Source organism: Anas acuta, chromosome 27, assembly GCF_963932015.1.
Source record: "Anas acuta chromosome 27, bAnaAcu1.1, whole genome shotgun sequence".
NCBI classification, from domain to species: Eukaryota; Metazoa; Chordata; class Aves; order Anseriformes; family Anatidae; genus Anas; species Anas acuta.
The window spans coordinates 3027626-3171804 of NC_089005.1; the positions used below are offsets into that span (position 1 = coordinate 3027626).

General features: G+C 43.5%; 1 protein-coding gene and 3 long non-coding RNA genes across 5 annotated transcripts; 3 read left to right on the plus strand and 1 right to left on the minus strand.

Annotated features, from left to right (window-relative positions):
- Positions 1-15999: 15999 nt before the first annotated feature.
- Positions 16000-27975, plus strand: LOC137845147 (uncharacterized). Of its 2 annotated transcripts, XR_011090109.1 has the most exons (3): positions 16315-16460; positions 17115-17194; positions 22678-27975. It is a non-coding gene; the product is annotated as an uncharacterized lncRNA (long non-coding RNA). The 2 variants fall into 2 exon arrangements; XR_011090108.1 differs by lacking the exon at positions 17115-17194 and having other exon boundaries at positions 16000-16460.
- ADRA1A (adrenoceptor alpha 1A) lies at positions 26166-45028 on the minus strand. The gene is made up of 3 exons (XM_068662060.1): positions 44553-45028; positions 41585-43213; positions 26166-26686 (listed from the first exon to the last, which is right to left on the minus strand). Exons 2-3 carry the CDS (start codon positions 42492-42494, stop codon positions 26166-26168), a joined length of 1431 nt encoding a protein of 476 aa, XP_068518161.1. The 5' UTR covers positions 42495-43213; positions 44553-45028.
- Positions 33335-65470, plus strand: LOC137845148 (uncharacterized). Its single transcript, XR_011090110.1, has 7 exons — positions 33335-33927; positions 36791-36980; positions 38962-39475; positions 54885-55034; positions 60736-62220; positions 62341-62548; positions 62677-65470. It is a non-coding gene; the product is annotated as an uncharacterized lncRNA (long non-coding RNA).
- A 4029-nt stretch (positions 65471-69499) lies between these two features.
- LOC137845257 (uncharacterized) lies at positions 69500-83428 on the plus strand. The gene is made up of 4 exons (XR_011090146.1): positions 69500-69583; positions 70120-70228; positions 74924-75079; positions 83098-83428. It is a non-coding gene; the product is annotated as an uncharacterized lncRNA (long non-coding RNA).
- The last annotated feature ends 60751 nt before the right edge of the window (positions 83429-144179 follow it).

Here is a 144179-nt window from a genome sequence, read left to right on the forward strand (position 1 = left end):
CCCAGTGAGCCCAGCCTATGATTGAGCAGGACTTAGTGCAAGAGCAGCAGCATCAGAATGGGAAAAAAATCAACTGAAATGTAGAGGTTTTGAGATCAGGAAGAAGCAATCAACAGCCAGATCTTAACATGTTCTGAGGAGCAGAGCAGTCAGACATCACAGAGAGAGATTCAGGTCAGTGGGGCCGTGCTGCTTTGCTGCTGCAGAAGAGCAGAGGAAGAGCTGTATTTCATCAACTCATTAATCCAGGTAATTCCTTATGCTGGCGGCACTGAGATCCAGCTCATTAGGTATGCACTAGTTTGGTTCCTTGCAGGCCTCCCATTGACTGGTCTGCAGCCATGCGTGGAGGACCAAATATAGGGCTAATCTGAGCGTAAAGTTGGTACAGAATTAGTGGCTAAAAGCAGAAGAAAGGAAGTGGAAGATGAATTTAACTTAGTGACCTGGAAAAGTAGCTGTCAGCTAGCGAGGAGAGATGGGTGATCAGAGCTGAGGACACTGGGCCTTGATTTATTGCTTAGTGAAAGGGTGGCTGGGAGCAGGAATCATCACCAGCCCTTGCACCTAAGCTGTCCTGCTTCAGCGTTTACCAGGACCTGCCACAGGATTTCCCAAACCAAAGCTTCTGTGACCTAGGGCTCTTTTATATCCACACACATATATAGAAGCACATCCGTGTGCTGCTCTCTGACTGAACCAGTTTTGCAGCAGACAAGGTTAATTTGCGCTATTTTGTATTTCCTGCAGGCTAAAAGCAGTGTTTCTGCAGCTTAATACCTTCCACCACAGTAATTGGAGGTGTCTGAGTGCATAAGCCCCGGGGCTCTTTGGCACTGGAGCTCCTGACAGCAGTCTCAGTCTCATGTCCCTAACTAAGGTACTATTTATGACTCTAGGTAGCTTTTCCAGGACAAAAATAATTAACACTAAGTTTAATTCACTTAAATTTCCCACGATTTTTATGACTTTTTAAACATTTTAAAAATTAAAGTAAACCTGCTTGTTCCCCACTGGTGCAGGCTGTAGGGTGGGAACTGGTTTTCTCTATTTTTTAACACGAAAAGTGACAGTTTAGCTCGCTACCATTAGGTGGCAGCAGGACACGTAAAAATGAAAATGTCAAACTCCCCAGAGGCACATGGATCATTTTAAGAATGATGGAGGATGTAATAAATGTAGAGCATGCACAGGGCTTGTGATTACTGTGACACAGAGATGACATATTCATATATCCTCCTATCCTCTCTATTATATTATCAGATAGCATTTCCATGTTAAAGGGATATGAATGTATTCTCAGGACATCCTCCTGTAATAAAATACAGAGTGAGCCATAAACATTATCTATTAATTTAGTTACAAAACAAACAAACAAAAACAACAGCCTGTTTTTTTTTTAAACAGACACTGTCTTTTCTTTACAAAACTATGGTGTCCAAAACCAGAGGTAAGGTAGATTTGAAGAGATGGCAGGATTTTCCTTCCCGTGGAATGGTTCTGTTTCTTCCTGGCCATTTCCTGCCCTTCTTCTATGGCTAACAGAGTTTTTTTATTTTTATTTTTGTTTGGTTTTGGCTTCATGCAGTTGTTCCCTGCAAAAAAAACTCCTGGTTTGGAAGGAGTAAGAGGGAAAGTATGAGCAATTGTTTGGTTTATCATGTTGTCCCACTCATTTCTCATTGAGAAAAAAAGCCCTACTGATTTCTCTTTCTGACCTGAAAAAACATGCAGAATTTTGCTCTGTGTTGTTTTTACCAGTAGCAGAAAAAACACTCCCTTTCCCCAAGAAAACAGAACAAAAACACCAGCCAGAGAAAAACAAACACTTTCTTGAAAATAAGCAAAACTAATTCTGTTCCAGGCTAGGCTGTGCCACTGCCTCTTTCCAAGAGCTAGCTGCTGGCTTATATCTGTGAGGGAATCATTTCCCTCTTTCCTATTGCTCCTCCAGTTCCTCTTTCTTCTTGTGAAAGTGAAAGCTTTGCCAGTTGACTGCTCTGCAGTCAGAGGAAATAATCTGCTTTTCTCCCACAAAGCAGGCCAGAGAAGTCACCTTTTGCTCACTGCTAGCTTGTGACGGACTTGTAGCCTTGGCACTCGCACTGTGGATTTACCACTGGGTTCCTGAGTGTGGGGTTCTTTCCACAAGCTTTTTTTTTCAGCTATTAACCAGTCAAACTTGGCAAATACCTTAGCATGAGTCCATCAGTGCTGGCTTGCAAAGCCTCAAATGGCAGAAAGTCCTTTGCTCCTTTACTCCACGGACTAACCAGAAGATGACACGAAATTCATGCTTCTGTGGGCAGCTCAGGACATTAATGGCTGTTATGCAAAACATTGCTAAGATGCAAAATAGTGCAAATGCAAGAATAAATGCAGTAGGTCAGAGAGCTCTGTTAACTAGACAGCTTTGTCAGGTGATGACTTGTTCTGCCTTCTGAATTTCAGTTCCGAAACATAACCATCCTATTTTCTGCTTTTATTTCATTTATTTCAGAGACAAGCATTGATAAACCTTCCTGAGCTCACATGCTTAGGTTCCACTTTCATTCCTGCTTGTGTGACAGCCACGGCTTTCTCCATCAGCCCCTAAAATACCCAGCAGCAAGCAGAGCACGCAGCTGCAGTGCAGACTCGTTTATTAAAGGTTAGGTGATGCGGCAATGAGGTGTGACTACCACAACTATTCAAATAATAGAGAGAACTAGCCCACTTGCTACCTTACAAAATTACATGGTAGTTTTATGGAAAATGATTAGTTAGATTGCTAACCAAGCTCTTATTTTCTATAATTATGAGTCCTATTGCAAGTCCAAAAAGAAAATCCCTATTCCAGAGGCTTTTACAGCTACTGAGCATTTGTGCCTTTCTTTTGAAGAGGAGCAGTTCCACAAGAGGGCATCAGATACACACTTTTAGACTGCATTTCTCTCCCTTAATGACATCAACTGAGCAGAAAAATGCACTACTTTATTTATGTGTGTACCTGTGGCTTTCTTTTCCCATAAGACGGAGGCAGAGAGCAAGGGAGATGTTTGGAGGTGGATGTCACCGTGGTGCAGCGTTGCACATCTGGGACAGGGAGAAGAAGTCTGCTGCCAACACAAGCAGGAATTGGGGACTGGGCTGGGACTAGATGGCATCCAAACATCACAGCTCATCAGTTACACGCAGGTTGTTGACTCCAAAAGCTTGCCATTCCCAGGAATTTTGTGCAGTATTTTTAAGAGCAGGATCCTCGTGAGGTTAGATGTGGCCTTCCCTTCTGAGCCATTTCATGTTGCCTCTTGGTCAAAGAGAAACGTGAAACCTCAGAGGACTCTAAGCTGAGCATGTCAGGGCTGGGACCCAAATCATCTGTGGGTTGACCAGAGCTGTACAGGAGCCCCTGTGGTTTACTCCTCTTTTCTCTCCTCCCCTCCCTAATGCTTGTCTGTTGACAGAGACCAAGCTTTCCCAGGCTCTGGGCCAGCTCTGTAACGACCTGCCATCCCTTCGCTTTGAGTTGGGTGCATTCTGTCCTTTCCTCTACTAAACTTGCAGCAGCCACACTGCTGAATGCAGGAAAAGACCCTACAGAAGCTTAAGGGGCTCCACTGTGAGCAGTTGGGTCCAAGTCTCATGAGAGTTTATATTTTAAGAAACCCAGTGAAATGACTGTCCCCACTGTGGGACACCAGGGTAGGCAAGGAAATGAGCTCTTCCTGCCTGCTAGCATGGAGACTGGGAGAAATCAGCCTGAATTTTCCATCCTCCTGTGAAGCTCGCTCCTATAATTAGATCCACAGATTGGGCCCACGTAGCGTCCTGACTGGGAGTGGAAGGTTTCTTCTGCTCAGCTCCAGATGTGGCCCCGGCCTCGGCCAAGGCAAACACTGGGATTAACATCTCCTAACAGGCAAGGACACTCCAGACACCACCCCGAGCAGCCACAGCAGTGGTGCAACTGCTTCACCTGCTTTGTGGGGACCCTTGAGGTTGTGCTCATGCAGATGACATTCGTTCTCCTTCCAGTATGCTAAGGAGGAATCGGTTTGTTTGCAGTAGCCTATTTTTACTGCACCTGAATTCATTAATCTCTCCAAAAATAACGTTGAAGGTATCAGAAAGCACGCTTGCAGCTTGCCACGGGCAGCACCAGGCACCCCCTGCGAGCGCTTTACTGCTGGCACTGACTGAGGGTTTTTTTTTGCATGCATGCAAAATCAAATGCCAGAAAAGCACAAGTGAGTAAACTTTGGCTGAAAAGGGGGAGGGAAGGAACCTCGTTTTCCCTGAGCTACCATTGATTTACTGTGATGAGAGTTTTAATCAAGCCCTTGTACCTTTAAACCATAAGTTAGTAGAGGGGAGCGGGGACAGTCTTTCGGAGGACTTCCTGACGTGCTGAGCTTTCAAGCTTATTAATCAAAAATGTGGGATGGGAGGAGGGCTTTTTGGGGCAGGGGGCGAGGGGGGTGAGTTGCAGGCACCACTAAACTGCCAAATAATGTCAGATGGCAGAGAACAATGTGAATTCCCATAGAGCTCTATAAATAACAGCTATAAACGTGCCTCATAAATTACTCAAGGGGTTATTTTCTCCCACCCGCATTCCCTCCCTCACGTTCAAATTCAATTTTATTCATCCGGTTCCTCACCCTGCGCTGCTGCGTGGGAAGCTTGGACCGAAATCTTCAAGTGGCCAGGGCAGGGCCACTGCTGGGTCTCTGCAGTGAAGATTTCCACTGCCACGGGCACAACCAGCGCTGCGGAGGCTTCCCACCTAACGCCAGACCCCGTCCCCGTGGGATGCATGTCCCAAAGGATGCCACACACCCTACAGCCTCTCATTTTGGCTGCTGCTGAGGGTTTGTACCTGAAATGAAACCCAAACCGTCAGGGACTTGAGGCACACTGTGTCAGGACAGGGGTTGCTCTCTCCCAAACAACGTTTTGCTGTTGTGAAGATCTTGGAGGGAGGGAATATTTCTGGCTTAGGCTGTGCTTTTGAGCAGGAAAGATGGAAAATGCAAGCCACACACAAACAGAAACAATGGAGGGGAAAGGTTGGAAGCAGCATCCCAAAATAACTCGGTGGTTCAGCCAGAAACACAGCGAGCCTGTCTGTGCTAAGAAGCGTTGCTTCAAGAGGCACAAGGCAGCCGAATGGGAGGAGCATGGTAAGGATGGTAGGTGCTGCGTGTGCCTGTGTGTGTGCACAAAACCTCAGAAAAGGCAATTCCTGGCCACGCGTGCCTGAGCCAAGGTGACCACAGCCGTAGCCCTACGCAGTTTGAAGAGGTTTCTGCGTGCACGTAAACATCGCCACGGATAAAAGTGATTAATTGGCAGATTAAAAATCTGACCCCAAAAGGTATTGTTCTCTGTGATGAAAGATGAGCCCGAGCAAGGATTTACAACCCCGGCGTCTCATTGCCATAGTAGGGCTGTGCTTGCAGGCGAGGTTATTATGGTGAATGTTAATGACAACTGCATCTGGGTAAAAGCCTCTCCATCACCTCTTGCTGTCGATGCCTCTTCCGTAGCTATGGAAATGGCACCTTCTGCTCAGCTGCTGCTTCTGATTAAAATTCAAGTGGAGAGGGACAGGGAGAGAAGAAAAGCCAGGGGACAAACACAGCTGATGAGCCAGGCGGCATGGAGGAGAGGAAGGGTGCAGTGATACCTGCTCAGCTTCAGAGGGAGAAGGGGTGCTGGGCTTCGTTGCTCTGATGGCTGCAATTTAGAATGAGAGCCACTGTATTTGCCCGGCACAAAATCTGTTTTAAGAAAGAGTCCCTGAAAGGAGTGACTTACACAGTGAGTGACCCTAGGAACGGAAAAGACCAAGGCAGAGCTCTTTGCCCTGGACATCAGCAGCCTTCTCCCTCGCAGAGCCAGGTAGAGGCTGGGTTTTCTGGCTGCTGCGCTGCTCCCCGTGGGTTTGGCTGCTGATTAGGACACTTCAGTAGTTTGGGTCTCTTTTAGCCTGTAAACACATTTGCGAGAACAATAGCAGCTTAATGGCAGATTTCAAAGGTCTGTCATCCATCATCTTCTAACGCAGCTGGTGTGGAGCTGTCTCTGCCTTCAACAACTGGAATACGGAAAGGGGCTCCTGCAGGAAGCGCAGGAAAGGAAGCACAACTGGGCTACCATCAATTTATCTTATTATGGCTGTGACACAGTGGCAGCACGGGAGCATCCAGCCAAAACTGGGGCTCTATTGTCTGAGGCAAACGCTACTGTGTGGAGCATTAATAACAGAGATAGCCAGAGGAGGTGTGTGACTGCACGCGACGCTCTCCGTGTTAAAGCTGGAGAAGAGGGGCCCAGAGGGACGAAATCATCTCGGGTTATGCAGGAATCCCGTGGCAAAATGAGTGGAGGAACCAATCTGCTGGGCTTGGGCCAGCGCTGGACTGCTGTGCCATCTTGGAGCTCATCCTCCGAAAGCCTTTAAGGCACAGCGGCTTTCTTTTACGGTTGAAGTTCCCCGTAAATATTGAATGATCTGCCTGGTGCCAGCACCGGTCGGTTCCCTGGGTCTGAAAGGAGCACGTGCTACCAGATCTGGGCTATCACTGCCATCCTCCAGCAGTGCACAGCCCCCTGGGGACAGGAGTGCTGTCCCTAGAGGACTGCCTTCCTTCCTTCCATGTCACCTCGGGCAGAGTTTCAGCTCGCAGACACCTGGTTCAACACATGAATTGAAGGTCTGACCTTATTAATTTGCAGGTAATAGGATCTGCTGTGCCCTAGCTGCTACGGGGCAACCAGGACTCTCCGTGGGCTAATTCAGGTTAGGATGGATGATGCTGCAGAAGTACTGAGGCTCTTTACCACTCGGTGAGGTTAGAAGGTAGAGATGAGAGAGCATCGGTGTTTTCTAGGAGACCCTGCTGAGAGTCCTGGGACCATAAAAGCATCAGTGCAGGATATTGTCCTTTAAAACTGGTTAGAAGTACAAACTCTATTCTGACCTGCCATTTTCCAGTGCAGGGCTCACTGACCCTTAATGGCCAACCCATACTCATCAGGTGTCTCCAGGGAAAGCCCAGGTTTGGCTCTACCTCGTCTTTATGTTTGCAAGGCAAGATGTACCACTTCGCTGTTCCCCCAGGTGCTAGAATCAGTATTTCAGGAAGCACCCTTCATGCTCAAAGCAGGCTTATTTTCCTTTTTAATGTGAACGCAGTGCTGGTAACAACATTAGGAGCTGGGCATATCACAGGATGTCTTCTGACCCTGCAGCCTCACAACTGATGTGCTCCCCCTATCACGAGCTGAGTGATTCTCCAGTCCTTGGAGTGTCTTTAAGGCATTTGCTTGCCATCAGTAGGTTACACCGACACAGATGGTGTGGCCTGTGGGTTCTACCAACTGCTTAGATGTGAAAGGTTTTGTATTGTAACAAGCCTTGGCCCAAAAGACACGTGTTCTGATCAATTTAATCTGTATAAATCCTTTTATTTTGTTTTAGCAGAGCTGCTCTGGAGTCATATCAACTTCTGATGCCAGTTTTGCTGTGGTTCTTGCTGTTTTCACAATGTTCCTGTGTATCCACACTGGGTTTGGAGCTGGGGTTATGAGGTACAAGTCATCCTTGGCAAGAGTCAGAATGAGCTTCATAGGCTGGTAATTGAGATCAGATTCTGGCTTTTAGCATTTCCCCCCTCTGGCTCTGGCGAACCAATTGTGCTGGGAACTTCAGCTAGAACAAATCAGCTCAAAATAATTCTGAACAGTTTGTTTTTTCAGTTAGTGCAGAGAGAGAGAGACATCCCCATGAATAATTATGGATCTTTTCCCTACTAAAATTGTCACTTTCCCTCCTCCAGATTTCCCTGGTCTCCCACATGAGCACCCAGAACATTACCTGCTGCAGTGGACAGTAACAACTCAGCCAGGCAACATTTTCCCTTCCAGAGGACTGGATCCAAACGGGAGGTGAGCTGGTATCAGCGCCAGTGTAAGAGCTTTTAGCAACAGGACAGGCTGGGGCTACAAAATCAGGACGGGAGCCACGTTCCATGGCAGAGGTGCTGGTGGTAGCTCTTGCAGGAGATGCCTTTTGGGGCATCCCACACGTCTGGCTTTGGACCATCTCTTTGTTGTGCATTTTTTTGCAGGCACTGATTTTAAAGTGCCCGTAGGACCACTTCAATTTCCATCTGCAGGAGTGGAAAGAATGTATTTTGGCATTCACTTTATTGTATGAACAACTTAGCCAGCATCTTTTTACCTCAATGGAAAGTGTAAGGAAAGCAGCCCATATGGTGCTACCTAGAGCTTTAATACAACCTTAGTGCTGATTTGTGATTCTGCTTGCTCAATCATCATTTAAAACCTTTTCTCCTACAAGACTGGGCAAGGGAGAAAGATTTCTGTCCTATGACAAGCTGCAAAAATTAGTGCAAGGATGCTTCTTTTCCTGCTGGGAATGCCTACATCTAAGGTACTTGAAATGAGTGTCACACTCCTGCCACTTTCTGGTTTGGGGTACAGTGAATTCCTTTACTTCATGTCTCAGTTTACCCTTTAGAAAAGAGAAATATGATTCTGACCACCTTTTTAAGGAGCTTGGAGTTCCCCTGATGAAAGCATCTCACCAGAACTATTTTATTATGGTAAAGAAGCTTAGATTTGTTCTTATGCCAGAGCCCTAAGTCAGATTCTCTGGAGCAAAAACCCCTTGGGCTCAGAATTTTTCATATCCATTCTCCTCTCCTCCCTGTCCAATGTTAATTTCAACAACCAAGAGCATGTCCTGTGTGACCGAGCTGCTCTGCCTTTCCCCAGCATCAAGAAATCCCTGAGCAGAGCAGTTCCCTTAACCCTGGCAAGGGCTAGCAAACCCTCAGAGCATCCCTGACCAAATCCCGGTGCTGCAGAGGGAGGAACCCAGCTGCAACAAAGCCACTGTGGTCTTTTGGGGAACCAGCTTTGTGGTTTGTTGGCAGCCAGTCCTTATTAAATGTGTGTGTATGGATGGTGCTGAATTTTATTGAGCAGCCCCTTCAGATGTGATGAACTATGGAGATTTCGTTAGCATAGCTCTTAAATATCCCACCCCAGCCCCACGTCATGAAGCTGAACAGAACAAAACCTGGAGAAAAATAAATAAATTACAAATTTTGCCCTTTTTTTCTTTTGTGGGGCTACTCTGGTGTTAGTAGTCAGGTCTTCGTTATCTCTTACTGGAGACTTCCCCCCTCCTAGCACAGAGAGGCTGACTGGTGGTTGTTTGTTTGTTTGTTTGTTTGTTTTTTATTATTTATTTATTTTTATTTTTTTTTCTAATCCAACTCTAAGACAGTTTTTCCTGGTACTTTATTTCTAATGTGCACAATATCCACCAGAGGGCAAGATTCCCTCATCCCGGACTCAAAGAGAGCTCTCCCCATCCCACATTAAAAACAGCCTGGCCCCAACTCACTTAAATCAATGGGAGTATTTCCATCCACTTCAGTGGTCTTTGGATTGGGTCCTAGTGTTCTTTTAATATAAAAAAAATCCCGGCAAGATGTTTTATATAAACTTAGAAACAAGGTTTTATAAACTGAAAATAAATAAAAAAAAAGGCATTTATACACTCTGGGTTTAGCTGTAACTTGTCAGATGGATGTTAAATGGTCCTTTTATTTATAATACGTTTATTTTTTAAATACTCATGTTATGAACAAGCCACAGCAACAGAAGGGATGTAATCCAAAACCCTACAATTTTTGTTTTAAATCATCTTTGCGAAGCTGTGTCTGCACTGTGATGGGGTGAGCACTGCTCATTAATACTTGCATTGCAAGGTGAGTGCCTGTGAAGCAGTTTTCTGCCATAATTTAGCAGACTCTGTTGGCATGTCCTTGCCTATAGGCACTGTACCAGCTCACCGACTGCAATAGGAATTGGTGAAACCTGAGGTTTGAAATCCTTCTTAGCCTCCCGGAGGAAAATTCCCAATCCTGGTTCTCGATCCCAGCCCAGAAGCTTCATGCAGGGCTCTCTTAGGGAGTCAGGAGGCACTGACAAAGGGGTGAGAGACATAACAGTGACAGACATAACCCCATCCGCACCGTGCCCAGCTGGGGAGGGACCTGCCTTCCCTCTGCATGCAACATGCAGCCCTGTGCCTGCCTCTGGGGCACGGCATCCAAGCCAGTGTGCCCTGCCAGAAAGTGAGGGCACAGAGGTTGTGGAAGCACAAAACCATCTAAAATAAAATCCTATTGATCAGCAGGTGAGTCCCGAGGAGAAGGGGGTTAAAGTTACTCTCTTCTGAACCTCTGTTTTCTCAAGTGTGAATATAAATCGCTCCTGGGTTGAATGAACTAAATCCCTTGCTGACCCATTGCATGAGTCAGGGCAAAGCCACATTTTCTAATTCTACAGCAGAAGAAATGGACATTAGAAACCTTTAATAGGGCTTAGACTGCATCTCAAAAGCACTGTGCCAGCCTCGCTCCTAGGAAGCTCCAGGAAAGGTGAGCGGCAACCCTGTATTGCCTTCAGTGGGAACAGAGCTTTGGGCAATGCAAAATGCTAAGAAAAAAACTCCCCAATAATGTTTATAAAGCTCTTTCACGTTTGCTGATGAAAGATGCTATTGAAGTACACAGTTTTTGCTGGAAGTTTTCCCTCCCACCTACTGCACTGTTTCTAGGCAAATATCTTGCCCTTTTGAATAATACGGCGTGGAGTGGAAAGATAAACTCATGTAATTATCCCTTTCCTCAGCGTGGCTGTGCTGAAAAGACAAACTGCCTCCTTCAGCATTACTGCTCGCAGAAAAATTGGACCTGACGCATCCGTGGGAAGATTAGACTGACTGAAACATTTTTGCTTGCACCCTGGTTCTTGAGGATGCTACGGCAAGATGCAAAAGCAGCTCATAAAAGCCCTAGGGAATACAAAGCCCTCATTTCCACGGGGGAAATTGTCATCTGCAACCTGTAACAGAGGTGAGGAGAGGTTATGGGGTGGAGGAGGAATCAGCAGTTCATCACAAAAGCAGGGACAGTGTAATACAAAGATCTGAGCTGGAGCCACTGCTTGAACGAGGTTCTCCAGAGCCCCCCAGTGCCTGGCATTGCTTGCCCTGGCCCCCTGTTCTGTGCTGAGGTTATTTCAGTCTTCGGGCCTGCCAAAACTTACACTAGCTCTAAAAGCAGTTCATTTCAGTACCAGACCAGCTCAGGAGAAAGCTCAGGAACATCTGAGAAGATAATCTTAGCACGTCTCCCAGTTTGGAAGCGCAGTTTGCTACCCAATATCAGGGGAGTGGAAACTCCTATTTTGAGAAAAACCTCTTGACATCAGGCCTGCCCTAAGAGTTTGATTTAGAAATAAGGCAAACTGCAGATGCCATAGTCATACATCCATGCTTGCTCTGGGCCAGGAATTATTCACCCCTGGGCTTTGTGTTGCATGACGGTGTCCCCAGTGACAAGCACTCAAGGAAGGCTACGAGAGTGACTTCAGCCTGACATCCAAAGGGAAGAGAAAATAATCTGAAGCCAAAAAAGAGGAAGTCAAGAGCATCCTTTGTGGCTTGAACATGAGAGGTAATGTGCCAGTGTGACACAGACCAAGGACATTTCACTGGGGAACTTTCAGCAGAGACAATGAGGATGGAAGTGTCAGCTGAGAGCATGAGGTCCTACCAGGGAAGCGCCCTTCTGATGCTGCTTTCCTTCTCCAAAGAGATTTAATTCATTAGGTAGAAGTAATGGATTGTCAGGTTATCTTCAGTCCTATTTCTGGCTGCTGCAGTTCTCTCTGTAACAAGCTGCGGTTTAAGTATATAGAGAAAAATAAAACGTGCCTCCTTCTTGTTAGAGCAGAAAGTCTGAAGTAATGAAATATCTGCTGGAAAACCGATCGGTGCCTCTGTGCACTTAGGAGGATGACAAGCATTTGCAGCTTTGTAGCTGCCAAAGAGGCTTAGATTCCTAAATATTAAGTCTTTTTTTAAGGCAATGATTGTTGGTTAATTTCCTCATTGGTTCTAAGACCAGGCCCAAGAGTTTGAGGCTGCACAATCACTTTCTTTAGACACTCGTTTAGTCTTATTAAAAGGCTTTCAGAGCTGGAGAAATGGAGAATTTGTAGATTTGTAATGTTGCTTCGTAACCTGTCTTGATGGTGATTTGCTCTCCCCGATAATAATAAAACAGTCTCATTTCTAATTTTTCTGCCAGACACCAACTATTTCAAATGAAGCAGAAAGATGGACATGGCCTCAGTTTCTTCAGAGAGATCTCTGTGGTCCCAAGGAGGATGGAAGCCCCACTGCTGTGTCATGCTGCTTGTGCTGCACTGATCAGGATCTGCAGGGTTGGAAGCTGCTGGCTGATATTACCAATACAGAGCTGGAACAGGCAGACTCCTTTTTCTTTAGCTGTCTTAGAAAATGACTTCTGTTTTTTTTTTTTTTTAAGTATTATTTTTTTTTCTGTGGCTTGCTTCTTTTGTATTTGAATAATTCCAGCCTTGCCATTTTCTGAGAAGGTCTCTCTGCTAAACTTAGATGAGAATGTTACTCGCTTTTCTAAGACGTGTTAATATCCCTTAGGTTAAGAATAATTAGATGTTAATTTTCAGAACCTGAAAGGAAATTATACCCCTAATTCATCATTAAAAGTAAAATAGCTGCTTTAAAAGTCATACATAGCTACATTAAACAAAGGTCTAGCCATTTTTCTCCTAAACAAAAATTAACCTCAATACAAATTAAGATGATATGATTCTAGTTAGATTAACAACACCAATTAGGCTAATGCATTTCTAAAGCTCCCAGAGTTTGTGGAATTCAAGAAGGCAGAAGATCAACCACTGCAAAGCAGCAAACCTTCTCCAGCTACGTTTTGCTTTGCTGGCTCTCACATCTCCAGCATTAACCTGCTTACAGCAGCTGAAGCTGTACCCCCTGCCATGGGGCTCACAGACTCCTCTTCACCAAAATTAGGAGCAGGGTTTTCTCTGTTGGCATGAGCAAAATGCCTGCAGGGATGGAGGAACCCCGGCCATATAAAGGGAAGATAAGAATTTAGCCTTGTTAGCTCACTGTTGTGATGAACGTGAAGATCTAATTTTGCCACATCAATGTTAACATTTCCATGGGCTTCTCAGGTATTTGCAGGCATCTGCTCTTGATGTTTCTGAGGCTGACCTCCCCTCCTGCCTCCCATCCCTGAGACTTGGCTGGCTCCAGCATCTCCCCAGCCCACCACGACACCTTTGCAGCAACGGAGTGAAGGGGAGTGAAGTCCCTCCTTTACCAAGACAGGCTCCTGGCGGTTGAACCACGAGGTGTGCTAATATTGGCCTATACACGCCTTGAGCAGTTGGAAAGCAGATTTTCCTCCTTATATGTTGCCATTTCTGGTGGTGGGATCAGAAATCAAGCCTGGTAGTGAAGTTCATGGCTCTGAACTGCCAGTGTTAAACCAGCATAGCAGTGTTAAACCATATAGCGGTGTGAAATAGGACAGCAAACAGACTGAGGCCAATCTTTTTCCCTGTCTTCTTGAGTTACTGTAGCAGCTCTTTCTCTTCCCACCTGTGCTGTCAGATCCTCTTCTTACCCCAATTTGCCTGAGCAGACCACAAGATGGCAAGGCTGTACCGAACATGCCCGGGACAAGTGCTGCGGATGCAACAGGTGTTTATTGGCCAATTTGATGTTTGCCACCTGCTTCAATAGATGCTGAATTGTATTTTTATACATAGCTGCCAGCAAAACAAATGTCCCCAGTATCCTGCCTGATGTGAACACTGGGTTCTGGAGCATTTAGGCATGATCCCTTTGCAGCACCAGGAAGGGGTATATGATTCTTACGAGTCCTCTGGAGCCTCTTAATATGCCCAGATCCATATGTAAATATAGCTTGAGATGAGATTTATATTCAGATATGTCCCGGTGAAGCCAGCAAACACTCCAGGCATGTTACAAATGAAACAACAACCCAACCAAGCCTTGTAATTTAATTTAACTGCCTCTTTTGGGGTATGTGTCATGCATTCAGAATTAGAGAACTGAATTCCCAATCAAATGTTCTTTGGATATAACAACATAGTGAAAAGCATGGAAGTGCCTTAAAATAGCGTACTAACAACCACATGGAACCTATTCTTTTGGCAAAAGGAGGAGGCAATTTATAGGTCTGGACTCACTGCTCATAAATAAGTACATGTTCCTTTTTCTTTGCATTGGCATGTTTTTGGCTTTTCAGATTTTCTGTGCACTTTATAAATTCTCAGCTAACTGTTCAGACAGGAGATGGGAATGCACAGGCATTTGACGAGGGGGAGGGCATGAATTTATCCCATTTGAACTGTCTGAAACAAGTTCTCTATTAACATTGCAATGAAATTCCTCCTGGGCTGGTTATTCCAAGTTTTCCTGCCATGCCTATTCTGCTTGAAAACCCTGAGACCAAACCAGCTACTTGGTTTACTGAGCACGTTCTGAATATTATTTTCCTTAAGAGGAGTGGCAGCAAGTGAATTTAAGCAAGCAGCAATTGCAGTTTGTTGCCTCCACGTTTTGTGATGTTTGTTAGCATCAAAATGTCACATGCCTTTCTTGAGGTAGGTAAATAGGAGCTTGATTCTGGAGCAAGGCAAAGACAGGCAGAACACCAGAAACACAGTCTGGTGATTAAATACAGCTGCCTCACAGGCTACCACACAGCAGTGCTTGAGCTAAGTACTGATAAAAAGTGATTTAAGAGAGATTTTCCTACGCAGAAAGTGATTTTGCTGTGATGGTGTTCTGAATGAGGACTACTGAAACTGGAAAAGAGTTGTTTTTCCAAAAGTCAAGATAAATATGATTAACAGTACCGCTTGTAACCAGCAGATTTGGTTTGTCCTCCCTTTTACATATGCCCAAGGAAAGAAATACTTTTAAAAAATAAGGCTAACTGGTAATATTCTCCCTACCAGCCTCCTCCTCCACTACATCTCCGGATATAGCACCATTAGTTTGAGATTTTTATGACTCTCAGGGGAAACGCGGAACATTCCTGAAACTGAAGTAGCATTTTGGAATCCCTGAGCTGGAGTCCAGATAGCGTGGTCTCTCTCAAGGATAAATCATGGGAGCTGCCAACATATGGGATATTTGATTTAAGAGGCATGGGGCCAATAAACTTTGATACTGTTACTTGATTCACTAATAAATAGCAAATGTTTCATCTCAAGCTAGCTCAGTGTGATTTCCAGTAGCAACGTGATGATAAAGAAGTGTCACAACTAAGGGTAGGTAGTATTAATAAAAACCTAACATCACGAGCTAGCTTTTGCTGCCAGCTGCCTCCACCTCAGCAGCTGTAATGAGGGAAAAACTACCCGTGAGGGAGCAGACAGCAGCTCTTCAGCTTCGTGTCAACACCAAACAACGCAGTGTGATCGTGAATTTTATCAAAATGACAATTTAATTGTAAAAAAAACAACCAACCAGTGAAACAAAAGAGCCTGGCTTAGCAAAACCTTAGCTGGCCTGAAATACTGCAGTGGATTTAATTTTGTCCAAGTGGAATTTCTCCAGCTTTCAACTCTGTGGAGTTGGTCTGTTATGGTTAAAAACTCATGAGTATTTGAAATATACTTGTCGGAAGGGAGACGCTGTGCTAGCTGGGGAATGTGTTGCTGTGTTCATTCATTCCTCTTATCATTACTGGTAGGTTAACATGAAAACTGGACAGAAGGTGGGTTCAGCATTCAGCAGCATGGGCTGGGTTGTTATTTCCTAGCTGTCAGCTATGCTTTCCACCATAAAGGTTGTCATCTATAACGTGGTGATGTCATGTCATCTATAACTAGATGTTTCCCTGGCCAACCATGTTTTTATTGTGAGCTTAAGGCCGTGTAACTGATGAAAAGTTGGGATTTGGAGGTGTGAGATCCTACTATTGACATTCCATTCTGATATTCAGTAACGATATGGAGTCAGGTAATGGTTGCTCTGTGTTACTGTTATTAAAATGTTGTCTGTGCTAAGCGAGCCTCAAGCTTCCACAGATCCTTGAAGCAGGGTAGTATTAATGGGGATTTCAGCTCAGATTAATTAATTCTACCAAAAAGCAGAGCACATTAGTTTGGTGGAGGTGCCATGCGTCTGCACTCCACCACTGGAAAAAGCACCACGTAAAAATCCTGTCTCCTTGCTCAGAGGTGGACTCATCAGTCGTTAAAGGGCAGCCTGCAGCTGCACAGCCCTGCTCTCCACACCCTTGGGCAGCTCAAGCAGTAGTGATCACCAGGATCAGCTGCTGAAAGGAGAATCAGGTGTGTGTTGGGGGGAAGGGGTGAAAAAAGCAGAGCCATGTGTACATGTGAGTGTGTGAATGTCCATAGTGAGGAAACGAGCAACAACTGGGCTGTTTAACGAAGCCCTCTAACACTCTCTTCACTTTGCTTTGCGATAGGTACATGAAGGTCTGAAGGAACAAGTTGAGGATCTACAAAATCAGGTATGTGCACTTTCTTTTAGTAAACAAGTTCAGGGCAGGTTTTTCTATTTGAGAAGGAAGGCATCTTCTGCAGAGCTTAAGTTTCTAAAATAAACCTTTAGATTAGCTGATAACTCTTGACTTCTTGCAAGCTATTTTGTCCTTCTTAGCCTTTAGCCAGCAGATCTACGGAGGGGAAACAAACTGGTATCCCAACATACTGTTATGCAAAGGAAACTTAAATGCTATCTTGTGCTTAAATGCTACCAATAATGTCACAGGGCTTTATTGTTGTGGTGCGTTATCAGCCAAGTGGGGAATAATACACGTAGGTCTGGAGATTCGTTCCCTTGTGCTGATTTAACTATTTGCTGGGTTAAACTGTGATCATTTTTACACCAAATAAAGTTAGTTGTGGTTCAGACCTCAAGGTTTTGTCCAGACAGTGCTGTTATACCCTGTATGAAGAAAAGGATGTGTGTATGCTGATCAGGAGCAGAACACCCTCAGTTCAGCATTATGACAAAAGGGCTTTGTTTGACTCTCTCACTGTTCTTGGATCTGTAAAAGTTCACCTGAGTTTCCTGCTAATTCTTCTAAAAAACAGTATTACTTCTCAGAGGGACTGCTTCTGAGAGGTTTGGTTTGCATCAACTGGGCATTACTCTGTCCTAGACAAGGAGACAAAGGTGGTGGACTGCTGAGCTGTCCTACTGGGACTACTGGGACTCCGTGGTGACTGACTGCTCAGTGCGGTAAGGAATGCTGGATCTGCTTCAATATGTATTTTTAATTGGGCTGAAGGGAAACAAGATCAGCCTTTCACTTTTTTCAAATATGGGAGGCATTCATTTTTTACTTCCCCTCCGCTTTTGTGCCAAACCGTCAGGAAGAAAATGCAAAACGAAAAGAAAACATACCCAGAAAACTTCTATCCATCACGAGCTGTGCTTTCTTGAAAACAGAACAGCACTTTAATTATAACAAACCATAAAATCTAAAAGATGTGCTCTGGTGTGGAAGTGTGTTTGGGTACAATCCTCAGCTGAAATTTAATCCCGCTCCTTATTTGTTATGTCTCTGCTGTTGTGTACAAGCTAAGGTCCCGATTTCAGTTAAACTCTTAGAAATGTTTATGCAGAATTTATTACCCTTCTCTCTGATGCATTTTCTGCATTTTCTCCTTGCTTTGGGACATAGCCTGTGAGATTAACAAGGCCACTTCTAATTGTATCTGGGGATCTGTCCCTTACAGAGCTAATCATTACAGTGGTAAGCTAAGCCAGCAGTGACAGATCACTGCTAGCCTTGTCCATATAGGTGCTCCAAATGTATTTGCTTCACACAAAGATAATGTTGACTGCATGCCCTGGCCAAGTCTGGAGAACAGCATTATCTCAGGGAGAGAGCAGCCGTTCTCCAAAGCTGCTCAGTCAATTCTGCAGCTTTCTGATAACGATCGGCAGCTGGAAATTGCATTATGTGAGCTGGTGGATTAACGAATACCTGTTTGGCTCACTTACGCTTTAATGAACAGCAGAAGAAGGTTACTTTAAAACCTGATAGCATTAGGCCAAAACAATGTGTAAGAAAAAAACCTGGATGTTTTCTTGCTCTTGCTTCTCCTGAGATTGCCAGCACGATGTGTCACTTATCATTGTGAAAGTGTTTGAACCCCAATGAAGCTGTTGACTGCTTTGACCTTTGCCTGCAGTTAGATAACAGGACAAAAGCTGCAGCGCAAAATTTTTTTTCTCCTGCAGCAGGCGATGATTATAACTGTAGTAAAATTTCCCACTGGGTCTGCATCTTTATGAAAAAGACCCAGTTGTTCTGGAGAGCGTTAGTGGAATTTCTCTGGAAGATGAAGCAGCCCCCTGGCCTCAAGGGTCCATGGGTTATTAAATGAATATACATTAAGTATAGTTTAACTTAATCTATTTCATGCATTTTGCCTTAACATAATTTAAAACTTAAAGTCAGTAGTAGTTTTAGAAAGGGCCTTGAGCCGAATTTCCTGGCAGTGAAGTGGCTGTGCTGGCCCATGGTCAGGATTTGAGTGAAAGCTGTGCCTTTTCCCTTCACACTGAGGACAGGTGGAAGTAGCAGCCTCGTGGCTCTTTCTCACCGTGCCATTAGCGCTGTCCTACCGAGGGATTTTGGCCTTTATGAAAAAGGATGCAATGAGGGCAGTTTATTGATGGAGCTGAGCGGACAGAAGCTGCTGAGAATCCGGATATCCGAGGAGCCGGAAAGGGGTGGGAAGTTTATCCCAGAAAAAGCACTGGCAGCATTTGAAATGGAAACAAGTGCACCAACAGGTTTTATTTTTTCCCTGACATATGTCAGCTTTTCAAAATCATTGATGGTATTTTATGAGGCTCAGCATTCCTGGGACAGTTGGGATATGTCACATCCATTGCACAGAGGGGAATTTAAACACAGTGCAAGTGCTCAGACGTGCCGAAGGTCAGAAAATCAAGACCAAGTTAGGAAAATAACTATCATCCAGTATGTCAGAAAAAGTAATTCCTTCCTGTCCTCACCTGGTAGGTTTGGGCACGTGTTCTGTAACAGAGGAGGAGCTGCAACCACTTCACTAAGAAAGATTGACGTAGTCCTACGTAGTCTTATCTGAATTTATTTTATATGTACAAAAATATACTCATTTCCTACAAAATTTTCCTACCATTGACTAAAAATAACTTCTCTTATCCGGCAGTAAAGGTACCGATCACGAAAGCATTCTGACACTGTAAGTTGTTATTTATAGCTGCGATATTTTCATGTCCATCCTTAAATGTAAATGGGAATTCTGTAGAGCAATGTCTGCATCATTCAAGGGCTAAAATTTGGTCCTCAGTGAAGCTGAGGCTCTCCTGCAATACAAAATAATACAGGGCAAATGCTTATTCTATGTCAGAGGAAGAACAGGTCTGTAAAAGAAGCAGGGGAGCGATGCTTGTTGTTTTTTCCTCTTGCAGTTTTTCTCCCTAGTTTCCCTGAGACCTAGGGTGAAATTTTCAAGGGTTTCACCAGTGACAACTGCAGGCAGGGCTCTCAAAGTTCCTAGTGTATCAGCTGTTTTGGAAATCTCTTTCCTTCTCTGTTTTCCCTTTATAAATCATGGAAAATAGTCATTCAGCACTGTCTTTCCCAAAGAGGATTTACATTCTTGGGTTGACAGAGATTGTTCTCTTAGTGTTTGTTTATATGGGATACAGAAAAATGGACTGGATTTCATCTGGGACCTGATGTTTTACTATAAGCAAACTGAACGAGCATGGTAAGGACCAGTCTCCTTTCAAATTGTTTTGGGAACTCTAACTTTTTATAGAAGAAATAACAAGTGTGATTCCTTTATTTTCCCTGTACCTCACTCCCGCTAAAACCACTGAGATCAACAGAATCAGGAGGACTCTACTTCACCCACCTGATCCTCTACTTGAGGGATGTGTGGTAAGGGAAAGGTCACGTACAAATATTTAAATATAAGAAACAAAACCAGGCAAACAAACCTGTGGCTCACATGTCACAAAGTGCACGTTCCCCCCCAATAATTTATTTGTTCACTGAGCAATATTTCATATACATTCAGTTTTGTTCAAGGAAATGACCAGTATGACTGTTCAAACATGTTGCATAATAAACACCGGGCCTATAAAAACAGCATATACAAAATTCAATGACATCGGAATACCAGAAAATGCAGTGCCCATTTCAAGAAATGTCTTTAGAAACCATTGGCAGCCAAATTTGTACAACATGCAGGCGAAATGCTGCTGCAGACAGAGGAGAAGTAAAACATTTCTTGCAGCCAAAGGCTGGCTAAGCAAAAACGAACAAACAGAATAAAACCACACCAGCTTGCAACGACTCCCACAGTCGTAACATAAGTACAATCAAGTATTTAACGTTATTCAGCAAAGGTATTGTACCACAAAACAATGATGCTGCAATTATTAGCTGAGTGGAATTGCTGTCTAAGTGGAAATCTGCTGAAATGCAGGCTGCTGTTTTTTCTTCAGAAAAATGGCCAAGTTTTGACAGTAGAAATGCAGATCGATCCAAGAAGGTCTTGTCATTCAGTCTGATACGTGGAGTGCTGGAAAATCAGTTTTGCTTTTCGATAGAAACACTTGAGCATTTTGACTCTGAAAAAGATCCGAAGGTATCGTGATGCTAAAGAAGAGGAATTTTTCCAGCTGGATTTAAGCCTAACAGATAGCAATCTACATTAACCGGCCCTTTGAGCATGTTGTGGAACCAAAAGACATGTTATTTCTTATATTTGCTCACAATACAGAGCTCTCCTCTTTAGCAATTCATTTCCCCTTAGCTCATGCTTGCTATTTTTCTCCTTCTCTGCCAGTATGAGAAATATGCAGCATGTTCTGCGTCGAAGGCCTGACATTTTACTTGAATCCCTAATACAAATGCTTAATCTCCTCCTGGGAAATAAGTGATTCAATTATGTTTATCAAGCTATTTGGAAGATCTTGCTTTAATGCATCAGGAACTCTCTTGTAGTTCCTCGGATTTTCATAATGCTGCCGTACATGAAACAATCTGCTCGTGAGTGCCTTCAGGACGCAGGTGGTTGTGTTTCTGGATAGGGAAGGTTTAGTTTGGTGCAGCGATAGGAAAAGACAGGATTAGTCTGGTCACAGGGTCTACCCTTCATCCCTGTCTCGTTGTAATTAGGCAAGAAGCGGAGTAAACATTGGATGGGTTCATTCATAAAAGCGTTAGCTGGCTCCTGGGCTTCTTGGGAAACAACTTGAGGGCTGATAGGGTGGTGAGAATAATGAGCTCCGAGCAGAAGGATGACTGGAAGTAGGCATGAGGAATGCAGAGAGAGAGCAGGGAGCACAAAGCTGCCTCCTTCCAGCAGCTCTCTGGGAGCTCTGGGGGGCCTTTTCCTTCTAGCAAACATCGACGCTGCCTGGGGAGGTCCCAGATAGGCCTGGAGCTTCTTGCAATGTCTTACAGACTGGCTTTGCTTTTTGGCACTGGTGTTGGAAGCAATCATCCCGAAATAACTGGTGCCAACAGCCTCTCCTACCGAGTTGGTTTCCAGCATTGTCTTACTTATCCAGCAGGTATTAAGACAGGAAGGAGGGTAAAGGCACCTCTGAATTGGATACTGAGTTAATTACCAAGCATGGAGTCAGTATGGGACAGCTGAAATCTTCCTTTGGCAATCACCGAGTCACTCTGCTCAGTAGCTTTATCTTACGCTGGAGTTCTTAAAAATCCATTCAAACATCAACATCATTTAACATGAGACTGACAGGCATGCCTAGGACAAGCAACTTCCACTTCAGGAAAGCAATAAGAGCTTTCTTAACCAACTTCAGTTGCTTTAAGGTACTACAGCCCCTGTTACCTTTCAGATAATTGAAGAAGGCAAGAAGAGAAATTTTGCAAGACTGAAGAAGCTTTGTGAATCTATTTGCTGACTCTGAGTAGAAGAGCAAGAGATGTTCCAATCAAGGCATTAAACCTGGCAAAGGGCAATATTTCATTATACGGTGTATAATTTATCCTTGGTCTTGGCAGAGTAGAAATCATAAAAACGAGGAGACATTTGGATAATGGGCAAACTTTACTGCATTTGGGACCTGAATAAGCTGAAAGAGTATGCGAAGCCTCCAAACTATAATACAGTAAGTCAGAATGAAAGCAAATTGTCTATACAATATACACAAGCAGTGTATGTTGTATATAACCCTCAAAGATTTCCAGCAGGACGCATCAATTAACCACCTGATGTGGTTAGGTGGATGTGACGGAAGGAGAATCAGGACACTCCAGCGATCTGACCACCTTGTGCTTGTTTTCTAAACTCCCTGACTCGCTCCTGTTCTGTATTCCTAAAGTAACCCACACAACGGAGTCCTGGCTGGAGAGAAATTCTACCTATGATGATAGTGGCAAGGCAGGGGGCAATCTCTAGTGCTGCTAGTGCTTTTTGTACAGACCAACCTTCAGACTCTGGGGCTGTAACTTTTCCACCAGTGCCAAGATCACTTTGAATAACAGAAAAATCTGGGCTGGTTAAATATGCACTTATTTCCCCCCCCATAACTCCTTCTATAGCTTTTGAAACTTGTCAGTCCAAATGTCCATCAAGATGACAAGTGCCTGTGACCCTACTTTGGGGAGGGAACCGGGCGGTTTTCATGCAGGAATTCTGAGTGACCCAGACAAATCGGGTGTTTGTTTTTGCTGGCAGATGAGACAGCAGCGGAGGTGCGGCCAGGACCAGGCATGCCTGATGCAGAGGTCCCAGTGCTTTTCAGCAACGCTGGACAAAAAGAGCTTCTTTACATCGTATGATGACAGACAAAAAGGGTAAGGATTGAGACCAAGATTTTGTTATTCTAACCTCTGCCTCTCCAAGGCAGGAGCACTGCTCCTGTCCCCGATACCAGGCAGTGCCACCAGCACGCTGACATCTTTGCACTCGCTTCAGATTCAAATTATCACTGCTAAAGATCTGCTCCACAATTAAACGAGGAAGCCATTTGTTCTAACCCATGGGTAGCTCCACAACAACCCCTTGCCTGACACCACGAAACCTCAACAAATCTAAAATTACAAGAGCTGCTATGTAAAGTGCTGCAGAGGAGAGAGATGGCATGCATGACCTTGTTGGTCCAAGCTATAAATTAGGTATACAGATGGGGTTAGGCAGCAAGTGCCTGCAGCAGGGATACCAAATCTTCCTCTCTTTGCTCACTTTAATGGGTGTTTTCAAATGTTTCAGAGTTCAGGTTTTCTTCAAATAAGTGTCCCACGTATTTGAACCCCGTGAGACTGAAAACCTTGGCTACGAGTCTCATGTGACTTTGTTATGAGATTTCCAGCTTTTCTGCTTCTGGTCTTGGCTTGAAATACCATGAGAATATTTTTTCGTGGTATTTCAACACTCCTGGTTTCAAATCCTAGGCGTTATTGAAAAACCTGAAGAAAAGCTTGAAGGATGTGGGGTGGGTTTCTCATTTAAAATAAAAATGGGGTAACGCCACAGTCTTGCTGTCTATGAATACCTGCTTTAGGAAATAAATAAGGGTTTGAGTGTAGAGCTTGGACTTGAAGTCTTCTCTAATTTTAACCTGTTTGGGACATTCTGTAGCTTTCTTACCCAGCGTTCATATGAGAGAACAAACATATTTGCTTAAGTCAATCAGCTGAGCTAGATAGTTCGTTCGTCCAAGTAGAAGTGCTGGAAGGTGCCATTTACTGGCACACCAAACACAGCACAACCTTAATGGGCTGAAAAACACTGTGCTTCCAAACTCAAGTCTCCTCTCCATGTCTGCAGGACTGCTGGGCTGGGGGATATTGGCTTCGTGTTCCCTACCACTGTGTGCTCGTTTATTTGAAGGCTTGGAAGTCCTCTGCCTGATGTGACTTATTAGCACCTGAAAACACCTATGAGATGTATATCTGAGGCAGCGAGTGCTGCAAGGAAAATGGACAGGGAGATATGGGACCTTTGTAGGTTTTCTGTTGTGTAATAGTATTGCACAGTAATTTTAATGCATTGAGAACAGGGCCAAATGAAGGGGAAGACTCTCTAGTTTGCCCGGCCTCCGTGAACTGGTTACATAAAACACAGCCTAAAGTTCATCTACGCTGTTCTTTCATCTTGAGCTCAACATTTATTTATGATGGGGGTGCCTTGTTAGCATCCTGGCCATGTAAAACAACGTTTGTATCAATAAGAAGTGCATTTACACTCCGAGGTTGCTTCCTGCTTCCAGGATTGTGCAAAGCAACAGTATTGCAAGAACTCTAAGCATTGGATTTTACTTTTTGCAAGTTTTCTGGTAATGTTCTAGCTGCAAACATGTTTGCAGGAGGAAAGAAACCTCATTCATGCATAAATAAAATGCAGAAAACTGAAATTCTCTTGATGCTGGAGACTCACTACTGAGAGAGAGATGAATAAGCAAAGATTCCTTATCAGTATGACTGAGGTGTCCTTCCAAGGTCTTATTCTGTAAAAGTTAAATTATCTGAAGCCCCTTCCCTTTCCAAGCTAGTAGATATTCAGCATGGTGCAGGATCTGAGACATGAGTAAAAGCTTGTGTCTTGTTTCAAGGAAACTGCATTCTTACTTGGCAGGCTCAGGAGGAGTTATGTCAAGAGCTGCTTATTTCTAATGTTGTACAGAGAATTCCTCCTACATTTCTTCCAGATGCTGAGCGGCTTATTTATTTATTTATTTGGATTAGTTATATTAAAATATAACATGCTTCCAAATGCTTTTCCCCCAAATTCCCAAAGGAAGGCCCTTTCTCATGAGGATGTACATCCTTAAGTCAATTAATGAGCTTAACTCCCACTGCTCTGAAGAGGGATCAAGTTCCTGACTTGGTGGTACCAGGGTCTCTTGGAAGGCTTAGGGCAGTTTGCACTGGAGGAGGCAGAAGAGGAATGTGGTGTGACAATGGGCAAGGAGACAGCAAAGCATCAGCTCTATCAGCTCTTTTCCAGCGATGGTGGCACTGTGGTACCCTGGGATCTGACTAGTGCAAGCACCTGGGCAAGGAGTTTTTGAGTTTCTAAGTGGTCCTCTGCTGGACTTGGATCAAGGAGAACAAATGGCTGAGTGGAAGTGACCTCTTTGAGCCTTATTTGATGATGCCTTACCTAGTTTTGAATTTTATCAGACCCACATCAAAGCGCAGACACCCTCCAAAGAAACCTAGCACGCATGCAAATTTTCGTTTGGATTTGGATGGGGATTTCAGGGGGTTGTACAAAAAAGAAAAGTTCCGGCTTGTCTCTGAAGCTAGGTGGGGTGCAGCCACTTGGACCGAGTTTCTCTTGGCAGTGGAATTTACTGAAATCCACAGCACCAAAGGAAACTTTGAGCGACTCCAAGCAGGGCAAGAGCTGAGAGAGTTTTGCTGTGCCCTGTGATTTGAAGTTGCTGCCTTTCCAGGCAGCTGGAGGCCCAGCAGCCTTGTGGCCACTGCAGAACACCAGATCCCCACCTGGCACAGCTCAGGGATGTCCCAGTTGAAGGTGTAATCCAAAGAGCTGCCTGGCCTCTTCAGCAAGGGGTGTAGGACCTCGCCAAACCGGGACCTGGAGATGAACAAAAGAGGCAAGACATGGTAGGAACTCATTCTTGTTCACAGTCCCTTAACAAAAAGTAAGCAGAGATCTGTAAACACTGTCCCAAGACCTGAGCCTCCCGACCTCAGTTCTCCTGGCTGTTAAATCAAAGTTTATCTTTTTATTATTAAAAAGTCACAGAAGTGGCTCTAGACTCGGAGCTGTCTGAAAGCATTCATGCTGAAATCAATACGGGAACTTTGTAGTTTGCTCTTTCTCCATCCTTGCACCTAAATCAGAGCGGTTGGCCTTTTACAACAAGGGAATAGAGTGAAAAATAAGGCCTTTAAACATCAGGCAAATCACTTGCAGGGGCCAGTCTTATGGAAGAGCATAGTGTGTTCACCATCCACTGAAGCCACACACTGTCTTTTAGGGCCTTTGGTCAGGTCCCAGCACTCTAAGACACCACGCCTCAAAAGACTTGGCACTGTTTTACAGTACTCTATTCATTTCACCCAACCCCCTTCAGCTGTCGTAGCCTCTACTTCTACTTCCCAGTAAAAAGAGCAACTTCCAATTAAAAGAGCAACCTCCTGTCTGCACAGCCACAAGTTTGCCAGCCTACCCTAGTAGGCACGTTCAGTCCTTTAGACATCCTCCCCGTTTTCGCTGAGGGAGATGGTATGGATTTTAATGGTTGGCACTTTACAATTTTCGTGGGCCACGTTCCCCGAAGTGCCTGCACAGCAGCATTCCTGGAGGAAACCTTTGCTTTTCACTTTGGCAGCGCTGCAGCTAGACTTGTCCTTAGAAACTGCGTTTTTTGTAGGCATGCTTTGCACGGCAGAGAATATCTTCCATTCGCAGACCCCATCGGACTTGGAGATCTTATAGAAGGTTTCGCCCGAGCCAACAGGGATACGGACCACACCTTTGCCACTTTCCATGCTTTGGCTAGCGGGATGGTTGAGGTTGAAACTTGGGGATTGCTTCTTTGCTGCGTGCTTCCTCGGGAGGCACTGCGCTCTCAGGACGTTTTGGAACGCTTTCTTAAACTCTTGACTTGAGCACGGATAGATGATGGGGTTGATGCAGCTGTTTAAATATCCAAGCCAAAATGTTATTTTAAAAAGCGTGTCCGGGGGTTTGATTGCAGGAAAGAAAGAACCTAAAATGGAAAATATACAGAGTGTTAAGGCAGAGGCAATGAGAAATTGCAGGTAACCAAAGAAACTTAAACACTGGAAAAAAATAAATAGGATTCTGTTCTGTCTTGCAAAATTTATGACTCAAAGCCTAATTCCTGCAGGAATGAGTCTTTCAGAATGTATGATGATGTGCAATTACATGGATGTTATATCAGAGATCAATTCAATATTCAAGACATCTACTTCATTAAACAGGCATTGTATTTACCCAGTTACAGCCAGAGAGCCAAGAGGACTGATATCAAGTGATAAAGGGAAATTGCTTCCTCCAGGACTTTTAATTCAAGGTTAGTTAGCCAAACAACAACCGTGACATGGAAGTCATCAACAGGGGTTTCAAAGGGCAACAAAACCACACCACTTCAGAATCTGAGAGAGTGGATTACTGGGTTGACTACATTACAACCAAAAGCCTTAGAAATGATAAAGTGGTGGGTACTCATTTTCCCTTAAGCCTTTTTGGGGAAAAAAAAATCCACGTTTTTCTTTCTCATGGCATGCATCTAAAATTCGGAGAAGTTAAAGGAAAGGTTCCTTCTTATGTCAGTGAACACTGAAGAGGGTCTGAAACTGGAATATACTGGAAACTGGTGTATACTTGCAAGCCCATCTCCCAGAGACCTTTCAAAGAGCAAGAACTTAGGTGGCTCCTTACTAAGGAAAGTCCTGTGGGCCTTCTCATTCTATGAAAGGCAGGACAACATCAAAAAATATTAGAAACTGTTTGACAAAGGTTGTTCAGCAAATCAGTGACAGTCATTGATGATGCACTTCTTAGTCCTCACTGGCACAACAGTCAACTTCAAATCACCATGCCAATTGAAATGGCATTGCTAACAGCCTTTTGTTAAAGCACATTACAGTACACGAGTGATAATGTAGGATTTCATCCTATAAGAAATCTGCTGATTTAAAACCTTGGGAACGTTTTCCCTAACGCAAATGTTTGATATTTTGTTTAAATACAATTTGAGTGCCTTGCTTCTTCTATAAGCAAGTTCTTCACTTTGAATTGTTTGAATAGGATGTCAGTAAACACTTAAGAGATTTCCTCCTGGAGAGATGTTACTATAAAACTGTATTTAGGATATCAAAGAGTCAACGCTGCTGCTGCTTACGGAGAATTGTTTAGAAATTTGTTGCTTTTCCTGAATGACACTGGAAAGCAGCCATTGTAACAAGATCCTTTAATTCTCTTGTTGGTACTTCTCTTTGCTTGGAAATAAAAACAGTATTGTCTGAATGTGAATGAGACAGAAAACCAAACTGCGTGTGATGCTGTGGGAGGAATAAGTGATAACAGCGCTTCTAAGACACCAGTCCTGTCAAATGGATCTGGAACGAGAAAAAGAGAAAAATATTTCCCATGTGTTGTCAGGGGAAAGACTGTTACTTACTTCCCTATATTAAAAAAAAAAATCCATCACTCCACTCTCAGTAATTAGCTTGGATAGCAGATCATGGGCATGGGAAGCAAAGTCATTTCCCAGAAAACATAACTGGCTTGTTTTGGCCTTTATAATCAGGTGTGTCATAAATGGATCTTCTAGCACTGACCTATGCTTTTTTTCCTGCTTCCCCCCCAAAATTGTAAGTTATGCATGCTGGAAGAAATGCTGGGGAAGATTTTGTCTATACATTTGTCATTCTCTGCAGTTTACCTATTTTCTGCAGGCAGCTCCTAAGCTTTACATGGATCGATCTGTTTCTTAGACCTCCAGTGACTCTGGAAAAGCTAATAATGTAATCAGGGAGCCTCCTAATTAAATTCCGAGAGCTGCCGAACTTCGCTTTGAGTCTTTTGCTTCCCATCTTTGCCAAGCAAAGCTACAGCAAGTGCAGCGAAAGCCGGAGAGGAATTCTCAGGGTGTTTTTTGCCTGTGTGAGAACGTAGCAAAATATTGCCTGCACCGGAGACGCAAATAGTGCAGGGTGATTAATGGAGCGCTCCTTCTGCTTCTGCTGAGCATGGTTTGTGCTGCGTGGAGCAATGCTGTCTGCCCGTGGCACCGGCTCGGAGAGGCACTGGTGGCCCCAAGGACGTGCTGCTGTCACCGAGGTTATCGTGCCGCTTATCCCTGGCTTTGGAGCAGTCCCCCAAGACGTGAGCTGTCAGGTGCACGGCGTCGGAGCGGCCGCTGCTTTGCAGGGAAGTGAGTCACAATACCCAAAGGCAACGCACAACGTACCAAAGGAGCTTGCTCTTTGTATTCCAGCAGCTCAACCTCGGTTTTCAGCTCCAGGTGCAAGCTGGGCAGCCAACGCGAGCTCGCTGCTGGCTAGGTACACCGCTTTCACTATCAGTTTCAAAGCTGGCAAGTGTTTTAAGGCCAAAAAAATGTTGTGCTAAAGACAGCAATTGCTATTTTGCAGATTAGCACGAGCGAGCAGGCACGTCTCAGCAAATTACTGCCACTTTCCTGTAATGAAAAACAACTAAATAAGCTTCTCGGAGAACTTTCTGGCTGAAGCCGCTGGCAGATGAAAAATACAAAAGGTTTCGAAATGCCCAAATCCCGCTCAATCGTCGCTTTATTTCTTCAGTTAGGTGCAGTGTATCCACTGCTTCCCCATCTCGTATTAAGGCAAAAGGTGAAACAAATCTAGGTTTAGGGAATCAGCAACGTGAGGCTGAGTGTAAAAATGGGTAAACAATAACAATTCCTGTTTGCTGCAACTTCTGGCTCCCTTTAACTGGAATGCAAGTGCCTTGCCAAAGCCTGCTAAAAATAGTAAAGAGCCAGTGTCAGACTCTGTCTCTCTTTTTTTTTTTTTTTTTTTTTTTTGGGGGGGGGGTAAGAGAGAGATCTGCATGCTAATTTATTAATGTAACCATTTTTGGTTCATCAGTGTAGGGATTTGTTGCCTTGGAACAACGCGCTGTCAGAGAAAGGAAAAGAAAACGAAGGAGCTTTAAGAGCATACGAACTTTGCTAGGGTAGGTCCCATCACACGCTGTCATTAACTCGTTCCTTCCAGAACGGATACGACTCAGGTTTGAGGACAGTAGCTTTTCTCTGCCCTGTATTTGGTCGTGCTAGTCCGTGATGTTTCACAAGTTTAGACCAGCTAAAGCTCTGCCTACAGGTTTTGTTATAACTGTGTGGTGTCCTGTAAATGGTCCTAGTGCCAATAGGAAGAAACATGGTCAGTGGAATCCTGGTGGAACTGGGGCTGGAACTGATAGTAAAATTAGAGTAGAGATACTGTGCACCTTCTTCTTGCTTATGCCAACAACTTATTCATCTCCCAGAGCCATATAAATCAAGGTCAGTTTGTCTAAACCTTGAGCCGCTGAACTATTGTGTAGGGCAGAGAAATTATTTCACCTCCTGCGTCTTCTCTACAGTGGGTCAAATCCTTCTGTACGTTGCAGGACTATAGCAAGGAGCTATGGGTACGTTAGTATTTGTGTAGTGCCTCGACAGAAGTCCGGTGTCCTCTTCAAATGGCCCCAGAAAGCAGTGCAGACACCTGGTGAGCTCTGTAGTTCAGAGCTAACCTAGCTTATTTTGTTCCCTGGCAGAATATCTGGCAAAAGGGGGAAAATATTGTATTCCCCAGGTCCTCGAGGGACCACCGTGCCTCCCACAGAATATTAGTAATGTGTTCTTTTCTTCCAGGAGTTTAAAATTCAGTAATGTTGCTGTCATGATTGATACCAGTGGTGGATGTATCTGGTAGCAAGTAGGAGTGATTTCCAAACAGTGCTGCTGAGCCTGGTGATAAAGGATTTTGTTCAGTGAGCAGAGACATCTAACCAGGCTGTGGCTGGCACTTCGAGTCAGACAAGGTCAAAGTGGGCATAAAGCATGGGTGGGTTTTTGTTTGTTTGTTTTAACAGTGGCTGTGATTAACCATGAGAGAAAATAACAAAGCGGAGTGGTGAATTCTCTTTTTTTTCCTAAGGTATTCAGTATAAGGTTGTCTGTTTTCTACGTAGCAGTGAGGCACTACAGAGAAAGCAGGTGAAAACCTTTGGTCTGTGACATACAGGGCGGTGAAGCAGAAGACCTCATTTGCCTTTGGGCCTTTACAATTTGTAAGTATGGAGGTATTGTATTGTAAAATTAATAAAACCAATTGAAGTCTGCTTATAGAAGCAATCACAGAGGCTGTGCCCCTCTTCTAGGGGGCAGCTAGCTCCTCACAAACTCATTTCCAGCAAAGCTTTGTTGGCACAACTCATCCACCCTTGGGGTAAGCAGTTCAGAGACCTCGGCCATCCAAACCTTGGCCACTGAGTGGCTGCCAATTAGTGTCAGCTTGGATTTGGACACTTGCCTACTAATAGCCAGGGCTGAGAAAAAAGAATTATAACAGCATCTGATGAGCAAGCTTTCCAAATTGTCTCACTCTAAACTGGTTGTAACCTTAGACTAATCCAGTGCTGCCGCCCAGGTATCCTCCAGTAGAGGCTGGATGGCGAGAAGTGGAAAGATTTTTTACTTAAAACTAATTTTTCACCCTATTTGCAGGCCTTAATGTCTGGTTACACTGTCAGGGATGAACTAGTGAATAGTAGCAAAACCGAATACAGTTCAGAGTTTTCCTCGTCCATTGTCCCTCTACAGTTTGTGCTGGAAGAGAAGTAAAGAAAACTTCAACAGATCCCTTAATGCCTTTGACTGTAGATTGACTAAATGATGCTTGAATCCCTGCTTTGTTTTCAAAAGGTTGAGGATTTTCAAGTGTCACTAGCACAATGCAATTGTTTGTTAGATGAAAATTAAATAACCCAGAATGTATTATTAGCCTCCTGAGATCCTTTGCCATTAAGTATTTCATCACTCTTCCCTGAAAATGTCAGGATTGCGTTCCCGTCCCTCATCGTTTATTTTCCTGTTTGTGAACTTCAGGTTTCTTCAGATCTGCCAGAGAAGTTTTCCCTGCACCTCCCGGTGAGTAAGTGCCAATTCAGTCACAACGATGTAATTTGACTTTGTCGTTAGTCACAAGTTACAGAGCTGCTTGATTACAGGTTGTTTAAAAGCCAGTGCTGATGTCGGGCGTCACTTCACTGACGGACAGCACAGAGGGAGTTAGAAGCTCCCAGGCTTCAGAAATTTGTAGTGTTTACTCTGCATTGTCTCCTTTGCACCACAGGAAGATCCTAGAGATTTTACGATCTGTGGACCTCACTGTGTTGTTAAAGTCCAGCTCCATGGCTAAATCTTGCAGCTCTGATTTGGTTCACTACTTTTTCTCCCTTTTTTGTTGCGTGTCACTAATGTTGTGGTTGAGTCAGAGCACAGGAAAAGGCAGACGGGGTGGGATGGCTCCAGTAGTGCTTGCGGGAGATCAGGGCTGTACCCAGGTGTGCTGAGGAACCAGCACCAACCTGCAAAATGGTCACGGCCTCGTATTCAGAGCCTGCAGGGAGCAGCCACGTGTGGTACCGGTGCTCATTGTGAGCAGAGAACCACCCAGTGCTGTTAGGGCTGTGTTCTTAGGGCTTTAGGAGTCCAAAAGGATCAGGGAAAGTGCACGTTTTACACCTTGCTCAAAAGTCTGAAATCTTAACATGTCTTGACTGGCACCTGGGAAATATTCCTCTATAATCACAGCAAATTGAAAATAAGGAGAGTGGTGTGGTTTGCAGAGAGGCGAAGCTAAAATTCAGGTCCTGTGATCTGTCCTATTCCAGAGCAATTGCCCTAAATACCCCGAGGATGAAGCGCAGAAGAGCCCTGATTTTCTCCCACGGACTGACTCTACCAGGGACTCTCTGGATCTCTCGTGAGTCTGCCCTACTAATGTAGATAAATGTGCTTCATCGGGGGTTCCCAAGCTCAGTGTTAGCGTTGAACTTTACTCCGTGAGACTGGCACTCTATCCTGCATCTCAGGTCAAACACAGACCACCCCATAGGAAGTATATTTATATATACATACGTATAAATATATATGTGTATTGCTGCAGACACGTAGCAGCTGCACTCTGTACATATATTCTGACCCAGCACGTCTCGCCCCACAGCTCCCTTATGGAAAGTATCTTCTGTGGGAACAGAAATGGGATCAAAGAGCCCTTCAATAGTAGGAAACGCTTCTGGGTTTTGTATAATCAAATTAGGGGAAGAAATGCAGAACAGTGGTTAAGTATCGAGTAAGAAGAGACATGAGGAAGGGTAAGAGCCTGCATCTGGTAAGACTTAGACGTTTACAGCCAGCATATCCCAGGACCTGGAATTTGGGGCTGATTCAGGGGGGAAATGAGAATGACACTGTGCTTAGACATCCCTAAAATGCAATAAACAGCCAGAGAAAGAGGAACGAGAGGTTGTTCCTCTTCGCAGGACCTGAATTCAGATCTCTGGGGCATTCAGTGGGGTGTGGATGTTTCTCCAAAGGAGACAGATGGAACAGACAGAGAACTGGAATGGGTCAGTCTGGGAATGGTGCTCTGATTATTTGGATTTTTTCAGCCCTAATTTATGCTCTGTTTCATGTCGTACCCACTTAGGATGGATGATATTTCTGGCAAAGAGCAAACATCTCATCAAGCAACTATTTCCAGATTCACTGTGCGCAGATGCAGATTTAGAAAGCAGATAAAAAAAAAAAAGAAAAAACATGGGAAGGTAAACCGAGATTTTCTTACCTGTGTCAACTTAAATAATAACATTGCTTAACAAATCAATCTAATTGCCAGTGAAATTCTGGCTCCCGTGCTGTCACTGCAGTGGAATGGTTCTGGCTCTCATTGCTAACATTTTTACAACATTTGATATTCCTCCCAAAGTCCTAGCTCCCGGCGTCATGCATTTACAAGAAAACTTCAGCTTTCATTTAAAAGTTTAAAAAAAAATCTGATGGTTCAGGGGATAGTTTGAACAGATTAGTCTATCTCAGTCTGTCTCATGATTTTGTCACTGTGTGACTGGTGATCGTGATTTTTGGAGTCTTTGGGTATAGCAACACTGGAATTACACTCCTTAGCAAGAGCTGAGTGTTTAGCCCTCGTGCATCCAGATTGAAGACAAAGCCTGAAATCTGCTGGGTGGGGTGGCAGAATTATTCATCACCTTTCAATCACCAAATTCTAAATGGCACCACAATGTTTGAGAGGAGAGCGAGTGAGAAGTACATTCGTGGTTGATTTATTCCAGGAGTCTGATGGTGGTGACTACAGCAAGCAAGAACATTTTGAAGACAAGGACGAGTCTCCCTGACGGGTAGTTCATGCTGGAAAGCCATAGGTATGAATCACGAAACGTAGCACAACTCACTCCACATTCTCTCTCTTGTTTTCAGCTTCAGTGGCTATTAATATTAGCATTTTTTTCTGCTCCTTTGCTGGATTATGAGTCAGTGGGACATAACAGTTCAGGATGTGATAACAGCAGAGAACTGTTGGCCATGGGGATGTCAGTGGTATTTTTGCCATTGGCTTCAGGGTTGCTGTTATCAACCTAGGGCAACAAGGCCTTTGCAGTCTGTGTTTACAAAAAACACCCCTTGTGATTAGACAAAAAACTTGCCTCTTGACTCTTCATGGCTTATTTTCTCCCTGTTCAATGACTTAACACACACGCTCACACACAGCCATGTTCCATGACTCAAAGAGTGTTAAATACCCTTTTTTTCTCTAACCTGTGGCTGTCACTCCATAGAATAAGCTGGGGCTTTATTCTATTTTTTCTTTGTTCTTTTTCCCCTTTATTTCTGTTTTCCTTTTTGTCACCGAGGGAACACGCTGAAATGCTAATGAAGGGAATCTAGCTCGGAATATTCCCACAGTGGCTGGAATTCAGCGTTTTCTAATATAAAAACTATTGTTGTCCCAGCTTTTATTCATTTTACTTTATTATGTTATTATCAGCTGAACAATGAAAAGAAAAAAGCCTTTAGATCCTAGCTTCTCAGAGTACTGGATGACCGAGCCATGATGATATCAAGGGAGGGCTCGGGCTGCTTGCATTACTCTGCCTTCCAAGTAAAAGGGTGGGAGGGACAGGAGCATCCTGTGCCTCTCTTTACTACTACGAGACCATATGGCCGATTCTACAGAAGAAAAGGGGTGATTCGTGAAAAGTTTTATTTACCTTCTGTGCAGAGAAATGCCAGGATAATGTATTGCAGTCCCATTGTGCTTCCCTGGAATGCTGGTACAATTGCACACAATTCTCCCCCCCAGGAAAACTTTTGCTTGCTCTTCCTTACTTTCCCCATCAGCAAATTTATTTCCTCTCCTGCCATGTAAACACCTTCACTTTGACACTGCCTTCACAGGATAAGACAGCACCAGCCACTGTGTCAGTATCATCAATCAAAGTGATCTCGATTCTATGGGACATTGCTGACTTGCTGTTCAGTTCCTGCAGTTAACCTGGTACTGAGAGATCCCAGCTCATTTCTGAATCTCCCAGCATCCTAATTCCCATTATACCATTGGTTAAATGATGGGGAATGGATGAATCACGAGCACTTCCTTTTTGTGCCTCTAAAACACCTTAAAAAACACGTTTAAACTGCTCCCGGTTTCTCACTCAAGTTGGATCCTGTCTGTTACTCTGAAATGATGTTCCCAGTTTTTGCTCATTAAAACACCGCTGTCTGCAGGAGTCAGCAGGTAGGGAGCAGGGAGCTGCACAGTGTGAATGTCAAGACAGCAGCAGGCAGTTGAATCCCTGCTATGATGAGATACAGGCGAAAGCAGAGATCCCCACTGTACTTCTCTGGCCCAACTCTGTCATATTCTGGCTGCTGGTGACAAAGGAACATGGCCCAGAGCCCAATTACTTTGCCAGCAAGTGGGCAGGGTGGAGGATGGCTCATCCCCAACCAGTGGGAGCTGATCAGACCGTGTTCTGACAGGAGAACTTCTGAATCGAGACTCGGATGATCCTGAAAAGAACAAGAGGCCAGCAAGCTGTATCTGATGGTTTTTTTTACTGGTAACAAAAATCAGGTGGGTCCTTGAGGAAAATTTGGGATATTCAACACCCTAATAGACAAGTGGGAAGCTTTGTATTGTCCCAGCCTTGCAACGTAGAGGAGGACAGGTCAATTGTGCCTTTGCCAGCATGATTAAGGTAGATGAATTTCCGTATCTGATAGCTTGTAAACAGCTGCAACTTTTTTTTTTTTGGCATGTCTGGTCACCTTTGGCTTCCAAAAGGAAGTTCCCTATTTCCAGCTGAGCTGCCTGGGTATGAACTCATACCTCTGGAGCCCAAGAAAGGTGTTAAAACGGAGTCAGCCACCTTATTAGAGCATATTAAAGTTATGATACCTATAACAAGTGCAACCCTCACAGGGAAACAGATGGATAAATCCACCAACCTCCAGCTTTTGGTGCATGTTCCCACCCCCTACCTGAGACATTGCATCAGTGGCAGAGAGAAAATTGTGTTTTATGCTTCTGGTTTACCTCTAGTAAAAGTAGGCAGTTATCCTCCTGGACTCCAGTTCAAAAAACAACCACAAAACAGTAATTAGAAACCAGCCGCAGACGGGCACGTAGGCAGGATTAGAGGATTCCCTTGACAGGGCTTGTGTCAGTTCACAAGACTAATTTACTACTCTAAATATCCTCCAGCGTATCCTCTTTTCTGCTCTTCTTCATCTTGAGAATGATTGACAAACACTAAAAGCCTCGCTTGCCCATTTCAGTAGCCTGCATTGTAATTTCCCCCATGGCACCCTGGATCACACTTTCTCTTTTGTCTTCTCTCTGTGTCTGAAAGCAGCAGCCACAACCAGAGAGATTTAAGCAAGCTTGCCACAAGAAATGGACAGCAAACCGGGCTCACAGGTCATTAGGATGAAGCATCAATCCTAACACAGGCCTGTTTGTGTCACACCCGAACCCTTTTTCATTATTCCATCAGTTCTGTGTTTGTTTCATCTCAAAATGACCTCTAGCTACTGTTATCTCTGATGCTGAGAAGTAACCTGAAAAGTTCCCAGAGCAGCTCTGGGAGCCCCGCTGTCAGGTGTAACCTCGTCCTCAGCATCACCTTGCAAACTAGTCCCATCGCTCGGGGAGTGCACTCAACTTCCAGACTCGCCTAGTTTGAGCAGTTCTTTTCACGTCTGTCTGTCTATTTCCCTTTCTAGGGACTGCAAGAAGAAAACAAACCAACCAACCGAAAAAAAAAAAAACCACAGCGATGGAGGAAGCAGGCTGTTATTGTAGCACTGCGGCGTGCCCCAGCCCTAGGTGCCCCAACCAGCCTTAACTGCCCTGAGGAGCCTCATCTGGGACCTCTGCCAGGACCTGCCCAGTGGCCCAGGAGCTGCACAGAAGGTCAGGCTCCTCTCCTTGCTCCAACCTGAGTGGTGTAGGGAGGCTCAGGCTTGTCCTTTGCTCGCTCTGCTTTGTTGCTTTCCATTTTTGAGGTGGTTTCAGGACATCAGCTGAACCTGCCAGTGATGCCACCTCTGCCTGCTTTGCTCAGGTACAGTGAGGACATGTTTTTGGTGGGGATGTGGCTGCTGCCTGCACTGTTGTCACCCTGGATCACCCTCCCTCAGGGAGCAGCCCTGCCTTTGCTGCTCCTTGACATTCAAATTCCTCCAGAAACCTGTTCTCAGCTTTCTATTTCAGCTTCAAGCAATCCATAGATTTGTTGGAGCCTCAGAGATCGTGGTTGCTCTACGATAATTATCGCTAATTTAAAAAGCAATATTGATTCATTTAAGGCATCTTTTTTTTTCTTGCTCTTAAAGAGCTTTGGTAAAATGTCAAACATTTGTGTAGAGCAGCAGGATTTTGTTTTTTGGCTGCGTCGAAAACAGAAGTTTTGCGATGAGAAGGTTTTGACTAATTTAGGAAAACTAAAATGCAGTTCTGTTGCTCAACAGCCTTCCTTGCTAGGTCACGGAGCTTTGTTTCCTCCAGTGAAGCAGTGCCTCGTGGCTCGAATACACGAGTGCGTGCAGTAAAATCCCCTGCTCGTGCTGGATGAGTGGGGTGCTGTAGCACAGCTATGTCTTGAGCAAGGAGCCAAACCCAGGCTGACCGCAGCGTGGCCAGCACTGAAGCTTTTAGAGCTGCTCTGGCTACATGGATCACGCAAGGGGTTGTTAGCCAGGGAAGCTCATATGGGCTGGCAGTAAGTGGCTCATAAGTGGCTAGCACTTGGGAACATGGTCGTAAAGTCTTGCTGAAGAGAAATAATGGTCAAAGTCAGAAAAGGAGGCAATGGATGTAGTAGATAATTGGGAGTAAAAGCCACAGAGTGGACAGGGAAGTGTCCTTTCCAGCCACCTTATCTGGAAGGCCGAACAGGCTACCTGCACGGAGTAGGGTGCTCTCACTGTCTGGAGCAAGCAGCAGTCGTGCTGAGTAAGTGTTACACAGAGAAAGTATTTTGAGTTCCTAAATAGGCCAGTAATCTATTCAGCTGATTAACTTATTCTTCTGCTGAGTATGTCCCTTCTACGCTTATCCTTATAGAAAAGGTTGATGCCTGGTATAGAATAAAGAAAGTCGGGTGGATACACCTGAAAATCTGCTTGGGAAGCAATTGCAGAGAGCTGTAGATGCCTGCAAACTTCAGCCTTTCTTTGCAACCTAATACAAGCACTGAAGTGTTAGGCATGGTTCCTCTTAGGCAATGACATTTATAGGAAGAATCTGTGCAGAATTTCACAGCTTTTTCTGTTTTTTTGGAGGAGGATGTAATAGCAATTCAAAGGAAGATTAGCAGAATAAAGAGCACTTCACCCTATCTGGCTTCCACTGCTGCAGGGCAGACAGAACCTGGACTTACTGAGAACAGATATCTTTTATAGATGCCACTGCATGTGAACAAAGGACCTCACAGTTCATGCTGGATCTCAGATGAAACCCCTATTTAGGTGTTGTTACATCTTAACCCATTTCAGTCAGTCTAAGCCTGCCCTAAACTATCAAGGAAAAAGCACCTCTTGTTGCACTATGAAAGTAGTGTGTCTAGAGAGGAACTGAGATTTAACTAAGGGAATACGAAGATTGATTGCAGATTTAATTAGAACTTTCCTAAATTCAGGTAAGTTTTGTTAAATAATTCGTGAGGGTATGTTGAATTCAAAGAAGCTCTTATGGGAAAGCTTCGAGTCTAAGAGCAAGTCCACTGGCCAGAGCTGAAGCAGCAGATGGAGTGCATGCAGCAGTGAAAACCTGACTTCTACCAGGGGAGGTCATCTGTTTGGACACTCACTTTACACAAGTTTTGTGAAGGCTGAGTTTGCACTCCGGCATGCAGTGAAAACAAATCTTAACCTCATTTATTTTCATGCGACAGGATTATCATTCCCTGGCTTGCTCCACAAGCACTGAAGCCAAGTGAGAAGGTGTGTTGGACTTAAAGCCTTTGCACAGCCCCTTTGCCTGGAATGAAATTCCATCCAAGAAGGTAAGAAAGACATTACTCACACAGATTGCCACTGGCAGTCTTACACACTGATTTCAATTAAGGTATTATCTCGTGGCAGGGAAACTCAAGTTGTTTCTGCAGTTATTTCAGTAAAACCTGCTGATCTGGGTGTTGTACCTTTATTCCACTCCTGATATCCTTCTGTTACTCTTGTACTCCCCATACATACACCCCAAAATTTCCACCCCTGTTTATAATGCACCTGAGCAAGCCAGGTGTTTCTTGTTTTACCTCAGTTCTTAGCTGGTGGAGCTGATGCTAATAGATGTGGGGATCGTGAGCATGCTGTAAATAAACCAGTAGTGGTTCCTGATCTGGGGACAGCTGCTGCATAGAGTGGCAAGCACCTGCCAGTCACCTGAAGGGGATTGTGTAGCAAAGGGTAAGAATTTCTGTCTCATGGGGCATCCTTCACTCGTTTGCTTCTGGAAGTCTACAAATAGCTGAAATGACCTAGAGCAGCTGATGGGACTATTTATGCATCTGTCCCATTACAAAAAAAACGCTGCAGGGCTGGGCTTTTGCACAACAAAGTTCTTGTTCTCCAACTGGCTGTATCACAAGCTCCTCGACTGCTACTGGCTTCAGCAGCAGAGAGGGGAGTGCTCTGTGCAGCAGAAAGTCAGCCCTCTGGAGCTAATCTGCTGCGTGATCCTCACTGGACCACTTCCATTACCTGTGCCTGCCTTTGCCTGTCTGCAGGGTAGATCTGAAAATGCTTATCTTTTTGGGAAGTGTTGTGCCTTGTAGAGATGTAGAGTGCCGTATAAAATCAGTTGTGGATGAGTTTCTGGTTTGGGGTGAAACTGTCTGCTTCAGGATGTTTTCTTGCTTGTTTTTGAAGACTTCTCTTGTGCCACTTGTCTGTTTATTTTTTATTTTTGGTCTCTAACAACAGTAACAAGTAGGTCTTGAAAGACTTGTTAAAGGCTTTAAAACTAACAAGACAAGAAAAACTAATAATACAGGGAAACTAACCTCAAGTAAGTTGCCTTATAAGGGATCAAAGAAAGATGCAAAGCCAGTCTTGAATCAAGAAAATTTCTTAAATCCAAAGCAAATTAGCAACAGCTCTGTGTGGGCAACCACATTAGCAAACGAAAAGTGTGTTTGATGCGTTCTCGCAAACCCTTTTTGGGTATGTTTCAGACATCTTGGCAACCAGCATTCCAACGTGCTGACATCCTGGGCAGTATGAGCCAGGCTTTTCAGGGCTCCCCCTTATGTAACATCGACATCTCAAACTCCAGCACTTCCCAGCATTGACCAACACAAAAGATTCTCTAGTGTTTGGTTTTTCAAGTGGCAACATTAGTGGCAGGTTTTTGTGAAACAACCTGGTGTTCTTGGTAAATCCACTAGAGGCTAATTGAAAGAGAGCAGATTTTTATAGGGTTAAAAAAAATAATAATCCCTCAAATCTTTCTTTTAGTGCTTAGGTAATGCTGATTTTTTTTTTTTTAGTCGTGCACATTGTTCCACTACTAGCTAAAACTTCTATTACTTGATTTTTTCCTCTAGAGCGTAAGCCTTTCCATAAGAAAAGCTACCGAAATTGAGCAACTCAGATTTAAGGTTCTGTGTTTCAAAAGCTCGTACTTAGTAGAGTTCTGCACAGCAAACTTTAGGGCAATATGCCACATACACTCAGATATAGGTATAACATTAGTATTCTGCTTTTAAATCCCGAAGTCTCATCAAAGGTGACTGAGCAAGGTTTAATTAAAATTCTAATTACTTTATATTTCAGTGATAGCAAAGCAGAACAAATTTCTCCCCTTTAGAATTGTAACTGGTGAATAAATATTCATAGTCAGTGTGATGGCTGAAATGGCAGCCAGCGTTTGGCCAGTGGGCGCCGTGGGTTTCTGCATAGGATGCGAGCCAGAGAAGTGTAAAATTAGTTTGAAGGATCCTCGCTGCTGTGTTGTGACTGGCCAGATGATAAATTAAAGAACATATTCGTTTGGAATATGGTGTTTCGTGGTGTGAAACCTTCTGGCAGGAGGCTGATTATTCTGCATAGTGGGGAAGCAGGTGCTGAGCGCTTTGGGAAATTTGGTCCCAAGGCTGTAAACTGCTGCTTTGACCCTGAATACTTTTATGTCTTGACCTTTTACAAATTTTTATCACCTGGAAAACTGGCCACAAACTTAAATATACACATAAAGGTACCATTCCTATAGCAGAGTTGGTCAGAAATTAGTCTTAGTTCTGAGAGAATATTTTCTGTATGGAAAAAGGCTGTTAAGATCTGTTCCATTATTTCAGAACTTTGTGCTTCCCTTTCAAACCCAACAAAGCATCTCTGGCTCAGACTTTCATTTTTCGCGTTCACCGTTTCGTGCTGGGGGATGTTTTGATTTTTTGACAGCTTTCCAATGGAAAATGATTCCCTCAGAGCTTTTCTGATCAGCTCTATTGTACGCAGGCCAAAACACGGCCCTCCCTTCAGGGAAGGTGCCCTACAAGCGGATTTCGCGTTACTTACCAAGAGGCATGACTACAAAAAATGGGAGCCAGCACAGAACAAAGCATCCCACAACTATTCCCAGGGTCTTGGCAGCTTTCTTTTCCCTGGAGAACTTGAGGAGGCGCACCGAGAAGTGGTGCTTGCTCTTGGGGTTGGACGCGGACCCACTCGTTTCGCGAGTGTTTTTCCGGTGGATCCGTAGGGTCACTTCTTCCGACCGGGATCTCTCCGTCTTCAGACCGGAGCTGAGCCCTTTGTTTTCCCTTTTGGCCACCACGTACACGCGGCAGTACATCACCAAGATGATGGTGAGGGGGAGGTAGAAGGAGCCTAGGGCAGAGAACAGCACGTAGCCAGGCTCTTCGGTGATCTGACAGATGGTTTCGTCTTCCGGGGCTGGCTCCTTCCAGCCAAAGAGAGGTCCGATGGATATCACCAGGGACAGGGCCCAAACGCACAGCAAAGCCAGGAGGCCTCTCTTCTCTGTCACTATGCTGGGGTACCTCAGCGGGTAGCTCACCCCGATGTACCTGTCTATGGAGATGATACAGAGGCTCATAATGGAAGCAGTGCAGCAAAGGACGTCGACGGCTGCCCAGATGTTGCAGAAGATTCTCCCGAAGGCCCAGTAGCCCAAAATCTCCATAGTGGCTGAGAAGGGCAGGACAGTGGAAGTCAAGAGGAGGTCGGCTACAGCCAGGTTAATTATGTAATAGTGGGTAACGCTCTGAAGATGCCTGTGGCAGGCTACAGAGAGGATAACCAGGATATTACCCAAAACCCCAAAAACGATTAATCCCCCTAGAATAACACCGAGCAAAATGGCCTTGGAAATGTTCACGGGCCCCACGGAGTGGGTGCAGTTGGAGCAGTCAGATGAGTTTCCAGGGAGGAAGACCATGGTGAGTGGCTGACAGTGTTCATGCATGCACTTCACTCCCTTTTCGGGTAAAAAGAGTGATGAGATCAGTTCTCAGAAAGTCCTACAGGCGACATTTGCCTGGCTTTGCTGGGGAAAAGAGTTTTTAAGAAAGTCTTGGAAGTGCAGCACCAGGATTAACAAGAAGGATCCAGAAACAGAATAGAAAACCTGCTTTTATCGCTAAGTTCTCGCCATCCTAGCACAGTTAATAGCCACCATTTCAGTCAAATTTAACCCCTTTGGCATTGTTGTTGGGGTGCAGAAGTGAGGCTGAGGCTCTTTCTCCTACATCCTAGGGTAGTGTGACGAGAAGGATTGCAGGAGGAATTACAGCTTAAAGTCATTTCTGCCTTCTTGGCAAGATTCGATGTTTAAGTACCATAAATATTCCAAAGGGCCTCAAATTTAGGTTTCTCCTAAGAGGAAGTCACTGATGCTTTAATTGCGTTGCGTTAGTCCTGAGCCCATTTTACAAGTGCCTTAGCAGAAACCTGGCAGGGTGAAGGCTGCTGCTGTCTGCTCGGCGGTGTCATTTGAGATACCTGCCACCACCGGTCCTCAGGGGCTGAAGGGTCACTCAAAGCCTCTGCGTGCCGTGGAACAGTTGGCACCTGGGCCACGAATAGAAGTTGGTTTACATCAGCTTCTGGCTTGCTCTGAAGGGGAGAGTGCGGTTTGCCATGTGAGTGACGCAGGCTGTTGTGCTCCTTTCACATTATCACCCCCTGCAAGAGACAAAGACACAAACAATGTGTTTCCCAGAAGCAGTGCTCGCTTACTGCTATGGTTCCCATATAAGAATAGAGCGGGAAGCTATTTTAGGGAGCCTTCCTCAGGCTGGCTCCAGCCAGTGGAACCAACCTTATTCAGCCCAGCATTGTTTAACAACTGAGGGACCAACGTGCAGTTTGTTGCCTGAATTTTCTCCCCAGGCTCTCAGCAGAAGCCTGTTGTCCTGTAGGGACAGCAATCAATCCTAATTATCAGTTCACCTGCAGAGAGCGGCTCGGGAAGGGAGAAACCCGCAGGACGCAATTCAGGACGACAAACTGTGCAGCAGGTTTGTAAGTCCAGAGTTTAACCTGAGAAGTATTTAAGTGACCCCATTACCCATTGAGCTCCTCATTAGTCCAGCTGAACAGCCCATTTTAGGAATCTATAGGGAAAAGCGGTTTCTGCAAAGCTGAAGATGTTGCAAGGAACAAGTTTCCTACTGAGTGGCACAACATTTCAGAGGATCTGGAAGCCAAGCTCAGCCTCAGCTGACTAAATATGGAGAAAGGGTACATCAGATGGCAAAGTGAGGGTAAGCCTGGGAACTGAGACACGGGGGGCACGATGGAAAGCTACAAGTGTCAGCTGAAAGCCCTTCACAGCAATAAGATGCGGATATCGTGTTCCCATCCCAAATATTGATCAGACATCTGGAAAAACCACCACTAAGTGTTCTGGTTAAGTCTAAGCTAAGGTAAGGCTCTGGGAGTAGGAGGAGGAGGTCTTTCAGATGAAGCCCTCTTGTTGCTCCTTACGCAAACACCAAGCAGCAACAACTGCCATGCAGCTGAGTCCCCAAACTGCATTTTCCTTCAGGCAAAGAGGGGCTGAAGCAAGTCTGACTGCAAGCCCCGAAATGCCCAGTTCGCAAGCAGGGGGCATGGGGGAGGGGAGATAAAAGGTATTCCACTGTGGGAATTTGCCTTCCTTGCAGTGAAACAAAATTGGACCTTTGCATTTTCTTTTCCACAAGAGGGAACAAGTTGAAGAATAATTCCCAGAAAGGCAACAACAGATTTCAGTCTGCACATCAATGAAAAGTGGCTAGCACTGAGCAGCTGTAACCACTCTAACCGTGGTCGGTACAGGTGGACAAGAAAATTAAGAAATGATCCAACTTGCTTTTTAAGCACAAGAAACAAAACTTCCCAGCAAGCCAAGGAGACACAGCAAAAAAAGCATGACAGATCCGTGCCTCAACCCCACCAGATAACATCCCACCTGCGGAGAGAGAAGGCTCAGAGCAAGAGCACGTCCCACGCCCTGCTGCCTGCCCCGCTCCACACTCACCTCTTAGTCTCTAGAAGGCAGCACAGCTCCTCTCAGCATCTGGAAGGGAGATTCACAGCACAGCACAGCACAGCAGGCTCCTCTCTTCACGCAGAGATGGGACTCTGTGCCTGCAGATCCACTGCCTCTCTCCCTCTCTCTCCCCCCCCTGGCGTTTTGGTGACTCAGCCTTGCTCTGCTCCCCTGGCCCCCGGTGCCTGTGCGGGGTCTGGCTCCAGCATCCCTCAAAGCAGCCTCCCCAGTTGCGGTGCTCAGCTCCACGCTGTCAAGGAGCAGCAGTAACTTTACAGCCCTGCTGATGTAGCAGGCAGTATCCTTGCCATTACCGTAATCCCCTGCCGTCCCCGTATTGCTCCGAAAGGAAGAGCACGGATCTGCTGCCAAGTGGTGCGTGCGGGGTGGTTTTTTCCATGCAAGCTCCCAGTTACTGCGGAGATCCCACCGTGGAAGCCAGCTAGGAAGCTCCTGCTTGCGGGCTAACAAGTAAATCTTGTTGTGATACAGAAAGAGAGTTGTTTGCCAGATAAATGGAGGATGAAATAAAAAAACAAAGGGTGCAGCCAGGCTGAGCACACAGTCTGCACGCTGGGACAAAGTTCTGGGGTATCCAGCACAGCTAACCTGGAAGTGGGGGACAGGGAAAGCCTGGAGAGGTGGGCACTGACGATTCCTCCTGTTTTTCCTGCCTTGCTTTAAGGAGAGCCACTGGCATGATTTAAAATAGGAAGATTGTAACTATTAAAGCGTACGGTTAGGGAAGCTGAGTGTGAAGCATCTTGGACACAGTGTGCTTCGGAGGAGAGGTTCGTTTCTGCGTGGTTCTTTCAGATGCGTTTTTTAAAAAGTGCCCTGAGTCACTGGTGATGAACAGATGAATATTAAGCAGGTGGCCTGAAGTGAAAGGAGGGGAGCAGAAGACAGATGAGGATTTGACAGCCGGGAGAAAGCCATCCTGCAGCCTCAGGGGTGAGCCACGTGCCAGTTTCCCCACACCACCCCATCCACCTCCTCATCCTGGGCAACAGCCCTGAGAGGAAAGGCTGGGTTCATGTTTCCTGAACTGAGACAACTTTAAATGTGATGCTCAAATCCCCCAGGAGAGCACCAGGTGAGGGCTGACACCACGAGTAACCCTTTTCCCTCCAGCAACCTGGGCTCAGCTTTCTCCTTGGATAGCTGTTGCTGCTGGGAGGGGATGTAAAAACAGGTAACGTGAATGTGTGATTTGTGTGCATGAGGCAGAGTTTGGGAAAGTGCAGTCATCCTTATCCTCTGACAGTTCCAGCTCCTGTGTCATCTGCAGGTTTGATTTTAGAACAAAAGATCCCACGAGAGGAAATTAGAAGGGGGGTGAGGGGAGGGGAGAATTCACACTGACTTTTAGAAGCTTGCGAGCTGTGAGAAGAAGAGATTTGTAAATGCTCAGCCCCCATCCCTCCTCTGCCCTCCTGGCACCTGTGCTGCTTGCCCCGTAGGTGCAAGGCTTGGTTTTGGAGGCTGTTCAGAAGCCTTGAGCTGACAGCAAGCCCCTGCACAGCCCGGACTGACACCCTGTGCCACGATTTCCCTGAGTAACAAAGGATGTCAGGAGAGGGAGAAGCCTAAATAAATAAAGGAAAGGTAGAGTTAGTAAAGATCCTAAAAGGCCATGATTTGTCAAGCCTATTTTAGATGCTTGCCTCTGGATGAGGCAACTTGTGCTCTGTTGTTACACTGTACTATTACCTTAAAGGAGGCTACAATGAGGTAGGGATCAGGCTCTTCTCCCAAGCACCAAGTGATAAGACAAGAAAATAGCCTTAATTTGCATCAGGGGAGGCTTAGGTTGGATATTAGGAAAATATTCGTCACCAGAAGGGTTGTGAAGTGTTGGAACAGGCTGCCCAGGGCAGTGGTTGAGGCACCATCCCTGGGGGGCTTCAGAAAACATGTACTTGTAGAGCTCAGTGATGGGATTTCATGGTGGGCTTGGCAGTGCTAGGTTAAAGGCTGGACCAGATGATCCTGGAGATCTTCTCCAGCCTGGGTGATTTCTGATTCAATCAGAAACTGAGCCCAAATGACTCAGGAGGAGGGATGAGGGGTGAACCCTGCCCAGGGTTTTGCTCCTCTGGGTCTGTGTGACCTCTTCATCCTGGTGGCTGCTTCCAAGCTCTTAAGTGCCCGGTGGAGATAAATTTATGTTCGTAGCTTCAGCTATTAGCGCTGTGCTCAGAAACCATCAGCTCCCGATGAGTAATACCCTTGTTGGAGGACATCTTCCTGGAATGGAGGGAAGCAGAAGGAAGTGCCAGACAGCCCTAAAAACCTCCAAGAAAAATGAATGCATCGTGGTGAAGGATTCCTACAGCCCAGGGCCAGAAGGGGCACTGAACGAAGGACAGTTGATGTGTGTCATCAGGTGAGGAGGACAGGGTAGGATTACTGACCCAGCCGAGTTTTAAGAAGCAGTCTTTGTGCTCAGCTCTGCCAAGATCTGTGCCAGAGCTGTACGTATCCGGTATAAAAGTTCTGTACTAATCAGAAAGAATTCAGGATAAAGCAGTGGGAATGACAAAAATCTAGAAAACGTGACCTGTGGGGCTGGAAGAGGTGGAACTGTTTGATCTGAAGCTTTGCAGCTCTGAAGACAGGGCAAAGGCTGCCTGGAGAGGCTGTGAAATACCCAACACTGGGAGTTTTTAAGGCCAATTAGCCAAAGATTTGTCAGCAGTATTTACTGAGCTATGATCCTCTCTAGAGAGGGCACTAAACATCCTGTAGGATCCCACCCAACATCTTTTTCTGCAGGTAAGATCTGCAGAGAAAGGCCGGGCTCTGCATTCAGGCAGTGGGAAGAACAAGAGTCCTGAACGTGGTCCCTGCTTCTGCAGCAAGGGCTTCGGAAATCCATCAGAGGAGGTCTTTGGCAAGCCTGCTTCCAATCTTCTCTTCCCTATCTGTGGAGTATAATGCTTTCCTCTTGCTCCTCTTATTCATGGAGACTGTAATCCTGAGGGCAGGGTTGTCCCCAGCTCTGTCTAGATAGCATTTATCACAAACAAGCTCCTTTACTTACTGTATTGCCAATTATGTTCATTAGCAAGAAAAGGCTCCCAAGGGAGGGCTACAGGCAAATGGTGCACAGCTGCTCGGTCACTTCCAAGCCTCTGGTCCTCTTTTATTCCCTAGCTTGGTTAAAATCAGAGCAGGGTTGGACCAGATGGCCCCAGAGGTCCCTGCCCACCTTTGGTGTGCTGGGATTGTCTGAGACCAGCAGTGGAGTAACTTCAGGAGGTGCTGCAGGCTTGGATAAGATGGGAGCCGTTCACCCGTTCAGAAAGGAATGGAGAACACTGCATTGAGATAGCAGCCCTCGGGGTTTAGTGGGGGTTTAGCTTATGCTTGGGTGAGAAAGAAAATCCACTCGAAGGCAAGCGATGTTAAATGTTGCCTATTAAACTTCAGCTCGAAGGAGGAGTAGTCCCATCCCTCTGTCTTTTAAGATTAGGAGAGCCCGAAGCTCAGAGCATGGCCGAGTGGAAGATAAATGGGGCTGAACATTTTCCAAGCAGATCGGTTTGCTTGTTTATATTAAACACGTTTTAATAGCGAGGTGTTACAGGTGTCTGAAATTTTCCATCCTGGGATTCACAAGGACTTTTCTCACCATGCTGCTGAATCACTAAGCAGAGGCTGATTACCAGGAGAGGCAGAGCCATGCTTTGCATGCGGCTTCGTTAAAGCTAACAATAATTTCTCAGCTCGCAGCAGATGAAGATTTGGGCCACTGGATTTTGTGTCTGGTTGCGGGTCTGAAGACCTCCTAATTAGGGCTGTTGTTAAAAGTTTATTTCCATGCAACTCATGGAGAATTTCCCAGTCTGACTTATGACTTGGGTGCTCTGATGAAGTCTAACCACGTATGGAGAGCAGTGCTATTTCGTAGCCTCGGGAAGATTGATTTTCACCTACTGCTGAAACAAATCTACCCAGAGCTGAGTGCCTCCTTCAGTTTTCATTCCTTCTGCTTCTTTCTTGTTTACCTCCTGTGTCTTGCTGGGCCCTTTCCCATAACATTACTGCTGCTTTCCTGCAGTGAGACTTTATGCCACTTCTCCCTGCTTTAGCTTTGCCTGAATCTGCAATATGTAAAGTGGTTTAGGGGAGCAGAAGGTGAGTTTAAACAAGACAGACCGAGCTAAGTAGGATTTAAGTGCTTCGTTCAGGTTTATATATGCTGCCTGCCCACCTGTGAGAAGCAGGGGGATCCAGTGCTCTGCAGCACCTGCCTTCATGCTGCTGCCTGGATTTTTCTCCCTGAATCTCCCTTCCTCCTTCCAACTTCTGGCAGGTGAGGCAGGATCTTTGTAGAGCCAGGGCTTGTGCTTCCAGTGTGGCACACACAGCTCTGTGTACAGCAGCCCTTACAACATCCCTGTGACGGGAACAATACCAGGGTGCTGCTTTATCTCGCCCAGATCTGAGCTAGATTTAGGTCTGGTCTTGTGCCTCAGCACTCGCTGCAGGCCTGCAAGTTTTCTTTCCCATCCAAAGCACACAGCGCAGCTCTGAAAAAGCCTTTGGGAGAAGTCGTGTCTTTATTCAGAAACATTCCCTTAGTCCAGCAGCAGGGCTGGAAGGCACCACGGGCTTTGTTTGTCCCCTCGTGTTGCTGTGAGTGTTGGCTGGTTGGCCAAGAGCAAGGCGTCTTCTTGCCATATGGCCACATGCAAGTGAGACCTCTGCTCAGCCTCCACCTCCCCAGTGGCCTGGAACAGCAGCTTTTGCCCGAATAATCTTCCAACAAAGCATAACAAGAAGTTCCAGCTGATACATAGAGCCTCTCGTCTCCGAGGAGCCCGTGGTACTTGTGTCGGGAAGGAGGGGCGATGCTCGTGATCCTGCAGCCTTTTCCACGGGCTCCCAGAACTTGTCTTCTGAGCTTACTGGGCTTACTGTTAGGACAGAAACTGCCATGGCAAAATAAATCAGTGCTCCATCTCATCGGAGAGCCTGTCAAATAGGGGCCAGCACAAGATGTTCCAGAGAAAGAGATGGAAGCAGTGAGCGTGCCATGACTCCGCAGCGGGTCCGACAGGCAGCAGCATGCATGGACAAGAGCACTGTAGGGTAACCAGATGAAAGGGAGATGACTTCACCTTCAAAATCCAATAGATTTGTTCAGTAGCTGTAGTACTCAGCACTGATGCAGCCTAAGGTGGCCACAGGTCACTTTTTTTCTGAATTAACAGATGCTCATCAGATAAGTGCCTTATTAGTAAGTGGAATCTAGCCAGGAGGACAATGTAGCAGGCATCTCCCTTCTGGCGTCAAAACACAGATCGTATCTAACAGATCCGCTTGCCAAATCTCTTCAGGCTCTTTGCTGTAGACTTGATGACAGAATTTGGCTGCATCTTTAAGCCTTGGTTGTTCGAAGCTGGACCAGGAGCAAGGGGACTTTGTGCATCACCAAGCAAAACTTCTGAGGAACAGAAACCCCGGTGCCTGTTTCTCCCATTCCCATTTTCAAGATGAAGCCACCCAGGTGCTCAGCCTTTTTAAGGGCTTTCTTGTCCTTTTGTGTGTTTTTCTTTTTTCTTTGTTCTTTTTTTCTTTTCTCTTTCTTGAAATTCAGGAGTAATTGCATGAGCTGAACCAGCACAATGCGGCTCCCAGGTCCTGTCTGGAACCCCTGCACGCTCTGCCCTGGGTTCTCGCCCTTCGGTTCAGCAAAAATGACTCATCAGCAATTTTGGAGAGGATTTTACCTGAATTTCCAAAAGCTGATGAAAAAAAAAAAAAATCTATAAAAAGCCACAGCTTTCACCTTCTCCAAGGCAGCCTGCTGCCCTGCCAGCCTAGCCCTACAGCTGATGCTTTGGGGCAGACGGGTCGGGAGCCATCCCATGGCTTTTTTTTTGCCTAGGCTGAACTCTCCTGCTCCTTCTGACACATCTGCTCGCTTCCTCACCCATCTGCTCCATCATGTCTTGAGCACCACGGGGTCGGAGCTGCCGTTTTACTTCGGGTCTGAGCAGAGCAGAGCATGCTGTGCTCCTAATTAAGATATTGAGGTATTGCTGCACCACCACCACCAAGCAACTGCATTTTAGGTTGTTTTTTTCCTCTCCTGGTGGCTCCTTCCTCTTAAGGACTTCCAATTGCAAAAGGAGCTCGCCGCTTCTATGTGCCTTGTACTGTGACAAAAATCACTGCTCATTTCTTCTTCTGTTCCCATTAATTGCCTTAAATTATTTCGGCCTATAAAATTATCTACAACTTGTGTCTTGATGGCAAACCAGTAGACATAGGTGTTTGAGAGATGCTAGGCAGAGTTTTTCCCCTTAAAGCAACAAGCTGTAGCTTTCTTCCGCAGTACGTGAGCATTTTAGTAATAAGTTCTTTCTTCTGCCTCAGTTTTTGTCTCTCTAATCATTATTACTAAAATACACACACCAATAATTCCCTTCCTCTGAGCCAGCCTCTTAAGACTGCATAATACAATTACTGCAAATTAGCATCTTATGAAAAACAAAGAAACAGCACAAAGCCCAAAAACCCAAACAAACCCTCCCAACTGCCTGACATTTATAAACTCTCCTTAAAACACTAACAGGCGAGAGTGGTAATTAGATTTGCAGAGCAAAATGTTTTTACATGTGAAGGACTTTAATTCAATAGCTCTGCACATTTTATTTACGCTCGATCTGTGTCCCTGGAAGATTTGCAGTGGAAATATCTTTTCTATAAGGTTTTTAGGTGAAGGAGTGATGCCCTGTGTGATTTATTGTCCTCCAGAGCCCTGGGGATGAGGCAGGTGAGGAAAAAATCCTCACGGTTCAGCAATGGGGGAAAAAAATGAAAAAAAAAATCCCATAAATGAAAATATTTATATTCTTAATTTTTTTTTTTTACTACTCAGTGCCCATTCTTACTAATGTAGGAAGATAATAGTAAAATTGCCCTAGGCTCGGTTAGCAAATATGAGCTTTTTGTGAGGATTTCTAGATGGTACATGATGGGTCATCGTGAAACAAAATACAAGCCCAAATACACAATTTGTCCATTTTTAACATCACGTGGATTAGGAAGTGAGTTAAAAATAGGTCAAATTATTGAATTAGTCTCAGAAGCTCTTCAGTGTTCATGCAAGACATGAAGAAGGTGCTGGAGCAAGTTCTTTCATTCCTGATCCTATTTTGGTATTTTTGAGCCTCCGGAGTACCTGTTTGTAAAGCTGCCCATAACAAAAGTTCCCCAATTTATTTATTTTTTCATGCTGATGAATCAAAGGTCAAAAAAGGAGCAATTTTTCTGACATCTTTCACTGTCACAGGAATTACTAAATAACTTAAATGTAAAATGGCAAAGTATTTGGGGTGAAAGCACAAAAAAAAATTGTAGAAATTGTTTTATTGTAAATCCAATTTACAGGGAAGAAATGATGTACTGTGCTGTCTGCTGTTCTTCAGACCCAAGCATAACTGCAAGCAGATTTCCAAGAAACTGAGTGCAATTACAGGAAAATGTGTCCTTCTCACTGATTCTTTCTAGGGACTAATTGGGCTCCATACTGCATAACATCTATAAATGTGAAAGGAACTGGATTATTCCACTCATACAGACAGGTTGTCATCTAGAGGTTTGGAGTGCTTGTTGCTGGGGCAGTAGAGCAGAATTCTGGGTTGTTTTGTGCCCTTGTGCCTGCTGGTATCATGTGAAAGAAACCAAAAAAAAGCCATGTTGCTCCTGCAGTGATGCTCAGGATTCGTGTTCAGGTCCTGGCACTGGTGAGTCAGCATTCGGAGTTGTCTTCTGGTTGCTGTCTTAGTTCTCTGACACTTGCATTGCCTGTGTGTTGAGATAGGCAGAATTTATTGCCACTGAAATCACTTTCTTAGTGCTACGTGGCTGTTACCACCTCATAAACGCCATCTTATTTCAGAGGCATGGTGCTGGTGGTTCCCTTGATAACTTTTACCATCTCCCCACGGCACATTCTGCTTGTCAAGGTTTTTAACCTTTTTTTAAAGTGTTTTCTGAGTTTCCTGCAGGGTGTGCAACTGGTTTGGGCCTGTGGGAAGCAGTTCTTGATCTTGGAAAAAGGATCAAGCAATGAGGCATCCTTGTAGCTGCTCAGCTTGGAGCAGCCTCCCTCCTTTACACTGCTCACTAGTGAGGACCGGTACAAAGGCAGACGTGTTCCTCATCACCCTTGTGTTAATAAATCCCCATCCCCAAGGGCTTGCAGAACAGGAGCTGGTGATGGTGTACGTATATTGGACTGCTTGCTCATCTTTTAGTGGGCCCCCGTGAACGTGCACAGATTTTCCCAGGCTGGCTGGTGTCAGAGTGCCAGTGCACGCTGCTTTTTGGCAGGAACCTGGGGCACGATGTTCTCTATAGCCTGAAGGATGGACCCAAACCAAAGCGATTTTCCCCTCCAACATTTTCCGTGCACAAACAATACACAGAATTCCTCTGACCGAACGTCAGAGAAACCAGGCTCGAGTGCTGGATTTCACTCTGCAGCTTCGTCCTAAACTTAACGTGGTGTGGGGAGGTGGAGGAAGCAGCCCCATCACTTATTTTTAGGTGCCTCATTCTGTTCTTAGGCAATGGGAACAAGTACATCACTGGCTGAAGCAGCTAGAGCAGGAGACTGAGTGCTGGCTGACACAAGTTCTTGTCCCACAGACTGGAAAATCCCATGCAAAGGACGCTGATCCAGGAGCAAATTGAATTTAGAAAGTGTCTTTGAGAGTGGGTAGGGAATGCTGCTGCTGCTGCCTATTTGAGCGTTGGTTTAGCAGATGCTGAGGAGGGGAAGAAGTCCCTCTTGCTTAGGACTTTAGCATGATTTGCTCAGGAGAATAATAATAATAATAATAACAATAAATAATAATAACAATAATAATAGAGCTCCTGGTGTCTTGGAGCACGCTGCTGCTGGATCTTACACTCACAGTGCTCCAACACGCTTGGGCTCAAGCAGGGATTCATCTTAGCAAAGAGGTGAAGGTGATCAAGGAGGAGCAGCTAAATGAAAAAAGTTGGGCATTCAGTTGCTTAATTGGGTAGAGAATGAGTAGGATCTCACAATATATATATATATTTTTTTTTTTTTTGCAAGTGAATTTTCTTACAAAAACAATACTCAGGATAATAAAAAATGACCGTGCTGATTTCCCAGGGGTAACACTAACCAAGCAGCATTACTAAGGAATAAATTAAAAAAAACAACTTGTGTTAAACACTGTAGCTCTCAGGGGCTGGCAAAGTATTCATTTACTCACATCACCTGAAATTAATTGCTTCTTGCGGGGGGGGTTACCTACCAGACTAAAAATACACCTCAAAAATCAGTTGTGAAAGCTACGTTTTCTTTTAAATGAAAAGAACTATTGTAACTGCATTTTCCTGCTTTCATTCTGCCTGATGTGGGAGACTATTAGTGAGCTGAACTATAAATGTTTCGCTGATAGAAAACTAGAAATGAATTGTTGTTCCTTGCAATTTTTGCCTCCCACTCTTTACAGCATAGCAGAACACAAAACTCTCAAATCATCAGAATTGGATAGGAACTGCGGGGCTTTTTTTATTTTATTTTAGAAATTGAGTGTCTGGAGTGATGCACGGTCTTTTCAAAAAAAATAAAACAAAAGTAAAAAATTGAACTCTAGGCAGAAAACGAAGGTTTTTTTTTTGCATGATGCCAGTGCCAAGCCTATAGGAAGGGTATTCTGAGACGTTTCATAGATAAGCAGGAAGCCCATAAGAAAAGAAGCAGTCGATGAACTGGAAAGGTATGCAGCATCCATAGCCACCGAGGGAAATTCAGATGGAAAAGCTCTCGCTAGGGCGAGTTAACGCTTCAGTCAGTCAATATCAGCAAAACTTCACAGCTATTTGTGCAGTGAACTATCTAGCAGGAGGAAAGCTATCAACTATCTGTGCTGACTTCCAGTGGTTTTTGTCCAAAAAGTGCAGATTATTGAAGGCTTGGTGTTGACCTGGCAGTCGCTAATGGGTAGCAGACAAAGCAGGAATTCTCTTTAAAGCCGTCGCGTGGACCTGTGTGTGTACGTAATCCCCTTCCTGACCTCTGTCCAAAAATATTCTTATTAGAGCCCAGTAGGGGAGGATAAACCCATTTTGTGGTAACTGCTGAAGTTTCATGTTTCAGTTTCATCCCGGTTTAGAAAGCAGCAAAGGCTTTCTCCAAACCAGAGTGGCATCGGTTCTCCTTTTGTGCATCGCTGCTGCATGGTGGATCGCGCGAACTCAGGAGCTAATTCTAAGCAGATGGACCTGATTTTAGTCACTCTTTTTTTTTTTTTTTGCCAGCTCCTCCATTTCTGTGTCAGCAAGAAATCCAGCCACATTGGGAAGCGTCCTCCTTTTACTTCTATACAAGGCAAACCCAAGCGCTTCTGCTGTCGCATTTACTTCTTGGCCCCCGTGAGTTTCAACCAACAGCCACGGCTTTCGCTTTAGGTCAGTGTTCAAGCAGTTCCCAAGCTTTTCTGCCTGCTCTCATTGAGCAAACAGTGGCTTCATATTTTCATGCTGTAAAACTTTTCCTGTTTCCTGGCACTCGGTGTGCGGGCACGACGGAGCTCTTAAGGGGAGAGACCGGTCCACGCTGGGCATTGGGAATGCACCAAGCTGGGAGGTTAAAGTATGCGTGACACAGAATCAGGGGGTGGTTTGGGTTGGAAGGGACCCTTAAGGGTCTCCCAGTTCCATCCCCCTGCCATGGGGGTGTCGCTGTGGCTGGACCAGGCTGCCCAAAGCCCATCCAGCCTGGCCTTGGGCACCGCCAGGGATGGGGCAGCCCCAGCTTCCCTGGGCAGCCTTCCATCAGCGTGCACCCAAATGTTTGTGCTGGAAAGTGGGTTTCTAAGGATTTTTATTTATTTTTACCATGTTAAAGTAATAGCAACACTAGCAAAATCAATCATGCCTGAAATTCAGACTGAATTTATGCCTGCACAATAAGCCACAAAGCTATCTAACATTATATGTTTCTGTAAGAACCCCTGCCATCCACTGACAGCACCCTAATGTAGTAGTCCCACCTCGTATGACATCCCTTTCTGGATGGATCTTCCCTTTTAAATCACATCCTGGTTTCTGGGATACCCAGCCACAGGTAACTTGTTGCCGAAGCAATGCGTCTGTGACATTATCCCCTTCCCTCTTTGCTCCCTGAGATTCCTGTAACACAATATTGTGTGGGGAACGTCTGCTGTATCATTCTTTTAATTACTTTAATTTTCTAGGTGTGTAATGAGCGTAGAAATCTGCTGGTTCAGCCCAGCAAACTGTCCTGTCCTTTGAGCAGGGCCCTGCTGTTTGTGCTCTGAATAGCAAAGCACCAGGACAGGAGCTGGCTCCATCTCACACTCCCTGGCCATTCACTGCATTTACACCCTGTTCTCTGCAGGAACATCAGAGCATCTGGAATAAATCAGGTCTTGGAAGCCACTGATTTATGCGCAGGCTCCAGTTTGGGGGTTTAAATGATGCAGGATGGTGTGATGAAAGCCACCCAGAGCTGCCTTGTTTCTAGCTCACGATTTAAAGACTAAAAGTCTCACCCATCCTTCAGCTGTCCCATGCCTTACAGGAAAGGGAGGCATGTCATGATAACAGGGGAGGCAGCTCCAGCACTGCAATACTTGAGAACCCAATGAATATTAAGCGAGTGTTATTAAAGTTATTTAAGTGTTCTTAAATTATTCTGGGCCTATAAAAACCGGAGGGAGATTAAATAATGGCTTCTGGGAGGAGAGGATTGATCCCAGGCATCCCAAGTAACCTTCTGCTCGGTCCTTGGGGCTTTTTCTTTCTTGCTGGTGCCCTGCATCTGCCGCCAGCTGTAAAGCTGCTGCTGTGGGTGCTCAGCAAGATGTACAGCAGCTGCGCCGTGCAGACCGATGCCCTTGTCACAGTCAAATGCGATGTCTTTAAATCACATTTAAAGCTGAGGAATACTAACAAGGGATAGGGGACAGTTGTTACTGGGCTTATTCTCTGGCTATGCACTTGTATTTATTTTTCCCTGTGCACTATAACATCTTTCACAGACGTGGCGTTTATGAGAGATCAGTATAAAGAATGGCAGAGCAGTATAGGAAGAGCAAGATTTATGGTTTAGGTGCAGGACCGGGGACAGGCAGAGCAAAGCCCTCTAGTTTGAGTGGATTGTAAAATGGAGATAAAATGATCTTTCTGTAGGGCTACTCCTGAGCTAAACTAAATATGAACTGTGAGCATGATGAGACAGCCCACAATATAATACTCGGGACCACTTGGTTATTATTTTTATATCATCCAGCTTGTCACTGGCTTCTGCGTCCCATATCCCTGCTTCTGTAGGTGCGTGCAGAGCGGTTCCTGGGCGTTCCCAAAGCTGGGACTGGGAATTCAAAGTCTCTTGTGATGCAGAGAGCCGGGACGAGGAATGAAGCAACCATAATTCCGAAATGTCTGTACTTTTAGGGAGCTGATTTGTTATGTGCTAAGCGGTGCCTTGGGAATCTCTTTGCTTGAAACAAACCGAGGCTCTCTGGCGTTCGGCTGGCAGGCTGCTGCAGGGCTTTAACATCTCAGAAACTGCTCATTTGTGGCTGGCTAAAATTTCATTGCGACTCCATCAAGAAAACAAGATGGAGAAACAATTAAAAAATATTCTAATGTGTGTGAAGGGGGTGGCGGGGAGCAGCGCGAGCTCTTCCAGGCTTGCAGGTTTGAAACTGATTCCAGGCTTACAGATTTGACTTACATTTGAAAGTCTTTCCTGAAAAAAAAACAACTTGTTAGGGCTCCTGGTGGCTCCCGAATTCTCCTGTGCAGCGTTGTTGTGGCCGGGTGATCGCCGTGCCTGCAGAAATCGTGGTGCAGTTCCCTCCAGCTCAGCCCCAATTTCTCTGTTTTTCAGACCAATCTGTTTGCGAAGCACCACAAGAGGCAGGCATTCGATCATTTGCGGTGGGAGCTGAGCTCAGCATCTAAAACAGCCGCTTCCTGGGACATTTCTCTTTATTCTTGACTAGGACATTGGCCATCCTGGGCACTCAGCCTTGCCCCAAGGCAGCACGTCTGACTACAAATCTCCTTCTGCTGCATCTCTGCTTTCTGTGCTGAGCACCTAGACGATTGCGTTTCATCCAGAGGAACGTCCCTTGCCTGCTTAGAAGCAATGTTTGGATATTACAGTAAATATCTCTTTAGGTAAAAACCAATTTAAGCAGGGAGCTGAGCAAAGTTATGAACAGTCAAGCGGGGCTGGATCCAGTCATTTACTCCCAATGGCTCAGGTTGGGTAAGGCAGATTTAGCTGTAGGAAACGGATTAAATGATGGCCATAAGGCATATCCGAGAGGAAAGTAATGCGTCCATTTTCCATTTTCGTGAATTTATTGCTCCTTTAGAGATGTTCCCAGGGCACCAGTGTATTTGGGAATGACGGCGGTGCTGGTTAGCAGCCAGGCGCAGCAGCAAGCCCTGATCAAGCCTGGCTTGCCAGAAAGGCAGCGTCTTGTGGTTGGCCCAGATTTTTCTTCTGCCTTCAGAGATATTTCCTGCCGTTGACTCATCTGCGTCTCTGCCCATGACTGAAGACTCAAAACATCAAGGTCAGGAAAGCACGTGATCGAGATGCTTATCAAGACCTGCCCGGGCAGAATTTGGCCAGAAAACCCATCGAGAAAACAGCGAGACCGCACGTGAAACTGCACCAACTGCTAGCTCAGGGCTGGCTCGGACATCTCTTGGTTGGTACCTTGAATTCAGAATGCTTTCTCCTGACAGACACGGGGAGAGCGGATAGCCAAAGCAAAATGTAGTCAACTCTAGTTGTCTATTTTTAGAGCTAAGGGAAAATAACTGGTTCCAGAGCTGAGCGGAGACGGACATTACAGGCCTGACATGCATTTACTCTGAGGACTTGCTCTTGGGATGGAGCAGGGAGTGGTTTGATTTTATTAATGTGAGACAGTCAGAAAAGATGGTAGGGCACGGGGTCAACAAGGGCTGTCTGGCTGGCAACTGGAAGGGTTTTGAAAAGCCTGTGGTTTAACCCTGGATGAATTTGATTTTTTTTTTTTTTTGGAGTGTTCTTCAAAAGCAAACCTCATTGCCATGCAGCAGGGATGCTCACAAGTCCCACGCTTGCACGAGCAGACCCGTATCCGTGACTGCTGACCAGCCTCTGTCTCCAGCCAGGGGCTCTGAGACCCTTCCAGCCTCCCTGGGGGCCAGGAGAGCCTTTGCTTTGTGTGCAAATTAAACCCCAGACAGTCCTGAAAATGCCAGTGTGTGGCAGGTACACAAACGCAGCTTCAGCACTTCAGGACTTTTTTTTTTCTGTAAAATAACTTGGCTAGCATAGCAATCTGCCACTCACCAGATAGCGTTCCTGCCATCCCCAAAAACATTAGAAATAGAAAGATATTGGATTGTGCTGCTAGAGTGGGCTCCAACAAAAAACTGCAGACCGGAGAAATATCTGTCTGAGCTCTCCAGGGAAGGTCTGGCTGGGTTGCAGCTCACTTCTGATCATTAAATCTTCCTGGGATGGACTCGAGTTTTTCCTTCCAATGTGCTACTGGTGCACGGTGCTGTAGTAGGGGTTCTAGATCTATCTAGGGAAGCCTACAGCAAGGCCAACAAAACCCTTCTGTGCAGTTTTCCCAGGGGAAACAAAACCTTTCAGGCTTGAGGAGGGGCTGTCCCACACCACAGACAAGGCTTTGGCTCTCATAGTAAAGAAATGGTGTTGAGTTCGCAGGGATTGTCGATGTTTTTTAAAGAGAAGGTAGCAAAGACGTACAGAATTGTGTGATGGTGGAGAATGGATAAAAATAGTTGAGGACGGGGCAAGTGTCTCATTGTATGTGTGGGGTAAATGAGAATCTAAGGAAAATGAGAATCTGTATGCATGAGGTAAATGAGGTAAATGAGAAATCTGATGAAGGAAAAATATGTGTATGGGAAATCAGTGGGTCTTGCTACTGTACCTTCCCCAATACACTTGAAAATTGCCTGGACAGAGTACTTGATGCACAGAAGTGAACAAAAACCTCTACAGCACCCTACAGCACCCCGTTACCGATTACCTACATCCTCTGAAACCTGCTGACTGACCGACTAGCCCTCGTTTCAGAAAGACCTAATCTTGGTGAAAAACAAAAGTCGTCATTTTTATATCCTCCTCAATAGCAAGACTTGTGGAATGGGAATCCTTCGAGGGACAGGGACCTGCTCCACCTACGTTGAAGGACATCCCTTTCCCCGCACAGAAGGGAAAACACATTTCCACTGCCCTTTTAGCCTGCTCTCCCTTCGTCTCTTGCCCATGGCACAGCCAAGTGAAAGCGTGGCTTGGAGATGGAGAAAAGTCCTGTGGTACCCGTAATGATAATTGTGGTAGATTTTCCTTTCTTGGATATCAGCCATCAGGAGGATGCTCTGATTCAGGTCCTAATTAACAACCCAGATTTGGAGAGGTCTTAAAACATGCACGTGGTGGTTTCAGCCCATCTCTGGTTAGATCCAGGCTCCTAGGAGGTGCGGGAGGAGCAAATTGTTCCCCATTTCTAATAACTCCTGATAACTTCTTCCTTTGCAAAGGCAAAGGGAACGATTTTTCTTCTAGGCTCCTTTCCATCAATAGATATCGATCACTTAACAAAGCTAGTCTTTCAGCTACGGAAGGCCTTTGATTAAAATTTTACTTGGCAGCCTCTTGGACGAGATATTTTATCATCATCATGAACACTAGGGCCCCATAATGTGAAAAAGGAAATGAAATGAGGAGGCAGTAACCTGAAGTAAGAACTGAAAAATTATGTATTAAATGCCAGACACATACTCTTAGATAATACTGTGCCACTTTACATATTGTACAGTCAATTAGATTTTATAGGGATGGCTGTAATTACTGCAGAAAAATCTCAGGGGCTAAAAAAAAATAGAAAAAAAAATCTATTTAAGCATTTTGAATAACATCTGTGAATCTCAGTGTTTTGGTGAAGAGGCTGTAGATTTTCTGCTGTGTTCTTGTGGCACATCAAATTCTCTCCACCTCAGAAAACTGAGGTGCATTTTCAACAGCAAACAAACTGTCCCCTACAAAATCTGTTCTGATATAGCCGAATTTTCAATCTTTCTCTGTTTTTTTTTTTGCCAGAAAACTCTGTACCTCATGGGGAGATGGCTGATATTAGGGATAAATGCGACTGGAGATGAGTCAGCTGCAGAGGGAGGAGAGGACTGCTCAAGTAACTTGCTGGAGAAAGAGAAAATATCATTTGAGATTCAAGGAAAAGGAGGCAAGCATGGCTTTATTTAGCTGTAAGGCAGCAATGGTGATCAGGGATGACAAAAGAAGAGCCAGGAAAGCATTGATTCTGTTGCAAATGATCCATTGTGGGCTATGCTAGCATCTGGGTGGGCAGGTTAACTCTTTTTTAGGTGCTACCCTAAACTCTTCGAGCAAGGAGCTCTTTAGGGCTTGTGCAGTGCTACTGAAGAACTAATGCCATATTGAGCTGAAGAACAAATTTGGTTAAGCATGTTCCTCTGAAAAGACATCTGTTTTTAAATTCATGGTAAATAGTTGCAACCACAGTCATTCCGGGAGGATGAAGGAGGCATCCAGAGCTTTTGTCATTTTCCTGGGTAATGGGACTGATGTGGGGACCTCCAATATCAAAGCCCCACAGGCTTGACAATTGCTCTGGAGGAATGTCACCTCTCACAGCAGAACCAAGCTGCTGTCGAGGAGGACATGAAAGCGAACAGACACATGGCAGAACGCACATGAAGTTATTAATGATCTGTTAATTATTTGGCTTCCTGTGCTGCTTCCAAGTGCTAACATGACAAGTCAGCAAATTCAAAGGAAATGGAGGTTTGGTTGAACAAAATGTAGGAAGTGGCAGTCTGGTTGTTCTTTTCCAGGCAGGTAAGTGCTAATTAGTGTATTCATCTAATTACACCCAGCTCTGTAATGAATGTGCTTGTATCTGACCTAGCTACTTTGGTTGCCTTTATAATATATAGATAGAGATGTAAACACAGACAAAAAGTGGATTTTTTGTCAACAAATTGAAGGTCCTACAGCTTGTATTATCTCTCCCACTCCGTGAGAAGATAATTAAGCAAGGACAACAGTTTCCTGACTGAGGGGGGATCTCTTATGACCTCAATTAGAGCATGGGAAAGATTGAAATGTTTTTCTTTGGTTTTAACCTAATTCTCTCACCAGGCCTTTTCTTCAAAGGCCATGGATCAAAAACTTTTTGAATGGTTATTAGATCTTTATCTGAGAGTAAGAAAAATAGCACAACATCTGGAAAGGTTAATGCTGATTGACAAATCCTTCTTTTAAAAGGCAAAGCTGTATCTCTGTGACCTAGAGCTGCCAGCAGTAAAGGAATTGTGCGGTCTGAGGAAGGATGGCACAGGACACACAAACAACCCCCTGGAAGTGGGGTCCTGGGAGAGATCCCCCAGGAAAGGAGAGCAGTGGTACTAAGGGGAGGAGAAGCTCACGAGTCCCAGTTCTCACAACCCCTGTAATGAGAGGATTTGAGGTTTTGTTGAAACTGAATTTGTTCTTCAAAGCCCATATGCGTGCCCTTCCACTGCACCCGCTACACAACAGAAATAGGTAAATGGAGACACATTTACTGATCCTCTAAATGTAGAAATAGTAGTGTTCTCATTAGACAGGCAAGAAAGTGCCTTGTGGTTTATCTTCTTCTTCTCCTTTGTCTTGAAATGTTACAAGGTCCAGATTTCACTATGGCTGGAAAAATACAGCTTCAAAGGCCACCATTACAGAAAGCGCTGCAGTGTAGGTTTTCTATTGCAATGAAAGGCTTTTGTGGCACAATATTGAAGGGCTGAACTCAGATTTTCTGCTTGTTTGGTTGTGGCTGGCTGGAATATTTTCTCCGTGACTTTTCTCATCTGGTCACCATTTGCAATCAGTTACGGTAAATGACAATTTTGCTTGCTTGGCAGTACTAAGAGCTAATAAATTTACGGAAAGCTATTTGATACAAACAAATCAACGCTCATTGATTTTAGTTTTTCACCTCGAGTCTTTTGTCTGTCATTTCAGGATATTAATGAGCTCATTAATAGTTCTAGAGAAGACTGGAAGGTATGGCCACTCAACTTCATCCATCAGTCGTACACCTGCTGCTGTCAACACGAAATGGTGCTACACCACCAGAATGGGATATGAAACTATTACTATAATGGAGACAGCAGTGTAGGTCAGTCTTCTATTATTCATAGTAAACTATATTTAGAGCTTAATAGCTCCACTCTGCATTGACTCATGGGAACATGGCATACATATTAATAAGTTACATTCCACTAACAACAAAAGCGTGACGTTGGTTTTCAGGCATCTGCGTCTTTGTAGTATTTCTGGTTGATGTGTCACCGTTAGGTGTCATCAATGTATACCAGCCTATCAAGTCATGACTCATCAGTCTTATCTTGGAAGACTGTATCATACACACTTACCCAACCCCAAGATATTTACTGTTGTGTTCTAAAGCAAGCACGGTCACATAGCCTTGATGTCGTTTGTGATAACAGAAACCCTCCTTTATTATTTTGGCTAAGTAGACTTTATATTTATGCATAACTTTGTGCTTTAGCACACTAAGCCACCACATCTTCATTGCTACTCCCAAATACCAGTAGACCTCAGTGAAGAACCTCAAGCTGCCAAGCAAGAAGGAAGATGGTAGATAACAAGAACAATAGGCAGACAAGTAATAAAAATTCAGCTTCTTATAGCTAGATCCCAAAGTTGATCATTTGTATTCAGCCATAAGATGTAGCAGATTGAAATACATTTAGCTGGTGATACTTCTCCCTTTGTTGCCTTATCAGTTTGGATACAAAGATATTACTATTGGACAGTTACTCAAAACCTAATCTGTTCTCTCTCTGAGCTTTAATAATTAAACCTGTTCAATGAAATGAATTCATTGCGGTGCTAAGACAATGTGGTTTCAAAACCACCAGCTTTTATGTTGATTAAAATATTTCCCTAGGCTGCGATAAGCAGCCAACAGCTGGCTTAGAGTTTCTTGGTAAGTAGGATTGCTGTGTCTAATTCTCATATCTTCTGGAAAAGAACACAACCTTGTTATAAAGGAAGAGGTCAAAGGATGCACAAGCTGAAACTCACAATTTAATTCTACCTTTAGGTGAGTTTTAAGTATAGTTGTGTCTGCCAAATGGCTGTAGTTAAGGGGTGGATATTTCTGAAGCCCAAAGTACCCGCTCGTGGCAAAATCACTCTCATTGAGTTTCAAAGACAGGTGGATGAAGAGAGGCTGACAGAATTATATCCCCAAAAGGTTAAGCCTGTCAGAAACCAGCCTGAAATGCACTGCATTAACTTTGCCCTTTATCGAAGTAAATATTTATTGGCCACATGAACTAAACCAGAGCAGAAGCCTTCGCGTTGGTTGCAGGGAGCTCCCAGATTCATGCAGAAGGCTGTGGGAGAAGCAACAAATCCAGCAGCAGAAACTGCCCAAACTTTCATTTGTTTCTCTCCCCATTTCGATTCAAAGCTTACAATGTCTTTATGATAGCACAGCTACAAATAAGTTGGCTGTTCATCCACCGTGAAATGATTTTTTAAATTTGTATCCATTATCTGAATAGGAAGAGGCACTGCTTCTCTTGTTTATTGTGCTAGCAAAAGAGCTTCCAGTAACAGAGATTATTTTCGGGATAGCTTTTCAGGATAGCTGACTGTCTTCTTGTTTTGTTAGCTCTGTTGAACTAGTTTGCAACACCAGTGCCAGCTTCTTAGGAAAGTTTGTTGGCCTCATCTTCTTTAAACTAATTAGTTGGATGTAACGTCCTTGCCTGAAGCATCAGATGAAAGGGTATAGATTTTGTTAATGGCTGTCATTCAATTTGATTCTCTCTCTGGCAAGAAAACCTGAAATACTATACTATACCAACTACTATTTTCTTTTGCACTTTCCAAACTTTGCTTCACTGTTTCATGAGACAGCAGGTGACACGGTTCCCTCCAGGCACATCCACGCTGAAGTCAAAACTGGCAGATCCTTGATGTTTTACCGTGCGGAGGTGTGTCTGCTGTGGGATGGAGCCTGCGCCTCAATGCCATGCCGAAGCCGTTCCCCTAGCAAAAATGAGCTCTTGCTTAGTTTATCCAGGTAGTTCCAATCTATACCTGTAGTGGAGACAGCTCTTTTACAGACTACTGCTCATGGAAAGTATTTGGAAAGCTTTTAGCTCCTGCCATAGCCTCTTTGCAAAATACCTGTGTGTGAATTTGCAGTCCTTGCTATAAATCTAGCATTTTAATACTTGAATATGTTACAAGCTTAGTTTTTGGGAGAAAAATGCTTTGCCAAATAATATTGTTAGTTAAATAAAATGTTTTGAAATGCCAACAATACCATTCGCTATTATGCAGCGCTGCATTATTTCTTTGTAACTGAGTAAGAATAGCTGAAAGCAGATGTAAATTGTTCAGCCTAATGCAATTATTTGCATTCAGTGAAAGGTTGAAAGTAAAGATCATAAAGTGAACATTTAAATCCTTTCAAATTTAATCATATAAGAAGTCTTTAGCAAATGATTTGACCTTTAACAAAAGTTTTTCAATATTTATGAAAACCTGTAATGATATTCTTTCCCACTTAATTGCTGCCTGCACAGAGATAAGCTTTTGTTCTGTTCATGGTCCTTAGGATTCCATTTGAATAACCATCCTCCATTGGGGGGTGTTTGTGGATTTCTTTGAAGTCAAAGCAAATCAGGGAGGCAACAGTAGCTAATTCTGCACTAGTGGTCATGTTGAATTGTAAACAGAAAAACCCTCTTGTACCGCTGATTTACTTAATGGCAAGCTATACATGCATTCCCTCATACGCAATGTAAATAAAAAGAACAAAATTTGATCTGATTTACTGAAGAACGTTGATCTAAAATGTACATTTTCATCTTATTTAAAAATAGCAGTAATGTAGGCCTCGATTATGCAATGAATTCCACTTACAGCCACGAGAACGAGTACACACATCAGTGTTGATTTTCACAGACCAGCAAACACTGCCAGAAGCTGCAAGCAGAAGAGGAGATATTTAGCCATTAAAAACCAAAATGATAGAGGCTGATGGAAGAGCTGTGAATCTGCCTGAAGGTGGGAAAATCACTTAGGAGCTCGTGTACAGTCCCAGGCCTTCTGCAGCAAGGAAGCAACGCATTCAACTTCACCCCCGGTGCCACGTTTTAATTTCTGCAGCACATTGTTCCTCAGGATCCTCTGGAGTACTTTGGGACCTCCTGGCTCCTGTGATTATATGAGAAGATGCTAAAGCCCAGATGGAGCTGCTCATTTATTTTGCTGCTGCTGACAATGAGAGGTAACAATGCTTGCCGATTTTATTTATAGAACGAGCTGTCGCGATGATTCGCCTGGGACCAGCAGACGCCTCCAACCACCGTGTGAAGCACTGAATGCCCACGGCTCTCCAGGGTCACTCGATATTGATCAGCTAACGCCGTGCTGTGAACAGCTGGTTGGGCTAGATTAGAAGTGTGACCTGGGAGGGCTGGAGTCTAATAAACTAGCGGAGCCACAAGCTGCAGAGACCAAATGATTCGTGTCCTCTGAGCATTCACTGAACAAATACTGTCACCCTAAGAGCACGCAGAACCAACAAAGAGGTTTTCTTTGGAGGCAAAGAGACAGCTGCTGTAATTAGGGTGGGACACAGATGGGACATATTGTATCCAGGTTAACTGTCCCTTATTGCAATATGTCACTTGCTTTAAATCTAGGTGAGCTGTCTTGTGGTGATAAATATTCAAAGCCTAACAGGAGCAGCGGCTGAAGGCTTGTAGAAAGCTTGCTGCCTTATTTTGCTGTCTTCATAGGAGATGCATGGTCCCTCAAGCGTGCAGTCCTAAAATAAGCAATGCTCACCCTTGTGGCGTGTGGCCAGAGGAGCTTCGTTGAAGTACATTGAAGTACGGAAAGACATCTCATGGACAGAGAGCCAGTCAGTCTTTACAGAAGAACTGTGACCAGTGGAGATTCTCAATATAGCAATATACCATTATTCTGAGTTTGATGTTTTACACGCAAATGATAAGGACTCCTTGCTCAGAAGAGACTGCAGCCTCAAAGAGACAAGACAGAAGAAGAGAGACATTAACCCAGATTCCCATTACATCGCCCAGTCCTTTGGGCAATCCACAGGTGTAGAAATTGCATCCTCTTTTTTTTTTTTCCCCATACATTGTTAGCAGTATCTGTACACACAAGGAAAATCATTGATCTGATTCACTTCATCTCCATCTGCATCTCTATACAGCTCTTTAAGAAGACACGCAGGTTAATTATTCCACCCCATGGCATATGCAATATTTCCTCCCTTCTACAAATTATTTGGCAAGCGTGAAAGTAAATATATGAAGATGTTCTCTGAGATATCCTACAGCTCATCCTGTTCTAGAGAGATATAGGAAACCCATTTCAAGAACATTAACAGATCTGAATAATTCGGTTTATTCCTGTTGATCTCTGTGAGCTAGAGCGTCTAGAAAAATGCACTGCCTCATACATTAAGCTAATAGGGAAATTTTTCTTGTTATTTAGAAGAAATTGTCAACTAAATGAATATGAAGGCTTGAGAAACTTATCAGAAGCCTCAAAAATAGTTGGTTTCCTCAGTTCATTCTTCTACCTCTGTATTTTGGCATGACTCTATTAGATTTGTCACCGTTTAAGAGTCATGGTTAAATGGAGGAGGACTTTGGAAGGAGGAGTTTGGAAATTGAATCATATATCTCCAGAATTAAGCTAAACAACGCTGAGAAATTCTTCAAGTTGCAGAGGGAAAAAAGATGGAAGCTCTTTTCTCTACAAGAAATGCAAACTTTACAGACAGTAAGAGACAGCTGGCAGTAATCTATTCCAACAGTGTTTTGAGGAGGCATATGTTTATGGCAAAGTAATTTCAAGGCATCGCTGAGGATAATCATAGGAGCTATTTTAGTCTCTAATACTTCACAATCTCCATCACCCCAGGAGCCATTAATATATCTGAGTTGTAAACTGTTCTCCAAGTTCCTCTCACTGTTTCTCTCAAACCCGTAAGCAGAATGACTTTGAATGGAGTCGAGTTAAAAGTTTAGTGTTGGGGATTGTACGAGGCAAAAGAAGTGAATGTGTCTTAACTTGGAAGAGCAGAAGAAAGAGATATTGAAGAGACATTTGTGTTACACCAAAGCCTTTTTAGTACGAAGAGATTTAAATAAACATAAATGCACTTTAGGGTTCTTTAATGCTGCCAGCATGAGAACCGGGCCCTCTTATTGTACGATGGCTTAAAAGGTTTTAATATAAGGAGCGGAGAAGCTGCATTGAGAGGCAGAGTACACTTGACCAGATAGAAAAGGAAGTTATTTTTCTCCCCTCCTACTTCAAACAAAGGTCAGTCATCCAGTCCTCTCCAATTTTCCATTTTGCTCTGCTTTAGACTTTTCTAGCCACCTCCACCCCCTCGCCAGGCAGGCCTGATTTGCTTTTTTTGCGTCTGACCTGAAACGTGCCAAAGCTAACAAACATCCTTTCCCATTGACTTCAGCAACTGCTCTGTGACGTCCTTAAAATACGGTTCTGATCTCCGTCCTGCTGCCTTCGCATCGATACGAGTTCATTCACTGCAGAGGGGTTCTGGTAATGACACTGTTGGAGAACAAGAACTAAATCAAGGCATCGGTGACAAATGATGAAACCGAAAAAATAAACTTTGGTGTCAGAGATCACTTCAGCGGGGGGTTGCGCAAATATTCTCACAAAAATCAAAGCATAAAGGGAACAAGGAAAATAAACTATCCAGCAGTTGTCCCAGCACTTTCAGGCCCTGGTTCCTGCGATCCCATGAACAACAGCGAACTGAAAATATTCGCTAGCATCTTTTTGAGCGATTTAACCAGGTTCAACTGTGATGTCCCACTGGCGTGTGATTTCTAGTGTGAAGGAAATCTACTCTATCACCAACAGGTATTTTATTTTACTTTGCTGACCTCGGTGCAGCAGCGTGAAGGCATTTCTTATCTGCAGAAATTCCCAGGAGAAGTTAGGGACACAAACAGCGGGAGGCTGAGCAGCAGCAGGGGCAGGGGAGCAGCGTGCTCTTCCCATGTCCCGTTGGTGGTTCTGATGACAAGTCTTTGGCATCGTGGGATGGTTGCTGAAGCCAAGAGACCATGGGCAAACTTCAGTCGTTTCTATTTTTGTGGTTTGTAGGGTTTTTTAACAATTTCTTGCTCCCTTTTCTGATAGTGCAAAGCCGCGGCACCTTTGTAGTTGGATCTTTCCTTGTTGGCTTTCCAGAAGAATTCGTTGCTCAGACCTAAGTTCTTATAAGGCTATGGGCTGCCGTTATTTACCATAAAGTGAGCAGAAGTATACCTAATACCCCCACTCCCCTGGCTGTTTTGGCATCAAGGGAGCTGTAGATTAACTTTGAGTCCCGTTGGCTGCTTGACAGTAAAATCCTCAAGAATTAACTTCTTCAATAAATGGGAAAATAATTCAGTACGATCTAGGAATGCCTTGGCATTGCAATATAAGATTTAATAGTAATTCCTTGCACTTTCTGTTCTCCGGATGAGAGATGCTTTATAAATATAAGGGGACATTTATTTCAGAGGAGCTCAGCTTGCTGGGTGCAAAGCATGTCTAAGACTGGAGGGCTCTAGCTGAATGTTTCTGTTCCTCCTGGGGCAAGTACAGTTTCAGAGATTCCCGTGTTCTCAGCTCCACATTATTCCCATTTTGGTAACACTCGTTTTGTTAGGTTGATTCACCTGATTGTAGAGCCATGCTTTAACACTGAGTCAGCTCTGTTTTGTTGTTTCAAAGGTGGAGGCTATGCTGGGCTAGAGGCAGAGTGGAAACCAGATCTTCTTCCGACAAAGAGCAGCACATAAAAGCAGCCAAGGGGGTAAGAGGTTGCACGATATGCCAGAAATCTATATGACATTTAGATACTTAACTGGTAAAGCGAGGTGGAGGCTTTCAAAGACACAGCTTAGCTTTGAAGGGATTTTGCAGAGCACCTTGGCATACGAGGTGCTTAAATTCCCATTGAACCTCATCTTGGGGCATTAAGCATCTGACAACCCCTTTCTTTTGTAAATACACCCTCCAAAGTTTCCAAATGTATCCCCTATTTTATTTTCTCTAGGTTTATGTGATTTTTTCCTGAATGCACCTACCACATTTATCTCGATCTGAGGCAGCTGGGTGTGCCTTGCCGTTGCAAGGCCAGTGGTGTGAGCAACACGAACGCTAAAGAAAATGAATTCATTACCAGCAACTGACAGAGAAAAATGCCAGTCTGCTGGATGGCACTGGTGGTAGCTTTTATTTGCTTTCCAAACATATTTGCACAAAAGCACTTTGCCAAGAAAGACAGTAAAAAGGCAAAAGAGAGAGAGAGTGTTAAATATAGAATGTATTTCTGCATTGTGCTAATAGCATCATGAGGACGTGGGCCATCCAGGCAACAGCACCAGCCCGTGACGATCTCTGAGCTGAAGCATGTGATATGGACAGCACGGTCTTAAAGCAGTGGCTACAGCAAAAGGTTTGTGACCAGCCAGTTGACAGGGTTGATGTGTTCAAGGAGTGGGTTATGAATATATGATTTCACAACAGCTACGTTCCTAAAAATCAAAGCCTGTACATGCTCATTTGAAAGGGGACGTCGGCTGCGTAGACCCCCTTGTTCCCCCAGCACCCTGCTGACTGCTCAGGGTGTGTAGCTTTTCCTTGTTATGCAGCTGGACAAAAAGCAGAGCAGGGCAATGAAATGGTTTGTCCCTGTTATGGATGCAGAGGACTGAGAAGGGTGCCCCAAAGACATGCTAAAGGTACGCATCCATCTGCCTATGCAGAACTTCTTCCCTGTGATAGATTTCCTTGTTCAATTCCAGCTGGTTTGAGCACTGGGGACCTTGAATCCTTTGGGAATTGTGAACAGAAGGCACCTGACAACTGCATTAATACTTATGCTGGAAGAGGTCTGCTAGTCTTTTAATATGTGTAACGTTTCCTATGTCTGCATGCAGCAGGTTATTTGTAGCAGGGATTTAACCCTGGATCTTTTTATGTAAAGAACAAGGCTTTATGTCTGTGGTAAAAGGTTGAGCTGTTGGTTTATACCCCCTCAGAGATGTCGGTCACTAGAGGGAGACAGAATCATGCTCTGCAAGTACAGACTGCCGCTTCCAGCACTGCCAGCCCTCACCCCGAGCAGTAGCAGTTAGCAGTAGGTTGTGAAAAATGTTCACATTATTACATTAACAAAACAGTTTCGTTGACAGTGATTGAGCCAATCTGTTCAGCCCTGACAGTGAGAAATCTCTTCTCTGCCTGCAAGAGCAATTTGTGTAATTATACATGTGTCAATGAAATGAGGTAAGGAATAAATCAGTGTCAGGGCACTAAACCACAGCCCATTTCTTCCATGAACCTAGCTGAAGTCTCTTCTTGTATCAACATCCTTTACATTTATTCAGCTTGGTATCTTTTAGCCCTCAAATCTCCTGCTTTTTCCACAGAGGGTTAACATCGTTTTTTTTCGCTCCAAAAAGCAATTTTCCCTCAGTTACAGAAAAGTAATCACCTCCCCCTCCTCCAGTCAGAATATTGTTGCCTGATGCAGCATTGCCAGGCTCCAGGACAGCAGCAGGATGGAGAGCTGAGAACTGTTGCACCCTTAACCCCCTTTGACCAAGGCAGGTTAACAGCAGCAGGGGTAGCTGTCATTATGCTCAGACATCCTGCAAGTCCTTATTTCTGCAGGCATAGAGCCAGTGGGCTCCAGACAGTTATTATTCTTATATTTAAGTAGTGTTCAAGGTTTAATGTTCTTGGAACAAGCAACTACTGGAAGATGCAGGCTTATGGAGACCGCAGCTTGGCAACACCTCTGTAAATAGCCCTTTTCTCCTCCTCACCTTCCTTTAGGTGTCTGTGTCATGCCGATAGTGAGTATTACCAGGGCTGAAAAGCCCTTTTAATTACAAACTCTTAGCCAGGACTGGCGTGTCTTTCTTATAAGATCTAGCAATGGACCCTGATTTAATTTGGTGTCTCTGGTTTCTCCTGTATGGAGAATAACTGTAAAACTGCCATAACAATTGCAGTAGCAATGCTCCAATTATTGTGCAGCTCCAAACAATCATCACCGCGGGGTTTTAGAAGCAGCTCTGGTACAGACCATAATCGTTTTTAAGAAATAGCGTTTGATTCTGTGATATGATAGTCAATGGAAGGCTTCCCGGCTATTTTCATGAGGTCTGATCAAGTCTTTTTCCAAGACCATTTGAGCGCCACTTAAAAATATATTGAACAAACGCTGCAATTTCCACCTCGTGCTTAATTCCCATCGAGTGCAGGGTTTCACACCTAACTTGCCTGCGATAAAAACCACCAGTGGGATCCTCTCATACAACACCAAAATTCAGGTGTTTCTTTCCGAATGATTTTGCAGAGCAGAATGTTTTATTTTTAAAGGTTTCTTTCGCTTAGGTAAATGGGTATCCTGCAAATGACAGCGCTTGCTTTCTGCAAACCAAGAGCTGGTGTGTTGAATCGAGATGCTCTCCTCCCCTTCGGACCCAAACAGTAAAACTCCGGGCTGCTTCTCTCTGCAGTGAGGATGCAGAATCTCCCCCTGCTGGCTAGGAGAGATGTTGGCTGCTCAGCTCAGGGGGAATTTCTGCTGGCAGCCAGGAGGTTCCGCACCTGCCTGGTGGCGGCTTCCACCCTCCTGTAAACAGGCAGAGAGCCTCGTGCGAGGATTTCTTATAGGCAAAAAAAACAGGCTGCATGGCTGAAACCATTTATATGGGTGATTTAGCAGCAGGTGTGGAAGAGGACAGCAAACTTCAGCCTGTACAAACCTCTGAAGCGTGCCAGCCAAGCACGGCTGAGAATTTCCAACCTGTCCCTTTCCTGCATGCTCACAGAGGAGGAAAGCACACCAAGGGTAGAGGCTCGCTTCTCCCAGTGCTATAGCTATAAGAAAAGAATAATCAAGTAACCCAGCTAAGAACCGATCTGTAAGAGAATTGTAAGAATGCAATGGCTATTTCTAGTCGAGGAAGGGGCAAAAATACTCGTGACCCATTGGGGGACTTCAGAAGGAAATTCTGTGCCTCATCACAAAAGATCAGCAAGGCCATTTAGGAGGATGGAGGGGAAAAAAAAAAGGGAGGCATTTAGAGAAATAAACATTCTGCATTATAATCATGAGTTTGGTTCTTTTAAAATAAACAAAACAAATAAACAACTGAAGTTCAAAATCCAAGCGTTTAGGAAAGGACTTCTTTTCCCCAGGCTCTAGATTTCCACAACCGAACACTGCTGCTCCTTCCACTTCCCCCTGGGGCACATGCTCCAGCAGCTGCAGGTTTGGGCAGGGTGCTGAGTTGCTCTCCTGGCAATATTTGCCATCCTGCTCACTTGCTGTAAGTAAAACCCTCCTTGGAACTAAAGACCAGCAGAAGTGCTCTGCTCCTTCCTCTTCCAGGTAAGTCAGTGGTGGACTCACTCGTCTGCATATAGACAGCACACAAAGGGTGGACAAAAGGTTCCTCTGGGTGTCACTTTTAACCCAAAACGTATTTGAACCTGAAAACAGGACCCGTGTGGCTGCTCAGGGTCTGTCTGAGCAGCTGCTGTGCCAGCCTGTGCTTGGCCTGAGCAGACATGGCCTGAGGCCAGCAGCACAAAGCACGGTGTCCTGCTCGAGTTTTGGAGGTCCCCTTAACAACTGTATCCTAAACTAAGGGGATTAATGTTTGTAATGAAAAAAAAAAATAATTTCAAACAAATCTATAATTTCTTTATCTCCTTTATCTCTTTTTGTTTGTACTGTGCTGAGATGGATGAAGAGGAGCTGTGTGGGCAAGACTTTTGAGACTGCAAATGCTCTGGTTGTCTGCAGACAAAGTACAGCGTGGCACTCACAAGACTTGAATAAAATTTTTTAGTAGTGACACTGAGGGCTTTTGACCAAAATAGTAAAAGCTCAAAGCCTCCGTGGAGCAGGCAGTGATATTTCCACCTCAAGGGCTATCCAAACTCAAGAACAGGCCTAATATACTGAGCAGTGTCTGAGTGGGTAACGTATTCAACTCTTTTTTTATGTCTGCTTCTTTCCTTAGCAAGCTGGAAATGGGTGAAACAAACTCTATTTGGGCTGGTACGTTATGGAAATGCTGGAGCTGTGATACACAGAAGTAACCCCATGCTCCTGCACTGACCTCAGCCTCAGACTTTTGCAGTTGGTTTGCAGAAACTTGCCAAAATAAAGCAGAAATCTTAGGAATTGCTGGACAGGCAGACTTGCTTAATGAAACCAAAAGAAATAGAGAGTCTAGGAGTAAAGAAGGCCAAATTACAAAGAACCTGAATCCACTGAAATGTATGCAATTCATTTCAGTGGGAGCAGAAGTTGGCTCAAAATAGACTTGATTAATTAACAATAATGATATTTTGGCACACTCCTCCCAGGCCACAGAGGAGCAGTCTATGCAATTACCGCTGCAAAATCATCATAAATATTTGGCTGCATTGGCTCTATTAAATAAAAAGTCTATAGGAAGCTAATGGCTGGGGTGAAGCCTTTATGCAGAGGACGGCTCGTGATTAAGCACCGGAGCGGCACGGAGAAAACCGTGACTTCACAGAAGTCCATGGCAAAGTTCCCACGGACCTCAGTAGGGTGAGATTTCACTTTGGATGACTGTCTGCGAAGACAGGAACATTTGCCTAATGCTAGCGTTGTGCCAACATGCTACCAGCTCCGTGAACAAACTGGCATCTGTTCCAGCTAGCCCAGACCTTTAGCTGAGAGCATCTGCTACCTTATGAACTGAATTCCTAAATCCCTCCGGGCCTGGGCCTGATTGAAATGCTGCCAGTGCGTGACACGGCTTTAATGTGAAGCCTGGAGATAGTTTGGGGAAACGGCAAAATGAAAGGGAAAAGGATAAGGAGTACTGGACTGGAAGTGATGGAAGAGGGCAGAACTTTTGGCTGCTTTATGGATGGGTTTGGTTTCCCTTGTGAAACGACTTGCTAAAGGTTAGGCACTACAACTCTTAACCACAGGTGGAAAGAAAGCTATTAGTAGGTTTCTCAATAATATAGACCATTTCTGGGCTTAGGATCAAGCCAATATCTAGGATTAGAACTGACAAATTATGTGTGTCTTGCTATTTGCTCTGTTCCTTAGAATGAACATACACGTTATGGTTTCATTGAACAGGCCAAGACTGATACTTTGGACCGAGAGAAAGCAGAACTTCACCTTACTGCCCTTGACCCAGCTTGCTTTGAGAGAATGAGACCCAGAGCACCTCAGACACATTTACAGAGGACCTCGAGACACATTTACCTCGCCCTGCTGTTTCCCCAAACCCAGGTTAGTTCCCCTGCCAGCGTCTCCTCCAGCAGGCTTTGCACTGCTCAGTGCCTGGCTCAGCTTCTGCAGCAGTAATTTCAGTGGGATGGATGATGCTGTTACTCTGCATCGCTAAGATAAAGTCTCATTTATTTCCTCTCTCATTGGCACTGAGGGATAATTGAAACACAGTCTTACAGTTTGGCTCTTTATAAATAACAGCCAGAGTGGAGGATTTTGTCTTTTGAATTATAATTATGCTCATCTCTGAACTATATTTTATTAACCACGTTTTATTATCCTCCCATTGCATTGTAAGTGCAGTAGCAGGGAACTGCCAGCTACATTGTTTGCTGATTGACACGCGATTTTCTGCCGTGTGCTTAAACCAGGGAAAATGAGAAAGTGTCCAAAATTCCCAACACCAGCAGCTTTGAAATGCTGCTGGAATTCCTCACCATAACCTGCTGACCGTGGTGTTGCTCTCTGATACGTTAACTGACTTTCGGGGAAACACAGTATTAATTAATATTTTGTCTAAAGCGTTTGCACATTTGATAGGGGGACTTGTTTACTGTCAGACTGTGGCAAAAAATAAGGCAGAGAATCGTGTCATAGGGCAAAATTCTGCATCATACCACTCGAGGGAAAGCAAAAGCCAAGGGGTTGAGACATTTGGGAAATTCAGAGGGGGCTAGCAAAGAAAACCACACGGCCTTTAGGAGGCTGTGAGGGTGGCAGGGAAGGAGGGGTATTGGTGTGCTGGCCATTGATATTGTTTTCAGTCTGAATGTGGAGTCAGCAGTGTCTTGACCACAGTTATTGCTGTACTGATTGATGAAAGAGCTCTCCACGTTATCCTTCAGCATAGGTTTACTGTCCGTTACAAACTATAACTAAGCTTGCTGAGACAGTCAGCAAAAGAGGAGGAAAAGAAGGAAAAGCAGACCGACACGATGATAAAGCTGTTTGTTACAAGTCGTATTGATCCTTTCCACCTGAATTTCTACTTGTAACTTGCTCAAACTCCCACCGAAGATGTTTATCCCATTAATACATTTTTCTGTAATACATACTACCAGCTTCTGGCAGCTGAGGACAATGAAAAGCTATGAACAATGGTGCATGGACCTGGACATTACAGCAAACTGATCACTAGTGACCGCACTGCAGGCAGTGGCATTAAGTAGCCCCAGCAATACTTTTTGACCTGTGTTGTCCGAGAGGTTGCAATAAGCCCTGTGTTGACCTTGGTGTCCTCGATTGAAGAGGAAAGGCTTTTTGAGCCTGCTGCTTAGGCTGCAGACAAAAGCACACCGTTTGGGTGGGAATATCCTTGTTGGTCTGCACTGAACTAAAGGACATTTCACCCTACGTCCAACTGGCCTCTGGCTGTTAGGAGTGAGACGTGGGGCAGCCCATGCTTTTCAGTGCAGTCAGACGTGCAGTTGGGGGAATTTCCAGGATCACACAAGGAAGTTCAGGTCCAAATGCTGCACTCTGAAGCCTTGTAGCAGGATTCTCCAACAGAAACACATTGGAGATGCATGGAGCCAAGCTGCTCTGAAGCGGAAGACAACTGTGAGGCTTCACTGCCATTAATGGATGTTCTCCCTCACTGCCAGATCCTGCAAGGGGTCATGAAAGCCAGAGCAGACCTCAGTGAGGTTACAGAGCCAGAAGGCAAGTCAGGCTGTGGTTTAGAAATCCCTCACATACTACTCCAATGGGATTTGGGAAAGGAAGCCAATATTTTAGAAGAAATAATTGATTAGATCTTGCTAACAGCGCTGTGAGATTTCACATAAAAATGCATTTTGAGGAGGATAACATCATCGAGATAGTCTTGGGTATTTCACTTATTGTTGTATTTACCCAAGAAGGGTGAAGACTTCCTAGCAAATTCTGCTGGGACCGTGAGGATTTGATATCTGGCATTTATATGCCTAAGCTATTCTCTCAGCGTTTAGACCTATGTATAAGCTCTCGTCAGGCTGATATGTCTTGCTCTGGATTCTAAAATGAGCAGGATCCTATTAGCAGTGGGAACTGGCTGTGATTGGCTACAGAATTGGAGATGTTCCAGTTGTGCTAATAATACTTTTTGCTTGGAGACGATAACAATCCAGTTATGTTAATTTTTCGCCTGGCGCATACAGTGTGTGATGTACAATAATGTCCATAAGTGTTTTTATGAGTGCTTAATGCACACACTTAAATTTCGCAAAGCAGCTGTCAGAATTAAATGCCTAACAAATCAGATGGTTAATCAGCATGTGAATGCGTGAGGGCTATGTCTGCGAACGAGTCATGCTATTTTTAAAACCCTAGGGAGCTCTGCCACCAGATGGCCTTTTTTTGAGCTCTAAGTATTCCTCAAAACAGTTTGTTTTTTTGGCATTATACAATATCTGGTAACTTTTAACTACCTTTCTGAAATTGCTCGCTCCATCTCCCAGATACGCAGCTGACACCGGTGTCCTCACCCCAAAGGGAGCCCTCTTTTCATGCGATTTAAGCCTGGCTGTCCGATGACATTAGTGGCCTCAGGTGGCCACATATGGTGCTTTCACACATCTCTTACAAGCCTGGGCTCTTCTCCTTCCTATGCCACCTCGCATGGGTTGTAACCAAGTCACCTGATATTTTAGGTGGGGATTAATCAAGACGGAGGAAGTTAAACCCAAACCTGTGACTATTTAAAGATGCACGCTCTACTGTTTTTAGGAGTTGGTTGCCTAGACAGGAATGAAGATCTTGCATACCTTTGTGGACCTGGGCATTAGTCAGCCAGTTCGTGAAAGCCAGCGTAAATTAACCACTTCACATCCTTGGGCTATTTGGAAAATCCTAAGTGGGCTTTTGCCATATGCAGTTCAAACATGATCTAGACCTGGTGCTCTGCTACATTAATCTGAAAATAAATTTCATGTGAAGACCTATATTCATTTTCACCTGATCCAGAAGAAGACAGTGGGGACCTTTTTTGTTTTCAGTAGGCTTGATCCACTTACAGCATAAGCCTATGCTCTCTGATTTTAAGGGCATGTTTGATGATAGATGGTTGCCATCTTTTTAAAGCATTTTAAGCATTAATAAGAATACTCAAATAGGTTCTGATAGTTTTGCTAGTTAAATACCAACCAAGCAGAAGACATTGAGACATATTTTCAGGAGTAGCAAGGTGTGGGCACCTAATTGCCATTAAATCAACTAAATCAAATTCTTGAGGAAAAAAATGCCTAGACTGATCTTTTTGGAAGTTGCAGTAGATGTTTAAAAGGTTTTCTACTTTAAAATAAGTTCCTTAGTCTCAGAAATCACTGCCCAAGAGCTCAGTTGCATCATGCACCACCTTCATGATGTCTACTAAAACATCTGCAGTGACTTTTCTGTTGATGGGCAATGACTTGATAAGCCTCTAGCAAATTTCTTCAGGATTTCAGGAGCTATTCTGAAAAGGACAATAACATTTAATTGCACTAAAAAACTCTTGTCAAGAATTTTGAAATTTCTTAGGACCATTAATTAAGGTTGAACGATAACATACCAGCACTACTATTACCACTTCATCCATGGCTAAACGTATGCAGAAAGAGGTGAAGAGCGCAGTTTGAGATGCTGGTGAACAAAATGTGCACTGAGGAGAAAACAATTCAGGAACATCAATATTACCAACAGAAAACTTGTTTTCCTAGCTTGATCAAAGTCTAGCGTCTCATCTCTCATCTGTTAAATACTCCAAGAACTTCATCCTACCAGCTATTTCTCTTTGCATTTAAATAATCAATGGGACAGGACTGCACATCTCATGTAAATATGATTAGCTCACATACTTTTAATTCTGGGATAGCGAAGAATTTTCCCCCTCCTTCCTTTATTTTTCTTTGTTTCCCCTTTCGCCCACTGTGACTAGGAATACCATTTTTGTTGCTTGTGGTACATGGGTTCCCACGAAAAGTTTGGGTTTTGCGAGGCTGACATTTTCCAAGAGAAACCCATTCCATGAGAAAATCTCCAACCAGCCCTTTCTCTGACTACATCCAGGATGCCTTCTGTGGGCTCCGATCCAGCAGCAATCACACAAGTATCAACAAAACTCATGCCATGGACCTCACAAGGGAGATCCTGGCAGCAGAATCTGGCCCACTAGAGATGTTATTGGGTTTAGCAATTACTTTGCTCCTAGCTGTTTACAACTGGGTATCACCAGCGTATACCACTCACATCACTGAATTAAGTTCTGATTAAGCTAACACCTCCTGTAGTTACCCAAAATCCAGCTTAGGTTGTGGTGTGGCCTTCATTAAGCTATCCCACCTAAGCTTGTTCCTATAAGGAATATTTGTTATATCAATTTCTACCTTACTTGGGGGTGCTACAATCCTCACCCTGCATGGCCAGGGAAGATCGCCTGTTTTACTGTAAATCTCCCCTCTTCATGTGGATGCAGCCATAAAGAAGCCAATCCAGAAGCATAAAATGGAAAAGGTGTTATTATTATCATCATCATCATCATCATTATCATTATTATTTTACTGACAGCTCCTGCTAGCTTTTTTTCCCCTTGGGAACGTGTGGTCCGAGATTTGACGCTTAGCTCCGATCGAAGAGCAGCGGGCTTCTTCGAAATGCTCCTGAAGATGACCCGGTTTCTTACAGAACAAAATCAATTAGTAATGAATTAGTAAGGTTGGTAGGACTTGGATCCGGCAGTGTTACTGCTGAATGCAGCCCTGTACACAAGTCACACTTAGGCAGCTCTTGCTTCCTGCATTTTGTAGCTAATTTGATGACTTTGTGAAAAGATAAAGGAATCAGGGCCTGTAGACATCTTTGGCTCATTCTTAACAATTTCAAATGGCTGAAATAACAGAGGAGAGGGAAGAATGCCTAGTGATAAAAATGTTGCAGGGCTTTAGGAAGGCAATATTTCATCTCAATTGAATTAAGTGGGATGAATTTCAATTTGATATTTGTGGCACAACGTCTGACTTTATTGAAGGCAGCCTGCTCTATAAATTACATCGATTCTTTAGTTTCCCGGAACATGCTTTACTTTCTAATTGTGAGGGTGCGCTGTGGCAAAAGCAGATTTCAGTTTTCTCTTCATCAGCAGACACACAGATTACAGGAATAAAATAGGAGAAGAGCCAGAAATTCCCATCAGCGCATAGCAGATGCTTACCTGTGTATTTGCACAAAAATTCTCAGCACAAACTTCTGAAAAAGAAAAATTATGTATATGTAAATCTGTAGGAATGGTAGGAGCTGTTGTTAAATTTCTCATTTCTAAATTTTGTCTGAAAATATTCTACACTGCCTCACTATTGCATCAGAAAATGAAAAGCTGATATCAAAGCAGTATTCCTTTTCAGAGGTAACGTAAGGTAACGTATAGTTAACTACTTTTAACAGGCAAACATGCTTGGATTGATCTGTATTGTTTTTCCCTAAAGTCATTCACATTTTAGTTTCTTCTTCTGATTTTGGTGAGGAGTCTTCTGATGTGCAATATTCTTAGAGGGAGAGGATGCTCTCATTCACATCTAGCAAGCTGCTCTCTGCAAATCAAAAAGGAGAACACATTTCCCTTCCAATGAACTCAGATGATCATCTCAGACCTATTCACTTGGGCCACATTTTTGGCAAAGATACAGATATGAAGTAGACTTGAAGTATTTGGAAGTCAAAGTCAAGCACAAGCATAAGTGCTTTGCTGGACAGAGGCAGTTTAGGTATATGCAAAGAGCAAAGTTTAACAAAGACTGGAGTGACGCCACGCTACTGCATTAAAAATAGGAATCCTCTGCTTTCAAACATTTACTTAGTTTTTCTTAGCACAGAATTGGAACAGGAAAAGAACAGTATTATCTATCAGTCATATGGCCCTCAACCTTCTGGAACAGCACATGTTGTGCACTATGTATATTTACCCATTAAAAAAGTCTGTAGATTCATTTTTTTTCTCTGACATGAAAAATGTTGATGGAAGCACTGAAGGATTAGACTGTCTCTGAGATTTGCTTGCTAAAGTAAACACGAGCCAATACTGTAACCAGATCACATACTTGTGGTGGAGCAAAGTGACTAATTTAATTTTCAGCCACACTGAGAAGAAGCAGAAAGTGCACCAGGAAATAGCCCGAGCTTTCTTTAGTGTGGGAATGAAAACACATGTGGGACAAATGGGCCTGATGGGGTTTTTTGGCCTCGTTTTACCTGTCTTGGCCCTTGGGATACATCATCCAGAAAAATAGTTCAGAATGAGATTATAAGGGTTTGGCAGACAAATAATAAAATGGATTTCTATTTCTTTCTCAGAGGTTCACCAAGTAACTGTAGGAATATTACACTCTGCAGTGTTTGGTTTGTTTTCCAAACTTTTCCTCCAGTCACTGCAGTTGATTTGGTTCTCTGCTCTCAGACACTGGTTGGAAAAAAAGAAAAGGAAGCAGTAACTGAACTGCAGTGCTATCGAGAGGCTGGCTCCAGCCTATCCCAACCAGTCCAAGCAGGGAATCAATTATTTATCAGTTGTAAGTACAGGACCTGGGGTTGCTGTTATCACCAGTTCAGTTGTCACACCTAGCCTGGAGTCAGCTGCTAGGGGTGGGAGCGAGGTGGGGCCAGTAATACACACAGTGCTTTGCAGATCCTGCTGACTGAAGGTGACAAGTGGGCTCTGAAGACATCACTTACTCCACATGATTAGAAGTCAGCAGTAAACAGCAGTGCTGTGCATCAAGCGCTGCTTTACAAAGCAAACGCCTGCTTCACGGACCTGTGAGCAGCAAATTAGATTTGAGAGGTGGTTGACTTTTTTTTTGGCAAGATTGTGATCAGATTTTACAAATTAATCTCTCATAATTTCCACTTAATGTCATTCTTACTTTATTTTTGCTGCAGTAGTGTCTGGACAACCGAAATAGCCCACCGCCCTGCCATTGCACAAAGTGCTGAGCAAAACTCACTAAAACAAAGCACTCTCCCACTTTAGTTTAAGAAGGGATGTTTTAAAGCCAAAGCATCATGCTGTGGTCACACCCCCACCAAAATCTTTTCTATCCTTGGATGCAGTTGTGTCATATAGCAAGAATTTTTTGGAGTGCTAACATTTATCTGAGAAGACTCCTCAGAGGATGTTGTGTAAGAATTCGAGAGGCTTTTACCGACCTGAAACTTTCGTGCTGCTCGCAGAGTTTGTTGCAGCCCGGGGTTAGGCTGGGGGAAATGCACTCCGTCTGTTTCTGAATCTTGACATTTTTTTCAGGTACTCAACATACAGGCATTTGTCAAAGAAGTCCTCAGTTTTCATCTCCCTGCTATAATCAGGGAAAGAGATCCAGGTGCCTGAAAATAAACCAGATTTTCCAGGTGTGGTTAGATGCAATGTTAGGTAAGGGGGAGAGAAAGAGCCGTGCTAGCCTGCAGCACCAACCTGTCTTTGCAACTCTCCTTCGTTAAACACGTGTGCTGTGGCACTTCCAGTCATGACCGGGGCTCCACTTTTGTGCCAGCACATGGTAAGAGGCCCTTCCACCCGGATAACCTCAGCAGTTCAAGTGCAGGAAGGGAGAAGAAGAGCACTGTCGGTCCCATTGCACTGGCTGAAGTGTGAAGAGCAGAAATGTCACATTTCTTGGCTGCGGCCGTCCAGGCAGCTTTCAGCAGAATCAAGAACACACGTCCCTTGAGCCCAAGCGTTTTTACTGCGAAGTCACAGGAGGTCAAGTTATAAAACATGCTCTTTTCCTCACCAGCAGTCCGTTCCCTCTTTCAGGCACATTTCTGCGTATACACTAAAGAGGATTTAACTGAACAAGGCAGAAAAGAAGTTTGATAATCATGAGAAATGGATGCTGAAAAGGCACTTACCAGCTTACTGTGCGTAAAGACAAGCATAACCACAAGTAAATGGGCTTAAAAATACAGACTGAGAGCACACAATGGATTTAAGGCAGATGGAAGATAATGTATTCTTTTTATAAAAATGTCTTTATACCTGTATACAATAACAAACACTTCTTCTCCCATAGCCCTCCCACTTGGACCAGGATTGCTGCCTACTTTTCTTTGTTCTCCCTGCATCACAGAGATGGCACGGAGAGGTCAGTTCTCTTTCCTAAAGCTGCCCAACCGTAGAATCAACGAGAGAATCCAAACCCAGTATGGCAGCCTTTATTACAAGACTCAGACCAGCAAAACAAACCAGCCAGAGACCATGGAGCATGAAAATATACACCCAGTTCGTGTTTAATTCCCTAACAGGTGAGCCAGGACCGTCCACAGCAGGAAAGTTCTGACTTTCTCTTGTCTTTGTAAGATCTGTGGGAATAATCAAAATATTGCATTGCAATTTCTTAAGATTGCCATATGTTAACTGCTGACCAAAACAATCAAAAATTCCAAAATATTTCAGATCAAAGATACAAAAGCGGGATGCTGCTGCTTCATCAGAGCTCTCCCAACCACCAGGCAGCGTTTCACCAAAAGAAGTTCAATGCTCTGCTGTGTTATTAGGAAGAAAATACACAGGACAGTGGAAGATGGTTCCATTTGTATTTCTCCAGAAGCCATACCAGTCATTTTTGAACATCCTACTGTTTTTACAACGCAAAATTCTACTTACAGTAAGTGGGAACAAAATGAGTCACCCAGTTTTTGCTGTAATTTTAATACCCTGTTATTTTAATGTCCAAGCATAAGTACAAATTAGAATAGTCTTCAAATTGCAGATGCTCTTCTAGAGCTTACAATGCTTACAAAAATACTTAGCTGAACATACAGAAAGTTACTTTGATTGCCAGTGCAAAGCCAGCATTTCACTGTATCCAGACAAAGACAGAGAAGGAACAAAATTCATCTGGCTTGTATGGATCTTTGGATTTCTTTTTATGTGAATTTCTTTTGTAAAGTATTGCTTAGCTGCAATGTACTGGGGTGGGTGGGCTCGGTGCTTGAGGAGGAGGAGAGATTTTCTGCTTTTCAAATAAATGTGCTTTAATATAAACTATAATATAATAAATGTATGTAGTTTGCATTGATGTCTTATCATTTTCTCGCAGGGCTTCCAAAGATGCTGAACAGAGGATATTCTCTTGCAGAAAAACAGCTTCTGCCCAGCACAACAGATCTCTCCAGCTGCAAAAGGTGAAACTCCCCTGACTTCAGCATCACTCTGTGACTCGGTGAAAGTGGTCAGAACTGATCCTAAGGGAAAGGCATGGTACTCCCATGTGCCCCACCTGAACTGAATTTACTCTGGATAATTTCTTTGGGAGTTTCAGCATGCCCTGTGCTGCATGCTCAAAATGTTACGCTACAAATTCAATGCTTTGGTTTTATTTTTGACAGTTCTTAAAGCATGACAAGAATGATGAGGCAGGACGTCTCCGGCAGACATCTGTTTTAGCACAGAGCTCCTGTGCATGATGCAGTGACACACCTCTGCTTCAGACCAGTTGCCTCCCCTCTGGTGAAAGTATGTGAATTTGCAGTTTCTTCCTCTCTGTTTGTAACTTAACTACTGAACAGGCATCATTTTCCACTTCTGCACCATATTTTGAACAACTTTTATTACTATTTTTCTTTTTCTTTGCTACTAACTGTCTTAGGTACTTATACTCAATTATGTAAGCTGTATTTTGCACTATAACAAAGTGTAGTATGGTATAAAGTAATTAGTGATTTTAGATACATCTCATAATCTTCTCTCACATTATTAGAGCAAGTTTGTTGCACTGAGTTACCTCAATAATTCAGACTACTGGTAAGTTACACTTATGCTTAAGAAACTGAAATTTACAGTCAGTCTGAAGTAGAACCAGAGTGGGATCTGACACAAAGCAGGGCTGAATGGAGATGTCTGGATAAATCAAACCAAGGGCTTGTCCACCGAGTCCTAGAGCTTGACGTGCCAACCCCGTGAGGGTTTGTGTTCAGCCAGTTGGGTAAAGAGAAGTTTGAGCTTAAACTGCATTTAAATGCAGGAGAGACAGTCTGTGTAGTCACTTGCTGGCTACGGTCCCCATCACTTTCAATTAAGTGGAAGTGGCTGGCTCCCATTCTCAAAATGCATCTGGACATCTAATTTCTGTTGATTTTCAGTGTCTGTGTGTTAGCCCCTTTCTGAACCATCATAAATTCTGGTTCCATCTTGCATTAATACCTAATGAAGCCCTTTATTGTACAGTACTCAAGTGGCAAACTGTGAGCCACGCAGCAAACTGGACAGTCTGCTCTAAATGCTGGGTGAAAAAATTCCCGTCAGTGATGGCATTCAGACCTTGTTTATGTCATTCTGGGCTCTGTGTACTGTATTCCTTGTTTATTTTACAATAACAAAACAATACAGAATTGCTGATGCCTATTCTCACACAGGGAGACTGCTCTCTCTGCCCCTCTAATGACTTCCCAGGGGTGGTGTCAGCCGTTCCATTCTGCTATTCTAAAGGCTTCCCCCTGAAAGGATTATCTACTTTAATTGGCTGTAAATTAATGGAAGGAAAACTTGCTCTTTGCAGTCACATCAACTTAGGACTTACCAGAAATTAACCAGATAGCTGGGAAACAAAACAAAAAATAAACTAATATTCTTCATGTGAAAACATCAGTTTGTATTTCCATGCAAATAGCAGTTCGTATTTTCCAACATTTAGGTTGGAAAAGACCTCTGAGATCAACTGGTCTGACCTTTACCCTACAACCTTTAACCAAAATCAACATTTCCATCATGGGTGGCAGGCTGTGCTACCTCAAGGAAGGGCAAGGTTTCCAGTCTCAAGAACTTTATTTATAGTCATTGTCTTTAGCTGTGAGATTTTGAGTTTTCTTCAAACCAAACCAAAACAGTGCAAGTGCAGATTACCTAAGTGGGTCTGGACTGAATTGTCTTTGTTTCATTACTGCTGGCCTCTAAAATAAAAAGGAGAAAATAGAATATTTTAGCAGAGAAAAGGAGTGATGTGTAAAAAAACGAAGTGCAGGCCATGCGACAGATCCCATGCAGGCCCTCCAAGACTGATGTGAGTTGCGAATGTTTGGCATGTCTGTGACTCAAACCACTTTTATTTAGCTTTCTAACTAGTGTAAACAAAAGACATTCACAGATTTCAGTTGAATCCTGCTAAATCTATGCCCCCATACACAGGGCAGAGCTGTCTAAAACTCTCCAGGATACAAGGAAATCCACAAGCATCCCACATATAAAAATCTCTTTACTAATGCTTTTTATAGAGTCCTCCCCTTGCTAGCTTATAGAGATTTCTTTGCTGATGGATTTTATGGAGACCTCTCCTTGGTAGCTGATTACCCATCACAGCACATTTGTCATTGCTGTGAGGCAGCACAGAATTAATGTCTTCATTACAGAGAGTTGTGCCCAGACAGGGGAAATGGCACGCTCAAATTCCCTTCATCACAAAACTGGACGTTTTGGGATGTGTTAGAAAACTGAATCAACTCCCAGATTCACTGAGAAGTACCAAATTATAGAGCAAGTCATCCAGACTACATATTCAAGATGCTACAAAATTATTTTAGAGGCGCATGGGTGCAAATCACTTCAGTAAGGAGTTATGGCTTGTTGAGCTCTAAAGAGAAGGATGGCTTTTGGCAGGACACACAGATTTGGAAACACAACATCCAGATTTGCCTGCCTACCTGGGAGATTAAACTATTTTCACAGCTTGCATTTTGAATGCAGTCTGGACAACAATCAGAAACTTCCACGAAACAGGGTGTGAATTTTTTAAAAAGCAGTGCTTGAGCTGAAGTTCTCTCTAATCAGCTCTACTATTTTTTAATAAGGGTAGTGAATTACACAGAGGTCATGGCTATCAACTAGAAGCTTTTGTGACAAAACAGAGAAATGACTCACAAGCCTATGAGTCAAAAGGGCAAGAAGAGCTATGTTCTGTGGCTGCTCTCCCCCAGCATCTCCAAATTGTTTTCCCAGGTGGTTTGCCTGAGACAATTCTGTCTTTCCCCTCCCAGAGCCCTGGTTGCTAAATTATCACCAGCTTTTTGTGATTTACAACAAATGACAGGAAGTGCTCTGTCATGTCCCAGTAAAACCACTGCATGAGTGAAATGACATTGCAGAGACCAGATGTTTTAGAGGAGAGAGCCCAAAATTCTGTGTGTGGGTAATCAAAAAGTGCTGAGGATGAGGGTTTTCCTCCCCCTTTATTTCCTACACTAATAAGGTAATAATAGCTGGTAAGATTTAATCACATATATGGGTATGAAATTCCCTGCAGGTTAAAGCTTTTGAGCTGCTGAGTGTTCAGGTCATCCTAGGTGCCACCCTCATTCCTCTGTGGGAATACTGGTGTAGGAGGAATGAGGATTCTACCTTTCAGAGGAGAGGCAATATCAGTCCTTTGATATTGCTGAAAAGCTCCCTCATGGACTGGAATCCAACAGTGGTAAGGGTCTGCAAACACTTTAGAAACAAACAAACAAGAAATCTGGACTGAAACTCTGAGATTTGAAGATAAAAGCATTCTTCAGAGTGCAAGGAGAAAGCATAAAAAAATAATATATTTTTAGCTGCATAGTTAGCAGGGTATATCACAGGGAGCTAGACTTTGTATTTTATTGAAAGTTAATTTGTCTAGATCTAGTGCCAAGTTAATGGATCTATACAGCTGAGGATGGGAATGCTTTCATGTCTGGCCAGGTCAGAGCTTGGGTTTCTCCTTAGCAGACCATGATCCAAATTCCCCTCTCTCTCTGCACACCTGTCTCACGCACATCCTATTCATAAGACAGTAAGAAGGGTTTCTAAACAGATCTAATTGCAAAATTTAGAAATCATTAGGTTCATAAACTTGCTTTTTCTTCCTAAATCTGCAGTGATGCCAGCTGTGAAGCATTAATGGAGTACAAATTTGCCCTGTCATCAGACGAGGAATTTCTGTTTCTACTCTTAGCTGCACAAACTGCTATTTGTCTCAAGTTTGAAGCAATGCTGAGAAGCTTTGCACCTGATTTGACTTGAAAGTGCTAATAGCTATTCTAAAAGCAAAATCAACCACTCTCCTGAGAGCTGTATGAGTATAAATCAAAGCCTGTGCCTGCTGTTGCTGCAACAGTGACAAAAACAAAATAGACATCTGGTGTGTTTCACTATAGTAACTTCTACATTCAGGGGAACTTTGAAGTGCTTCATGAATTTCTTTCTATAGTTATCTCACAACAGGTAAGAATTGTTTTTTGTTTCTCTCTCTCTCTTTTTATTTTTTTTAGAAATGATGTTTTCCATATGCTATAAATTTGAAAAGCACTGTTGAGCTCATTTTTTCCCCCCAACCTGGCTGTCTCTGCTGTTAGATTGCAGCAAGTTGCAGAAAACTGGATTAAATTAAAAGGGAAACCACATCAATGTAATCAGAAAATTAGCAGCAGTTGGATTCTTATTTGAACCGCAAATGCATGAGTCAGGACCAACACTATTGAAATTAATGACACTTCAGAGGTAATTGATTTTTTTTTTAATCAAAACCTTTTAAAAGTATTAACTAAAAGGAAATCCTAATGATAAAAATATTCAGATTGTCCTAGGATGACTGAAATTCTAGACAGTGGACAAAGGAAAAATAGTTTTAAAATGAAAAAATAAGGAATCCTATTTCTTACCACCCCACGTATGCACCCACAAAACCAAAATCCTGATAAAAATCATCGGTAATGATGATTTTTTCAATAATTTTTTCATTAATTCAAACAATGAGCACAACAAACAGGGGAGGTCAATCAGTTGTATAGCATCAGGTGTATTATTACATTTAGACCTGATATTTCTTTTTTGTCTATTTTTTGTGACAGTGCATACATCTGTATGAAGCTAAATAACGCTGAAGTTTGAAGCAAGGGATGTTGCTTTGCCTTCAGCAGGCAGCAGCTCCCTGCCTGCGGTGCTTCGTGGGCTCCCTCTGGCGGTGCCTTCATTCCTCGCCCTTCAGCTCTCCTGCTCCTGCCTTCTTCCTTCGAGGCTTCTTCCTTGCTGAGCTCCTGCATCTGTCCCTGTGTGGTTTAATTCCCCGTCAGTGCTTTAGAGGTAGATTTAAGGCTTGCAAAGTGGGCAGCTGCTCAGGGCAGTGGCTGCCTGCTTCTCTCTTGGCTGGTGGGCAGCACACGCACCCCAAACCCACCTGCCCATCTATTCTTTACCCATCTGGTGTTTGAAGATCTCCATGCTCTATATAAAGATGCAGTAACCAGCAGCCAGAAACTTTTTGCTTCTAAAGTATCACTCAGAAATCTGTTGGTTTCTGTGCATTATGGCATGAAAGAAATGTGGAGATGCAGAGCCAACTTCAACTACTGCTGACCTGAAGTGTCCAATTCACCCTCCTGCTATGTTCTTTTAATCTTACAGCACCCAAAAGGACTGGGTTACTCCCTGTAACTAACTGGGATATCTCCTGCTATTGTCTTAGCCATGCAGCATGTGACCACTGCCTCCTATTTTATGGCATCTTTACAAATATTCCCTATGTACTAATGCAGAAGCACGAAAAATGTCAGGTGGTGTAAATACTCAGTTTTCCATGGTTGTTTTTTAGCTTAGAAATCTTACCAAAAAGACAAATGACAATGCCTGAAATGTTCCCTGATTTTCTCTTGGCATTTGAATTGAAAAGGTCTCTATAAAAATCGTGTGTTCGGGTCTAAGACCTAGGAATCACTCTTATTTGCAAGCAGTGTGTGTTGTTCCCTGCTGCACCCTGAACTAATTGGCGTATGTTTTACTGTCCTGAGGTTTTATTAATGAACAATATTTCATTCAAAGCTAATTAAAATCTCTAGGCAGACCATGCTTAGCAATAAAGATGCCAAATATGAAACTGGAGAACAGGTGAGCAGACAGCCTAATAACTGTAATTATTTTGTTGGGAAGTAGGAAGGAAGAAGGTGGATAAAGCCCACACATTAGAGACTCGTAAATACAAAACACTTCAAGTTGTTGGGTGTGTTGAGCCACCGTCAGTAATTCACTTGTTTTAAAGGTACCATTCTGCAAAAGATATTTAGATCCTGTTCGCAAAGCACTGCTACTCTGCTGAGGCAGAGGAATCAGAAGGCTCCTGCTGGATGAAGGGCCCTTTTGTTAGAGTGAATTTGGAGAATGAGGGGCATGGCACACGCTTCTCAATCTTTCAGATAGAAGTTGCTTGGGAACAGAAGGCATGGACCAAAATCTGCAGCCTAGATGTTCCCACATGTTCCTGGAGCCTACAAGAGCTCGTAGCAGTTTATAGCAGCACTGAAACTTTTCAGATTTTTTGTTAGATTTCATATGGAAAAGGGAAATATAAAATTTGTCTTAACTTCCAGCCTGGGTCACTTGAGCACCATCTGTGGCCTGCCTTGTACAGAAGGCACCAGGCTGCTTTGTGGCCCCCCACGGCTCCCCAGCCTCATCTCTGAAACCACGTTTTTCTTGCTTTATGGATTTATTTCTTGGCTCTCTCTCAGGCAGCTCTCTCCTGAGAGATTCCTCCTCTTTTAGTTCCTGTTAGGCCTTTTTGTTATGCAGAATTTTATTTTATTCTAGCTGCTCCTTACCTGCTGCTGGAGTTAACCCCTGCCTTACTGCCTGGAGTTTGTAAAGCCCACCAAATCTAGAACAAAACAAATCCTGAACTGTATCTATTCCTTCAGCTTGCTGCATTTCACATACCTAATGACATCCCTCAGACACATGTATAAGAGTTCACAAGGAAGGAATTTTTTTGTTTCACAACAAGAAAAAACCTGGAGCAGTGTGAGTTTAGAGGAGTCCGGTCTGTGGAAGAAGTTTCCTGTAGCTTGATGCATGCTGGGCAAATGAGGAGGCCAAAGTCTGCTGCTGCTGGAGTTCGACACGTTCTTTTTTGAACTTTGGATAAAAAAGCAAAGAAATAGAAAAGGGAAATGTGCTGAGACTCAAGCAAAGATTTCTTCATTTTGCTTTTGCCATTGTATAATCTTTCATTAGCAGCTGTAATTAGTCAGTACCAGACCATCAGTGGTTATTGAAGTGTCTGCAACTAATTAGACATGATGTTTTTATGGGAGTAAGCCCGTTAGCCTAAGAATTTACACTAACTGTTCTTCTGAAATGATGAGCAGAAGGCTTATCACGGTGGCATTTCTCATCTCAGAAATGGTTTTAACATCAGCTGTGGCTATGTTAGAAAGAACAATTTCTCTTGCCTTCTTTTGCCAAGGAGAACCAGAAATTCACACTAGCAAGTCAGTGATGAAGGTCTGAGTTGATCATTCTGATTGCTGTACACTGGAATTCTTAGAAAACAGAATTTGCCCATAAAACCTATCCTTGTTACGTTTATCTTTAGCTACTGCAAGTCCCTCATCATATACAGAATATATGGCTTGAGTTTTCTCTATAGATACACTGGCATTACGTAAAGGCAGTGGAAAACTAGAGGTGAGATTTGCTTTGATAGATGCATCTCCCCTTTTTAGGGCTGTTTCCAGAAACAATATTGCTCTTTCATTGCTAAATGAAACTTCAGGGCCTGTTATGTCAAGCAATTGGCAGAAGAAATTTACTATCAGACAGGACTGAATTGCACTGTACATGGGCTAGAATTGCCCGTGCTCTGCCTTCATACATTTTCATCATTTAACATGTGTAAGGACTAAAACTTGCAATGTTAGGCAGTAGTTACGTTCTCAAAATAAGTGGGAGCATTATAATAGATAAATCTATTTAAAAAGAGATTCCAGTCTTGGTCAAAATCTTGGTTGTTTGCAAAACTGATCCTTTTTGGGAAGCACTAGAATTTTCACTCATGCCATATTTTATTGTTCAAGTGTCCATCAATGAGTGTCAAAACATGGTGAAGTCTCCAGAACTGTACTTGGCACCCACTAGAATACTAAATTATTTCACTAATGAGCAGTCACTCTGTCATGACAGCCCCAAAATTCATGATGATGGTCTATTTAGGTGTAATTCATTAAATATGAATGGGCTGTACAGTCTAATTTTATTCCCTGGAAGACAAGAGGAAAAAAAAAAAAAAGAAATGGTGAGTAACGGGAATATAATTTGTAAGGCCCAGAACTCTCACACAGTAAAATCCAAGGGCAGAGAGTGCAGCTCACAGCCATTTCTCCCCTCTTTTCAGTGGGAATTGGGTGCTGCCCCAGCACTTTTCCTGTGACCCTAACAAAACACCACAAATATCAACAGTGTGGTGGCTCTCTTGTCATTCTGGGGGGCTCCCTAGAGGAGAGGTGAGCTGTGAGGAGGAGCCTAGGTTGTGATGTGAGAGAGAAATGCCACATGAAGTGGTCTGGGCTGGAAATGTGGTGGAAAATACTGGGTTGGGGTTGGAGGGGGGGGGAATCCGCCCCCAGGTGGTTGTGAGGAAATGGCGGAGCTAACAGCAAATGGCGGGTTTAGGGTGGGGAGTGGAAAGGGGAGGGGACCTGAAAGGGCAGGATTGACAGAAAGTGCTGAGGTACAGCAGCTCTGGTGTCTATGGGGGAAGCACTGGTATTGTCCTTGTCTCTGTGTAAGTGTGTGTGTCCTTGTTCTTAGGCCAGTTTTAAAGTGTCTGCAGTGTACTTAGCTAAACTTCCCAGACTGAAAGGAAGCTCTGTGCGTAACTGTAGGGCCATCCTGGTGGTGCCTGAACAAAAGGAGAATTTGGGCCTTGTCCCCTTGCTTTAGGGCAGAGCTCAGCCACTGTGTAAATCTTTAGGCCAGGGGTGGTCTCTGTGATCAGGTGGCCTTGAATGGGAAAGAGGGATCCTTGTGTCCCCTGGGCCCACCTCATGACCTGATACTTGGCTTGCCATCAGTTTAGAAAGTTTTCTTTGAAGGCTGGGGGTTTGTGGTGCTTGGGTTGTGTTGCTCCTGTATGTAACTTATGGGATCTTAAAGTAAATTCACAGGGTTTGAATTAGCTGCCTTGGCAATTGCGTTTTTTGGCGTCATTAAAATGATCTTAATTTTTTATTTTTCTTCTCCAGCACTTGAGCTGAAAAGGATTCAAGAGGAACAGAATGTTTTTCACACTATTATGGGTACTGCTGCTTAATCTCTTCTTCAGTGTCACATTTCATTTCTGTCATTACGGGAACAGAACAGAACCAGATTATTGTGCTCAGTGATTTCTCAATAAAATTCAGCTTCAATGTCTAGGTTTTTTACTTAGGAACTTTCAGTGCCCTATCTGCTCTAATTCCCACCAACAGCACGTGTAATTTTACCCGTGCTTTGCTTCCTGTTCCTGAAATCTGTATTTAATATTCATTCTTTGAGGGGTTTCTTCTCATAGTCTTGTTTGTGTTTGTATCTTGGTTGAGACAAAAAGAAAACTCCCTTATATGTTGTTCTCTGTAATCATTAGGGTTTGATAAGGAGATGCTTCCTTCTGCCAGCATGGGGCCTGCATTAACACGTAACCACTCACAGGAAAACATTCTGCAAAATTATGGGAGCCCAGATTCTTGAAGCACCAGGTACCTCCATACGTCCATACAGTAAGTACCTCCATATGCAGGAAAATCCAAAGTACAAGTCAGATTCTTTTCAGTTTTGCTCCTTCAGGAGCATGAGCAAATGCAAAGCCTGGGACTGTTGCCCATTTGCTGAACGTTGCCTGCTTAAATATTTAGCCCCCGTCTGTAGTAAGGATTCCTGTACATGTTTAAAGTGCTGTTAGGCTGCTATGGGTTATACGCTATAAATACTTAATGCTTAAACAGGGAAATTGGAGAAAGCACGCTACCACATGTTTAAAGTGTGAAAGGGGATGCTCAATTCCTAGAAAGCAGGCTTGAGACCACAGTCCAGATGACAGAACAGGTAATAAAAATATATTAACATAAACAGGCAGGGACGCAAAAGCCTTGTTTAGTGGTAATCTTATCTCCAAACAGGTATAGAATAAATAGATTAAAATCAATTTGGGTCTCCAGACCTTTGCAGTAATCTCTTTAACTGGGGCTCATTAATTCTCAGGGAGATTAAACTCCATGACTTTAAATGCCCAAGTTAAAAGTAAAATAGCTAATTTAGCTATAGGATCTCATTGGGAACAAAGTAGAGTATTAGTATTCATACGAAAATTTCCCAAATTAATGACCCAGGGAGAATATTACATAGGTTTAAGATGTCTAACAAAAGGTATTTCTGTAAAGAATGTCTGATTATTGTCTTTTTATTGTTCAAGGCCATGTATATTTGTGTTTTAAACACCTCTGAGGATGGAGATTCCACAGCCTCTCTGGGCAGCCTGTTCTTGTGTGTCACTGTCCTCATAGTGAAAAGCTTTTTCTTATTTTTAAATGGAATTTCCTCTATTTCAGTTTGTGCGTATTGTCTCTTGACGTGCATCTGGGCACTGCTAAGAAGGGTCTGACTGTTTTCTTTGCTCTCTCCCTCAGGTATTTATACACATCGATACGGCAACCATCACACCTCCCTCCAGCCCCAGCCCTTCACTTCTTGTCTGACAGCTGCTCCAGTCCCTAATTCTCTGAGTGGCCCTTTCCTGGACTTGTTTTGGTATGTCCATGTTTTTTTAATTTTTATTTTTCTTCTTTTTCTGGGGAGCCCAGAGCTGGACACACGCCAGCTGTGGTCTCACCAGTGCTGAGTCGAGGGGAAGAAATGCCTCCCTCTGTCCCATGTCAACGCAGCCCTCAGGGCTGTCTGTCTTTGTTGCAGGAGTTCATGCTCAGTCCCATGTGAACTATTTTTTCTAAATGGCTTATTGTGAAGCAGCACAGCTTTCTTGGAGCTGATGGAGGAGCTCAGGGCTGCTTAGGAAACTGTAAAAGTATAACTTGTACAGGAATATACTGACTTACAGTGGTAGCAGTGTTTTCTATTGCTGGACCTAAGAACAACTTGTTTTAGCAGCTGCAATACACAATTACTTGGAAAAGGGCTGGAAACTATATGCGTGACTTGTTATTACAGAATAATAGCAAACCAGCTTTCTGAGTTTTGAGACATGAATTACAGTGAAAAGCGAAATTAAAATGAAAACATCCACTTGTGATTTCTCTCTGCAACAACTTGACTCGCAGCTGAGTCTCTGGTGTGCTTTTATGTATAGTGATCGATGTCTGCCTTAGGCTATAGAAAAAAGCACACAATACTTGTGTTATTAAAATAATGGTTAAGCTCCCATTGTCTTCAGTGCTGTTAAGAGCTGTTGAACTTCCAGAGGTATGGTGTGCTCCCAGGACTTCTTTGGATGATGAGTGCTCGCTGCCTCTTGACTTCTGGTTGTTTCTGGTTTGTTTTCTTCTGTCTGTCTCTTGTCTGAAGTCAAACAAAATGCAGAATTTTGAAAACAGTTCCTCCCCAGAGCAGGTGCCATTGCATTTAGCACGTGAAGTGTTCAGAAATGCTACCAGTCTTTCAGCACGGTGCAGATCCTAGAGACAAGGGCTCTTGCAGCAGGAGGGTTACCAGTGTGCACCAAGAAGCAGCCCCCTGAGGCAGGGCAGAGCAGCTTTGTGTTATTCATGGTGCTGTGATTTCTGTGCTGCCTGCTCCAGCTGCTTTGAGTCCCTTGAGCTAGAAGCGAGCAACCCAAGTCAACTCTGACTTGCACAGAGGTCATAGCTAATCATTTTAGGAGAAGCTATTGTAAAGATATTTGGGAGGAGGACTGAGGGGAATGACGCATTTAACGGGCTTGATGATCTTAAAGCTCTTTTCCAACCTAAATTATTCTATGATTTTTTTTCTTGGGTTGACATGACAGACAAAAGTTTTTCATTCCCAGCTGAAGACTCCTTTTACCACTTCCTTTAACCCCAGCTTTGAAGGCTCAGCTGGTTTAGATCGAACCTTTGAATTGGGGGAGCTGGAGGATCAGATACCAGGGTGATGGGCAAACATCTGAACACCCAGGTGGATAGAAGGAGGTGGGAAATGCTAGTTACCACAGGTTTTCTTCCAAATCTATTTAAAGAACAAACACTTGCTGACATTTGTGCCCATACATCATGGGCATTTTTTTCTTGAACTGTTTGTGAGGGGTTGTCTAAATGAAATTGAATTTTACTGGAAAAAAAACGAGATGGTTTTGGCAATTAACTTTCTCCATGTTAACTGACTTGCAATTAACCTGCTGGAAATGTCTTTAATGTCAGTGTCATGTTTAAATATACCTTGTTGCTTTAATCGATCGTGTAATCACAGTCTTCATAATCTGCTTTGGCTTTGTGCTTATTACACTGGGACCTGGATTGTCACTCAGAATTATTAAGTCTAAAAAGTTCTCCCTTTAATGGCAATTAACACCGAACCAATTCATTTTAAATATGTAGATGGAGATGTGATTAAAATGTGGGTTAGTAATGCAACGTAACGCTAACGTGAAGCCTGGTTTTTCATGGGGACTGCATTGCCACCTGCAAGCAGGCTGCCTTACAGCTGTGTGTTTGGTGTGCTCCTGGAAAGTGGGGACATCTGTGAGTGCCACCACCTCGCAGACAGGTTGTGCACAGGACCCCGAGGCTCAATAGCTGTCAAAATAGGGCCGTGGATCCCGTTCCCTCTGACAGGTGGTGGTGGCTGCCTGCCCCTGTCCTTCAGGAAAGCAGCTTATTCAGGCAATGGAAAAGCTGGGCTTTGCTGATTTGCCTCCATGGTATATGTAGGCATCCCAGTCTTTGGTGACAAATGTAATTTTTGGTGACAGATCACTGAAAAGTGTCTCTGGGTGAAGGCTTTTGAAGTGTGTTATTAGCTTGTTTGTTTGTGCTTGCTAGTGTTCGGTGGGGGTCTGGTTAAATACCATGCTAGCTGGCTATTTATGTATGGAGATTTCTCTTTATAATGCATTAGAGGCAGAAGTATTAAAATTATCCAGTGGACCATATTGGAAAGATTTAAATGCCTAAATGTGATGGTGTAACATGCTAAATTGTAGCCTTTCTAGATCTTCAGATGCCTAAATATGAAGTCTTTGCTGACCTGCAGCTGGTCAGCTCAGCCCTGACTGCAGTCTAATCCCCATGTTACAGGTAAGGTTAAGCCTGCCTCCTTTGAAGGGCATTTCACCTTTTCATAACTAGCTATGAAAAATACAAATATGAGTGATAGGAGTGAGCGGCCGTGGGTACGTGCGACCTGGAGGATGACTTTGTGAGGTGCTGATGTCCATCTTCCCGTGGCAACTTCACTCTGAGTCTCTGGAGGAGACCTTCCTCCTGCAGCTTACAGATAACTGTCTGCTTGCATGTCTCAGTTTGTTTCCCTATTGTGGTAAATATTTACCTAGCTTATAGTATGGCTTTAAAGTTTATCACCTTGGGTTTTTACCTTCACGTTTTGGAAGGTAGTTTCAGAGCAACTCTAGCGGTGTTGCCTGAATCTCAGCTGATACAAAATGTGCAAGAATTCTGTTTGCTGCCTTAACCTGAGGTCAATAGCCAGATTTTCATGAAAATGTGTGTCTACATGTATATAAATATGTATGTGGGTGGAGTTTGTATGTACGGATATCTAGCTTTATATTTAAAGTCCAGATGTAAGCAAGCTTGTTCAAAGACAACCATGAGAAATCCCAGACCATTTTATATCAAGGAAAGACTTCAGCCAAACTGTTCCCCTCATCACAGAGGGACTTTTTGCTACCTGTAGTGGCAGACATCTGTGTGCCACGGGGAGGTAAGTATGGGTAAGTGCAAGGCAGCCAGAGCAGACCATGGCTGGTGTGTCCCAGAAATGTCCTGCATGGAGCCTGCAGCACAGTACATGTGCTACTCTGAAGGAATATTTTTGGAGAGGTAGGTTCCATCGCCAATCCCTGCACCTGCTGGGCAAGGGGCTTTCTGCTGCAGTTAAGACTGGTTGGGGTGTGAGGTCATCCCTGATCCCCAGGGCTGCCAGTTCTTACTTCCAAGAATGAAGCAGCCTACATGCAAAGGTGACCTTGGAAGTGCACTTTCTGGAATTAATTCCTGATTTTTTTTAGCATTCTTCAAGGAAGTAGTAAAACCAAGCAGCATTCCAGCTGTTCCTGTGTTTCTGCAGATTACAGATATTATTCTATTATGCGTATTTGAACATTGACTTAATTTTTAATTAGGCTCCTGTGCCTAATTGCTCGGGAAATACACCTCCTAGTAAAAAATGTTGCTCCTTACTACTTATAAAAAGTTAAATACCTCATCACAAAACACGTTGCATTCTATAAATGCCTATGTTATAGCTCATTACACTTATATTTTTAAGTCATTTTAAATAATGTGGCTTTCTTTTTAAAGCTGAACAAAATAAAGTATTTGCTTTAAAAGGAAAAATGAAATCATGGAAAATAATAATTTATTATTCCAGCTCTGACAGTCTAGATATCAATTTTATTCTGTTCTGCTAGTATTGCGATGGCGTTGAAAGTTGCCTTCTCCTCCCAAAACAACAAATGAGTTTTGATTTCTCTTCATTAAATGCATCATTAATTCCTCCTCCTAGTTTTTGTTTGTTTTCCCTTCCATACTCTCTTGTTCCTGTAAATTTAATTCAGGCGGTGCATCCATCACATTCTTGTAATTAGTACTTGGAAATGCGAGGTCTTCCAAGCATTATCTCTCCTGTACGAGTGCTGGGAGACAGACAGGTCCATTTGCCTCAGGACTTTGCAATGATTTTTCGAATTTCAATCTGGAACTTGAATTTGGACAGAGCAGCATGGCCCTGGGTGCTTTTTCAAAGTTCAAGCCACAAACTAAGCAATTTCCCACTTTTATCAGTCCTTCAGTTTCCAGTTTGATTCTCTCTTCAGCAATGGAAATAAATACAGCATCGTGAGGACTCGTTTTAGAAGAGCTACTGCTTTGCTCTGATTTTTCAGGTTAAGTGGGACCCAGGACTGAAACGTGTTTAGCCCCTTGGATTTCCAGCCTTTAAAGAAACCGGGTGCCTGTTAATTTGCTGCATGGCAAACTGGAGCCTGGACTGAGGATGCAGGGGGATTCTCCCTGGGGCTTTGCAACCTCTGAGAATTTTCATTGAAACTATTATAGAAATTATTATCCCCTACTTTGTTTTGGTCAGGGCATGCCCAGCTGTAAAACGGGTGGCGGTGGAAGTAGCCGTGTGTTTGTGTCCCATATATGAAAGCCTACTGCTAAAGGTCTTATTTTATTTTTTTTTAATTAATTTAATGTAATTTAATAAGAAACAACCCCACGTTTGGCTTTTCATGGTCTTTTTTGAATTCCCCTGGCCCATCACATAGCTGGAAGAAGCCACACTTTCTTTTTGTCCATACACCCTGAATAGCATGTTGAGATTGAACTGGACTTTTTAATGAGACGTGATATTAATACACCATAGTTGGGAAATCCAGGGTGGTACTTTATTGAGGAGGAGGTGAGAAGGTTATTGGGGGCCAAACCAGGCAGACATCCGTAGGCAAAGCCCTTACTGCTCTACATGGGAACATTCCTGGTGCAAGCCTGTGAGCTTGCAGAGCCTTTTTTTATTCTTTCACCAATTTTGGATGGCTTTCTGCCTTAGGGTATTGGCACTAAATACTCTCCCACGTACAGTTATTTCTAGAAGTGAATCAATAGGTGGCAGCGTAGCGAGGAATACAGCTCTGAGTATTGAGGCCACCACATGGCCATTTATTCCTAGGAGCCTGGGTGAGTTTAGGTCCTTGATTTAAGAAGCTGCATCCCGTGACAACATCTGGGTACTGCGGGACAAATCACTGCTCGTCACCAACCCCAGTTTATCTGCCCAGCTGGGGTAATGATGCTTATCTCCTTTACAAAATGCTTTGAGATACGCGTTTGTTAGGTTTTATACAAGGAGCAGGTTTGATAAATTATATCTCTCTTTTATCCATGGGCCTGAGGTTCCGTCCCACTGCATCGAGCAAGGTCAAGCAGCGTGTTGGGAAGCTGCAGAGCGCAGCCCTTCGCTGTCACCTTCGCCGTGGGGGTTTTTCTTTATGTGCTCTCTGCACCGCTGTCTGTTCTGACCATGGAACAAGCCCTTTCTCTTCGCTTCTCTCAGATTGCTTTAGCGGCTGCCCTCGCTCTCTTTAATGATTTTAAATCACTGCTTTTGATGTCCAGTTTATCTCCCCAAAATACAGCGCCCCCGACTGCATCCGATTCCCTCCCTAATCCCCTGATCACTCAAGGCTGGAGCTAGATGAACTGTCTCAGGTAGCTGTTGACGGCTTTCAAGAAGCAGCCGAATGCTGGAGAAGATCCATCATGCTTTCCTTGGTGTCAGAAAGGTTTTGCTATTAAAGATTAGGGAGGCTGGAGGTCACTCCAAATCACAATATCGTTCACTCCATAAGCCTGTTTTATCCTGTCATCTGCTATTACGTTTTCAAGTTGTTTCTGACCGAGGAGTCGGTGGCATATATCAATTTCTTGCCCTTCAGGCCCTTTAAACAGTAGGATTTAAGCACTGATTGATTCATTAAATGTCTCCAAAGTCAAACAATTTATCTTTTGAAGTTTATTTTTTTTGGTCTCTATTTCCATGAGGCTGACTTCATTTCTGCAGTAATCTCTAGCACAAGGTTCTTATGGTCACTTAAAAAGCGCGTTTAAGTGTGGAATATTTTTATATACATGAAAACAGGCACCAGGAGGTGTTTTTACCCACTTCTTAAAATTGCAGTGTACATTATGGGAATTCATTTTTTTTTTCTTCAGTGCTTTTTACAGTATCATCTATTTGCAGGTGAGATTTTTTTTACCCCCTGCTCATTTTTTGCAGCCCTAGTTTCATCGTTTCACTTCCCGTTTTTAATCTGGTGTTTTGAAAGTGATCCACAAGGGATGTGCCTGTGTATATTAAGGTAGTTCGTGTGCCAGATACTAGAATATAAGAATACACAGCTCTGTCTGCATGCTAATAAGATTCAAGAAAGTTGTTCAATGTTTGAAAACAGTGTATGGCCCCTGCCCCTGCCCACCCACCATCTGACCCTTTCTGTATTGACTCGGAGCAGCTCCAGGCTTGCAAACTGTGTAAATACCAACTTAGAGAACAGCTGAACTCACGCAGGGTCTGAGCCCATCACGTGGGTTTGAATTCAGTCCTTGAGATTTCCTCTTCTGGAGGTTTTATGTGCTTGGAGTGGGGATTAAGATGTAACAAGACACAAAAGAGGTGCTGCTGTGTCGTCTGGCACCTTGCAAAAGCTTTGGTTGAAGGTTTCCTCTATTGTTCTTGATATTGGCTTCAACAATTGCTCAGAACAGCATTTTTATTACCCTTAGGAAGGTTGCTTACCTTGGTGTCTTTTTTCCTGACATACTCTGGCACTTCCTCATGCGTGCACTTGTCTCCTTTCCTGCTAACAGCTATTACAGTGTCTAAGCTTTGCTGGGGAAATGTTCTCTTTGTTCAAAAGGCTCTCGGAAAAACCTCACTGTCAGCCTTAACATATTAGCTCACGTTAGCGGAGCACGCAGAAGTTGATTTTGCATTAGATGTTATTAAATATTAACATGTTTACACTGCAGTGTTAGCCTACAGTCATACACAGCCCTGGAGGATTCCTTAGCTGTCATCTGATTTTTCTAAGCAGACTCCCAGCCGAGGCTCGACGGCTTCCTTGTGGCTTCTCCCAGCACGGATGCAGGTTCTGACTGCAAATACTCACGGTCCATTTCCATGCTCTGTCAAGTGACTTTCTTCAAGCAATGCTGCCGATGCTTTGAGCAAATTCGTGCAGAAACGAAGCAGGAGCCCTCCTCGGGCAGTAGGCATCTCTCAGAGGAGCAGTTTAGGTAAGGTACGGTTTTACTACCAGGATGAGCCTTGCAGGGAGCTTTCAGAAGAAGGCTGTGAGCAGGTAGCTCATCCCACCTTGGGTCTGCTCCGGGGAAGGTTTTGGCAAACAAAACTATGCAGGAACTGGCTGGGTTCACATTAATCCCTCAGTCTGTCCTTGTGCAGGTGGCAGACCTCGAGTACTGGTGTGGAGAGAGTGGTGGGGCAGCGACACCTTTTGTGGGCAACATCAAACGTGCTGTGGTTATGCCCCTGAATGTGTCAAACTGAAGCTGAAAAGGACATAAAAGCAAAACTTCAGCTTGCCCAGTAACCGTGGCTTTTCTACAGGGCAGATCTTGAAGTGAATCTCCCGATTTATTTTCTGTGAATAAAGTCACAAACACCAGCTCATCATCTAAACTACTGGAAATTTTTCTCTGCGGTCCTGTGTACAAAGAATCTCATCATTCCCAAACTCACCTGGGGCAGAATCACCGAAACCAGCATGAAGAGCTATCAAGTTAATCTGGCACTGACTGGGGAAGGTTGGCAGCGATTGCACCAAGTTCTTCAGGGGAATGGGTGGTGGGGAATTGTTAAATATGTGTGTGGGGAGGAAACTGAGCTACTGGCAGCTTGGCCTGCTGAGATCCAGAGGTTGTGCTGTGGTCCTGGTAGAAAGATAGGGGATTTAGTGATGAGAAAATACTCTGTGCAACGAGGTTTGGTCTAATTTAACTTTCCAGTGGTGTTGCCCTTGGTTATCCTCTCTGAACTTGTACAAGTTCAGCTTTGCAGTAATGGTAGCTGTGGGCAGCACGCTACCAAATACTCGTCCTTCCTTCTCACCTTTACCTGCCTGTGATCGATTTGGAGGGACTCATTCATTCTTTCAGAAGAAAAAAGAACTACATTTGATAAAATTCAATTTATTTTGCATGCATGTACTCCTTGGGCAGCATGGTCTTCTCCCTGACATTAAGTAGGGTAACGCACAATATTGTAATGCTATCACGTTCCTAAATGAGCATGTGGAAAAATATCTGTTCTTAGGGGATGCTGCCTGCACTGGGTAAATACATAAGAGTTGTGATAAAAATCCATTTATTTAATTAGTGCTTAAATTATACTGGGGATTTTCCAATCCACAGAGTGTTTGTTTCTACCTTGAGTAATGGGATGTGCAAAGTCTGCTGTAATGGGGACCCAAAGGACTGCAGCTCGTTTAGGGTGTAGATGCCAGGTAAGGACCCCCCTGACTCTCCTAGATGAAAAGCCCCAATTCCTGTATGGGGAATATAAATCACGGGAGAGTTTTTTTTTCCCTTACTTCCCTTGCCTGCTTTGCTGCGGTGGATATTTGCTGTAGAAGAGTAGAAAAATCATTAAAGCAGTAGAGATTGATGATCTAATTGAGATTGAATGATCTAATCTGGCATTCAGTGCAGGAAAATAAAAACTAGGGCTATTGCAAGGTCTGAAGTGTCACTGGAGTTGGTCTTTGCTCAGTAGCATTTTAGCAAATGTTGGAGAACAGATTCTGATCCCAGCGTAATACAATTCAGTTACAATGCATTTGACCTCCTCATCTACTTACACTTAAGGAAAGGTAATAGGAAGGAAGAGCAAAAACTCTGACTTTTTTTCTTTATTAATAAAGTTTTTCAAAATTTCCAGTAATTTATTTATTTATTTATTTTGCCAAAAGCCACCTTTACTGAAAATCATTCAGGATTTCCTCTACAGTAATTTAGATGATGGAGCTGAAAAACCCAATACTTCAAGTAGTTTGTACCTAAGAGTTTCAAGAGAATATTTTATATGTCGTGAGTTTTGGAGATGGCAGAGCTAGGACTCTGTTTATTGCAGCAATATTGCCTGGTTGTGCTTACTAAACTTTTGCCACTGGAAAATAGCTCCAGGAACCGTACAGAAAGCTATTCATCATTTATAAGGTGTGCCTTCAAACATTTGTTTAAAGATGATTTGTTTCAGGGAGGATCTCTGGGGACGTTTTGAAATGAAAATACATTTTAAAATGATGAAATCGCTGTCGGAAGGGAATCATGAATTGTGATGGTACCGAAGTGTAATAGCTGGAAGAGCACAAGGTAATGCCCTGCTCCTGCTGAAAGCAGGCCGAGGGAAAAGAAAGCAAGCTGCTAGAATCAGGCTTTTCCTCTGGGAAAAGTCTCGATATTGCAGTTTACCTGTCCATAATGTGGATTTTGTTTGAAGATGAGCTCTTCATCTTCCTGCTTGCACACTGCTTTGGGAATCCCTGCCAGTTGTGTTTTGCCTGATGGGTTTTTCTGAGCGCAGGCTGTGAGCCCTTTGTGGCTGGGGCGTTGGATCAGCAGAAATCCCTGTGCAGAGATGTGGAGTTACAGAACTTGGCATGAAGCAAACTGGTTTTCCTTTGCCTTGGTCTTCGAGGACCAGGTTTATTTAGGTTGCTGAAAGAACAAGGCTTTTTGTTTCGTTTTGGCACTAGATGGAGCTAGGGGACTAAACAAAAGTGAAAAAGCGACGGAGCATTAAGAGGAAACATTAATGTTGCTTTCAGATGTAAGAGAAAATTGACCCTTAAAGCACCCAGAAGCCTTCTGCTATTTAGATATTATTCACTGGACTTTCACCTAATGTCCTATCCAGGGAAGAGACCTGTTGTTTATCAGATAAAACAGGGAAATACACTTTATTCTGAAAGACACTGTCCCTTGGCTGTCACAGTTAAGGATCTTAATTATCCTTATCAATCCCATTGTAAAGATCTGCTGTCCTAGCAGCTCCTGGCCATATTAACGGCTGACCACGAGTGCTGGGATCTGTGCACAAGCAAAGGTTTCAGTAAAAGTGAGCACCCAGCTGTTCTCCCCTTTGCTCTACGAGTATGGAAACACTTAATGAAGTTGCTTAAGGTTTCATGATTTGTATGACACAAAGGTTATTTTTCCTGCTGTCAGTCCCGGGCCAATTTCAAGTTGTTTGTGGGTGTAAGTGTGAGAAAACACAGCCAAACAAATTTAATTTGGGGTGCCTAATGTACCTGGTGAGAGGTTATCTGCTCTGGGTCTATCGTTTTGTGCATGTAAATCTAGCAGCTTGAGTTCCTCTTTGTTGCTTGTTTGTTGTGCAAATGTTTAAGTGTCAAATAATAGCACAGGGGTGAGGGAATGGGAAACCTCCAAAGAAATCCAGAAATCCTCTTAAATCTGTGGTTTCACCTTCTGGAAGCAGGCTGGAGCAAGCCCCTGGAGAGCAGTCACTGCCTGGGGACATGGGCAGCCACCAGGGCTGTAGGCAGCGAGGAAAGATGGGCAAGAAAGACCTTGTAGTACATGATTACTGCTTCATTCAGGATGGTGCTGAGCCAACTTGAGCTTCTCTATTATTGACTTTGCAACTGCTCTAGCCATAGCTTTGGGTATATGATTTTTAACACTGTGTATCCTTTTCCATTCTGAGCATCAGCAGGATCGAGATGTTTGTGTGGGTCAGGAACCTCCTCTCTGTTGTGCAGTAGCTCCAGTCTTTGCCTCTTTATCCTTTTATTTGCAAACTTTAAGGACTTGAAATTATTTCATAAAAGCATCGATTCTTCGCAGCCAGAAGGGGGTGAGGGGAGAAAACCTCAGGCTGTGGTTGCAAAAGTTGGCAACCTTGGCGAATCCTGAAACTCCCCGCTTCCTTGCAAATGAAGCACACGGTCCAAGGGCCTGAAACCATTCCCTCTGGCTGTGCAAAGCAGGCTTGCCAGAGGCTTGTAGCATAAATAACATTTTTCTTATCACAGGGGTAGCAATCACATTTCTGCTGGGTACGTGCACCCTGGCAGAAGGTGGTTAATCGCCAATTAGCAGCCGCTCCTTCTTAAAAGGCACGGGTAGGACGGAGCAGGAGCATGCTGCTTGCATCGCACGTGGCCTTCTGCATTCGACAGGAGAATATATTAAAAACAGCAGCTGGAAGCCTGATGCCACCTACCTTCCTCCCATGCAAGCTTTAATTATAGCTCCGGACTTGGCTGAGACGTGTCAGTGGGCCTTGTGCTAGGACAGCTTCTTTATAACTGAAATTGGTGTCCAAGGAAGAAGCAAGATGTTGAAACACAAATGCATTTTATGGAAGTGCTTCTGGGCTGAGCTTCAGAATTAAGCTAGATCTCATAGTAAGACAAAGAAATTAAGCCACCTAGAAATCTCTCTTTACATATTTCTTTATTTTTTTTTTATCTCTGCGCAGATTTTGCTGTACAGAGCGATGTCTTGGTCTTATGGGCAAGAAATGTGTAAATAATTTTTCTGTGTTTCAGATGTGAACCATAGCGTGGCCCTGCGGTTCTTAAGTCACTGCTTGAGACCACTGGGTGGAGACAGAGCTGGAAATAGTCTGGGAGTCCCTATTATCTTACCTGCCTTCTTTCCTAAGCCCTGCTGAAAGCAAGCAGAGACACAGCTGGAATGGAAATGGAAAATGCAGCTGTGATTAAACTTCTGTTCCCAAAGCCTTTGCAGGCTGTATTTTTGGTGTCCAGGTGGACATCTTGTAATCTGGTGAGGCCAAAACAGCAGAGATGTGGATTTCTTTTACCTGTAGAATATATGTGCAAATTCTTTTGGTATTCACTTCATGAAATGGAGGGTTTATAACAGTGGAGGGAGTGCCTTCAAAATAGCATGCAAAAGGTTTTTTGAAGACTTAATGCTTTTTTTTTTTCTTTTTTTTTTTCTTGAAACATCCTTTGGGGGCATTTAAAATCATCTGTTGTCAAACTTGCGAAACTTTCTCTCTGCTGGGGCTAAATTCTGTCATCCCAAATCCCTTTTCATGTGCTCTCGTAAAATAAAGCAGCTTCGGTACGGGCAGAAATAGCCCCAGAGCTCTCGGAAAGCCGTACCCTGGCACAGTTCCCAGCAGAAGGTGTTTTAGAGGCGATGTCAGAGCGTGCTCTGCGGTGCTTATTTCTGGGGATCATGTAAGGAAGTGGGAAGCAGAGTGTAAAACAGAGCAGTCTGGAGGCTTAGGTCGTAGCCTGGATCAGTTCTTGGAACAGGATGAGAGGAAGCCAGAAATGATTACAAACCCTGCAGATAAGTCTTGTGTCTTTTTTTTTTTTTTTCAACCTCCTTTTCCACACTGGAAGGTTTTAGCTCTGTGCCCTTTTCTTCCCTTCCTGTGCTACCTCGGAAACGAAGTTTCTATTACCTTTTGATGGAAAAAATAAAGCTTGAGGGGCTCCTGGAAGGTTGTTTTGAGGCTGTACATCTAACCTGTCCTTTGAAGCTTCTGAGCGTCCCCAGGTCTCGAAGACAGACCTTTAATGTTGCTTTTTCCTTATTCAACCCCAAACTTCTCTGTCTGAGTCCTACCTGAAGTCTGCCTTGGCTTAGTTTTCAGCTCAGGACAGTTGAAGAAGTGGGGTTAGAGCACAGAAGGCTTTGCTTCTGCTCTTGGTCCTGCAGATCCCACAGAGGCTACGTGGAACAACCACTTACATGAAGCACAAGTCTGCGGTAGGGTGGAAATCCTATTAGTTCATCATCTCTAGCAATGAGACCTGCAATCCAAGAGGAGTTGGGTTGATTTTTGAGCATTTATTTTTAAGATCCCCCATAAGGAGGTGGTGGTGTGTAATTTATCTATTGCACAAGCGAAGGCTGAGCTTAGAGACCAAGCAGCTTGCCACAAATGCCACCCCAAAGAGGGGAACCAAATACTGCTGATGAGGGAGCTTCAATTAATGCAGCATCTTTATTATTATTATTTTTCTGAAGGAAACCATTCCCAGGTCACTTCATTAGAGCCACCTGGATGCCAGGAAGCTTGCTGGATGCTGGGTGTCTGCTCACATTGGGCATGGAAGTGGACACATGTGGACAGCACAGCTGTCAAAATGCAGTAGGTGCTCGTGTCTTTAACGCAAGATGAGCTTTAAAAGACAGCCTTTTTAAAAGATATGAGTCTTGAAATCTAATAGTCTTGCGGAGTAGCTAACTCAAATAACATGCTGCATTATTTAGGTTGTGTACAATAAAACTGTTCGTGCTGGCAGTGAAAGAAGTTCTTCATACACACCTGTTTGTGCTGTAAAGGTGATGGATTTGTAATGTACGGCATAATTAAACGTTGCAGGGGTATTACTTTGGGAGCAAAGCATGTAATGAAGGGGATATAGTAAGTTTTGGTGATTACAGATAAGATTGTTTAGCCCAAGTATAGGACGGTCGGCTTTGCTGATTAAAAAATGTCTGAAAGAAACACAATTTTGATTAAGCCCTGCATTGCTCTGCCTGCAATGGATGAGGTTATTAAGCTCTATTTTTCCATTAATAAAACAAATGTTAATGTGTTATTTGATGCTAATAATGAACTCACTGTAAATAGCACAGCTACTTCCCTACCATTTATCACCTCATTCGCTGCCTTAAGGCTGGGAACGCGTTCAGCACGTGGGTTTTTTTCTGGGAAAGGAGAAGTGGGAAGGCTCAGCACCTCGGGACCAGCGCTGTCTGCTCAGCCTGCTCCGTGTTTGCCCTGCTCTTGTGGACAAAGCCAAACCAAAGCCCAGAGAGAGAGCTGAACTTCAAATACAACCCATTGAACCGTCGGCTGCAGCACAGCACTAACTTCATTAAACGGTGTTAATTCATAGGAGAGTGACTCGAGGAAAAAACTGCTGACCTCTCCCTGTTCCTAGAACCTCTTTGGAGGCTGTAAAATGCTCCAGCAGCAATCGCGTTGCTGCACAGATAAAAGATCTGCTGGGCCGACGGTTTTTGTGCAGCGGCTCGCCTTCAGCAAATCTTGGTTGTGAATTTCTCCTGTCTGCTGTGCTTGGGCCGGGCTCTATCGCATGTGCTCTGAGGCATTGCCCAGGGGATGATGGAGTGCTTGGAAGCGTTTTCTTAGTAACTTGTCCAGGTATTCAGGAGGAAGGCGTCTGGTGTCCTCGGTGGGCTTCAGATCGGGCACTGCTCGCTGCAGGCAGAGGGTCTGGGCCTTTTCCCCATCTCTTTATGTCAGAGGTAATTGTGCATTAATCCTTTATCCTCAGCAGCATTGCCAGTTGAGGAGAGAGGAGGAAATAAAGCCCCAACGCGCTGTTTATTCCTACGGTTGTAAAGCTTTGTGGAGCTCCTTAAACCGGCGACATTACAATGCAAACAACTGGAGCTGCAGATAAAATCTGTAAATGCCACCTCGGGAGGGTGGCTGGAGCCTTCCCCGGGTGATTTCTGCAATGCTGCTCAAGGAATTTCCTTTAAACTCTGTTGCAGGGGCTGCTTGGTGAGCGGATGGTGCTGGTGCTGGGTAGGAGCAGCTTCCAAGAGCTTCCACTTCAGGTAGGGCTGCCACAAACGGGTGTCAGCAGCTGCAGCCAGAAGGAAACGCGGTCAGAATATGTGACCAGTCTCCCCCAGCCGCCTTCTTTATCCCAGTAGAAATTAAATTAACTTTAAAGGACTATAAAGGAAGCACGGCGGATGAGTCAAAAGGATAAATACCCTTAAACAAGCAGGTTAATGAGATTCTGCTGCGATATTAGGAGAATATTTGAGCTCCCTAACAGCATGGGTGTATCAAGTCTGAAACGGAACAATTTACAACCCTGGCTCGAAGTAAATAGTCATTAAATGTGATGCTTCAGAAGACTGTATAGACCTTAATTCATCCTATCAAGGAATAATCTGTTGTGTCAAGACTTGGAAGAAAGCTTCATTAAAAAAGCAATTGAAAACTAAATGCTGGGATCTAAATAGCCCAGAAGTATTTCTGTAAGTATGAGGGAATTTGGTAATCTGGACTGTGTTTAGAGATGTGTCGATGAAGCTTCTTTCAGCAGGTGTAGACACACTTGGAGGCTGGTTATCTTCTTCTGCCACGATTATTTTTGTTTTATGGCAGTCTCCAGGTGTGTGGTCAAGTGTGTGGTTCACGTGTTAGGTGCCAGACAAAAACAGTTTCATTTTTGCCATTGTTAAGTTTTTAAAACAAGTATTACAATTAAAATGACTTATTTTAAGGTTTTGCTTAAGTAACCAATGCAGCCTTCTCCAACTCAAGCGGAAACAAACCATTTTATTTCGGTTTGCATAAAATTCATCATTAGGCTGCAAATGATTATTCCTAATGGAAAAGAGGAAACCCTTTCTTGTCTGGAGCTCCGTTTTTGGTACCTTCCCTCCGTAGTTCAGCCCTTGTGGACTTGCGCTGGATGCAGACGTGCTGGGTACTCCCCTGTACCTGCAAATCTTCTTTATGATCACCCGTGGCCGCTATTCATGTAGCGTGATGGTAAAACACTGCTGTCGTTTGGGCTATTACTGTGGCAGGGGACTCCTAATCCGTTTTCTCACGATAAATGTTGTGTGTGCCGTGCCACATTAACGTTATATAGGATTAAGCGAAGCAAATAGAGTGGATTTGAATCCCCACCCTGTAATTATGTGCAACACAGCTCAGTGGCTGGAAATACACCGAGTTTTGACTAATATACAAGTTTCTGCTGAGAGTAACTGAAGCACTTGGGCTTACAATTTCCCCCTTGAGCAGCATCTTTATTTTTTAGGAACACTTAAGCTGTAGTGTTTGTTTTATTTGTCTTTGGGTTGCTTACGTTCTCTGAACAATTCAGTGTCCCCTGTTTGATTTATGTAATCTGGATGAAATTCTATGGGATGTTTCTCATTTCTCTATTAATAGATCTATATTGGTTCTTAAGACATGGTCCCAAATACCATGATTTTTGAAATTCAGCTTTTTCATGAAGAATCCAGCTGTTCGAGCAGCACGCTGCTAAACAGCTTAGTGCTCAAATTTGCCTCGCTCAGGTATGCAGCGTATTACTCAGTGCCACAGACAAGTTTCTTTTGAACAATGCAACTGAACTTGAAAACAAATCAAATCAAAATGTTTACAAGCTTTTGTGTTTTTAGAAGTCCTCTACAGGAGAGCGCTGCGTGTTCCCACAGGGCACAGAGATGAATTTAGCATTATCTGAGTTACGTGGCTGAGGGACGAGATAGTAAAGATTTGCTGAAGATCACACCAAGACCTTGAGCAGTGCTTGCTATATTCAAGATCCACGCTGGATGTGGCCTCCAAGAGCAGGTGGGAAAAGTGATGATGGATTTCTCACCCACACAGACATCTTGAGCTATAGACAAGCCTTGGGTTTTCTCTTCCCGTGCCAAGCTCTAAATGTGAATGAACACTTCACAATTTCGTAGTAGAAAGGAGGGGGAAAGCACCTGTTTCTGCAGGATGTGGTGTGAATGCCTAACTCCGCATGTTCCCCTTGGAAGGAGCCCAGCAAAACTGTGGATGTGCAAGCCCTGCATGTGTGGCGGTGCCCTGCTGAGATCTTCAAGTCCTGCACAGAGCCTGGGTTAGCTGGCTGTCACGTTGTTCTTCTTTTGGCCTCTCTGGGCTATCACAGGAATATTTTTGCTCTTAAATGGTCACAAACAAGCACCGTGGGCTCAACAAGCTGCCCTGCACTTGTGAGTGTTGGTAGCGTGCTCGGGCTGCAGGGGAAGAAGGAATGGATGGAGGATTGGTAATCAGCATCTTCAGCTGATGATTTATGCCAGCTTATTAGAACCGCCTTTCTGCTGTTGTAGCCAGAAGAGGGATGCCCTTTGTGCAAGGAAACACATTCTTGGTCTGTATTCTTCTGGTTTTGGTTGGCTTGGGCCTGAGCTCCCTGGAACTGCATTTCAGCCACTGCTTCCAGTGTGCTGCCTTGGCTGGGGTGACCCTTTTATAAAGCTTCTGGAAGGGCAGTCATCCACAAGGCACCATATCTTTGCAGATAATGTTTATTAACAGCAGGGAAAAAACAATAATCAGTTAATTAAGGAGGGCTGAATCAAGTCCTTGCGAAGTACAATTCCTCTGAAGGTCTGCAGATCAGGTTTCAGCCCTGGGCAGCCTCAGTTGCCTAGCCCAGATGATTATTTTCACCACGGGGCCTTCCTTGGGCTGTCGGTGTGACTTGCAAACCTCCCTGCTCGCTGTTAGTGCACTGCTGGGGGAGACTCGTGCATCACAGACCTGCGGGCGATCTCCTGAAGCGTGCCGCTGTAACCCAGGCTGACACCTCTCCTCCAGCACCCAGCTCCCACCTCTCCTTCAGCTCCTTTGTGGGTGCAGTGCCGCTGTGTTATCTGTCACACTGTGATTGTTCCTCTGGGCTCCATGCTTCCTATGATGGCTCCAGCCCTTGGCACATCACGGATTAGATCTTTTTTTCCCCCACCTTGACAGCCAGGGTGGTTTTTCACTCCCTTTTGCCTGGGCAGCACAGGCAATTTGATTTTGTTCTCCTGCTCAAACAGCTGTGTGGAGCAGCCTGGTGTGACAGGCAAGGAAACGATGCAACATCTGAGCTGGGTTTTAATCAGGCCCCAAAGATATGCTGATTTTGAAGACCTTTCTTTGTCCCTTGCTGGTTTTCCCTCTGCTCTGCAGTGGGGAGGGGATTGGGAGTGATAATCTGCCTGTTTTATGCAAGCAGCACAGTGCAGCCCCTTGAGCTTCCTCTTCATGGTAAGAGGTGTGTACCCTTGTCTGTTACAGGCTGACATAACAAATGGGTGCAAGGAGTGGATAACTAACACGTGAAGAAGCTGAGAGACCAACAAAAGCTTGTGGCTGCATTAGCTGAAGTCCTTGTTCCAGGAGCAGAGGCAGTGCCAGCACCTGTGAGCTCCAACAGCTGCTGCTGCAAACCCTGCGGCCACACTGGAGCAGTGTTAGCAGGGCAGGGCTTCTCTCTCCTGCAGCAGGCTTGGTCGTAATAGAAAAGGAGCCTCAAGATACAAGAAAAAGGAAAAGAAAGAAGGAAAGAAGAAAGGAAAGAAGAAGCAGCCAGTGATTACACCTACGCTGGGCAATACCAAATACCCTGTAAGGAGTAGTGAGAAGTAAAATCAAATCCTTTCAAGACCTCTGACTTCTTTTATTTACTCTTCTAAACTCTACTTTTTGGACACCTTAAATCCCGTAGACTTTTATTTCTAGTATGTTTACCTTTAGATACATAAAACAAATCTGCCTGTGATCAAAATATGTGTCAGAAGGGCTTCGACACTGAACACTTAGCTTGCTTGTCACATGAGCATCTCTTACAGGAGCTCTGGGGACAGTGGTTAGGAGTTGCTTTGTGCTGCTAAATAATTGTGCAGGTCTGCTGAAGCTTTTTAGCCAGCTATATTGCCTAAGGGTATAATGGTCCTGATTCCTTACTTCAAATAGGGTTTGCTGCACCTGGAGCCTAGGTTAATGGAGTACTTTCCAGCTTTGTGCAGTGACAACAATGAGAAAACCCCTCTGATTACCCTATTTCCATGCAATTTTCATGCCTGCTCTCTGTAAACCTAGAGAGTACAGTTTACTTGATCTCTGCAGCTGTTCGTAAAATTGTCCAGGATAATTGATTTAAAAATATGCTCCGTGGCTTCATAGCATCCCTGGGACATTCTGGGCATCTCTGCTCTGTCATCTGTACTCAAGCCACGCTGATTCTTCGTGACCGAATACTTTTTGCGAGTTTAGTGGCCAAGTTTATGATTTTGTGGCGTTAAGTACTAGTAGGGGCTAAACCCTGGCATGGCTGGGCTGTGTAGTGGTCCCACAGGCTCTGAAACGAGGAGATACTTGAGGAAAAAATGTTCACTTGCTTTAATGCTGGATCCAGGTTTTGTGGAGCACGCAGGGAATACCTGGCAGAGCTAAATCCCGAAGCTGCCACAGCTCCTGACTTCCATTCCCTGCTTGTACAGCTGGATCAGCCTTTCTCTTTGCTGGAGTATTTTTTTATTTTATTTTTTTTTGTCTAGAACTGCAGCAAAACCAGCTGGGTTGTGGCTGTGGAGTGGCCCTGTGAACTTAACAAGAACAAAAAAGGTATTTGTGGTCCACCAGTTGTTTTTTGCTGTGCCCAGAAGGTGTGCTTAAACCTGCACACGTATTCCTCCAACTGTACATGCCTTTTATTTTCTTTGTGCTACTTCCCTACACGTTCCTCCATCCTGTCCGGGAGGACAAAGTCCTAATCCAGCACTGTTTTCATGCTGAAAAGAGAACTTTGTATTCTGCCTGTGTTCTCCTTTTCTATAGGAAACAAGATTCGGGCAGTTTCCATCCAAACCATCTGGGTGCTCTCCTGGACCGTTTGATCTGCTCTTGCAGAAGCTTCCAGATTTTAAGCAGAGCAGGATGAAATACGGCGATTTGTTTCTTGTTAGGGTGACACATCTATGTATTAGTTGATGCTTATTTGCAGCTCAGCTGTTTCCATGTGGTTCCCTTCTGTTTATTCTTTAATAGTACACAGGGCCGGAGGATACGTCTCTCTTCTCCTTTAAATCTGTATTCTGCTGCTGTCTCATCTGTTTAATACATTTCCTTTACAAATCTAGACTTATGTTTCAGCTTAATGCCAGCAAGAGCTCTGGAAGGATTTATTCTTCTGGACCCTAATGTAAAATGAGTAATGCTAGAACTGGCTCCCTTGGTAGCAGCAACACATTTTACTACTGATTGTCAGAAACAATAAAAAAGGGAATATGTTGGTAGTTTCTGTGCTATTTGCTTCCTGGGATTTTTGTCCTGAATTAACCTCCAGAAATATATTGCTTGAGTAACTTTGGAGAAGTTCTCAGCATGCGTGGAAGAGAGAGAAGGAAAAGAAATCAAGCTGTTGCTACAGTTTTGGTAATAAATGCCAAGGAAATGAGACATTTATCCCAGGACTGTGTGACCTGCTGCTGCCAGACATCCCACTGTGTTCCTTAGGGACCGTGAGTCGTGTGCATTGCACCTACACAGCTGCAATAACTTGCATTTCTGCCTTCCACCCTGCACCATTTTGGTGTGTTCTGCAGGTAAGCCTTGATTCAAAGCCTCTTGGAGCCCAATTCTTCTCCAAAAGCTGAGCTTTGTCCTGTTCTCTGAGTCCCAGGACAGCCCAAGGTCCTAGGAATAAGAGTTCATTCAAAGTGATGGTTAATCACTTGGCTCTTCACTCGAACTGATCAGAAGCAGGATTTGTTTTATTCGTTTGCTGGGAAATTTAAGCACTTTCTCCTCTATTTATAAAATAAGTGAAGGTGTCCTTATTTTATAGATACCATTGCTGTCAAAATTAATTTGTTAGCAGCCATCCAGGGTTTGGTTCAGTGGACTGAGAAGCCTTAGGTGCTGGCTGTACTCTGCAGCTTTTAGAGTAAGAAGTTGTAAAAAGGAGGAATAACATTTGTATTTCAAGTGGAAAGAAAAACAAGCTTGAAATTTCAAAGTTGGTTTAAAGCCTGATGCTAAAGCACGTCATAAATGTCCTCAGTCTGCCCCACCCACAGCTCGGTAAGGCTCCTGAGATTTAAAGAGCTGTGTAGGTATTATATTGCTGTCTCCAGACAACATTTTGAGGTTTAATTCACTTTTTTCTTTGTGAACATTTTCTTGATGTCAGAGATTCACTGCTCTGTTTGGAAAGAAATGCAATGAGTTGCCTCTGTTGATGTGACAAAGCATCCTGAGTGGCAGAAACTTCCTTTGCAAAGGCTAAAGATTCCTCCAAGTTTCCAACTTTTCTGAGGGCATTACCTGGTGGGGGAAATAATACAATAAATTTAAACCAAACACCTTTCTTCTCAAACTTATGTCTCTGCTTTTCCCGGAGTAATCTGTTCACAAACCTCTTCCAATTTTAACCCCTTTCAAGGGAATCCTGTACAGCTGACTGCTTTTTCTTGAAGATTTTGAGTGTATTTATTTTATTTTAATTTTTAATTGTACGTGTGTCTGTCTAAACAGAGTTGGGCGTAGTGACTTGGAACAAAAGCCGATGTGCTGTGGGACGCTTTGGGTGAGCTGGCTCTTCCCATTCAAGATGTGAACCCACCAAATCCTTCTGAACTTCCCAGCTGATGCTAAAACACCGACGTTCCTTCCCTTTCAAGAACAGTAAGCTGAATTTGCAGTGTATACAGGGCTGAAAACTGGCAAAAAGACTCTTCTTATGCTGTCTCTCTTCAGTCTTGAGGACTGTTCAAAAATCTGCCGAGCCTTAACAGCTCTTGTACATCATTTACCCCCCCCAGCACATTGTGCCTGGTATTTAGTGCTTCAGTAACGTAGCTGGAAGGGATGGTTGAGGGGGATTGATTCCAAGGACTACCACCTTTGGCCTGCCAGGTTATTTGGATAAATTACCTCAGCGCCCTGTATAACTCAGGCCAGACATGGGCACTGGGAGCCAGGATTCCTGTAAAAGCCGGAGGCGTGACCTGGAGCTCACTGAAGTCAACGGGAACCTTTCCATGAGGCTGCAAATCCTGCAAGGGGCAGCACATTTTATTGGGTTTAGCTCCGGAGCTTTCAGGTTTTACTGCTCACAGCTCTCCTTCCTAGCTCAGTGTGTCTGCTCCTTGCAGCTCACATCGTCTTGCATTCGTGCTGTGGTTTGGGATAACAGACCAAGCTGAATGAACTGCAACAGCTGAGGAATTGGGAGCTTTGCCTCTTGCTGCTAGAAGGACAGGAACCTCTGATACACGAGCATCACGTGCTAAAGATTATGGAAAGCCATCCATATCTCTACAGGTACTTACAAAGTGTATTTTCTGTGCTGGTGTATACTTAATTCCTCCTTAATTTATTCTCTGCAGACTTCCAGAGAGCTGCCACCCAGAATCGTGTTGATTCAGTTGTGACGAGTGCATCTCCTCCAAGCTCTGCTCATGTAGTTTACCAATATTGGGAACGCCTGATCCCCTAAAAACGAAACGTCACGCTTTGCTGTGGGTCCTAGCTGTTGTCAGTGAACCCTCCCTGCACCAGTAAACTTCCTTTAAACTGGAACCAGCTGGAGCCATCGCTGATCCTCACGGTAACAGCTAGCTTCAACTGTCATAAATGTCAGGCAATGTAACAGAAAGCTTCGTGCATCTTTTCCATATATCTGAATACAATTTGCCACACGGTTTTTTAATAGACAGATCTCCCAGAGTTTTCTCTCCATGAGCCCATCCACTGCCAGATCCCTGAAGAGCGTTTTGCCAGGGGGATGCGCTTTGTGGTGGTCTGGGAGATCCTGGTGCTGTCTGCTGAGATATTTGCTTTCAGAGTTGAGTTTCTCTAACTTTATAGGGATTTATGCTAGGGTACTCATGGCTGATGGATGCCCTGACAACACGGGAGGAACCACTGAACTGAAGTTGGAAACGCATCCTTTCCAAGTAAATACTGGAAAGGTTTAGTGCCACAAGGATGCGTGCAAATCTTACTGCTCTACAGCTACGCTGCAACACGGTTGTATGAGGAATTACGAGTGCAGATGCCCAAGGCAATCGACCAACACAAAGGATTTACAAAATGATGCCATCAAATCTAAACTCAATCTTGGGTTTTGTGAGGCTTAAAGAACACATCGCCTCGGAACAGAAGATGCCTTCCTGTTAGGAAATGTTTGAACTCTTTTTTAAGAGGTTTGAATACATTTGAAAACTTGATGGAAAATATCAAATTTATAGGTTGTGGGGGAAAAATGTAAAATCTGGTTATGAAAATTGCTAATTTCTGGTTTCTCCGTTGCCATTCCCTGGTTTACTCTGGCTTTTTGTGACAGATGTGGTAAGCAAAGCAAGCTTCACAGAGCAGTTTCTTTGCTTTATGCTCTCAAATAGTACAAATGCTCAAGGTTTTGGAAACAGAACATGGTCGTGTTGTAATTTTAAGGGGGTTTGGACAAAACTATCCCACTAGAAGTTCTCCTCCCAGCCCTGCCTTTGTGAAGTTGCTCTTTCACAGCCTCACTTGCTGCAAAGGACACGACAAGGATTTTACATTTGTTTTATGTTTGTTGGACTAAACTTCCAGGGACTTAAAATCTAATATTCCACCTGTCCTCTCTATTGCTCACTTGAGAAGGACAAAAGGCAATTAAAATCACCGGCAGTGTCAGTAACATGACAAGAGCTGACATTTTTAGGTTGTTGAGTGTTCCTTCCGATAGATGGTTCTGCAGTAATTGTCACATCTCATCTTTGTCTCCTGCAGGGAAGCTTACTTTCTGAAAACACCGTTGGGCTTTCCAAATTGCAGTTCTTCAGCAACACCAGCCAGTTTTCTTGCTTTCCTCTGGACAGAGCTGCACCGCAGTGCTTGGAAAGGTAAACGTGTTTCCTGCAGCTCCCGGTCGCTGTTAGCAGTAATTGTGTGTTTACATGGTCATGGCACAATGAAAATCACACGTTTTCAGTTCGCTCTGATGGGAAAGCAAACTTTGTGCTGCTGTTCATCCCTGGCAGTGCTTTGAGAAGCTGGCAGTAATGAGATGCAGTGAATGAAACCTTTTTTTTTAGTCATTTTATTTTGGTAGAATTCCAAAGTTTGTCCCATCTGGCCTGGCTGGATAAGTACTTATAAAATGCTTTTGCCTCAGTGTTTATTATCTAAATAAATAGTTGATGCCAGAAGGAGCTTTCAGTTGAGGCATGCATCTTGAGACCATGAAGGGAACAAAAATGTAGAGAAATCTGGCCAAGCTGGAAACCTAAATCAGCCCATTCACAGATGAGGGCTTATGGCATGGGTTCTGCTGTGGCTGCTTGCCCTTGCTGCAGTGAGCAGTGGGAGAAGGGAAATTCCTGGGAGGGAGGTGGTGGGATAGAAGTATTCAGAAAACTTCTTAAGGAAGTTAGGAAATAGTAAGTGTGACATGAATTAAATTAGGTGAAGTGTGTCTGTGATTTGTAAATGCCAAAGGAAATGGAGGAGGGAAAGGAAATCTGAGACTTTTTCAGATTCAGAAATGGGATGTTGGAGCTGGATGCCTGAGTTCAATTTGTTTAAAGCTTTGGGTTATTTGAAAAACTGAGCTGCAAACTTTTTTTTTTTTTTAAAAAGTTTAAAAAAAGTTTAAAAAAAAAGTTTTTTTAAAAAAAAAAGGAAGAAAAAAACTTTCCTAAATTGGAATAATTGTGTGCACAAAATCAGCTGAAGAATGGAGCCTGTAACAGTAAATGATGCCTCTGGGAAACCTGGTATTGCTCTTAGCAAAAGAGATTTATAGAGAGAACAATGAGTGGAGATGGATGCAGTGAACTCGATCTTTGTGAACCAAGACTGATATGGAAGTTTTGTTTTTGCAGTTTGTACTACTTTCTGTACCCCAAGATGGATTTATAGTTTCCCATTGTAAATTCATCATCATTTAGCCAAGAATTTCTTTCTTTTTGAGGAGGGTTCAATATGGGTGAAAAATCAAGTTAAAAAACACAGATTTTATTTTTTTTTTCCCTTGAGTAATCAAAATGGATAAGAAACCCCCACTTACATGTGTTTGTCATGTACCTTTGTACTGCAGGCCAGCAAGGTCAACCTGGAGCAAATGAGGTCCTGTTGTGGAGGAGAGGCTTTCTGCATGAGCTGTGCCACAGGTCACAGGTGATGCTCTCTGCACTGGAGGGGAAGACACTGTGAGCCTCCAGGTCCCAGTTCGACAGCCTCAGTGGTGTACCACTTAGCCTGAATTTCCAGCATACCCTCGGTGAGGCAGGAAGCTCAGGCTGTGCAGTAGGAAAAAAACACAAAACAGAAAAAAAAACACAAATCTCAGTTCCTCTCAAATCTGGTATTTTATGCTGCTCTTCAGCAGTCTTTGTAGTCATGATTATCACTTACTTGAATGCTTGCAAAGCATCTTCCAAATTTATTAGCAGGTTTAGACTCGAAGGTGCTGAATAGCTGACTTGAAAAGTAAGAAGAGCAGGTTAAGGGCAACGCAACCTGGGGCAGACTTGAAGGGCTCTAACACTACAGACAAGCCTAGGAAATCCTGGAGGAAACTGTGTTATTTCTTCTAGTGATGAAAATTACATAAATACTGGCTTGTGAATTTTCACTCTTAGTGGCTTAATATAATTCTAAGTATCTAGGGGAGGGATTGTTGATGCAGTACTGTACTGTAGGCAAGGTGAAAATATCTCGTAGTCATCTGTGGTTGGTGCAGACACCCATCTCAGGAGCATTTACAACTAGTGCTTGAAACCTCAGATTTTTTGTACGTGTAGTCAATGGTGCTGCGTAATAGGAACCAACCCTAAGCAATTAAACAGGAGCTGGAATGGGAACTAGCAGGACAAGGATGCTCTCTAAATCGCGTAGTTTGCCACTGTCCTAGCCGTGTGCAGGACCTTGTTCCTCCCTTAAAGCCCCACTTGTTGGATGGATTCTTAGGTTACATTGACAGCAGCACGGTAATCTTCTGCCTGTGGAACTTGCTGTGTGCTGGGATGCTTAGTGCAAAATAATCGATTGTGGGGGGGTGTTACATAAAACCATTAATTTTGATTTTGTTAGCTCATTAATGAGCTCGCTTCGTCTTTTGCTTTTGCTGCACAAAGCAGCATTATATTTAATTAGCATTGGCTGACCTTCTTTCTTTTATTTAGCTGGTAAAAAGGTTATTCAAGTCCTTAAGAAGAATTACTGCATCTTCCCTTGACCTGATAATTGGTATATGGTTGCTGGGGGTAATTGTGCTGGCTGCCAGTCAGGCTCGTGAAGTCAGTGCCCCTGTGAACCTCCACGCCACGCAGGTATGTGCGGAGCAGAGAGGAGACAGCAAGTATGAGCTAGTATTGTTCTCTAGCAAGGGTCAAAACACTAAATAAAAATATAATAATAGCAGCAGTGACAACCACTTAGTGACTGCTTGAGGGAGCACCTACGCAGGCGTATGCAGCATCAGGGCCTGGATTCCCAAAGAAAGAGGGAATCAGAAGCCCAGGCACAACCCTGATAGCTTTAAGCGAGGACTGATTTATTTCAACCTTTCCAGCTACTCTGCCTCACATCCGTGTGTCAAGGCTCCATTCAAGGCATGTCCTTTTGCAACTTCCTGAGCAAATAGTCATTTTTCTTCTAAATACAATTAAGGTTGTAGTGTAGAGAATAATTGGGGTATCTCCTGATGATGCCTAGCTAGGTAATTGCAGTGATTTGTGGAGAAAATACCAGCAAGCTTGACTTGAATAATCAGTCTCACTTTGGGTACATTTTTTTCATACCAAACTAAAACCAGCAGTCTTTCCAGAAGCTAAGAGACTCTCAGGCAACTGTCTTTTCTGTACATGTGTCAGTATAAGCATGTGCACTTGTTCTTGCATGTCAAGTTCATTGTTTTATTACCTTCAGCTTGCATTTCTTAAAAACAAATGGTGATGCTGCACTCAGAATTGCCTGCTGTCCCCAACGCCTGCTCTGAAAAATGAGGATAATAGACCTTCATTAAAACTTGATTCAGAGGCAAGTTTGTATGCTGAACTTGGCTGTTGCAAGTTTCCTTGGTGAAAGCTGTGGGAAAACACATGCTTAAAAACCTTCTCGAATCAAGCTCAAGGTACCTTATGGCTTTGTCCTTTTCAAGGAAGCTTTCTGACTTTGAAGGCACCCATCGACACGCTGTCCATGGCACACGTTCTCTAAAATTTCTGCAGGATGCTTACGTTATCCTTCTGCATCTGCAAATATTTAATTAATAAACTTACCAGAGACTCAAATTAGAATTATGTAAACCCTCCAATGATAATTATCTCAAGCATACCTTTTAAATTACTGTAATAAAGACTAAGTATTATCACTCTGCCCTTTAGGGTTAAGTGTGCTCAGACTATCAATCTGCTTTACTGATCACGGTCTTGATCAAGCAGCTGTATTTGTAGCAGCATAAATCTGCCAGTGGTTATGTTCAGGTCTACACCTACAACAGGAGCTAATAGTCTTTTATGTTAGACATCCTCAAGGATACGGTGATAATGGGGTTCTGGAGAGCTGTTGAGATTATGTGGAGCAAAATGGCTGTGAACCGGCTGACTTTATGTTGATAAATTTCTTTTTGTTATGTTACTTGCTGTTGATAGATTGGTGTGCAGAAGGAACATAGCCTCCTCCGCTTCCTGGAATTAAAAGTAGCTCTCCCAGCCCCGGCACGTTAATATTTGTTAACTAACTCCTTCATTGAGGCTTGTCACAGTGATGAAATTCAAGGTGGGGTGTTAAATCCTTCTCTTTCTTCCCTTCTCCTACATCTTCATTGACCCATTAATTCCCTCGCCATTCCAGAAAGCTACTGTCATGAGGCTCTGATGGCAGGAATACAGATGTCATCCTACGGATGAGATGGTAACAATAGCTGGTGGCAGCCCAGCTTCTAGACCAGGTTGCTTTTATAGATTACTTCTTTAGAAATTCGAAGAATTTCTGGGAGTGCAAGCAACCAAGGGAACATAATTAATTATCCTTAATATAGGAAAAAAATAATTGCTAAGAGTTTATTAAAAAAAAAAAAAAACAACACCTGTGCAAAGAAGTCATGAATTTGCTTGATTCTATCAGAATATTTGACTGTATGTTCTTGTCTGCCATCCACTGAAGTTTCTAATGATTATTGACAATACATGCGAGTGTTGAGCCTGCCTCTGACACTTCACATCAGGATTTTCTCATGCAATTAGTTCCGTGCAACTGAGACCTGATACAAAAATGTCGGGGTAATGACTGTTTAATGAACATAAAATGTGACAAGGTGTATTAAACCTCTGTCACAGCTAGCAGTGGGAAGACAGGGAGGGCATGGAAACTGTCCCTTGTCGTCTACCTTCAGTGGGGTAGACGAGGAATATCTTCACCTTCTGCAGTCTCTTTTAATATTTTTTTTATTGTATTGGCTGCAGGAAGAACATGGTCTAAATGCAGAAGGGATGGGTGGATGCCTAGGTTGGGAATGGGGTATAGTAGGAGGATATTTTTCCAGAGTTCCCTGGTGAAGCTGAATTATAGTGAAGATCATAGAGATTTGGCTCATGCTAGTCTGAATTCCAGAGACACCTGTACAGATATCTACAGCTGTCTCTGTATGCCTGTGGTATGGGGTGGATGATACCATACTTAACAAGACTACTCATGAGAAAGCAACTTGTCTTTAAAAATTTTAAGAGAGAAGTCAAAATACTAGAGTGACTGGAGTGGAGGCAAGCCAGGAAAATTGATTTCTCTTAACAGATGCTTCCTTTGCATGTTGCAGGTATCTGTGAACGTTGAACATGCTGTTAATTCAGGGCAATGGCTTTTGTTATTTATTTTAGCTGTTTAAGAAGAAATGAAATCTATACACTGCGGCTATACCAGCTGAAGGTAACAAAAACCCAGACGCTGAGCTCCTGTTGTTTGCAAAGGCACATGCATGTCTGACATCCCTGTTGTCTGAAAGGTTTAATCCTAAGAAAGAAACTTGGTCCAATCAATTCTTAAAATCTCTACGAGGCAAAAAAAAAAATATCATGAAGGAAAATACATTTTCCTGTCCACAGTGTTTGGTTCAGCATAATTAACATGAATAATGCAACACAATTTTCTGATAGTTATTATATTAGAGAGCTTAGCTGACTCATAACTGCCCCCATGACATAGCCAGAATGCAAATTACTTGGATAGAAATAGCACAGAGCTGGTTTGATTAAAATGTGATACATATTTTGAATTAAAAATATTCAAGGTCTTGCAAAATGACCTTAATGTCATTCCCCCCCTCAAGCCACTGAGGAAATTTGCATAATCATTTCTAGACAGCTTTCTACTTTCCCCTCTTGGAATTGGCAGGGCCCTGCCATTCACAGAAGAGCAGGGTGTGCTTTATTCCTTTTCTGAGCTCAGCTGCAGTAGAATAAAGAGACAGCATTTTGTCGTTGCGCTCTCTGAGATGCTTTATTGTAATTACAGTGATAACATATCTCGGGCACGAGTCTAACAAACTGTAAGACTGCAATCCTTGATAGTTGGACCCACCTCCAAGTCTTTCTCCCTACAGCCTCTGAAATCTGTGTCGAGTCACTCCTGAGTTCCTGTAAGCGCATTTATTTCTTCAAGGCTGTCCCTTGAGCTGGAAGCTACCATGAACAGTCCCGGTACTCTTTGGGGAAGGGGTTGTGTGATTTGGGGTAGCTGAGGGGGTTATGCCCTCCAGCCAGCAGCAGCACAGCCTTGTGAACCAGTGCTTGCACAGCAGATGCCACAGCTGGCTTACAAGATAGATAGGGTTGTGCTGCAGGGATGGGTTAGACAGCTTCAAGTGGTGGTTTCCAAAATCGTACCAACCTAAGCAGTTCTTGCTTTGTGAAAATTGGATATTTTCTGGTTAGGCTTTGGTTTACTACCCACATATTTTTGCTAGGAGAAGCACAGAGCAGGAAGAGTGACTAGGGAGAAAGAGACTTTTTTTTTTTTTGTGGCTGTAGTGGGGTTGTGATGACTTTGTTCCTGCTGAGTTTGTTTCAAAGACTTTGTGTGCTCTTAACTTTGGCTGAAAAGTCCGTAAGCCTTGGGCACTTGGATCTCTTGGGGATGTCTCTGGGAACTTCCTCCTAAGGCTATTTTAATTATGCAGCCATCAAACACTTTGTGTAACGGTTTGGGAAAGAGCAGTGCACTGGCTGGAAAAAATAGATGATAATTTAGAGAGGAGGACCTATTCCACAGACACTTGCCCCAAAATATGTGATTTCAAAGTCGGCTTTCACTTGGCGTGTCTCTTGAAAAACAGAATGAAATGCTATAATGAGATTCTGTGTTACTCGCTATAGCACATTTGATCTGGAAAATCAACGAGAAGTTTACATATAAAAGGATCATTTTGCTCCCTAACTGGCAGCCCTGCAGCTCCCCTTAAGGCCAGGAGTGAAGCAGCCACTTTGGTTCTCAAGATTCAGGTACCGTGGCTGCTGTAGGCACAACGATGCTCCTCTTGGTCTCTGCAATCACTGCAGCCATTGCACTTCTGTTTGAGTATCCAGGCGAACACATAGCTCTATGATTTTTAAGCTTTTTTTTTTTTTTCTGGATGCTCATGTGCTTCCTCACTCAGTTCATTCATAGAGTTTCATTCACTGGCTCAAATCCATCTCCCTTTATCACGTAAAAGTTGCTGAATAGATGGCTATTTTGGGTGACATAGAAAAGAAGGTTTTGTCATGCTGAAAATAGCCTATGTCTACCTGTGGATCTAGTTAATAATGTGATCTAATTAATCAACTGTAATTACTTGTGTATTCTTCCAGGTAGAGTTAACACAGGGTAGCCTGCTCGTGGTTAGCACCTGAGGCTTTTGACTGCTTCTATGGCATAAGTAACAGTTTGTACAGATTTGGGGCACAAAGCTGTCCAAACATCAATTCCCTCTGTTTCCAACCAAGCTTGATCCAGGCTCTCTCAAATTTCAAAACCAGTTTGAAGGACTTGAGACCCAAGATTAGCGGACCTCCTGGCAAATCTCTCTGGGGGCTATTTTCTTGGAAGCACATCAGACCAGATAACTTGCTCCTTAAATCTTGTTTGTGCAGCCAAATCCCATGTCAAATATCCAGCCCAGTTTAGCTCCTGCTCCCACACTCTATTCGTCCTCTCTATGAGATTGTTTTGCTGTAGTGTGGGGAAAAAGACAGATGATAAAAGCTCTTTTACCAAAATATTTTCCATTTTACAGCCCAGAGACTTATCTCTTTTCTTCCAATTCCCCACCATTCATTAATTATACTTTTCTTTTGACCCTTTTCTTTGTTCCTCTGGTTTTTGATACCTGGAGGAATGTGTGATAAGGACTTATTGAAGTTATCACTAACCCACCTTTATCTGCAGGGATGCTGCCTCACTCATCTATTAATCTTTGCACCAAAGTCTGTTGGAGTCTGTCTATTGTTCTTCCACCTACCACTGTTTAGTATTACTCTTCTATTGTATGGTTTTCAAGAAAACTAACTGAGAAGTAACAGCAATATTTCTTAGAATGTTTTTCTAGGGATTCAAGCAGGGGAGACTTAAAAACCTGGGCTGGATTTAAAACAAACAAAATAAAAACCCAACCAAATAAGAGGGTGCAGGGAAGACCTTTGAAATAGGCGATGCAATGTGACCATTACTTAACACATGGGTGTTTTTTCCCCCATTTAAGCAGCTGACACCTCAATGGGGAGTGGGGTGGCCCATGTTGCCCCAAAGCTGCCTCCCATTGGGGTGATGCCATGCAACGAGCCCCCGGTGCCTTCAGTGCAGTTACAATGTGAGAGCTGTAATTGAAGGTTAAGTCCTGTTGGTTGTCACTGCCACCGTGTTGCTTGCAGTGAGCTCTTTTAGTTTTCTTATGGTTATAATACATAACTTCATCTGATTTTCATTACCCATTGGAATCATTTTCTTCATTTACGTGCCGCAGTTGTTGTTCATTGTGCCTCTGGCACAGTTTTGTTTCCAGTAGCAGCAGATGCAGTAATTGAGCTGTTCCCTGACTTTACTGCCACGATTTGTAAAGGCCTTGATTCTCTCTCCTACAGAATGAACAGCTTCTGAAGACTCATCTTCCTGCCTGCCCTGTACCCAAGCAAAGCTCAGTCACTAATATTCAGTGCCGGAACGCAGTAAGTATTGCGGAGGGAGTAGACCACCAATTTGCCTCAAGATGGCACGATCCAATTTATTCTGTGGTGCTTGGGAGTGGGTAGGATGGCTTTAACTCATGTCAAATTGTTGAAGAATTTGTTGATCTTGTTACTATTTTATTAATTAAATTAATTTAAGAGAGTTGAAGTAGGAAAGACACTTGGTTTCTGGCTTCAGTTTGGGTTACTGTAATCAAGAGCTTGTGTCCATATGCTCCTGCATCCTCTGAGTGAAATCACTTCTGTTGTGTCAGTTTCATTTCTCTACAGTGCAGATTAAAAACCTTGCTTAGCTTTATTCCTAAGTGTGTAACAGATATCTACTGAAAACTGGAATGCCAAACACACACATTGAATGAGGCCTCAGACACTTGAGAAACCAGGAAGCAGATGTTGCCTTACTGGCGATTCGTGTGTGATTTCAGCCACACAGTATACTTTTCCCAAGCCAAGATTCCCCAAAGCAGGCTTCAGATCGCAGAAGTGACTTCACAGCTGTTGGAAATAACCACATCTAATTATTTATTCTGTTCAGGTTCTTTTTTCTCATCTGTCAGTTGATGCGCTGTTTCATCTACGAAGACCTGCCCTGTAATGACTGACCAGATCATTTTATCTGCTGGGTGAAATGAAGCTGCTCACAGATGCATCATAGACTTCATAGTTCAAGCAGGAGCATTCCTTAGTAAGCATGTAGTTATGCCCAGTGGCTTTGCTATTCCTTTTCTTTCCCAGTTTCTACTTGGGCTGCTTGTTTTCAGAACAAGCAACATCAACACATTAATTTTTAGCACTTTATACTTTCCTAAGGAGTAGCAGAGCTTGTTTCTGCGTTAACATGAGGTGAAGTGGTTGCCTCACTCGCTGGCCATGTTCCTCACCCTATGAATATGCATTTTTGGGGTTGTTTTGTTTCCTTGGTAAAAGATTTGCCCAGAAATTCACTGTGAAACCATCTGCTTTCAATGGTTTACTTCTACCAATTAATTTGTAAACTATTTTTTTTTTTATTATAATCTAATTTTTGATAGGGTTTTAAACACTTGTTCCATCACTCGGTCCAGCTTGCTTGTGCTTAGTGATGCAGTATTATTTTCACTTAAGGGAGATTGACTTCAGTGTGTGTTTATTCAGCTTGCTTACAGATGAAAAAGTTACTTTTTTATATTGCAAAGCCTGCCCTGGTCCTGCCTTTATCCCCAACCCCACCCTGGTGTGATTTCCTAGTTTCTATCTCACCTTCTTAATGCAAGAGCAATTATTCTTAGCATAAATAATTTCTCAGCCATTGCTGCAGCTAATTATCAGGACTCGGATCAAAATGATTCCCAGAGACCACAAATAAATATCCGGTCATTCCCAGCAGTTGGAAGAAAATCTGCTTGTGAGGTCTCATCCTCCTAACAGCAGCAGTGCCCGCTTGTCTCCATCCCTGGTGGAGGCTGCCTGTGGGAGGTGGTGAAACATCCTGCGGGTTAGATGCAAACTTTGGCAGACAGCGTGCCTGAGAAATTATTCAAGGGAAACCTATGCTTTTAGGTTAGTTTTCTGCTGAGATTATAGAAAATAGTGTGTTTTTCACCTAGATTTATTTCAGTGGGTCTTGGACTTATGGGTGCACCAGAGTAAATTCTTTCCTTATGGCTCACTTCGGCCACAAGTAGTGCCAGCTGAACGTGTTGTGACACTTGCTAATGGTCTTTCTGATCTTACCACTGACCCATGTTGCCTCCTCCTGGTGTCTCAGGGATGAATTTTAGCTGCTGGCTTCTCTGTGGCAGCTGTGTGGCTGACGGGTCCATGGCTGCAGAGCTGATTCTGACCAGACGATGTGCCAAGGGCTCTGTGAGCTCTGACTGAATGCTTTGGCTTGTGTACTGAAACCAAAACATTAGTGCCACTGTTTGGTTTCCCAGTTACCAATTGATTGGATGGAGTCTAAAACATTGGCAGTTGATGTATGCGAGAGCTGCATCTTGGGCTAAATCTGCAAACCAAATTATCCTAGATAGACAGGGAAAGCCAGGATTTCATATGTCATAAAACTGCATTTTGCCACGGTTTTGTCTGAGGAGATATTTTCTTCCTATAATGAATGTTCATTAAAAAATGTTATCTCCAGGATTCAGAGTGGGTGATTTACTGTAATTGTAAAGATTTCTCGTGTAACATTAACACATACAAGAGTATAATTGGTACAGGAGGAAGCATTAGCAGAGCAGCATGCTGAGCTAGGGCTCGTACGTGTTGTAGCAGCCAATCGGTCCTGAAAGAGAGGATACTCGTGGTGTACTCATGCTGTGGAGCAATTCTGCTGGGACTTTGCTTTGACTGAATTTTTAGTGCTGCTGAAATGTAGTTGATCGATGGCTGCAAATAATAAGGATAATATCCGTAGCACTTCTCACTCCCAGAACTCGGGGCGCTTCAGGATCACAAGGTTTGTCTGTTGGCCTGTTGGGAGATTTGCATGCAGCTTGCTGCAAAGTCATGTAAATGCAGTGATGGTGGTGGAGCTGTGGTTACCTGGCTCATCTCTCCTGCTCCAGGAGACTAACCCACGCAGGGCATTTAATGTTTCTACCTCAGTTTGACTGCAGTCCAGAACATAGGAATAGATCTTCCCCCAGTCCTGATCAATTGGGTTGACCAGAGCCTCCACCACGTAGAAACACTTCGGTTAGAAAAGACCTTCAAGGTCATCAAGACCAGTGATCAACCTGATCTACCGAGTCCCATCACTAAACCATGTCTGTTAATGCCACGTCCACGTGCCTCAAATACCTTTTAATTGCTGTCATGCTCCGTTTGGGGCTTCTCTCCACTTCTGTTTTAGGGCAGATCCGTATGGCAGAGGAGAGCAGGCATCGTGGACACTTCTGCCATGCAGTGAAAGCAGAGATTGAGCCTCACACAGCCGGAGGGCACGGGATGGTGTTGTGCAGGGAGGTTTTTCTTGTGTCTGAAAGCAGTGCAGCATCACAGGTTATTAGCCATGGGGCAGTGCTGTGCTGACAGAGCTGTGCAATTTGCTTCTGGACCTAGAGCGAGTGAGATGAGAGTAATCGGCCTCTTTGTTTCTGCATTGTGCCACATCTTCAAAGGTGTTTGATTCTTTTTTTCCTTAATTTTATTGTATTCTTTCCTCTAAGACAGCAAAATTGTTTTGGGAGCTGTGATTCACTCACGGAAGAGCAGATAAGTTTAAATGAGAATAAAAACTCTGCAGGAAGCAGTGCTGCGGGTTGACATAGGAGTGGATTTTCCTTCAGCATGTTTCAGTACCTGGCAAATCACTGTGTGCCTCCTTATGTCCTCCTCAGCAGGAGGGGGAAGCCTCCCTGCCTCTCTGGGATTTTGCAGATAAATGACACAGGAGCTGCAAGGCCCTTAAACAACACAGATCTGTGTTCAGTATAAATGCCTAACGTGGATTGTTAGCCTAGCAATGTCTGTGTCCTGCAGAAACAGCATGCTTGGTGCTTCTGGAAGGATCAACAAAGTATAATTTCAGGGTATGTGGCTAGTGTGATTTTTATTTATTTATTTAATGCTGTAGGAACATGTCTTTTACCTTGGCTCATTTCTTAGATTCTGCAGTGACTGATGTTTATGGATAGATGTTGGTGGTCTTCATGAGAAGGAGCCCATAGAAACATCTACTCTGGACTCCCTCTGGACTGCTGTATTCTTTCTCAAGTGATCCAAGGGAAATTCTTCATGTCAAGATGAAATAAAATGAGAGAAAATAGGAAAAAAAGAGATTACTGAAGAGGAATGGAAAATAAGGTGTCTGGAAAACTGAGCTGCCTCTGAAAGCAATGGAGTCAAGTGCTTCCAGATGCAGACACAATAGTTTATTGAAATTAGTCAAAATAAACAGGTCTGGATGCCCTTTACAATACTGTGCCAAGCGGTCTCATTGAATATGCTCAGAAGCATGTAACTGTTTGTTTCTGTGCTGCATACATTTTTTCACGAGATGAGAAATGAGTTTGAAAATGATAGCTGAATTAATTTGTAGCTTTGTCTAGACTCTTGGTGTCCCATGGAAACAGAGCGTTGGTAAAGCAGAGCACATCATGCTGCTGTTCTGTTTTTAAACAGGCCCTCAGTGGTGAGTCTTTTCTGTTTGCTTTGTTATATGGAGTGTACATAGGCTTGGGATGGATCCTCAGCTTAATCTGTGTTTGGCTGATGATTTCTAGAGGTTGCCATTGAACCACGGTGAAAAGGCTGGTTGCAGAAAAAAAATAATAACAATAATAATAATAAAGCAAGAATCTGTCATTGGCAGTCAGGGGTTGGATATCCAAAACTTGGTTAAGGAAGACAAACCCTTGAGCTACTCTGTTTTGACCTTTATTACATTTGCCATCACTTCATCATTTTTGTGATAACTTCGTCCTCACTTTGTATTCATGTTTCGTGGTCATGAATTTCTTGGTTAGAAAGGTTTGATGATACTTTCAACTTCTTGATTTGACATAGAAGGTAGAAATGGGAGAGAAAAACACCCTTTAGACTGAAAGTGAGCACGTTAAATGTATAAATTCTCCTCTGGCTCCTGCCTGGGTGCTGTAGTTCAGTTAATTTGGGGATATATTCTTCTCCGAGGGGCCAGTGCTCCAGCTAAGCACTGCACCTCATGATACATCACGCTGTCCTTTTTGCTGAGCTGCTGTGGTGCAATGCTGTTACATTTTGCTGTTGTAAATCAAGAGAGATTTAATTTGAAAATTTAATTTAGTCATGCCCAAGGGAATAGAGAAGTCCAGAGACACTGCAGTGACACTTCTGAATGTGTGTATATGCATATATATCTTTCCAATTGTCGATCTAAGCTTATTTTTTTGCACAGTGCAGAGAAAATAAATGTTCTGTGCATTTTAAGAACCACTTGGTGCCTTTTGATTCTACTTCTGTTACCTTAGGGGCCCAAACTTCCCTCGGAGAAGTGTGCTGGGGTATGGTGTGGTTTGCAAGATCAGTCCTTGCAGAGGTAGCACAGCATGCGCTGAACCTTGACTGGCAAATCACAGTCTGCTGGCAGAAAGCTGGATGGTTTTGACAGGGCTGGAAGTAATGTTGTGTGTTTTGAGTTAATTCAGATATGTTTTGTGCCTTCTGTGTTTTGTATTCGTGTGGGTTGTGTTACATCTAAGGGTTGCATCCAAAAGTTGGGCTGGGGTTGCCCTTCCTTTACTATGCTGCTGCATGATTTAGAGCACAGATGAAGGGGATGGCATTTACGTAGCTTTTGTGTGTACACAGACACACGTCACTGGCATTGCATTAAAACTGCAGCTAGAATTTCATGATCACTAGATCATTCCTAATTCTTGATATGCTGCTTTAGAAGACCAGATGTTTGCTGTTTGAAGGAGTGTCGTCATCTGACGTACAGCCCGCTGCCTTTGAAGAATCCAGGAGTTCAGCAGGAGCAGAAAACAGCAGAAAAGCTGAATTGCTTTAATTGGGTTGAAAAAAATCCACAAAGGGTAAGTGCTATCAATGGTGTAAATCAGCCCATCTGTGGGTTTTAATGAAGTGCTCGAGTCTTGTGTGAATTCTGTTCTTGTCCCCAGAATATTTAAGCTTTATTACTTGGTGTCTCATGCCAGTTAGCCGAGATAGCTGTATCTGCTTTTGGCAGGATTGTAGAAAAAGAAATATCTCGTTGTGGACACAATATGAGGTGAGTCTGTAGATCTGCTCCTTTAGAGTCATGCAACATTTTTTGGTCATATCAGTACGTGTTTTTTGCTAGATTTCCTTGGTTAATAGTAAAGTCATTGTTCAAGTAGGAGGAACACAGTATCTCCATGGTTCCTTTGAAAACACTAGAGGAAAGAAGTGGTGAGTCTGTTTAATGAGAACACATTAATGTTTAAGAATTTGTTGATAACCTCAATTAATGACAGGCATGAAGATGTACATAGTACAGCAGGAAGGCTTGGAACAGATCAGAGTTTTTAAAAGGCAAAGAACTTCTCTGCAACAACTGGTGGAAGCTATAGCTCTGTTCTGTGTGTGTGAAATATTAAAAAAAAAAAAAAAACAAAAACACAACACATACACATGATTTTGGCTCTTGTGCAAATTACTAGATTGTTTCTTGGGTTTTAGGCTTTACTTTTGGATAAAATATTTTAATGTATTGAAGTCTTCTTTTCAGAAGTGACCTAGCAATTTGAAGAGTTCCAGCACTGTTCCAAAGGCAATTGGAAAATGTGGGCTCTGGCAGTAATTTAGGAAGTATTTGCCCAGCTGTAAAAGACTGTTTGACTCCTACAACACTGCATCACTTCAAGCTTTACACAAGGTAACTAAATTTCTTTGAAAGACCTTTAGGGTTATTTAAATGCCAATGTAAACTTTGGTTTTCTCAACTAGTTTCTAACGTGTGAAGAGCTGCAATCATTGTTTGGAAAACAAAGCAAACAAACAAAACAACCACAAAAAGCCACCATTTTTTCACCTGAGTTTTGATATGAAGAGTCTGACTTTGAGGTAATTTGTTCTTAGGTTTCATGATTTGAAGAACACAACAAAATGTTTTGATTTGACATCAAGTAAGTGATAAGCATGTGAAGTGTGTTTTGACGGATGCTTTCTCTTGCTCCTCCAGTGGAACTTAAAATAATTTAAATTATTCGAAGTTCAGTTAAATAAATTAAATTAAATAATTTAAATTATTCAAAGTTCAGTTAAATTGCAGGCTAAAACCAAAATCCCTCAAAGACCTAGGTATTTTTTTTTCTAGTTGCTGTGGTGCACAAAGTCTTCAGAAGAGCTATGGAGCTGCAGCACACATTGTCGCTGGTATCAAGCAGTAGTGAGAGGAGGCTTCCAATGCACAGGAAACTTTCTGCTTTGTATTCACCGTAGAAATACAACTATTTCCAACGGGGATATGATTCATCTGTACTTTTTGGAATTGAACTGATTGTTCTGATATTGGCACGGGGGTATAAATGGTGTTATCACAAAATGGAGCCCAAGATGATAAGCCTTGCTGAGAAACAAGTTGTTTTACTGCGAAGGTTAATGTTTTCGGGACAGCTTGTTCCCCATCTTGTGTGGGAGCAGAGCCAGGTCAATGTGTCCGACTTCTGCTGAGCAAAGCCATACGTGAATATGGTAACAATCAGGTTTGTTATCACTGGAGGGGAAAAAAACCCATAACTTCTTGCGTATCTTTGTTTAGGGGCTATATGAGCTTTATGCTTCTCTAGAGGAGTGCATTTCATTTATACTGGTAGGTGTTGCTAACGTGGTATGATGATATACATCACTATAGCTGGTGAAAGACAGAGGAATCCAAGAACTTTTATATAATTTCACCTCTACCTGCAAGAAGTAGTTCAAAAGGAACTGAGTATAGTCTAAGGCTACAGTTTGCTTTTTTTTTTTTTTTTTTTTGGGGTAATGAAGCTTTGCTGTTCATAAAGCACAGAATTTCTTTTCTGGAATGAATCCTTTTTTCTTTTTAGTTTCATGTGCCTCTAGAGATAGGATTTTTCCTTTTGTGGTGTAGTTCCCTTCCTCAGCCCTGGTAGGGAGGTGTTTCTGTAAGAAACACACATCTCACTGCCTGTGGCTTTTCTCTAAAAGCCCATATTTCAGTTTCAGAAGCTGAACCTGGGAAACGCTCTGAATTGCAGCCAGTGCTGAGCTACCAGCCACCTTTGGAGGGAGCTTGCAATGGGCAAGGAGGACAAGAACAGAACATCTGTGAAGACCAACCTCTCATTTTCCAGGTCTTTTCCCATGTGAGAGTGCCCACCAGTTTTACAGATCTTGCATGGTTCTGGCAGAATAATGTCTTTGCTGTTGTGCAGCTGTGTAACTGGCAGGGTCCCAGCTACCAAGAGGTGTAAATTGCTGATGCAGCGTGAAACTGTGTTGCTTCAAGTGAGGATCAGCACATTTTTGCATCTCACCCAGCTGTACTATGGTCCTGTAAACCTGCCTCTTATTCTGTTATAAACCATGGTAATTCTGAAAATTTTATTTTAAATCTTGTCTTAATCTGTGTTTGAATGGTTTAACAATTAGGCTCACTCCATTTTTAAAACAAGGAGGCTGCCGAGTGGAGAACGCTTCCAAGAAATTTTACATATGCCATTTCTCATCATGGTGCTTGAAGGGTAGAGTAATTAGTTGGAACAGCTTAGTTATCCTTAAAACAGAGCAGCACAGCTATTGTGTGCAGCCACTTTTCAGCAGAAGCATGTGTGAGATGGAGAAAGCTTTACTGTGGTGCTGGCTGCCTCTTGCCAGTCAAAGTACGACCCAGAGCATGTCTTTGGTAGTGCTTTTTATTAATCTGCTGGAAGTCTTAATGTGACACGATACTTTAAAATGAAATGTATGTCGCATATAGGAAGTGACTGACTTTTCGTCCTTGCCAGTCAGAGCTCTTGGGAGTAGCTTGATAGGAGGGTATGGACTTGCCTAATGAAGGTTTGTCAGCTTAGGAATAATATACACCTATGTGATTCTGTTTTCTAAGACTGAGCTTAGTACACAAAATTCGTTTTTTTTAATTGAAAAAAACTAAAAATATATTCTTTTAAAAAGAGATGCATATACGCAATTCTGAAAGTGCTCTTTACACAGTTCTTCAGCTTGCCTGGAGATGGCAATGTGGTAGCACAATTGTTACACCATGACCTACTCCCAGGAATATGTAGAAATTATATTAAATTAATAATAAAAAAAATAAAGCTCATTTTGAGCCAGCTCTGCAAAAATATAGGGAATAAATACATTAGAAACATACAGATAATGTAGCTGAAACACAGCTGATTTAACTAAATGAGAAGCTTTGTGAATGGTAAATTAATTTTTTATTGCACCCAGACACCCAACATACTTTTAACGTCGTGTAGCATCCATTTCGGTGAATGACTTACGATAAACACCAGCAGTGGCCCTGTGCTGCTGCTCGTTGGCTGTGTAACATGGGTGGCACCGGTGGCTGCTGCAGCAATAAAGACTGAGTTACCTGGGCTCTCAAGGTGGTCGTTGCCTTTATGCTGTGTGCCTGCAGCAGAGATCTCTTGTTTATCAACTTCATCCTTAAATAAGAGTTGTTTTTTGGGGATTGGGGGAAGTGAGCCATTTTGCTTGCTTGTAGCTAGGAGAATTCTCTGACAAGGGAAATGACAAGGTCTTGTGCTTAATTACAACACGATCCACAACAGTGATGCCTGTCCTTGTGGAATATGTTTCACTTCAACTCATTTCCAAGAGTTTGGCAGGGAGTATCAGTGTTACCTTCAGTTCACGACTGGACAGACTGACGTGCAGAGAGCTGGACTTGCTCACCACCAAGTCAGCCTCCGGGCTAGCAGCAAAGCTGGGGAGATAACTCAGCTCTGCTGACCTCCAGGGTACTGGGCTGTGGTCCCAGCAATGTGAACATAGAGAAGACCTCCTACACCTGTGTCTGGGTAGATTCAATTGCAGAAAATTCCCTTGGATTCTTTGGGTCACTAAGAATACAAGGGAAGTGCTGTAGGTTATAATATGGGAATTCCCTTTCATATGAAGCTCTAAGGATAATAAAAATAGGATTGCTTTTTTTTTTTTCCCTCCACAAAAGACAATGTGAACTAAATGCAATGGATTTATTCAATAAATTGTTCTGGCTCCAAACACTTCCTTTAATCCCCCTTTGGCATCAGGGTGTTTTAAGTCTGGTAAGCTGTTTTCTTTGCTGTTGCAGGTTGGATATCTCTATTATTGTATCGCTTCTGCTGCTCAAGCACCCATCGCTCTGTTGTAATATCTTTGACTGGAGGTAAGTATAGTATAAATTGTCACTTTGACACGTTACGCTTTGCAGCGTGTTGAAGAATGAATTTAACACGCTGTCATCATGCACCCGCACCTTGCCAAATGTTTAAAGTTGGAGCCGCTTGTTTTGTACTCCAAGATGTGGCTATTTGTTTACAAAGCACTTCTGCTCCAAGAAATGTCATCTTCTGCACTGTTGCCATCACTGTGGGTTTTCAGGAAAAGGATGGCGGAGCTAATGGTGTAAATGGCACCATAAAATTAAAGAGTGTGTATTCTTTATTTTCCATGCTCTATTCTGGACCTAGCTGTGTCATTTGAAGACCTTCATGTTCTGTGGAATAAAAATGACATCTGGCAGTATGTCACTGGTGATTTTGGGTATTTGATGGAAGAAACAGCATGTATTGCATAGAAATACCCCCAAAAGACTTGATTCCTCATCAAACATGGCCCGTGAAGTCAGGTTCAGAAGCACTCTTTACCTTTTCTTTCCTAAAAATAAGCTCAACTTTTGTGATTAGCATTCTTAGGCAGGAAGGAAGAAAATCAAGTTTTGCCATGGATGCAGGGATGTATGGGAGAAGGAAAACTGATATTCACTTATCAGGTGTCTCATTTTGAAGGATGTAGGAACAGTTAAGCTGCTGTTGGACCCAGACTGTGTATCATTGGAGGTGTTGGTAGCATTAACTGCAGTCAGTCATAAGAGAATAAAAGATGAATAGACTGTTGTTAATCTTTTTACACTTGGATTAATTGCAGCAGCTGTACTCTCCCTGTTGACTTCCAAACGCTCAGATCAGGATGCGAGGCAACTCTTAGCTTGGACAAGTGTTAAACTGCCTGGTGCTTGGGGAAGGTGCAAATGCTGGTGTAGGGAACTGCTCCTAGAGCAGTAGTAACCACTTCTTCTATGCTCTCCTTCATATTTTTCTTAGAAAGGTAGTAGAAATGGTCATGCCAAACTGTACTGCAGAGGGAAAGACAGTAGAAATCTCCATCCTTCCCCCTCCCTGAATTTACACTCAAACTAGTTTTATTATTAAAGGTCAAATAAACATCTAGGAGTACAGCTTGGTTAACCTCATTCTGTTTTGCCATTGCATCCCAGGATGATTGGAGGCATGGCCTTCAGTTTAGCTGAAATGATAGAAATGAAGAAGAAAGAGATGAAGGAGAAGACATAGGAAATTATTACTGTTGGGTATTATTTTTTGTAATACAAGGAGCAGAGGGGCACTAAGTAAAGTTAGAAAGGAATGGGTTTAAAAAAATTAAACAGCAGTAATGTTTAAGAAAAGTTGTGGGACCCTGGCAACTTGATGTTGCAGAAACTCAAAATATAGGCTAATTCTAAAAAGGGTTAAAGGATTTATTGGAGGATACATTCACGAGTGTTTCAGCTGGTATTTCCAGCTCTGAAAAGATGTGTTGTAACCCTGTTATGAGGATGGGTGACAAATCCTTGTGTGCTTGTCTCTGATCATTGTTTTTTCAAGCATACACTACCAGACAAACTGGGCTTGGCAGGCTATCAGATTGACCTTCAGTTGGACTTGTACTCTTGCAGGGAGAAGTGTTTGATAACTATATTGTTCTTGTTGTCTTGTGGAGTTGATGGCTCTATCTGTGTGGAGTGGAGTCTTTTTTTAATGATTTATGAAGTTTGAAAGGCTTTTGAGTCCTTCCACAGCATTTGATACAAGAGGGCTTTTAAAATTCAAGTTGTTATCATTTTGAGTTGTGTTCTCCTAGTGAATGTGGATGTATTTCCTCTTCAGAAAGTTCTGTTTGTGTTGCAGTGGTGCTGCAGGCCACTTTCCATATCATTTCTGTGCATTTATCTTTGTTGATGGTGGTTTACTTAGCAGTCTGTCTTTATATCATCAGTGACTTAATGAAGAGAATCAGAGCTTTAGGATTTGCAGGTGAAAGGAAGTGCATGACGGGCACTGCTGAAATGGTTTAGCCAATTTTTATTTTAACAGTAGGGAAATAAAATAGCCCAAGTGCGAAAATAGATATTTTGAAGCAGAACATAGTGCTCGTCAGCATAGAAAACATTCTGTGACGAGACTTCGTAAGGAATATTTCCTAGTACACGTAGTCCTCTCCATTAATGAGAACCTATGTGCCGAAACATCATCCAGCACTCTTTTTACAGCTTCAGAAATAGTGTGAAGTTTAAAGGTTTTGAGTCACCAAACAACGCCTTGCCCTAAATTAGGCTGGCCTGGTTTGCAGCCAAGAGCAAACATTTTTCTAGGGCTGCTCTGCCAGCTTGCAATAGCCAGGGCAAAGTCATGACTTGACTACTCATGGCTTTGTTAAGCTTTCCAGGATGTGTGAGTGAACTCTGCAACCCTCTTCCCGGGCAGGAGAGCTGTTTGTTTAGGCTACATCTACTTCTAAGCATTGCTGTTTTGGTCCCTGAAGACCTGAGTTTACATCTGATGGAAGGCCAAGAGAGGATTCAGCATCAAAACCCAAACCTGATTTTTATCCTGCCAGACTGCATTGCAAATGCATGGCTGAGTTCAGCAGGTGAGGTTGAACGAATGTGTGATGTTGAGCAGTGTTCAAAATCAGCTGCTGTTGTAGGATATCTTACAGGAGCTGAGCTCTTTCATTTCTAAAGTGTGCATTTCACCTGAGATATCTCTGTAGCCAGGCATCTGAGGGGCTACTTGGTTACACAGATGGAAGAAATCAGGAATCTTGCAGCTGAGTTTCACAGCAGCTCTCCTGCACAGAATTATTTGGTGCATAATTGTGCAATTGCTCCTGTAGGACTTAAGGATGTTTCTCTTCCTCCCTTCCTTTATCTGTGGCTAATTAAATATGCAAAACTTTAGTTTTAAAAATTGTTTTTAAGGCAAGTGTTTGTTAGGTATCAGAGAACCTTTGTGGGCTGCTGGATACTATTTCTCTTGGAGACTCATCCCAAATAAATCAGGGCTTTGACCTCACCTGAGGTCCACAGGGATTAAGCAACCGCACTGACATTTTTGTGAACTGATATCAAATAAGAGCCAACAAAATAAATCTGTTCTTCATGAACCTCAGTAGGAAACTCAATGAAATAGAGGTGCTTTTGAAAGCAAGATTAAGGATGGTATTAACACTGACTACTCAAAAAACTGTCTAGTAGTGAGGAATTTAATATTATCTGACATTAAGGTATGCTTTTTGTAGTGGGCAAGAGCTGTAATTGGCTGAAAATTTTCTAAAAAAAAGCAATTTTGGGAAAATACAAATCTACTGTAATATTTCATGTGGTAATTTGCCATTTTTTTGAAATGGGATATGTTGATGAGGCCACAACATGAAACCGAGACTTTTGTTCTATAAAGTAATGGAGAAGAGAGGAGGTTGACTTGCGTCTGAAGTGAAGGACTTCAGGGTTAATTGCTTGTGTCAAGGAGAATGTATTTGTTTGCTTTGCACTGGGGATGAGAGGATGTTTTGAAGTCTGGGTGTTTTGCCATTTCCAGCAGAATGGCAAGTTCTGCTCTGAAAACAAAACCTCTCGGCTTGGAGGAGAGTTAGCCTGCCCTTTGCCTCGTTGTGATAGACAAAGAAATAATATGCAGCTACTGGTCGTGGTTCTTGGTGCACAGCAAAGTGTCTGCTTTTGAAGGAAAAGCAAGGGAAAACCTTGGATGGGTTTGCCTAGCTCTCAGAAACTGTTGGTAAAAAGGTTTTGTGGTGTGGTAAACAAAAGACCGGAGTCCTTCAGGTGTAGAGAGCATTTCTAAGGTAGGTTAGGATACACAGAGTAAATCTGCTAATATTGTCTAAGCAGTGTAAGAGCTAGACATCGACAGAAATTTTAACTTATCCTGTTTTGCTGGAATTGCAGAACCAGGATGCCTGTCACCTAGCCTGGTATTTAGATGACCAAATTGAGGGCAACTCAAAAGGGACGAGAAGCCGCGTACACCCCTGCAAATCTCCCAGATAAAGCATGAAAGTCCTGAGCTTTTACCATGCATGGTAGTGTAAGTTTGTCTGCTAATTAAATATCCTACATTTGAACCCTAATTGCTTATATACAAGATGCCATCCCGGCACAAGCAGCCTCGCAGGGGGAACTTTAACTGGTGATGTGAATTAGTTTTGCTGCATCAGTGCTAAAAGCTGTGTAAGTACTGCCAGAGTGAGGAGCTTTTACAGAAGTGACCCAAATGTACCCCTGAATTTGGAAATGTCAATACCAACATTAATTGTAACAAATATTTCCAAGAAACACTGCGTGGGAACACAGGGAGGTTCAGGCCTTGAAGGTATTTGCAACGAGGCTCCCCTTATCCCTGGTTATGCACTTCTGTCACTTCTTAGATAATCCTTGATTACACGATGTGCATATATGTACGTTCTTTGCCAAGAAAAGTAGCTTCCAAATGCTTCCTTGGAAAGGAAGGAAAAAAGCTGTAGGTTGCTGAAAGTCAGCGTACAGCAGCATGACATCAGATGTGACACCACTGCTAATCCACTAAGCGGAAAACAGATGTGGGAAGCTTCTATGATTTCCTGCTTATTAAGATCAGATTTGTCCTGTGATTATGAATGCTTTTTGCCTTCTGGAGATACGGATGTTTAGACAATGCTCTTAGAGATACATTTGAAAATTAAGAGTTGGAAGATGCGTGGCATCTTCCCTATCTGCTGTTGGCACTAATTTAGTAATGAGCTAAATGTTATCCCCTTCAGAAGTAATTAGGACAGCTGATTTGTGTGTGCATCTCAGACAAGTAGGAAAATACTACAGATTTCATAATCTTTTTCCATTTTTTTTTCTTAGAGACAATTATCTGGGTTAAGCAAACTCCTCCTAGCTCAGTGGACAGACTTTTGAACACTGCATGCCTTGTCTAACTTATTTCCCACTTAACATCATTTATGTGTTTCTATTTCTAGCATCCTATTTTTCATGCTTGATTGCATTTTTGTTTGAACGTCTCTCAGTGCCAAACACCTATTTATACATCTTCGGTTAGAAGAGCTGATATTTCTTGTGGTACAAGCCTGCAGAGAGCAGTTTTAATTAGTACCCATGGGGCGGTTACAAACCCTAAAACTCAGTTAGATGATGGGATCATCTAACTGGAGAATGGATTTGAAATATCTTATTTTACCTGCAAATCTGTTATGCAATCATAAATCCTCTCCCTAAAGCTATGCCGGGCGGGGTGTTTATCCTTCCGTCGTATCGAACAGCGGTAGCAATTATCATGAACCTGTAAACAGGAAATGCCTGAAGGTTTTTAAGCTTTAAAACCAAAGTGAAGAAGTGCTCTGTGTAATGCTCCAAAGGATGCCATAAGGGCGGCCAGGTGAGCGTGAAAGCACATCAGGGGCTATTAGCTGAATCCCCACAGCTCCCGTCTGCCCAGATGAGTACACCAAGCAAGCAGATGCTTTATTGCCTCCACCCAGGGTGGTGCAGCTGTCGTTGGAGCCTTGGAAATACCAGCTCCTTTGATTAACAAAGAAGTCCTAGGTCGAATGTAATATCTGGAAATAAACTGAAAATGACAGAGGGGAATGGGGGAGCAAACATAAGGATCTCCAGCAGTACTTAATTATACCTGCTGCCATGAGATCATCTGAAACCTGTGCTCAAGTTGGAGAAGATGTGCTAGGTCCTTTCAGTGGTGTGGTTTTGGTGGGGTGGAGCAAAGAAGGAGGAGGGTTGTGGAGTCACTCATGGAAGTGACAGTTTACATTCCCCTTGTCTTTGTAGTTCCCTTATGAACATGCTCCAGTGCCCATCAAATAATAAAGAAATTGCTCTTAACTCAGTTAAGGTTGGAACCCGAAAGAGCAGAGCTGTTCAGGGTTTGTCTGGATGATCATGGTGGCGACGCAAGCACTGAGTTACGCTGTTGTAGTCCCAGAGCTTGCCTTTGGCTGCAGCTTCTCTGCCTTTCTTCAAATGGCAGAACACAAAGTGCTCCTTCAAGCTTTGACTCTTCTCTTTGGGGGCCATTTGGGCACAGATGGCAAATGCTGCAGTCCTTGCTTGTTTGAGTGTCTACCGGGAAAGTTCTTATGAAAAAGGGCTGCAGGGTCAGAGCCGTGCACTTTTGTAAGATTGAATCCTCAGCTGGAATTGCATCTGCTGCACTCCATTGGTTTTACTTTCGCTTAACAGACCATAAACAATTTGTTTACACAGACAGCTTTTCATCTTCCACAGTGAATCATAACCAAGTTCTCCAGGGATCAGTCCCTGGTCTGGTTGTTGCTTTTCATTTATATACCAGGCTTGGATGATTTAGATCATCCATGTTTTCATCTGAATTCAAAGGCAGGTGGTTTATGTCCTTTCCCTTGCACAAGGATCCTACTAAAAATCTGCATTATAGATCTGGCAGATTAAGCTTTGCTTTGAAATACTTTATAATAAACTTGAAAAGAGGTGTTATGACCCATTTCCCACAGAGAAGAGAATCCTGGTCTGCCAATCCTGAAAACATTGGTGTCTCTCTTGTGCTCTTTGATATCATTTGAGGTGTGAGCAGGTGGATGACCTGGTCCTGGTGGCAGAACTCAAGGAGGAGGTTGAGAGGTTGAGGGATATCAGGGAGTGTGAGCAGGAGGTAGACTTACGGAACAACTCCCTGCAGGGCCTGAAGGACAGGAACCGGGGTGAGACACCGCAAATGAGGGTGGACCCCCTGCCCTGTTGCTGTCAGGCAGAGGGAGGGGACCTAGGAGTTGAGGAGGAATGGAAACAGGTCACAGGTGATGCCACCCCTACCGGCCCCACCTTCCCAGCTGCCCTTATACAGCAGGTTTGAGGCCCTGGAGCTTGAGAGACTGGTAGCTGAGGAAGAGGTAGAAAGTCTAACCAGGAGGATGCCTAGGGCGAGGATATCGACTCCACACCTCAGGGCTGCCTCCACCAGGACAGAAAGAAGGGTGATTGTTGTGGGCGACTCTCTTCTCAGGGGAGCAGAGGGCCCTGTTTGTCGGCCTGGCCCTACCCGTAGGGAGGTCTGCTGCCTCCCTGGGGCCAGGGTCAGGGACATTGCCAGAAAGCTTCCCAACCTGGTTCGCCCCTGATTATCCTCTTTTAATAGCCCAGCGTTTATAATCTTTGGAAAAGAGGGCAGGCCACTTGGGAGGACTATAAGGACGTTGCGAGGCAGTGCAGGGACGTAATTAGAAAGGCCAAAGCTCATCTGGAGCTCAGTCTGGCTACTGCCATTAAAGACAACAAAAAATGTATTTACAAGTACATCAACACAAAAAGGAGGACTAAGGAGAATCTCCATCTTTACTGGATGCAGGGGGGAACTTAGTTACAAAAGATGAGGAAAAGGTGGAGGTGCTTAATGCCTTCTTTGCCCAGTACCCTGAGCTGGTGGAAGGGGATGGGGAGCAGGATGTGGCCCTCACTATCCATGAGGAAATGGTTGACGACCTGCTATGGCACTTGGATGTACGCAAATCGATGGGGCCAGATGGGAACCTTTCTAGGTTCAACCAAGTTGTCTAGAGTACTGTAGCTGTCAACATCCTGCGTATGGATTGCAAACATTGCTATTAGAATGGCAAATATCCTTAGGATAGGTTATACTTGGCAAGACTCCGCTTAGGACGGATGAGGTACATAGATGTCTATACATTTGAGAACATTACCGAAGGATCTCGATGGGAGTCAGAGGTCAAAACTGCCGGTTATGTTTTGAGGAGATGGAATTTAGTTTCAATATTCATATTTTTTTAACTTAATTTTTAGAATTTTATGCGTGTGATTGAATGTGTTTGTGTTTATATAGTTATGCCTTCAACAGCTGACTGTTTCCAAAATGACTACCAGCTGTCAATGCTTCACATATCATTAGTTATGTAAAAACTAACCTCTCCTTCTTCTGGAGCCCTAATAACACATGAATCTTGATTAAAAAATATTTCCCCTGAAATGGCAGTGTTGGGGTGATTTCCCTTGCTTGGTTTTGGAGAGGTAACAAAGATTAATAGCCCATGGTGTTAGTATTAACCTTAGAGGAAAGCAGATGCTGCAGCTACTTAGATGTGAAACACACTGTGATCA

Bases quoted from the DNA above. Each gene is read 5' to 3' on its own strand.
- ADRA1A (XM_068662060.1), bottom strand. From the start codon at position 42,494: ATGCATGAACACTGTCAGCCACTCACCATGGTCTTCCTCCCTGGAAAC. The intron at 26,687-41,584 runs GTAAGTAACGCG...TTTCCATTTTAG, and splicing joins TTTTGTAGTCATGCCTCTTG to GTTCTTTCTTTCCTGCAATC.